The 139,006-nt window shown below is 53.3% G+C and overlaps 3 protein-coding genes and 1 non-coding gene across 17 annotated transcripts in view; all 4 read left to right on the forward strand.

Annotated features, from left to right (window-relative positions):
- Positions 1 to 28,364: 28,364 nt before the first annotated feature.
- ELN (elastin) lies at positions 28,365 to 60,844 on the forward strand. 13 transcript variants are annotated; one of them, XM_055410040.2, is made up of 36 exons: positions 28,366 to 28,539; positions 34,633 to 34,683; positions 35,719 to 35,748; positions 36,237 to 36,269; positions 39,668 to 39,703; positions 40,385 to 40,480; positions 40,730 to 40,783; positions 40,866 to 40,928; positions 41,613 to 41,660; positions 42,625 to 42,696; positions 42,922 to 42,951; positions 43,452 to 43,523; positions 44,353 to 44,394; positions 44,807 to 44,866; positions 45,136 to 45,186; positions 46,578 to 46,673; positions 46,759 to 46,815; positions 47,353 to 47,529; positions 48,530 to 48,583; positions 49,160 to 49,240; positions 49,508 to 49,546; positions 49,956 to 50,042; positions 50,767 to 50,823; positions 52,482 to 52,613; positions 52,701 to 52,760; positions 53,295 to 53,399; positions 54,017 to 54,055; positions 55,474 to 55,545; positions 55,725 to 55,784; positions 56,051 to 56,134; positions 56,985 to 57,023; positions 57,235 to 57,288; positions 57,632 to 57,676; positions 58,009 to 58,035; positions 58,680 to 58,730; positions 59,817 to 60,844. In XM_055410040.2, exons 1-36 carry the CDS (start codon positions 28,458 to 28,460, stop codon positions 59,858 to 59,860), a joined length of 2,280 nt encoding a protein of 759 aa, XP_055266015.2. In that variant the 5' UTR covers positions 28,366 to 28,457; the 3' UTR covers positions 59,861 to 60,844. The 13 variants fall into 13 exon arrangements, with proteins under 13 accessions (XP_055266018.2, XP_055266015.2, XP_055266023.2 ...); XM_055410039.2 differs by having other exon boundaries at positions 28,368 to 28,539; positions 49,505 to 49,546; XM_055410043.2 differs by lacking the exon at positions 57,632 to 57,676 and having other exon boundaries at positions 28,365 to 28,539; positions 49,505 to 49,546.
- A 13,785-nt stretch (positions 60,845 to 74,629) lies between these two features.
- Positions 74,630 to 100,546, forward strand: LIMK1 (LIM domain kinase 1). Of its 2 annotated transcripts, XM_055410036.2 has the most exons (16): positions 74,630 to 74,902; positions 76,611 to 76,707; positions 84,351 to 84,489; positions 84,813 to 84,922; positions 86,499 to 86,705; positions 92,608 to 92,713; positions 92,813 to 92,979; positions 94,017 to 94,200; positions 94,699 to 94,785; positions 95,065 to 95,196; positions 95,521 to 95,580; positions 95,911 to 95,976; positions 96,329 to 96,485; positions 98,675 to 98,730; positions 98,968 to 99,125; positions 99,233 to 100,546. In XM_055410036.2, the coding sequence occupies exons 1-16, from the start codon at positions 74,848 to 74,850 to the stop codon at positions 99,393 to 99,395; spliced, it is 1,944 nt and encodes a 647-aa protein (XP_055266011.2). In that variant the 5' UTR covers positions 74,630 to 74,847; the 3' UTR covers positions 99,396 to 100,546. The 2 variants fall into 2 exon arrangements, with proteins under 2 accessions (XP_055266011.2, XP_055266012.2); XM_055410037.2 differs by lacking the exons at positions 74,630 to 74,902; positions 76,611 to 76,707 and adding an exon at positions 80,114 to 80,257.
- Positions 100,547 to 118,749: 18,203 nt separating this feature from the next.
- The window catches only part of EIF4H (eukaryotic translation initiation factor 4H), a 22,480-nt gene continuing 2,223 nt past the window's right edge, over positions 118,750 to 139,006 (forward strand). The window contains exons 1-4 of the mRNA XM_055410035.2: positions 118,750 to 118,906; positions 132,426 to 132,613; positions 134,713 to 134,777; positions 134,860 to 134,956. Of these exons, the coding sequence (XP_055266010.2) occupies positions 118,848 to 118,906; positions 132,426 to 132,613; positions 134,713 to 134,777; positions 134,860 to 134,956 (409 nt within the window). The 5' untranslated portion in view covers positions 118,750 to 118,847. The remainder of the gene's footprint in view (positions 118,907 to 132,425; positions 132,614 to 134,712; positions 134,778 to 134,859; positions 134,957 to 139,006) is intronic.
- Positions 133,477 to 133,599, forward strand: LOC129545863 (small nucleolar RNA SNORA32). The gene has a single exon (XR_008683787.1). It is a non-coding gene; the product is annotated as a small nucleolar RNA SNORA32 (small nucleolar RNA).

Raw genomic sequence — 139,006 nt, forward strand, 5'->3', positions numbered from 1 at the left:
GAAAGGATAAGGGTTTTAGGGAGCGGGTGGTCCGCAGCGCTGAGTGCTGCCGAGATGGCAAGTAGGGTAAAAAAAAAACCGTGGGGCTGGGCTCTATGGGGTCACCGCTGACCTCGGTGAGGGCTGTTTGGGCAGTACGGTGGGGGCGGGAGCCAGACAGGAGTGGTCTGAGGAGTGAGAGGGAGGTGAGGAGTGGAAACAACTGTGCAGACAGCTTTTTGGAGAGTTTGGCTGTGACAGGGAGGCGAGAGATAGGGGCAGCCAGAGGTGGACGCGGGGTTCAAGGGAGGCTTTCTTTTTACTTTGTCAATGGAATGTCTACATGCCATTGAAGGGACTGATAAAAAAGGAGGTGCTGGAAACCTAAGTGGTGGATGGGCTGAGATGCCATGCAGGTGGAGGGGAGGGGAGCCAGGCACCTTGGTAGAAAGGGTCTCTTCGGTCTGGAGGGAGAGGAGGAGGGCAGACAGACAGCCAGAGGCTTGGAAACAGCAGGTTGATGTCGATCCCATGGAACCAGCCTCAGGCTCTGAATAAAGGCTCAGAGCTTGGGGACTGTGATGAGGACGTGAAGGATTTCTGTTTAAGAGCTCAGAGGCAAGTCCAGAATCCGCCTGGGACTGGGGTCAGAGGTCACTGTGGACCTTGAGCCAGGTCTGAATCTGGAGTTAGGGCCAAGATTCAACCCAGGGGCAGAGAGGGTCCCATCTAGAGTGGGGAGAGAACGTGTGAAAGTGTTAGTCAAACAGTCGTGTCCGACTCTTTGCGACCCCATGGAATGTAGCCCGCCAGGCTCCTCTGTCCACGGGATTTTCCAGCAAGAGTATTGGAGTGGGTCACCATTTCCTTCTCCAGGGGATCTTCCCAACCCAGGGATTGAACCTGGGTCTCCCGCATTGTGGGCAGACTCTTTACCATCTGAGCCACTGGGGAAGCCCTACTTTGCATGGCGATGTGACTCTATTATCGTGACCACGTAGAGTGGGGAGCAGATGGTTGAGACATGGTCACAGCCCCACACCCCTGGGGTCTGCCCCAAACTCAGGGTGCAGCCCGAGAGCCACTGAGGACAAAGGTGAGCTCTCCCAGACGCTCTGAACTCCAGCTGTCTGACCTGGCCCAGCTCCTACCCAGGAACCCCCCACCCCGAAGGGCGACGCCAGCCCAGACCCCACTCCAGCCCTCTCTCCAGGGCCCCCTGGCTCAGCTCACCCTCCCTGCAGCTGGGCACGAGCCGAGTCCCACCCTGCCCAGTCCAGGGTGAGAATTCCGGCCACACGTCTCTGTGATGTGGTCACGTTGGAAAAATGTTAATCAAGTATTCTCCTTGGTGTTTCCTTTCTTTCCCAGGCTGGATTCCTAGAAGACAGGAATTTATGGTGTGAGAGCTCCAGCCCCCGCAAACCCACAGCCAAGGTCAACAGCACGAGGCGGGCAGCACTGCCAAGCAAGGGGGGGGAGCCCAGAAAACCAGAGTACATGCATTTAAAAAATTCCCTTCTGTCTCTCACGTTCCCAAAACGGGGGGGGGGGCGGGGGACCTCAAACAAGGTCCTCCAGACAGGCCCAGATGAGCCCCACTCAGAGGCAAAGCCTGCACAGCTGCGGGGGAGGGGGTCTCTTGGGCCCACAGAGTGTCTGGAAGTGGCCCCACTGATGAGCCCCAAGCACGGTAGCCCCCACTGGGCCTTGAGGGCTCTGGACCGGCTACCCCAGGTGCCCCTTCTTCTGGTCAACCAAGGGCAGCTGAGATGGACAGAGGTGCCCTGGGCCAGAGCCCCATGTGGTGGGCGCCTGATTCACCCAGTTTCCCCTCTGCCTTCTGGGCTCTATGGGTCTCGATCGCCTACCCACATGAAAGGCCCCATGCCCAGGGGCCAGAATTCCCTGTCATGGGTCCTGGCCCCGGACTCTCTGGCAGAGAACAGGCTCGTTCCATCCTCCTGGGGTAGCCGAGGAGAGGTGAGACAAGGCCTGGAGACCCCCATGGTTCAAACCCCAAAGACTTGGTGCTGAAAGGCAGCCCCCACTCTGGCTGTGAGCCCCTGAGAGTGTACTAAACATCCACACATCACCCACATGCTTGCCTCCAAGTGAGGATGAAATGAAGGCTGATGTGGAAACAGCGGGTGACCGGCACATGAGGAGCTATGGGTCCCCCAGGAGAGAGCGACCTCCCAGGGTGTGTGTGTGTGTGTGTGTGTAGCTGGGGGGACAGACCTCAGTCCGAGAAAGCCTCCTCAAGGAGGTGGCTGGAGTTCACCAGGCAGACAGAGCAGGAGGGGGCTTGCAGGGAACATTCCAGCTGAGCTTGCCGCATGTGCAAAGGCCCAGAATGTTTATACCTTGGTGAGACTTTTCATATAAATACATTCTCAAATCCAAGAAAGCCCAGACCTCTGGCAAACAACACGTCTGGGTTTCTTGCTCTGCCCTAGAGCCCAGGGATTGGCAGAGCATGTGACCCGACACAGCCCCTGGGTCCCTTCTCTTCCTGCCAGCTTCCACCCCAACAGCGCCACACCATGCACCCCAAAAGGGGTCCACCTCTACTACTGTTCGGTCCCTCAGCTCCAGCCTTACTCTGCCTGCTTCCTCCTCCCCACCATCTCCCTCCCAAGCCCAAGGACCACCTTCAGCCTGTTCTCCACACTTGCCAGGAGTCGGGAAGCGATGGGGGGCTCTCCCCTGGGACCCCCGAGTCTCTCTCTTTCATGGTCTCTGCTCCCTGAGTCCCTAAGTAGAGGGAACATGAACTTCCAGCTTATATATATATATATTTTTATAGTTTTTTAATTTACTTATTTAATTTTGGCCGTGCTGGGTCTTTGTTGCTGTGCGGGCTTTTCTGTAGTGATGGTGAGCAGGGGCTGCTCTCTAATAGTCAGACCTCTCATTGTGGTGGCTTCTCTTGTTGCAGAGCATGGGTTCTCGGGCATACGGCTCCCAGGCTCTAGAGCACAGACTCAATAGTCGTGGCACACGGGTTTAGTTGCTTTACGGCTTATGGGATCTTCCTGGATCAGGGATCAAACCTGTGTCTCCAGCATTGGCAGGCAGATTCTTTACCAACTGAGTCACTAGGGATGCCTTACATTTTAATTTTTCAATCTCTTTTTGGCCCTCAAGCACAGACGGTTCATTTCCGTTGTTTTCAGCCCCATGGCCCTGCCCTCCCCGGTCATCTTTCTAATGCAGGTCCTTTTCTTCACAAGTGTTCTTGCAAATGTGGACTACTAGTGACTGCCTGGAGGAGGCACTGGCACCCCACTCCAGTACTCTTGCCTGGAAAATCCCATGGACGGAGGAGCCTGGCGGGCTGCAGTCCATGGGGTCGCTAAGAGTCAGACACGACTGAGCGACTTCATTTTCACTTGTCACTTTCATGCATTGGAAAAGAAAATGGCAACCCACTCCAGTGTTCTTGCCTGGTGAATCCCAGGGATGGGGGAGCCTGGTGGGCTGCCCTCTATGGGGTCGCACAGAGTCGGACACGACTGAAGCGACTTAGCAGCAGCAGCAGCAGCAGCTGTGACTGCCTAGTACGTGCGGGGCTCCCTTTCAGGGGGATGACATGTCCCAGAACTACAAAGAGGGAATGATTGCACAACATCATGCAACTGGATTGCACACTTTAAAATGGTAAATAGGGGGGAACTTTCCCAGTGATGCAGTGGTTAAGATTCTTGGCTTCCAATGCAGGGAGCACCAGTTCAATCCCTGGTCTGGAAACTAAGATCCCACATGCCACACAGCATGGCCAAAAAATAACATCAAATTAAATTTAAAATAATTTTGTAAAATGGTTAATGTTATGTGAATTTTAGCTCAATTTTTTAAAATGTACATCACTATTTGGGGAGATTTTCTTGAGTGGAATTGGGCTATGGGCTGTGTTTCTTTTTTACTTTTTCCATGCAGGGCTCTGTTTTTAAGATCTAACAGCATGGTCTTGTCTCCACTGGGCTGGTCACTGTGCATGGCGACCTATATCGCACACCCAGATCCCAGTGTGGGCACCAAGGGTACCCCTCCCCTGCCACCAAGAGCAGTGTGGCTGTGGATGCCCTCGTGTGGGCCTGGGTGGCAGTGTTTTGATGATACTGCCGGGTCTGAAGGTACATGTGCACTTAATGAAGCCCTGCTAGATGGCCCTCCATCAGGGCTGATCACTCTGCCCACATCCATGCCAGTATTTAGCGTTACATGGCTCTCTAATGGCCTTCCCTGGTGGCTCAGATGGTAAAGAATCCGCCTGCAATGAGGGAGACCTGGATTCGATCCCTGGGTTGGGAAGATGCCCTGGAGGAGATCTTGGCAACCCACTCCAGTATTCTTGTCTGGAGAATCCCCGCGGACAGAGAAGCCTGGCGGGCTGCAGTCCCTGGGGTCGCAAGGAGGCAGACTCTTTGTTGTAGTCGTTCGACCAAGCAACTAAGCACACACTAATACCCAGCAGTCTGATGAATGTTAGGAAATATCTCTTCATTGGCCTTTCTTGGTGGCTCAGCAGTGAAGAGTCCATCTGCCAGTGCAGGAGACACAGGTTCGATCCCTGGTGCAGGAAGATCCCACATGCCGTGGAGCAGCTAAGCCCCAGTGGCACAACTATTAAGCATGTGCTCTAGAGCCCAGGAGCTGCAACTACTGCAGCCTGCAGGCCCTGGAGTCCATGCTCCTCAATAAGAGAAGCCACCGCGATGAGAAGTCCGTGCACCACAATTAGAGAAAGCCCGTGCAGCGAAGAAGACCCAGGGCAGCCGTAAGTCAGTAAAATTTGAAAAAAAAAAATTTCATTATTGTTTTAATTCCCTGGGCTTAAAGGCTTCCCTGGTGGCTCAGTTGGTAAAGAATCTGCCTGCAGTGTGGGAGACCTGGGTTCAATCTCTGGGTTGGGAAGATTCCCCTGGAGAAGGCTACCTACTCCAGTATTCTGGCCTGGAGAATTCCATGGACTGTATAGTCCATGGGGTCACAAAAAGTCGGACACAGCTGAGCAACTTTCACTTTCGTTGTTTTAATTAGCATTTCTCAGATTATAAGTGAGGTTGAGTCTCTCTTCCTCTGTTCTCTAGTTGGGTGTGTCTTCTCTGCAAATTGTCCGTTCAGAGCCTTTAGCCCATTTTTCTACCGGGGCTGCTTTCTGTTTCTCCTTGCCCTGCAGGCATTGCTTCTCTATTTCAGGTCACAGTTCCTTGTTGCTTAAAAACCACGATATGTCATCAACCTCCAGCCTGTCACTTCCAGAGCCCCTAGTTCCATCTGGATATTTTTGAGAACTCAATAAACTTACTCTAGAATTGACACAGAAGACAGATCCGTGAATGGCCCGGTGACTTGGAAGTACCAAGAGTGAAGGGTTCACTTGCCCTGCCCAACATTAGCACACAGAACAAGGCCGCTGGGAGAAAACAATTTGGTGTGGCTGCGAGAACAGAGAAGCAGGTGACAGAACAGACACGCAAGCTCGGGGGCAGAGTTTAATGCACTGCAGGTCCACGGGGAAAGGGTGGAGGGCTTCATAGGGTGGAGGAGATGGGCTCACTTGACCGAGACAAATTACAACCTCATCCCTGTTTAATATTATCGTAAAAAGGTGACTCCAGATGGATGAAAGATGGAAATGTAAAAAGCAGAGTTCTGAATTTGCTAGAATCAACTGTTGGAGAATAGTTTTGTAACACAGGGTAGGGAAGGACTTCTTCAAACAAAACCCCTGAAGCACAGATCTGAAGGCAGAAACGGCGGGCCCCGTCGCCTTATCCAGGGGAAGTGGCGTTTCCTCCCGGATGCCAGCCTGGACCCTGCCCACCTGGTGAGTCATGGGCGCTCTCGAGGCTGGCGGCCTGGCCCGCCCTTCCCGTTGGTCCCCAGGCGGGAGCAGCCTGCAGTGCCCGGCTTATCTCGCCCTCGCCCAGGCCCTGCAGACATGAGGTCAGGGCCGGGGATGTGATGGGGGTGGGGGGGGGCAGGGGTCAGGGAGAGGTCAGGGGTCGCTGGCAAAGCTGTCGCTGCCCTTTCAAAGTGGGAGTGGAAGCCAAAGCAGGCCTTGAGCAACCCCACCAGCCTCTGGGGCTGGGGGCACAAGTGCAAGGATCCTGTCATGGGGGACAGCAGGGGTGAGGGGAACAGGGATGCATGTGGCAGCCTAGCCCTAGATCAGGATCCCCAGTCCAGGACTCTCTCTGCACCCCCTCCCGCCTCCCAGCATCCTCTCCATTTTCTCCATCGGTTCTTTGTTACCGGCTCTTCCAGCCACACTGAGAACAAGCAAGAGTGTTGTCCCTCCGTCCGTGGGTCTGTGCTCCACCTGGGTGCCTCCCTGGGGCGTAGCCCGTATCTGTGTCACCCTTCAGGTCTCCCCGCACCAGCCCTGTCCCCAGGGCACGCCGAGTCCAGGGTGGGCTGAGTCCCTCTCAGAAGCAGGGTACGCGGACACCTGGGTGCCCAGGTCCAACTCCGGGTGAGTCTGACCATGTGTATGCAGCTCTCTCAGCCGCCCTGCCCCCTTGTCCTGTCCCTGAGTCTGCTGCCTTGTCGACCGCTCTTCCCAGAAGGTCCCTGATGAGTGGAACAAGATGATGTGTCCTCCACCTGCTTCTGGGCATTCTGGCCAGTGCTGGGCAGCAGTCTGCAAGCTGGGCAGTCAGTGGATCAGCACATATTTATTTAGGGGTGTATAGATTGGCCTTGAGGGGCTTACAACCTGGTCTGCCAGCCTGCAGGGACCAGGAGGAGGATATAGATGTATTTATCTGCTCTGGCCAGCAGTGTTGTTTGTCTCTGCAGCTCAAAGACCAACCCCCAACCCCAAGGCCCTCCCCTTCCGGTGGAGGGGTGTCAGATCTGAGGGTCTTTGTTCCGGGTGAGTGGGGGAGGGGGGACCTGGTCCTTACCTCCCTTCACCCACCTCCCTGCAGGGAACCCAACACGCAAGTGTTATCGAAGCTTTCTCGAATACACATAGCTAAATGATGATAGATGTGTGTGTGCGCTCCATCGCTTCAGCCATGTCCAACTCTTTGTGACCCCGTGAACAGTAGCCAACCAGGCTCCTCTGTCCATGGGATTCTCCAGGCAAGAATACTGGAGTGGGTAGCCATGCCCTCCTCCAGGGGATCTTCCCAACCCAGGGATGGAACCCAAGTCTCCTGCATTGCAGGTGGACTCTACCGCTGAGCCAGCAAGGAAGCCCAGATTTGTACGTACACACATATATATTCAAATACTGTGACTCAGTTTTGAACTCTTTAATCACAGTATTATATTATTGGGTTGGCCAGAAAGTTCGCTTTGGTTTTTCATACCATCTTATGGAAAAATCTGAATGAACTTTTTGGGCAACCCATTGTTCCTCTAGAAAAGCACAAAAATCATGTGTGAACTCTCATCAAATCCAATGTGAATTTTCACAAACTGAGCACATTTGTGTTGACAGCACCCAAATCAATATAGAGACCTTTGCCGGGTCCCCCAGAAGCCACCTTATACCCCTTTCTGTCTTGATGACTGCTACCCCCACCCCAGGATGCCACTCTGCCGGCCTCTCTTTCCATAGACAGATTTTGCCTGTTTCTGAACTGGATGTATCTGGAATCCTAGAACATGTCCTCTTTTACGTCTGAGGTTCCTTAAGGCTGTCGCGTGTAGCTGCCATGTTTATGTGTTTATTTGATGCAGGCAATGGCCTGTGCCTCCCCTTCACCACCTGAGCTCTCAGGAGTCCACCCCTTGGATCTCTGAAGGTACCCCAAAAGACTCTTGGGGCCCCTCCTGGACCCTGCAGCCCCTTCCTGGGGACCAATGGATGATGTTCTGCACATAGGACGTGATGCCCTGAGGGCCATCCAAGATGCAAGTCACGTCGTGTGGCCCCTCTGCTTCGAACCTCCCATGGCTCCCACTCGCCTCTGTAAAAGCCTTGCCTGGAGGGATCTGGCCCTGCTGGCCTCCCTGCCTTTTTCTTTCCACTCGCCACTCTCAGGCACCCTACTCAAAGCCCAGCCTGTGATTTCTGGCTTGTGTGTTTTCTGAATTGTGGTTACCCTAATTGCTATGTCCCTGTCCCCCTTTAAACTAGCAAACACCTTCTTGTCTTTGAAGACTTGGCTGAAATGCGCCCTCCTCCAGGAAGCCTTCTCTGACCGCTAAGGCAGGGCCAGCGCCTCCCCTGGGCTCCCACAGCCTCCTGCTCCCCTCAAAGCACCCCTATTCCTCCATTTCAATAGCATCAGTTCACGTGACCTGGGTGCATCCGGCTTGGGAAAGATGTCAAGGGGTCCTGGCCAGGGAGCCCAAAGGAGAACCATCTCCACAGGGGTGAGCCAGCTTCTCCTCCAAGCTGGCGTGGCAGCAGAGAAGGTGGTGTGACCCTTCGGGTCAGAAGCCAGTCTTGGACAGCACCTCTGATCGGGATCTTCTGAGATTCCTCCAGTTTCCCCCGACCAGGACCCCACAGTCCTCTAACAGGCCTTCCATCCGCCCTGCTGCGGCCCAAGGGTAGCTGCTCATCCCCGTATCTGATCATGATGCTCCCTGTCTCACACCCTCCATGGCTCCCCAGTGCCTTGGGCCCACATCTTGGTGTGATTCCTGTGGTCTGCTGACCTCCCAGCTTCGCGTCTCCACACCCACGGCTCATCGGCAGCACTTCACTCCATCGGATAGACCCTGGGCAGTTCCCCAAACTCTGCCCCCCGAGCCTTCGCCCACCACACTGCTCTGCCCAGAGCTCTCTTTCCATCCCCCAGCCCGGCCCCAGGTTCTGTAGAAATGGATCCTGTTCTTTCCAGAGAGGACTGACGGCTCTGCCTTGTCCCCCAGCACTCCCTGTACCATCTGTCCTAGACCCTGAGATGCTGGGGGAGCTCCTCTGTGTTTGTATATCATCCCCTCGAGACTGTAGACACTGCTTGGTGCTGCACTGTGCCTGAGGCCTGGCACGCAGTGAATGTTTGCCCGAAGAAGGAGTGAATGCACCCATTTCGCAGACAAGGGACATGAGGCCCAGAAGAGCAGTGACAGGGCCTCTGATCCATCGTGGAGTGCAGACACAGGCCCTAGAGTTTCTCAGAGGGTGTGGGCCAGTTTCTAGCCTCTAGGGTCTTCCCCTCCGCACCTGACCCCAGATCATCCCCTGCAGGGAACAGTAGGCTTGACCACCCCTCCAGGGGCCAGGAAAATCGGGGTCCCCTGGAGCAGTCTTTGGAGAACTTTGGGGCTGCTTCCTGAGAACCAGGTCACCAGGACATCTGTTCTGCAGAGCTAGGAGCTCCGGCCAGGCCCTAGGCTCACCTCTGGGCCCCTCTCTGCCTCCCCGACTGGGAGGGACTCAGAGTGAGGCGAGCAGCAAGGGGAGGACGTGGCCAGAGATGGGAGGTGTTGGGGAGAGGCAGGCCTGATTTATGAGGCAAGCAGTGATGGGACCACTTGGCAAGGTGGGCACGCACGACAGACCCTTGGAGATAAGAGCCCAGAAGAATGTCAGCGATGTAAACAGCAGGGGGCGGACCCCGCGGCTGCCCCCCGCACTCCCCACCACCCCGTACCAGCCGGAGACACCGGGACTGGGGCAGGTTAAGGACGGAAGGTGTCAGGACCTTCCAGGACTCGGCCCACCTTTCCCCACGAGCTGGCCTCAACCTCTCCTTCGTGGGGAATGGCCACCTCCACACATCACATCATCCTCTCTCAAAGCAAGCCTACTCCTTTCGTTTATCACTGCCTTTGCTCAAGTCGGTCTCTCCTCTTCCTTGCTTATCATAGCCCTTCTCAATCTCAGCCTTGGGGCTTCCCTGCTGGTCCAATGGTTAAGGATCAGCCTGCCAATGCAGGGGGCATGGGTTCAACCTCCGATCCGGGAAGATGCCACATGCCTCGGAGCAACTAAGCCCTTGTGAACTACAACTATGGAACTTGCACAGCTAGGGTCCGTGCTCTGTAACAAGAGAAACCACCACCATCAGAAGCCTGCATACCGCGACTGGGGAGTAGCCCCCTCTCACTGCAACTAGAGAAAGCCCGTGCAGCAATGAAAATCCGGCACAGCCAAGGATAAATAAATAAGTAAATACAAATCTTAAAACAAGAAGCACAGCCTTCCTAAGTGTGCCTCACACTTCATACCACCTTGGGGGCCTTTGCTTGATGCCTTGTCTCTAAACTCCTCTGCACTGATCTGCTGGCAAACTCCTACTCAACCATCAAAACCCATTCCATAAGTTCCCTCCTTGAGAGTCATTCCTGCCTCCCTAAGGTAGGAGAGGTGTTGCCTTCAGCTCCTGCAACCCCCAGCCCCATCCCGGTCCTCTTGGTCACAATTCTCAGCACTCTTGCCCAGCTCCTCTTTCTTTGATGGGCTTTCTAAGGCAGAGGCCTCATGCATGCCCTCTCTGGGTCCATGACCTCCATCTTAGGCTAACGAGGACTCAGAATCTCCAAGTTCAAGACTAGAGGCTCCCTCCTTTTATAAAGAGGCCAGAAGGATCAGACCTCCAGCATAATCCACTTCCTATACACACCCACATTCTCTCTGTCATTCCCTGTAACCCAGTCCTGGGCCAGAGACCAAGAGTGTCCTGGCCATCACACTTTATCCCGATCACAGAGGTCACGTGAATGACAAGAACCCCTTAAAGAGGAGGAAACAGGCTAAGGGTTGGGGGGCACATACTTATCCAAACCATACTCCAGTCAGCCCAGGCCGGTACCCGGGTAGGGGGTCAGTGAGTGCAAGGGCAGAGGCTGTACCGGATGCCTGCTCGGGACTGAGGACGCTCGTGGGCAGGGCCATACCGGTTGTCCCCATGGGGGCAGGGGGATGACCAGCTGCGTGCCGGGGGCAGGACACAGAACAGGGGCGTCGGCTCCGTGACAAGGCTGGTGTCTACCGGCTGCCTGCACGGACAGGATAGCAGCTGCCTGCCCACGGCGCTGCCACCCGGAACAGACTGTCCTTGGCTGTGGACACGGCCCAGGGTCCCACGTCTGCAGACAGGACTGGGTGTCTCAGCAGAGCCCCGCTTCTGCCGACAGCCGAGACCCCTCCTCACAGCCCTCCCACAGGAATGCGTGACTTGGGATGGAGACTGTGTCATCCAAGAAACATTCCGTGTTTTCCTTGGTGCGTGCTCTGGGAACGTGGCAAGAACGGCTGTCCACACATACTTGGGCGGCTGCCGGAAAGCTGGGCTGCCCGGGGCCAGCCGTGGTCTCCGTCCCAAGAGGACTGGCCCCCGGGAGGCCACCCCCCCACCTCTCTGGAGAACAAGTGGGAATATCCCGGGGCTGGCATCTGGATCAGGAGGAGGAAGAGGAGGGTGCTGGGGACAGAGGTCTCCCACCTAGGCCCAGGGCCCTGCTGGCCAAACACTGTCTTTTGAGTCTGGGAGACAGACATAGAGGCCCGATCCCTTTCTGGCCACAACCACATGACTTTGGGCAAGCCACAGCCCTCTCTGAGCCTCAGTCTTACCCTCCAGACAATGGGCTCCCTCAAGGTCCTCTCAGCTCTGAGGGGTATGAAGATAGAACCTGGGTCTTGGAATCTGAGCATTTCATGCCCAAAGGGCTCACTAGAACCACCCCCAACCCCCACCCGGAGACATCAGGGACATGCCAGCCTTTGTGCCTGTGGGCATCCTACCTGAAAAACTGCCCCTCTTCCTGCTTTGAGCACAGCGGCCAGCCTGCCACGGTGTCATGTAGTCTCACAGTGGCCCCCACTTTTGTGCTGCGAGTGACAAAGCAAAGTGGGAGCGGCGAGGTGTGCTCTCTGCCTTACTCCTCCCTCAAAGGGGGAGCCCAGGCCCAGCCCTCAGGTGGCTCTGAAACATCTCTCAGCCTTTCCCTCCTCTGCCCCCTCCCTTCCCCCAGAAAGGCCTCCCACCAAGGCAGCGGGTCTGGGTGTCCCTGGGCCCAGAGTGTGAGGTTGGCTGGCATGGAGCACCCACCTGCCAGCCGGTCCTGAACCTGCCCGCGATGGAGTCTGGGGCAGAGGTATGCACCTGGGCACGCCAGCCCCCAGCCCCAGGCCCGTCACTGGCTCTCCCAGAGTTAACAGCAGCACTCCAGCCCCTTCTGTTTTCAATTGGACGTGGTGGATAGAGCTTAAGGATTTCCACGTTTCCTTAAACATTTCTGGGCTGGGGCCTGGGGCGGGGGCCGAAGACAAGAGACTTCAGAGAGGAGTGGTAGGTACCACCTGCCCTCTCCTGGAAGGCCAGGTCTACACAGAGACGTGGGGTTGTCGTGGGCCACAGGCTCACAGGGCACCAGGGGCTCGGGAGTGACAGACGAGGAAGCTGAAGCCCACAGGGCGTGGGCACGGAGCCCAGATGGGAGCCCAGGGCATCCAGCCCTCAGCCTTTGGCCGAGCAGCTTCTAGCCTGTGGCAGCTCTAAAGAGGGGTGTTTTCTGGGACTCAAAGATTCAGGTTGAGATGGGTTTCTCTATCTGAACTGGGCCTGTCCCTCCGTCTCTGGGCCTTAGGCTCTTGCATGGGATATATGTATATGTCCATGTGAGAGGTGTCAAGGCTATGCCCTGGGAAGCCCAACCCTCTCTGATTGACATTTCAGTTTGGGGGATTTATCAGAGAATGGCCTTTCAGGGCCTAATGCACCAGCTTCATAGCTCAGGGCCTCAGTTGGGACCCCCCTGGAACTGAGAGCCAGGCCTGGGTCAGCCTTTGGATCCCTTGACCAGCCAGGCCTGGCCTCCCCACCCGCCCCCTGCCCAGCTGGCGTTTGCCTTGGCCTGCCTCTCACCAGCCTCGGGGAGGCCCAAGCGCCTGGATGTGGTCACATCCGGCCCAGCCGTCTAAACAGGCCTGAAGCCCCAGGGCCCGCCGGGCCCAAGGGGAGCCCAAAATAACATCTGAGTCAGCGTCCCTGCAGACACCCCCACCCGTCCGGGCCTGCAAGGAGGGGCCTAGAGGCGGCCAGACCAGGGCCTGGGCCGGGGCAAGCGTCCACCTGCTCCAGTGGGGACCCAGCCAGTGCCGGTCACAGCCCAGAGGGCAGCAGGACCATTAGGGTCAAGAGAGGAAGGCTGGGGAGTGGCAGAAGAGGGCGCCCGGCCCTGTGACTCCCGTCTGAGAAGTCTGCAGGTGCAGGCAGCCCAGGGTGGTCGAGGTCCCAGGAGGGGGAGAAGTAGGGGGCTGGGGAAACAGAAGGGAGCCCTCAACCCTGCCTAGGGTCAGAGAAGACACCCAGAGGCCAGCAAGTCCTGAAGGATGGGTTGGGTACGGACAGGACAGGGAGAAGGGACACACGGTAGTCAGGGCTGCAAGATGGACAGGAGCCCCAGGCACCCGGGGGCCCACCCCAGAGCAAGCGGGGTACCCCCACCCTTCGGGGGGCACATGTGGGCAACCCAGGACAGTTCTTGCCCCAGGTCTGTAGCCAGAATCTGCCCCACACCATGACCCAGCAGCCGTGGCCGGGATCTCCATCACCTGCTGTCTTCCACCCGAGCACAGAAGTGGTCCCAGCAGAAGGGACCGTCTGCCCTGAGTCTCCCACCTCCTCCAACCCCTTCCTCCGGGTGGACCCCAACCCCAGGAGACTCAGAGGAGGGGAGATCCCAAGTTCGGGGCAGGGTCCAGCCTGGCATCAGTGCTCAGCCGGGGCTGGAGGAGAGGGGCTCCAGGCTGCAAAGCCAGGTTGACTGAGGGGGCAAGAGGGATCAGACTCAGGTGGCCCTGGCTCTTCTTTGAAGGTGGCGAGCCGGCTTCGGGGGTGTCGTGTCCCCGAGAGGGTGGCAGCTCTGAGGTCGTCCTGCCCCTCCTCTCCAGGCCAGGGACAAGAGGCGGATACCTGAGTCCCCGCTGGACCGCGGCTTAATCCCCCAGCTTTCCTGAGAACGGCTCTGCTGTTCTTGGCCAAGGGCCTCCGCTGAGCCTGGCACGGCCCCGGCTTGGCCCTCAGCAGTGAGTGAGGGCTTGGCGGGGGCCCAGCCAGGGCGGTGGACATGATGAAAGCGGAGAACACGGGGCCCAGGCGGGAGGCAGGGGCCCAGCTGGGCTCCCATCGGCGGCTCTGCAGCGGACTCGGGGCTCACCTCCAGGGCCCGGCTCGTCCGGCCAGGGCGGCAGTGGCCTTTTTCCCAGCTTACCTGGGACAGAAAACAGAACAACCCTGTTCCTTCAGGCCTCTGAAACCAATTAGGGCTTCCCCAGAGGGAAGGAACCAGAAGATTGAGAGCAAAGCCCTGATCTTTCCTCCCTCCCTCCCTCCTGAAACAGGCCTTGATTGCATGTCTACCATGTTCCCAGCTCAGTGCCAAAGTCCGCGTAGGGGGCACAGTGATGAATGTTCTACAGAGCCCTGAGCGCCGGGCCACGCCCTCCGCCCTGCTCCAGTTTCTCGGAACAGCTCTGAGCCAGGGATCTGAGCGGGGCTTTGGGGGGTGCTCCAGTAACGGTTGCTGAACCCTACGCCCAGTGTGTGTGCCGTGTGCTTATGGGTGTCTCACCCACCAGCCTCTCTAAGAGACAGGGACGCTGAGGCTCGGTGGGGGGCTACCTCACCCAAGGCTGAGTCCCAGGTGTAACAGTGGGAGCTTGAACTTGAGATCTGTGAGCACAGACCCTCGTGGGGCAGAGGAGGTGCGTCTGTGGCCCCGTGTGTGCCCCTCTGCATGTGTGTTTTTGTGTGTGTGTACCTGTCTACCTGTGTGTGCATCTGGGGAAGAGTGGAGAGCCCTGAGGCTGCTCAGAGGGAGGAGGGTGTCTAGAACAGGGGGCAGGACTAGGGGGGTTGTCGTTGGATGGTGCCCAGACAGTCCCCAGGTCATTTCAGAAACCCCTGGGGTCCCCTGGGCCATTTCGTTAGCGATTTTCACATCCTTTTGTTACAGGTCTTGTCTGTGGATGGGTTTCGCGAAAGTTATCTGGGGAGAAGAACTTCAGTCATGGAACTTCAGGTACATACCAAGTTCCATGTTTAAAAAATTGCACTATAATTTCACCCCGGGCACTGGGACAGGAGGATGAAGGAGTGAGCTACGGCAGGCTGGCAGGATGGCTCGTGAGCGTCATGTGAGACCCCCCTGATTCACTGATTCTGTATGTTGAATATTGGCATCAGGGAAATCATGGAACGAGGGATATGCCAGACTAGGGCTCATTCATCATTATATCCTCAATGCCCAATGGTCATCATTCAGTTGTTAAGTCATATCTGGCCCTTGGCGACTATGGACTGCAGCACACCAGGCTTCCCTGCCCTTCACTGTCTTCCAGAGTTTGCTCAGACTCATGTCCATTGAATCGGTGATGCCAGCGCCCAGTGCAGGGCCTGAAATATTGTAGGTGCTCATCGATATTTGGTGAGGGAATGAATGAGCCGCTTTTTGGCTGAATGGGTAACACCTGAGCTTCCAAACTATCTGTCTCTTAATTAAGAGCTGAGTGCCCTTGAATGAGTCATTGAAACTCTACTTTTGACTAATCCTAGTGAGAGTCTTAGACTGGATTAGAGGCATTAAAGACACAACGTGCAGGGCACAACACCCTTCTCTTGTTTCCAGGCAGACGTTACCAAGCAACCATGCAATTCTCACCTGCTGAAACTGGATATCCCCAGAATCCTTTTTAACACCATTTCAGGCAGCTGGTGCCAGTCAAATGCGGTTGGTGATGGAGCCTATTTGTCATCCCGGTCAGGACAAGCTCCTCTGGTCCATAAATCTATGAACAAATGGAGAGAAGCTATGGGGAAGGTCCAGGCTGTGGGGCGGGTTTAGGGAAGAGTAAGGAAGGACCAGTAAGGAGGCTCCACTCCTGCAGATTCCTTACCCCAGTCTGGGGACCCTCAGAATTGTGGAAACTGATGAGCTCGTCCCACCGCAGGTAGAAATAGGCACGCGTATGGAGAGGAGATGGGGGACCCCACCTGCTGCCTGAATCCTGACAGAGGTTGGAGCCAACATTCAGTCTGAAAACCACAGGCAGCTCAGAGCTTTTGTTAAATCCAGGGCCTGAGGGAAGGGCAGGGGCTAGTGAAAGAGGCCATACAGCCGGCAACACAGGAGGGAAGGACTTCTCCCAAAGACTGGAGCCACCAGGCCTGGCTCTGCTGAGATTTAAAATATTGGGACTTCCGTGTGTGGCCCAATTGTTAACACTCTCTGCTCCCAAAGCAGGGGGCCCAGTTCGATTCCTGGCCAAGGAACTAGATCCCACACGCCACAACTAAAAGTTCGCATGCCACAACTAAGATTCGGTGCAGCCAGAGATATATTTTTTTTAATTACTTCTGTGTCAAAGTAGATCTGAGACCTAACAGTAAGAAGCAAAACTATAAAGCTTCTAAAAGAAAATAGGAGAATATCTTTAAGACTTTTGAGTAGGCAAAGATTTCCTAAATGAAACAGAAAAGACACTAACCACTCAAGAAATACTGATAAATGTGCCTTCATTAAAATCAATGATTTCTGTTCATCAAAAAACAGAAAGGCAAGACAGGCAAGCTACAGAGTAGGAGATCTTTACAAGACATACAGCTAACCACAGAATTGTATCAGCATACATAAAGAACTTTTACAAATCAATAGAAAAATACCAAACAACTCAATTTCCAAAAGTGAATAGAAGTCTTAAACAGGCATGTCACAAACACAGGTATTCAAAGGCCCAAAGGTCCTATGATAAATAGCTCACCATCATTACTTATCAGAGAGATGGAAGTTAAAACCATATTGAGATACCCCTGTATACGCACCAGAATGGCTAAAATTTAAACACTGACAATTCTAAATGTTGACAGGATGAGGAATAACTGGAATTCTCCTAGACTGCTGATAGGAAAGGAAAATGGTACATCTTTAAAAAAAACTGTCCAGAAATTCTTCAAATAAGTAAACATACATTTAGCACAGAACCCAGCAATTCCACTTCTAGCTCTATACCCATGAGAAATGAGTACATATTTCTACCAAAGACAGGGATGTTCCCAGCAGCATTATTCACAATACCAAAAAAAAAAAAAAATTGGACCCAAGTACATTGAAATTACAATAGGTAAATACACTGTGGTATATTTATCAGATGGACTACTACACAGCATTGAAAAAGAATGAGTTCTGGGTATATACAAAAGTATGGGTAAATCTGATAGTTACAATATGAGCAAAAGAAATCAAATACAAAGACATACATATACACTGTGGGGTTTCATTCCTATGAGTTGGCATTAGCTTCCTGAGACTGCCATAACAAATGACCACACACCTGGTGTGCAAACAAGAGAAATGTATTCTCTCACAATTCTGAAGGCTAGAAGTCCAGACTCAAGGTGTTGAAAGGGCCATGCTCCTTCCAAAGGCTCTAAGGAAGAACCCTTGCATGCCTCTTTCTAGTTTCTGATGGTTGACAGCCATCCTTGGTGTTCCTTGCCTTGGAGGTGATTCGTTCCAATCTCTACCTCCATCTTCGCATGGCCAACTTCTCCCTGTGTGTCTGCATCTCCACATCTTCACACAGCCTTTTAAAATTTTATTTATTTGGCTGCTCTGTGTCTTAGCTAAGGCATCAGTTCAGTTCAGTCACTCAGTTGTGTCCGACTCTTTGCGACCCCATGGACTGCAGCATGCCAGGCTTCCCTGTTCATCACCAACTCCTGGAGCTTGCTCAAACTCATGTCCATTGAGTCAGTGATGCCAGCCAACCATTTCGACCCCTTTTCCTCCTGCCTTCAGTCTTTCCCAGCATCAGGGTCTTTTCCAATGGGTCAGTTTTTCACATCAGATGGCCAAAGTATTGGAGTTTCAGCTTCAGCATCAGTCCTTCCAATGAATATTCAGGACTGATTTCCTTTAGGATGGACTGGTTGGATCTCCTTGCAGTCCAAGGGACTCTCAAGAGTCTTCTCCAGCACCACAGTTCAAAGCCATCAGTTGTTCAGTGCTCAGCTTTCTTTATAGTCCAACTCTCACGTCCATACATGACTCCTGGAAAAACCATAGCTTTAACTAGACAGACCTTTGTCGGCGAAGTAATGTCTCTGCTTTTCAATATGCTGTGTAGGTTGGTCATAGCTTTTCTGTCAAGGAGAAAGCGTTTTTTAATTTCATGGCTGCATTCACTATCTGCAGTGATTTTGGAGCCCAAGAAAATAAAGTCTCTCACTGTTTCTATTGTTTCCCCATCTATTTGCCATGGAGTGATGGGACCGAATGCCATGATATTCATTTTGAATGTTGCTTTTTAAGTCAACTTTTTCACTCTCTTCTTCACTTTCATCAAGAGGCTCCTCTTCACTTTCTGCCATAAGGGTGGTGTCATCTGCATAGCTGAGGATATTGATATTTTTCCTGGTAATCTTGAATCCAGCTTTTGCTTCATCCAGCCTGGCATTTCACCTGATGTACTCTGCACATAAGTTAAATTAGCAGGATGACAATATACAGCCTTGATGTACTCCTTGCCCAAAAACGGGATCTTAATTGGGGTGTGCAGACTCTTAGTTGTGGCATGTGGGATCCGGTCCCCTGATCAAGGACTGAGCCCAATCTCCCTGCATTGGAAGTTTCAGCCACTACCAGGGAAGTCCCCACATGGCCTTCTTATGAAGACACCAGTCATTGGAGGTAGGACTCACCCCAATCCAATAGGGCCTCATCTGAATTTTATTACATCTGCATAAACTCTGGTATCAAACAAGGTCACAGGTGCCAGCCATTAGGGCTTGACCAAATCTTTGGGGGACACAATTAGGCCCACTGCAAAGTTCAAGAACAGACAAAACTACTCTGTAGTGAGAGACATCGGCCAAGTGGTTGTCTTTAGTGGGAACTGACCCGGAAGTGCTCTGTATATTGATGTGAAGGGTAGTGACACGGGTGTGTAAGCATTTAAAAACCCTCAAGCAAAAAAATAACATAAAACAAAAACCCTCAAGCTACCCACCTACTCTCTGTGCGCTTGACTCTGTATGTGTTGTGTGAAAGTTGCTCAGTCATGTCCAACTCTTTGTGACCCCATGGACTGTATAGTTCACGGAATTCTCCAGGCTAGAACACTGGAGTGGGTAGCCTTTCCCTTCTCCAGGGGCTCTTCCCAACCCAGGGATCGAACCCAGGTCTCCCGCCTTGCAGGCAGATTCTTTGCCAGCTCTCATTTTAAAATGCCCTCGGGGAGTTGAATTAACTGATCCCTGGCCTGGGGCTGATTAGGAGAGGTGAGTGGTGTTCCTGAGGATGAGAGCTCCATAGAGGAGGTGGTTGAGGTGTGAACTCTGGATTGGCTGGTTTATATGTGAAAGTCCCTCTCCCAGGCAAGTTGTTTACCATGTATAGGAATTAGCTTCCCCTGGGAAGGATGGCCCCTCCAGAGTCAGCAAGCTCTCAAGATGGCAAAGCATCAAAAATACCAGATAAAAAGATGTGATTGAGTCAGGAAAATAACACCAGCTCCTCATTCATTTGGAGATGAAACGAATTACTGTCACTGAAGCTCCCAGCACGGGGCCTGACAGATGAGGGGAGCACAGTACCGGCTGGATCCAAAGCCACGTCCCTCCTCCTCTGAGAAGCCTTCCTGGGTTGACCCCCACCTGACACTTCTTCTGCTTGATGGCCCCCTGGTCCCCTTTAGCAGTATCAGATTTTTTTTCCTAACCAGCGAACTCTACACACACATGGTTCTGGAGGGACCAGGGCTCTCAGCAGTCTGGGTTGATGGAGAAAGAGTGGGCAGCTTAGCCAAACACTGCCAGGCAGGGAGTCCTCCTAGATTCTGCCAGTCTCCAGCCCTACAAGACCTCAAAACGCGTTCTGAAAGCAGTGGATGAGAACAGTCCTACAACCGTCTGGATAGTCAGCCCATCTGGTAACACCACATGACCAGGAAAGACCCCTAGGAGAAGCCAGCGCAGGGTAGGGACCATCTGTCCTCTAGGGGACATTTTGAAATGTCAAATCAGGAGGTCCATACACCTTCTGAAACCCACCCCTCAAACCCAGGCAAGAATCAACACCAGAGGGACTGCTCTCAGGAAAGGGAGCCGTGAGCATGTTGAGGGTCAGAAAAGGAATCAGAGCATCAAGAGGGCCCTTGGGGAAGTCTTAGGGGCTTTGCGGCCAGACGGCAGGCATAGCGACCCCTGAGAACAATGGTGACCCAAGCTTGTGGGCCAAGACCTCAGTTCTTAGCAGCCTGGTGGGAACCCAACCTGTGGCCAGGTGAGGGGTATCAGGAAGGCGTATAGGATTGGGGGGGTCCTCCCTCCCCCTATTCAGCTGTCCACCTGGACGTCACTCAGTCACATCACAGGTGCCTCTTCCCCGCAGCCCCCCGTGCAGAGCATGAGAACTGTCTGTAAACAGCCATGGTCATGGTGTCTCTCGGACTTTCTGACTGTGACATCAGAAACATGTCAGGCCAGCTAAGGGTTCCGGGCATGGGTGGAGGGGTCTGCTCAGGGCAGAGAGTGGCCCCAAACGTGATGTAGAGATGGAGATGTCACAGGAAAAAAATTCATCTTCATCTAGGCCTCCCAGACAAACATGTGAAAACCAGACAAAGAGTTAAGATACAAGGCTGGTTTGGTCACGTGTATTTTACACTTGCATCTCTTCTTTTCTCTCCTAAAATGCTGTTCCTGACCCACTAAATCAATTTTATACCCCATCAATGGGTCACAGCCTGCAATGTGAAAAGTGCTGGTAGAGCGTGAAAGGCTGAGCAGGAAGGGCCAGCATCCTCCCAGGATCAGTTACTGGTGGCCTGAAGCAAGGCAGGGACAGCTGGGATCTCTGTTTTCGGAAGCTGCCCCTCCCCCGCAGGCAGGCAGGCAGGCAGCCCATGGGTGGGCTGAAGGGTACAGGTCTCGGTCAGAGCTTTCAGCCTTCCTGCTTCTGCAGGAAGATGCCACCCAGAGCACATCTCCCTTTGAGAGAAGGGACCAGGATGCAGCTCTGGCATCGTCTCCTCCAGGAAGGCTTCCTGATTGCTCCTCATTCCAGGATTGCTGGTGCTAATGTTCTGTGAGTCCCCCACTCCCAAGGCTCCATGCTCAGCCAAAGCAGGCAGCTCAGGAATGTGAAGGACAGAAAGAACTGACAGAGTAGATAACCCCGGCCAAGCAGGACCCCTGGCCCGGCCTCTCCTGCCTCCCACCCTTCATCCTGGCAGCTGCCCTGCCCGCCCTGTGGGACCCGCCTGGCGCCACAGGGATCAGGCCAGCTAAGGGTTCCGGGCATGGGTGGAGGGGTCTGCTCAGGGCAGGGAGTGGCCCCAAACGTGGTGTAGAGATGGAGACTGGCAGGATCCAGGCGAAGAGAGCTCCCTGCCCGGCCGTGTTTGCGGGTCAAGCTCTTGGAAGGGCTCCTGGGGATGGCGGGCTGGGGGAGGCGAGGTGATAAGGGCGTGCAGGAGAGAGTACTGCTGAGAGCCGGGCAGAGGGAGCACAGAGGAGGACGGGGTGCACAGACTGCTCTGCACGCTGGAGCCCCATGGGAACCCCTGTGGGCAGACAGCTCAGCCCGGGGCCCTACTATGTGCCCCACCCAGGGAAGAGAAGGCCCTGCTCTCCATCACTTGATCAGAAGACAGGGTGCCTGAGGGGGTGAAATACTGCAAAGGCCTCAGCTCCAGGCCACAACGCCTTGGGGTGACCTTGGGCCGGGTGTGTGCTTTCTTAAGGCTCAGTTTCCTCATCTGGGAAGCAGAATAGTTTATTTGGTTGTGAATACCTGTAAGTGTCAGTCCTGAATCCCTCCCCTCCAGCAGCTTAGCAGGCTGCTGGCCAACACAGACTGAAGTCATGCTCGCTTTGAATCAGAATCCCAGAGGGACAGGAGGCCCAGAGGAAAGAGGTCCTTCTCGGGGACCGGGCGAGTCCCCTGTGACTCCCAGGAGGGGATTGCCCCATGAAAGCCTTCCCAAGCCCCGGCTCCCCAGCCTCAACACAATGCGGGGTCCACAAAGGCACACAGGCTCCCACATGGCGATCGTTGAGCCAGAGCCGATTCTAGTCTCCAGGGCTTAGCGGAGACGCCTGGATTTTGGTTGGGGGTGGAGGGAGGAGGCAGAGAGGCCCAGTAACTGGGATGGAATTTGCTGCCCCCGCCCATGTGACAGGGGCTCAGAGTTAGAATTAAATAGATCTGCAGGAGATAGCAGTGCTTTCTGGCGGCCTGAGTTTGTAGACAGGGCTCCTAACCCCTGTGTTTATAAACTTGGTTAATAATATCTCCAATCAAAAACGGAGATGTGCTTTTGTAAACTGTCAAGTGTGAAAGCCGTCAGAGGCGTGTCCTGGACTCCTCCGTCCCGGGTCCCTGGGGAGGGACGCTCAGAGCACCCAGCTCACGATGTTCCCCCCAGACGACAGCAGACAGCCCGCGAGGCAAAGTGGGAACAGCACGGGGAAGAACGGCCCGTCCGGGACACCCACCCCCCGGCTTACACGGGCCAAGGACCCAGACTGACAAATGACTCAGACATACAAACACCCGGGCCTGGGCAGAGGTTGCTGGATCGGAGACGCGGGCCTCGGGAGCTGGGACACCCTGGGGCAGCATGTGGAGCCGGGGCGTGGGGCGGGGGGATGGTCCTTCTGGGTCTTCTCCTCCCCCAGCCTCAAACGTCTGCTTCGGTGGACCCTGTCCCGCTCTTGAGTACTTGCTTTGTGTGTGTGTGTCTGTGTGTTAGTTGCTCAGTCGTGTCTGACTCTTTGTGACACCATGGAATGCAGCCTGCCAGGCTCCTCTGTCCATGGAATTCTCCAGGCAAGAATACTGGAGTGGGTTGCCATGCCCTCCTCCAGGGGATCTTCCCAACCCAGTGATCGAACCCAGGTCTCCTGCATTGCAGGCAGATTCTTAAATGTTTGAGCCACCAGGGATTAGACTCTTCAAGCCACAAGTTCCCTCATAAGGGCTTGTGGAGACCCCTGTTCCGTCTCCATAAAAGGCAATGAGTGCGCCTGAGGGTTAATTACTCCTGATGTCACCTTCATCAGGTATTACAAGGTGATCTGTCGCAGCTCACACACTGATCAGTGTTAATCCCTGTCACAGTGACAGCCACTGGCCCCTCTGCCCTCCCAGGCTGCTCCCGCCAACCCAGCCTGGGGGTTGGCAGAAATGCTAACCCGCCTCCCCAACTCCCAAACCCCGCTCTGAGCACAGGCTGTACTTCCCTTGGGTTTACCCGGGTTTGGGCTGATCCCATGTGATGAAGAGAGATTCCACGAGTGGCCCAGATCTGCAGAGTTCAGTCTTTTTTCAGCTACAGATACTTTACCCCCAGGAAAGTCCTCTGCGGGGGTCCCAGCCACCTCTGGGGAGGCCGAGCTGCAGAAGGCCGCTCTCCTCTCCTGGCTGAAATGCTGCCTGGTACCCCTCGGTAGGAGGCCGCCCTCCCTGGCGCGGTCACCAACACGATGGCCTCTCCCCTGTGCTGTGTGCGCCTTGGGCCTCCCAACTGAGGGCCCCAAGGACTGCCCTCTTCTCTCTGTCCCTTCTCCTCATGCCCTGTCCCACTGGTAAGCTTTCAGTAGCAAGAACCACCCTCAGTGTTCCCTCCTCGCTGGTCCCAAGTCAGGCTTCATTCCCCACCAGACCCAGACCCCTTGTGGTCTCCCCCTGGACCGTCCACGCAGCAGCCACTGGCCACAGGAGGCTGCTGAGCACTTGAAATGTGACTGACCCAAATCAAGGTGATAGTCAAAGTGTATCCTGCACTCCACTTTGAAGACTTTGTACGAAAAAGAATGCAAAATATCTCACGAATAATTTTTTATATCCATTCAGTTCAGTTCAGTTCAGTCGCTCAGTCGTGTCCGACTCTCGGCAACCCCATGAATCACAGCACACCAGGCCTCCCTGTCCATCACCAACTCCCGGAGTTCACTCAAACTCATGTCCACAGAGTCGGTGATGCCATCCAGCCATCTAATTCTCTGTCGTCCCCTTCTCCTCCTGCCCCCAACCTTGCTCCAAATACAATCTTTTAGGTATATTGGGTTAAATATAGCTTATTAAGCAAAGTAATTTTACTTGTCTTTTCTTTCATTTCAAGTGGCTTCTTGTTATTGTTCAGTTGCTAAGTCATGTCCAACTCTTTGCGACCCCATGGACTGCAGCACGCTAGGCTTCCCTGTCCTTCCCCATCTCCCAGAGTTTGTTTGAACTCATGTCCATTGAGTTGGTGATGCCATCCAACCATCTCATCCTCTGTCGTCCCCTTCTCTTCCTGCCTTCAATCTTTCCCAGCAGCAGGATCTTTTCCAATGAGTTGGCTCTTCACATCAGGTGTCCAAAGTATTGGAATTTCCGCTTCAGCATCAGTCCTTCCAATTGGTTTCCTTTAGAATGGACTGGTTTGATCTCCTTGCTGCCCAAGGGACTCTCAAAAGTCTGGTCCAGCACCACAGTTTGAAAGCATCAATTCTTCAGTGCTCAACCTTCTTTATGATCCACCTGTCACATTCATACGTGACTACTGGAAAAGCCATAGCTTTGACGGCAAAGTGATCTCTCTGCTTTTTAATATGCTGTCTAGGTTTGTCATAGCTTTCTTTCCAAGGCTACTAGAAAATTTAAAATCAGAAGAGGGGAAAGCTCAGACCTTAATGTCATTGGCAGCTGGGTCTCATGGGTGAGAAGGGATGGGCCAGGGCAACGTGTGTGTGTATGTCCTTCACTCTGCCTTCCTGCTGGTTCTCTCTTAGAAGGTCTGCACTGGAACCCACACTATCCAACCAGCATGCAAGTCCTTCCCAAACCTCACTTAGGTTGAGAAATTCTTGTTCCCGCTCTTAGTGTAATGTGGACCTTATTTCCCATGGGACCACCTGGGGGGACGCTCGCTCACACAGAGGTGTAAATGACTGACAACTGAGGCCCCCTCATCTGAGGGAACCCCAGTGGGGGGTCCCGGGTCTGGGATGACATCAGGCCCTTCCCAGGCTAGCTGGCAGCCCATGCTTACTCTCTCTGGTTCGAGGTCCCGTGCAGATAGATAGCACATCCTGCACTCAACAGACAAAAGGACCGTGAGTAGATAAGGAAGGAAACAGAAACCATAGCTCCCGGGTTTCTGGAGGTCTGTCCCTATCACCAGAACTCTGCCCCCATCTCGTGGAGTGCGCGTCTGTGTTTGTCATCTCAGACTCTTCAAGCATGAAGGAAGCAGAAATGAGTCCGTCCTCACAGTGCCTTCAGTGATGGCCAGGCCAGTGGAGGATAAGAATGAAGTACTAAGTTCAAGTCAGAAACCCTCAGAGAGCTTCTGGAGGCAGGGGTGTCGAGGGGCACAGAGCTGGAGGAAGCTGAGACCAGCGAACTCCAGCAGCAAAGGTCCAGCACCCAGCCCTCCAGGATGAGTCCAGGTGCTCAGAAACCTGGCTCCATCAGCCAGAGGGGAGGAGAGAGGCAGAGCAGGGGAGCCAGGTAGGGCAAGGCCCTGAAGGACGTGCTCAGAAATCTGGGCTTTATCTGAGAGGCTTTAGCTGAGGGTTTCTGAGCACAGCCATGACAGAGCCAAGTGGAGGCTGGGGCTCTGTCCTTCCTAAAGGTCTGGAGAGGCTGGTGGCCCATCAGTGACTCACCTTGGTGCTCTGGACCAAGTGGGTGGGTAACAATTGTCGGTGGTGACAGTAAAGTCTAGCCCCTGCAACATTTGATGCCCCAGGCAGTTTGACATTTTCTTTTCTTTTTTTTTTTTAACATTGCTTAATTTGTACAGCTATGCAGGCAGGTGGGCGGAGAGCAATTCAGGACTGTTGTGTTTCTTGAATGAATGAATGTTGGTCTATCACTGTAACCCCCAGTCCTTACATTATGCCTGGAATGCATTGGACTAAGTGGCACTGGATCATCCGTCTCCTGGGTTTGTTCTCTGGAGGTGTACAGAGACCTTGTGGGATATGAGTTCACGGAGCTGCTGTGATACAGGATGCTAAGGAAAAGGGGGACTTGGGCATGCAGGTGGGGGACAGGACACAGGGGAGAGGTGGGCCCGGCAGCCTCAAGTCATACCCTGCAGGCGCCCCCACACCTCTCCTGGACCCTCCCCACCACCACCCCCACAGAAAGTCCTGTCCCGCTGGCTCCAGCCTCCCTCCCAGTCCTGGAATTAATAAAGACTCTGAGCAGACTGCGGTTTGCAAGTCTGAAAGCCGGTTCCTGCCCACGTCACTGCCCTGAGAGGAGTGGGGCCCAGTTTCTCCCCAGTACCCTCGTCTTTCCCCCTCCCTGGGAGGGGGGCAGGCACTCAGATCCACCCTCCCCCTGGGGCCTCCCCTCCCTCCCCTCCCTCCCCCCAGCAGGCACATCTCAGGCCCCGAGCCTCAGCCCCTAACCCTGAGCACCCCCTATCCTCAACAACAAGGGCTGGCTTGGGCTCATCATCTCATCAGCGACACCCCCCCCAAAGGACCCCCAAATAACACGCACAGGAAGTAAGAGCTGTACACTTGCTGTGCACGCACAGCTTCAAGACAATTCTGCTAGCATGCACGCCCACCCCCTTCCAAACTCCTGGAGCAGCCGCTGCCTGAGACCAGGGAGAGGAAGGGGATAGCCCAGGGGCCCAGGGTGACCCAGCAGAGAGCCAAGTCTAATAGTTACAAGGAGTGGGGCTTGCAGAGCTAACGTTAACAGCAGCAGCACTGGAACTAAAGCTAGGGGACACAGCATTTCGGAACTGCAGGCACGCTACAGAAATATATGACCTCATCTTACTCATCTTTGCAATAACCTCCCAGGCAGGAATATTTATCACCATATGACAGATGAGGAAACCGAAGTCCTTTGAAGAGGTTACGCTGATAGAAAGTGCTCGAACCAGAATTTTAGTCCTAGGTCCCACCAAGCCCAGTGCCTGGCCTCTGGCCCCTGCAGTCCCAGCCTCCCCCGCTGGCCCTGCCGACTGCCTCGGTGCTCCTTGCTGGAGGAGGAGTCCTTTAACTCCTGTCCTCGGACTTGTGACTGTGTTCTCCTCTTATCCTCCATCTGGATGCAGGGAAAAGCTCTCAGAACTCACGGCCTTGGCTTTTCCCTGTCGTAAGCTGTGATGAAGTCAGGTACCAGTTTCCCTCTCCTATCCTCTGGCCCCCCAATTTTTTCCCCACTTAGGTGGGGAGGCGTCACCCCCTAGTTTCCCACCCCATCTCACCCCCTCAATCCCCAGGGTCCCCATCCCGCAGTCAGGCGAGGACAACCCAAGTCCTTCTGGAAATGCTGGTCCCAGTTGTCTTAGCGCAGGGCCGCCCCCTCCTGGCCGCCAGAGGAACGTCAGTCCCTGGCATTCTCCAGGGGCAAAGAGAGACCTGTCAGTCTGAGGGCTACCAGGTCTGGTTTGGGTTCTAGGTATGCTCAGCAGTGGGACAGGTGGGGGCCCAGTGATAAAGGTGGGGGATGTTGGGCCACTTATCAGTCTGAGTGGGCTCCCCCGCCCCCCTGGTTCTCTGCAGGGCACCTGGGGATCCAGTCTGACCTTAACCAGACACAGCGGCCTGCATAAACTTCAGGGGGCTATATCTTTATCCATGACAGACGGAGCCCCTGTGATATATCAGAGTCTCCAATGTGACCCCTGATGCCCCAGGGAATGACACCAACAGGGTCTCAACCCCCAAGCCATTCTGCCCACAGCCACCTGGCCTCTGCTGACCTGGATCCTAGACCAACCCATCACCCCCTGCTCAGCCTCAGGCAGGAGGCTGTGACCTTAACCCACAGAGAATGGAGCCCTGCAGGGCATCAGGGTCCCCTTCCCTGTCCCCAGATGCCCCACGGGGGCAGCAGCAACACGGTCTCACCTTTCCCAGCCATTCTGCCCACAGCCCCTTGACCTCTCCAGACCCTGGCCTGGATGGACCCCGGACCCCAGGTCTGACCAACAGCCCCCTCCCCAGCTTTGGCCTGTCTCTGGCCGGGTCTGGGAGTGTTGAGGGAGTCTGGAGGGCCGGGGTGGGGGGGGGCAGAGGCGCAGGACAGCTGGCCTGTGTCCCCATACTGGGCCCGGGGCCCAGCCGGAGGGGTGGGGGCCTGGCCACTCAGGCCTTGGCTGGGGCCGGATTTTTGGCCGGGCTGCAGGGCCCTCCCTCCTGCTTCCTCTCCCGAGGGCTGTCCTGGCAGAGGCCCCCCTCGCACTTTCTGGCGGGAACAGGGCCAGCAGCGAAAGAACAGCCGCAGAGGGAAAGCGGGAGAGAGATGGGGGGAAACTGTGTGTGTGTGTGTGTGTGCGCGCGCGCGTGTTTTAAGGGGGAAAAAAAAAAAGAGCCCACAGTCCAGTCCAGTCAGACCCAGCCTGGGAGGCTCGCGCGCGAGCCGGCCTTTCGTAATTGCCCCCTCCCCGAGGCCCCCTCCCCGAGGCCACCCCTCCTCCCGCCCGCCCTCCCTCCGTCCCTCCCTCCCTCCTTCCCTCGCAGCCGACGAGGCAGCAATTACGCTTTGGGGATAAAACGAGGCGCAGAGAGCGGGCTGGGGCATTTCTCCCCGAGATGGCGGGTCTGACAGCTGCGGCTCGGCGGCCCGGAGTCCTCCTGCTCCTGCTGTGCGTCCTCCACCCCTCGCAGCCCGGAGGTAGGCCTCACCCTGTTTCCCCGAAGGGCCCGCAGCCCTCGGGCCGCCCGCTCAGGTGGCTGGACCGACCGATGAGAGGGCGCCCTGCACCTCCAGCACCCTCCTGGGGGGGTCCCGGGCAGGAGCCCCTCAGCCACTGGACCCTCGGAACCACCCCTCCCGGGAGCCAGCCGTGCAGAGCAGAAACCTGTCAGATGTTCGTTCGCCCCGAGACTCAGAATGGTCCCAGACCAGCGCCGGCTTCTGCTGCCCCGACAGGGTGGATGAACCTTGCTCGGTCCTGGGGCGCTCTCCCAGGATGGGGGTCCCGAGCACGCTGGGGAAAAGCCGGCGAGGTCCCGGCGGGTCTGTGAGCACCGGCGGTTTGCACACCTGCGGACCCAGTGGCTGTGCACGCGTGCCCCAGGGACAGGGGACCTGGGCTGGAGGCCAGCTCTGCGGCAGTGAGCTCTCTGACCTCGGCAGGTTCCTTGTCCCCTGGGAAGTCGGGACCCGCTCCGGGTGATGTCAGGGTTAAGTTGATTACAGGGTTGCAGGTTGGAAAGCTGCCGCTGTGGTCTGTCCCTGGTGAGAAAGGCTGGGACTTCTGAGCGTGTGTGTAAGTGTGTGAGTGTGCGTGTGTGCACTAGTGTGTTACATGCTCTTGCACAGGTGTGCATGGTCTGTATATGTCTGATCGTGTCATCAGATAGAGGAGGAGGTTTCTGCGAGGGGATGAATGTTCACAGGTTCATCCCGGGGCAGGTGTGTGTGTTTGTGTGTGAGTGTGTGTGTGTGTTGGAAGGATGGGTGTTACAGGATATATGAAAGTGTCTGTTAGCATGTGCAAAAGTCTGTCACCCAACAGGCATGCACACAGAGGCGATCTGGTGTCCAGGTGTGTCACTGGGTGTGGTTCGTCATTGAGCATGTGTGTGTGTGTGAGTGTGTGTGTGCGAGTGTGTGTGGTATGGAGCACCAGCAAGGGCAAGGAAGCTGGGGAGGCGTCCGTCTCCTGGCAGAGGGAGAGCCCTGAGCGCCGGGGGCTTTGTGAACCTGGGGACCCTCTGGGCCACCTGGCATGTTCCCTGCCGTGGTCCCGGAGGACGCCCCTCTCAGGGCTGCTACGCACCTTGGGTGGGGGGGACTCTGGGAGTGGTCCCCCAGTGTCCCCCGAAGGTGCTTCTGGCCGTGGGGAGAGAGAGTTGCAGGCAGGCTCATGAACCTTCTATGGGGTAGCCTGGGTGGGTCTGGTTTCCAGGAGAGCCCTCTTTGCCGTGAGAACCAGTGGGGGCCAGTGTTGGGATGGGGGGAGCACTGGGTGGAGCAGGGCCAGGCCGGAGGGCAGGAGCAGGAGCTGGGCAGGGGCAGCAGCTGTTTCCGTGAGATTGACCAGCGGGGCAGGACCGCTGGGAGCAGGGGCTTCCTGCGCAGAGGTCAGCTCCCGAGTCTGGACAAAGCCGAGGGATGCTGGTGCAGCATCAGGTGGGGCCCTGCGGGGGTCAGAGAGACCATCCCAGGGGAGCGGCCATCCCTGGGCCTGAGATGGCAGCTCGGGTCCCATCTGAACCTCCTCCCTGAAGTCTGGCCCCTGCACACCTGCCTTCCCAGAGACAGCTCCCCACTAGAGCATGACACCTAGCCCTTGCAGGAACCCTGAGAATAGAGAATTTTTATCTACGCTCCACAAACAGGGAGATTGAGGCTGAGACAAGCTAAGGCAGCGCCAGGGGGTGAGTACCAGCCAGCTCATCCCTGGGCTAAAGGATGAGGGAGGTGGGGGCCAGGTTCTAAGCGGCATTTGGGAAGGGGCGGGCCTGGAGCTGAGTACTCTGGGGTGGGCCTGCCCTAAGAAGAATGCACCCTCAATGACCAGGCTAAATGCTCTGCTGGCCCTGTTCTTTTTTTTTGCAAACATAAATCTCAGCTCTGTCCCGGGTGGTAGAGTAGCCTGGTCCAAATAAGGGGTGTGTGAACTGATGCGGTCTTCTGGGGTTTGTGCCCAGAGCCTCCCAAAGGAGGGGCCCCCCCTCCCACATGCATAGGCTCGCACAAGCACACACGCACTCACACCTGCCCGGCTATCCTGAAGGATGTCACCCTCATGGGTTCCGTAGTCCCAAAGAACCATGTTTCCAGTGGAGACAAAAAAGGGACAACCCAGGAGGGTTTGCGAAGGAAGGGTTGTCTGGACTCATTTAAGATGGGTCAAAAGTAGCTTTGAAGATCATTTGCCCCAGCCTCCTTTGCCATTTAAAGAGAGAGAGAAATTAAATCAGTTATAATTGGGACCAGCTGCCCCAAACCCCCAGAAATTTTATCATTTTAGCTTTGGGTGGTTTTTCGTTTTTGTTTTTCTGATTTCGGAACTGAAGATGGTTCTGAAACAGGGATTTTTTCAGCCCTGGCTGCCTATTGTAATTACACAGGGAACTTGAAACCATTCTGACATGGGGGTCTCACCCAAAAATTCTTGCTTTACTCGGTCTGAGGAGGGACCCAGACATGTAGGTCTTGTTAAAGCCGCTGCCCAGGTGACTCTGAGGGGCCTCCAGGGCCTCGGACCCCCAGTTTAGGGATTGATGCTGCTCTCTGAGTCTGCTGGGGCCGAGGCAGGAAGGCAGGCGTGCCCAAGGGGAGGGAGGGGACAGACTCAGTCACTGGAGGGCGGATTGTTTTCGAAAAGCCCTTGGCAGCCTTTCTCCATGCAAACAACAAACAGCTTCGTGTGGTCTTATCTGCTCCCCAGGCTGGCCCCCCTGGACTTAGAATTGGCGAAGTCCCCTGCCAAGGCCCGCTGGCCCTCTGTTTGCTCCCAAACAGCCGTCTCCCAGCTCTTTGAACCTGGAGCCCAGGGCCCAGGCAGAAGGCTGTGTGTGTGACTGGGGTCAGCTGTGGGTACCGGGCCAGGCATTTCATCTCTCTGGTTCATGGATGATTTCCCTGGCTGTAAAATAGGGAGAAGCATCCTTGCCCAGCATACCTCCTAGGGCCAGTGGGTGGCTCCAGCAACATCACATTGGAAATAATGCATCAAGTAAGAGGACTATGGGAATGCGAATTTTAAAAACCATATATTCTCTTATTGGGGATTTGCTAGCGTGAACTAATATCAACCCTTGTAATTCATATACATTTATAAGGTTTAATTTTTTCTCTTGCTACTCATGCCATGTTTTGTCTAATGAGGAGGCAGCCCGTGTGTAAACAGAGACGCAGTAATGGAGGAAGCTGACAAGACTGGGAGAGGGGGTGGTGTAGAGGAAATCCGGGAAGGCTTCATGGCAGAGGTGACGTTTGAGTTAAACCTTGAAAGAAAATTCAATGTTTGAGGAGCTTCTGTGGATGGGAGGTGAGCCTCAGTCTTTGGGGCTCTGGGGGGCAGAACTGGAGAGACAGAGGAACAGAATCTATCTCAATAGAAGGCAGATCTCTCTGTTGGTAGAGCTGATAGCATCAGTAGGTGGTGATTTGCCTGTCACTGGAGGCGTGCAAGCAGAAACACAAGATGTTCACAGAGGAATTTCAACTCAGGCCAAAAGACTGTTATGATCCCTGAGAGTCTAGGACCATGATTCTAAGATGCAAGAGACAAGTTCCACCCTGGGCTAGCCGGTGAAACAAGCCAAACCCACATAAAACAAGACAAGTACGCTCCAGGCCAACTGCTTTGGGCCAGCTGAGCAGTGGGAACCACAGGCTGAGACGGCAGGGGGGAGACGCTGAGCTCAGTCTCGGTGGAAGGGTAGGACTTGGAGAGAGGAAAGGGCATTCCTGGCAGGAGGCACAGCTCAGGCCAAGGAGGGGAGGTGGGAAGCAGGATGACCCTTTGCATGAGGGGCAGGAGAGGAGACCGCTGCCTTTTCAAAGGCCTTTGATCACCACCAGTCTTATTCTGTTCTCACCTCTCTGGCACTCAAAGAGGGGCCCGGCGGGGATCCTTTACGCCCACTAAGCCTTCTCCGTTTCCTCGGTGCAAAACGGGATCAAAACCTTTGGCTCCGCGGGCCGTCATGGTTCAGGCATGGAGCTTGGCAGACACTGTTGGGCTCTGAATCATGGAGGTGGAGAGTGGGGAGAAGAGAGAGCTGGGGAGAGGACGGGTAGGCCCTGGGGAGAGTGAAAGCAGAAGAGGAGCTGGCCGACCCCAGGACGGGCCTGGCCCCCGCGCTGGGGCACGAACAAAACCCCAGGAGAGGAACTGGGGCTTCAACCCTGTCTGCCTGAGGTGGGGAGACCCGTAAGCCGCCTGGGGATGGAAGAGGTCAGACCAGACCTCCAGGCAACTTCCTTGCCTCCCCTCCACCAGATTCACCCATCCTTTATTGAGCACCTATTGTCTCCCTGGCCCCAGGCCATGTACTGTGAAGTCGAAACAAAGTGTCAGTCATTAATTAATTTATTTATTTGGGAGCAATTACCGACCTAGCTCCAGGCCCAGGGGTCTCTGGAACTCTTTTACAACTCCGCAGCAACCTGGCAAGGCAGAAATTATTAGCCCCACATTGCTACAAAGGAAACTGAAGTTCAGAGAGGTTAAGTGACTTGCCTGAGGTCACACAGATGGTCAGAAGTTGGCACGGCTGGGATCAGCGACCAGGTGGGTCTGTTCGGAGCCCTTTGCTGTCTCCGCCCACCACATTGTTCTTGCAGCCCCCCCACCCACTCTGGAGCCAGAGGCGGGAGGGGAAGGAAGGGGAGGAGGGAGAGAGGCCGAGGCAGAGAAAGGCCTGGAGCCACAACAGGGAAGGGCACACACGAGACAGTGCTGGGAGCTAGAAGCCCGAGCCAGAGAAGGCATCAAAGGAACACTTTGCGGTGGATGACAGGGCCGGATCGCCCATTCCCAGCAGGCCCAGCCTCCTGGGCCACCTCTCCGAGCCCCTCGAGGCTCTGCGCAGATTACTGAGACACTCCAGGCCTGGATCTCAGTGCCTGGGGCGGTGGGGCGGGGGGAGGGGTCAGTGCAGCAGAGGGGTGGCTCAGGGGCTCAGGCCCGGGGTGGAGGGGTGGGTGGCGCCAGGGCTTTGGCACAGGGTGACCGTGACAGCTTGGCATCCTCCGCCCTGCTGGGCCATGGCTGAGGCTGACCAGGCCCTGGGGCCAGCAGGCCCAGCTGTGCAGCACAACCGGGCCACAGAGGCCAGATGTCTGCTGGGCACGCTGGGGAGCTGCCCGACACGCTCCCCTAACCCCGTCCGTTCAGCCCTGTTCAGCTGGGTAGTGCCGGGGCTCAGGCTGGGGCAACGGCAAGGCGGCTTGTCAAGGGGCCATTCAGTGGTGGTGGAGTTAAGGCCTGGTCTGCACCAGGATTGTCTGTTGCCATGACTACACACAGGCTGGCTCTGGGGCCCGGCCTCCCAGTGTTCCCCTGTGAGAGCTTCACGGGTCCGCGGGGACTGAACTCGTGATCCGGGCTGGGCAGACGGCCCCTTTGGCCCAGCCAGTGAATTAGCTTTTCCTTAGGAAACTATTCACTTTGCTCATTCATGGTGTCCCTCTCTGGGCCCCCGCGCCTCCTTAGACAGCTCTGTGTCAGACAGCCAGAGCCCCACCCAAGCTCTGCTGCCCAGCGGCTAAGGACGCTGACCTCACGCTTTCCTATCAGTGTGGGAATGGTGGGGCCTCGGCTGGCAGCAGCCGCGTTTCCTTACCGCTTGCTGTCACAGCCCAGGCCTGCTCTCCCACGATGCTGTGTCCTGCCCACGCTGCTCAGGGCTGGAGAGACGTGGCTGCCAAGCCAAAGGTACTCAGACCCAGTCCCTGGCCAGGCCCTCCCCAGGTAACACAGCAGGAGCCATTATCCTCAGAGCAGTGGCCTGGCTTTCAATCCAGCCTCCATCTATTTGCAGCTGTGTGACCCCAGGCCCGTGTCTTAACATCTCTGAGCCTAAATTCACATCTGTTAAATTGAAGTTAATAATCCCTGCCCTTCCAAACTCACTGGGCCATTTTGAGGAGCAGGAAAAAGAAAATGCTTTGGAAACATAACGTGCTTGGGCGACACTGGTTACTTTGTAGACACACAGTATTATCGCCGTCATCCCTGTCTTTTATCATTAGCACGCTTTTATTCATTCTAGCTCATGGGGCACTCTGCCTCCTTCCTTCCAGGGGTCCCGGGAGCTGTTCCTGGTGGAGTTCCTGGAGGCGTCTTCTTCCCAGGTAATGTACATGAAATTTGCAAGTGCCCAGGTAAGACAGATGCTGATTAAATTTGCAAGAGGCAAACATTTGGACACTGCAAAAGGAAAAAACATTGGCATGCCCACCACAGAGGACTCATCAGTCACTCCTATATTAAAAAGCAGTTTACATGATGCTGTTCTATTACTACTGAGCATAAATTTTCTAAAAGATGAAACTCAGTGCTTGCAAAACGGTAGGAAAGTGGCCTCCTCACTGACCCTCTGCTGTTTAGCCCCACTCTTGGAAATCCATTCAAAGGAAATCATTGAAAACAAGAGAAGTAAAAAAAAAAAAGCCATCTGCCCCAGGATTCATAGGAATGTTACTAGCAAAAATGCAAAACAAGAAACCCGCTTGACAGGAGGGTGTGATTAAGTAAACTAAGGTTATGCAACTACTAAAAAGTATGAATATGCTCTCGGTCAAGTGATTTTCAAGTAAAAACAATATTAAAGCAAGAACTAGGTGCAGATGAAGATTAGCCCCGCCTCAAGAAAAAAAAAAAAGGGCAGAATATTAACTCGATGGCATGGGGGGGCCAGTGGGGGGTGGGAGGCAATCTCTTCCTTTGATTTAGAAAAAAAGCACGATATTTTAACGTAGATTGAAAAATCACAAGTAATATTTTCAATACTTAAAAAATGTTTAAGGGACTTCCCTGGTGGTTAAGTGGTTAAGAAACCACGCTTTCACTACAGGGGGCCCGGGTTCCAGGTCCAGGGGACTGAGACCCCTCATACCGCACAGTATGGCCAAAAAAACAAAGAATGAAAGGGTTTGAGTGTTCAGAACTGATGTTCAAGTGAGAGAAGCCACCAGCACATTCCCAGGCACACACAGAGGCAGGAGACCTTTGCCAGATGAGACAGACGAGGAAACGGAGGCTCACAGAGTTCACGGCTTGCCCAAGATCATGTGGTTAGGCAACGATGGATTTGACCGTGGGTCAGTGGATGGCTTCTTGGCAGGGACCTTGATGGTTTTCCCTCTCTCTCTATGCTGCCAACACAGGGGCTGGTCTTGGAGGCCTGGGAGGAGGAGGTGAGTTCAAACACCAAACTTGGCTCCTCACTGATGGGGTCTGAGTCTCAGCCTAATCCACACACATCCTTAGACCTCAAACCTCAGAAAACCCAGGCATTAAGGGGTCCCTCATTTCCCAGACTGAGCGTCTAGTGGGGAGGGGCTTTTCTAAAAACTAGATCCCCCAGCCCCCTAAGCCCTTGCCACCCAGCCTCTTTTCCCTGGAGGCCCATGCCTTCTTTCATATTTCGTTTGATCCTTAGTAATATCCATGCAAATCCAGCTGAACCATCACCCCCTTCAGAGGCCTGATAAACAGTGAGAGAGGGGGAAACTCCCGGTCAGGACGAGGGTTGGGGCCCCCACCCAGGCATCTGGGTGCCGGGCTTCCAGCAGCTCCTTGTACACAGGGGAAGACCATTCCTGACCCCACAGTGCCCTGTGGGGATCGTGGTGGGACAGGTGGGCTCGAACTCCCCATTAACGACCATCTCTTCCCTCTGTAGCACTGGGCCCTGGAGGCAAACCAGCTAAGCCAGGTAAGCCCTGCAGCCGCTGAGCACTGAGCCAGGGCCAGGGGGCAGGGGAGGGAAGGGGCCACAGAGCCGTGAACCGGGCCTGTGGATGGCAGGAGGGAGTGAGGTGGTGGACGGACCCTCCCCTCTAGTCAACGCCTCCCAGGACCAGGCTAGGACTGAGCTCCAGGGCTTCCAGGGTCAGGAGGCTAGGGGCAGCTTACAGTCTTCCCTGAAGGTGGGGTGTCCGGCACCAACTCTGCCCAGGCCTCTGTGCCCCCTAAGAGTCCCCTCTGCACCAGATCCCAGAAAACAGCCCTGGTGCTGGAGTCAAAGGCCAGAATTGATGCTCCAGTGGCCACCAAGCCTGTGAATGTCACTCTGGGCTCAGACACAGATAATTGGACCCCGGCCTCTGCCTGAATGATCCCTGACTCCCAAATGAAGCCCTCTCTTACTCCAGGCCAAGATCTCGGCTATCCTTGACTCTGATGATCCATTCTGAGCCTTTATCCTGACCCCAGGCTGAGCCTTGACCCCAGATCAAAGCCCTGCACTTAACGCTAAGCTGCACCCTGACCCTGACCCCAGATGAGCTTCCTTCCTGATCCCAGGCCCCTTTCAACTGTGCTCCGACCATGGAGTTTTCCAGTAAGATGTAGTTGGCTGAGTCCTGGCCCACAGGGCTCCAATCCACTGCTAGGTCCACTAAGCTCCAGAGGACACACCCCCCAGGAAAGAGGGAGGGCAGGTTCCTCCAGGAAGTCCTGGTGGATAAGGAGCAGGTGGAGGAAGGGGTGTCTCCATCTGGATTTATGATCTGATCAACATGAGATGTAGCCTTTCCCTCCACCCGCCCCCCGACTCTGTGTCTCCCTGGCTTTGAAGCCTGAGCCTCCAGGACAGTTTGCATGTCCAACAGCTCTTACGAAATCCACCCCCCCTCCCCAGTGTTCGATGATTCAAGTGCAAATGAACCTACAAGACCCAGATTCCCCTTCCTGCAACCCCATCTGGGTTGTGAAACTCTAGGTCCGGGGCCAGGCGGGAGAGAGACACGCAGGAGGGCAGGAGGCCTGGGCAAGGGGTTTACTGGGGTCTGTAGGAGTCTGCAGGGCTGGGAGCCCTTTGGGATTCACTGCTGATCACACCAGAGCCTGTTTCCTATCTTCTCAGAGGAGCAAGTGATCTTAAAAGGGTCTTTGATGGTAGAGAGAGAACAGAGGAAAGGCTAGATAAGCAAGGGTGTGGAATCACGATTGCACGTATCTGGGAAGACCCAAATGGAGGAAGTCGTGACTGCAGAGCCAGAGGAGGGACTGGCTGATCCCGTTGGCAGCCGGAGACACACGGTAGGTTGTGATGAAACATCGGAGAGAAGACTGAGAAAACTGCACACAGTTGCAGTTGATAAAGTGAAGCTTTGAGTAGTGGAAGATTCAGCATAGACTTCCAGAAAGACTTCCAGCTTGGGGTGAAAGTCAGGACCTCAACTGATGAAAATGGACTGGACTCCATGACCTCCCAGAGCTTATCTTTCAGCCTTAGGCCTCCGGGCTCCAAAGGCCTGGACTGGGCCACAGAGCCCCTGCCCACAGGGCAGCTCCCCAAATCCAGGCATGCCCAGGAGAGATGGAACTGGGCACAGGCAGCGAGTGTCATGCCTGGGAACAACTAATCCCTTGGCGAGTAGAGGGTGGGTGGCCTGGCAGCTGCTCCTCGTGGGCCTCGGCGGGCTGGCCCCTCCTGGGCTCTCAATGCAGGACCAGGCAGCTGGGAGCCAGCACCACCCACACCCCCAGCACCGGCTGAAGGCCAGTCACCCACCCAAGAGCCCAGGAAGGAGCAGGGGGGGACATCCAGCGGTCACCCCAACAGGCTGCAGACACATCATGCTCTCTGCTCACAAGTCCTGTGGTCCCAGGAAGGTTGGGGACACGCGGCCCTTTTGTACGTGGGGAAACTGAGGGCAAGTGAAGGGCAAGTGACTTGCTGTTTCATGCAAGGAGTAGCGTGGGGCAGCAAGATTTAAATCCAGAGCTCAGTGACTCTGGAGAGTGACGGTTGGATACGCCAGGCCTCTCGGGGCTCCCAACCTTGGCCATTCTCACCCCTCTCTCCTCCTCACCCCTCTCTCCTTCTTTGCAGGGGCTGGACTCCTGGGGGCATTTGGGCCATAGGAGTCCACGGGAAGACGGGGAGCAGGGGTGGGACTCTGCTCAGGCTGCAGGGCGACCCCGGGGGGGAGCACAGGAAGAGGGCAGATGGCTGCAGAGGGCCACCTGCCCCCACCCCACCCACCCAGCCTCTTCTCGCTTCCTGTCCGGTCCCCATCCTCTCCTCCCGGTCCTTCTGTGGTCAGGAAAGGCCAGAGGGTGTCTGCTGCCCTGCTGGACCTCAGGAAATAGGCCAGGCTGGAGAGAAACCCCCCCCGACAGAACTAGGGCGGGGCGGGGCCGGCAGCGCTGGGAAATGAACCCAGGCACACCACGGGCCCGGCCAGACCACACCACACCTGCCCGGAAGGGAGACGGGCCGGAGGCAGAGGCCCATCTCACAGAGGGCCTGGCTGGCTTTCAGATGGGCCAGCTCACATAAGTAGGAAGCGAGGCCAGGGGACCACACCCAGAGAAAGGCAGGTGGACTCTCCAGGGCTCAGCTGTCCTGCTTGTTTGGGATCGGTCCCCAGAGAGGCCGCCCCTGAGCTCGGGACCCTGGTGGCCAGGACTGGCACTTGTGGGAGAGATTCTCACATAATTGGAAACAAAGCCGGCACGGTTGTGAACTCCAACCTGATTGCCCGTCAGTCCTGGCCAAAGCCGTGGAATGTCTCCTGGAGGGAGAAAAGCAGAGATCGAGCCCAGATGTGGGAAGGAGAGAGCCAGAGGGACCCATTTGGCTTTTTATAAACATTTTAGCATCTGTCTGCAGGCAAGGAGGCTCCCAGACTGCAGGGCAGGCTAGATGGATGACAAAAAGGGCTCCAGATACAAGGGAGAGGGTGTGGGCTGAGCCAGGGGACTCCTGCAAGGAAGCCAAAGAAAGGTCTGGGGTGGGGCTAACGTGGGAGCAGGGCAGGGCCTGGCCTGGCCTTGCTGGCAGCTTCTGCTCAGCTCCAGCCCTGAGAGAAAGCCGTCCTGGGTCCCCCGTTAGCTGGCAGGACTTCTAAGGAAACTGAGGTCTGGTTGGGATCAACACAGTGGCATCCACATGGCACAAAGCAGTTGGCTACTAAACAGTGGTGACTACCTTACCAGGATGGGCTGCCAAGTACCGAAAACTTGAGTCCAGCTTAGAGACCTGAGTGGCCACACACAGATCCCAGCATTGCTGGGTTCTGCGAGACCCTTCCCACCCTGGGCCCAAGAACGATAACCCACACCGGCCTCCCCTCACCTGGCTCTGTGTTCTTCTCCCTACAGGTGTCGGAGGGCTCGCTGGCGCTGGCCTTGGGGCAGGTTAGTGTTAACATCCAGGCAAGATGCCCCTCTGGGAACAAGCAGTCGGGGGTCAAGCGTGCAGACCAGGCCTGTCCTGGGCACTGGTGTAGGGGGTGATGCTAAGACCACCTGCCCGGGGCCCAGGGAGTGACAGCTGGGTCTTGGCGCTATTATAACATAGTGACGAGGTGGCACTAGTCGTAAAGAACCCGCCTGCCGATGCAGGAGACATAATGAGAGGCGGGTTCGATTCCTGGGTCGGGAAGATTACCCTGGAGAAGGGCATGGCAACCCACTCCAGGATTCTTGCCTGGAGAACCCCGTGGACAGAGGAGCCTGGTGGGCTACAGTCCATGGGGTCCCAAAGAGTCGGACACGACTGCAGCAACTTAGCAGGCAGCATGCAAGAAGAGCTAGAAGGAAGCAGCCCCCAGAGCCCAAAGAAGTCACCCAACTCAGCGCGGCTTCAGGAAGGCTTCCTGGAGGAGGGAGATGTGGAAGTCTGACCCCCAAAGATCCCTGTAGCTTGTCAGGCTGAGCGGAGCAGCCCGGGCCATACTGCATCTCTGACATTGAAGGCAGTCCTGGGAGCAGCAGTCACGTCCTTGCACGAAGCAGAGGAGCCTCAGATGTACCTCCTGGACTGGGCGGGCCAGGGCCAGGCTGGGGGCAGGACCTCACCCATCCTCCTCTCTGCAGGGCTCGGGGCTTTTCCCGCAGGTGCCTTCCCAGGGGCTCTGGTGCCCGGTGGCCCGGCTGCCGCTGCTGCAGCCTATAAAGCCGCTGCCAAGGCCGGTGAGTATTACCCTTTGGGATGTGCCATAAGCCCTCTGGCCTCCGTGGGCTCTCCACCTTGCAAAGAACCTTTCCTTGGGTGGGGGGGTGGGGGCAGGTGAACGGGATCCTCAGCTCCAGTCTACTGGGGGTGGTGGGAGGCAACCAGCTATGTCCAAGTCTCAAAGTGAGGCAGAGGCAGGGCCGGACCTCAGTCCAGCGTCCTCCTGCCTTTCGCGGCTCCTGGCGTGACCCCCTCCGCCTCTGCAGGTGCTGCTGGCCTCGGCGGCATTGGTGGTGTTGGCGGCCTAGGAGTGTCTACAGGTAAGGAGGCGAGACCTGGGTGGCCCGGGGGGAAGTCGTGGAAGAAGGGGAGCCCCCTCTGATGTGGCCCCTTCCCCTCCAGGTGCGGTGGTACCTCAGCTCGGAGCTGGAGTCGGGGCCGGAGCGAAGCCTGGGAAAGTGCCAGGTCTGTGTGGGGTCCCTGGGGCTGGAGAGCAGAGGTCAGGGAGGGACAAGGACCCCCCCACCGGGGGGCAGGAAGGGCAGGGCCTGGCTGCAGCGGGGTAGGGGTCAAGGGGCAGAGGCAGGCCCAGAGCGTGATGCCAGGTCCCAGACAGGGGCGAGGGACTCTGACCGTCCTTCCAGGCCCTTCCTCCAGGACCTTGGAGCAGACCTGAGAGACAGGCTCTGTGGCTGGCCTCCGGGTGACCGATGGGGACACTGAGGCACGGAGCAGGGAGTCAGTGCAGCAGGGTCTGCCCGGTCCCGGCAGGGCTAGGGTGACGCTCCATCCGGTGCCCGTCGCTCCGCATGGAGCCTTCAAGGAAGTGACTTCAGGTTCAACCAAAGGCGGCCTGAGTCCACACAGCGGGGAGGGAACATCTGGAAGCTGTTAGCCCCGAGGTGGGCTGGGCCAGCCGTGTAAACAGGCTCCAGGAGACGGGACAAATCCACGCACAGAAGGATTTGCAGATGACTTCCGGAACTCGTGGGAGGGGGGCCTGCAGCCACCACACACATGTCCCCGACTCTTCCCCAGGGGTGATCCTGGGGGGCTAGCTTGGGAGCCTTGGGGCTGCCGCAAAAGGGAGGGCCAGGAGAGGCTCCTGGAGGCAAGGCTGCTGCTCACACGTTTTTCTTTTGGCCGTAGGTGTGGGGCTCCCAGGTGTATACCCGGGCGGAGTGCTCCCAGGCACAGGTGAGAGCAAAGAGGGAAAGGGGGACCCTAGAGCGAGGCGAGCAGCCCCTGGCAGCCTCCCAGGGGCCTGCGGCTCCCCCAGACTGTGGCCACCAGAGTCCTGATGGGCTCTGTTGCCCTAAGCTTCAAAGCTCAGGCCACAGACCTAAGATAGTTCTGGTTCTCTTTCCCCTATGAAGACCAGTGAGCTCTCCACAGCCCCCCCAGAACCCCAAGCGGAGGCCCAGACCCAGACCAACGTCACAGCCTGCGGTGGGTCTCTGGGGATAGGCCGAGTCCCCAGGGTGGCCGGCTGTTTCCCGAACGCCATGAGTCACCGGGGGGCCCGCCCAGCACATCAGCCCCACAGGAGACCCTGGGAGTTGCCCTCTCAACCTCCTTTCGCCGCCAGGGCCTGGCCACCCTACGCAACATGTGACCTCCTGAATTCCCCCAAAACCCCAGACTCGGGCTGGCTCAGTGGGATTGGCTGGCAGAGGGTGTCCCCCCCGGCCCCTCCCTGCCCGTGGTAGCCCAGCCCCGGTGGGGGGAGAAAGGAGAGGTGGCAGCACTGAACGCTGGAGACCTCCCAGCCAGAGCAGATGACGGCTTTGTGTCTGGTTGTGAATCACATCCAGCATGAGCCCCCGCCAAGGGCACAGGCCTCCCCGACCTGCAGCCTGTTCCGTTGTCTGCCTACCTTCTCTGATGAGGCTGGGCAGGGCAACGGGAAATTAACTCCAGTTTAAGAGACAGGCCAACAGAAGCACGGGGCTAGGAAATAGGATTAAAACTTCTGACCTCGGAGCAGACCAAGGCATAGAAGTCACCACCAGAGGGGCCCTCCCCCCACCCCATGAGCCACGCCAGTAGCTGACATTGAAGGAAGCCAGCTGTGTCATGGAGGGTGGGTGCAGTGCCAAGCTGGCCCTTCCAGGCTGGCCCTTCCCCACCCTCACCACCAGCCCCGTCTTTGCCCTCTCAGGAGCTCGGTTCCCGGGTATAGGGGTACTCCCCGGGGTTCCCACTGGAGCAGGAGTCAAGCCCAAGGCCCCAGGTATGTGGGACTCTCCGATCACCCTCAGTCCCTCTGTCCTGGGTTGAGGGGGGCAGGGAACCTGGGCTCAGCTGGCCCAGATGGGCGGTGAGAAATCCCCGATGTGTTTGTGAGAGGGCAGCATAAGCTGGGCAGTCTGGGCAGGGTTAACACGCCTCTCACTGGAGCCGGGGTGCCCTGAGCCCGTGGTGGCCAAGCCACAGTGATGGCTCCTTGTCATTGCAGGTGGGGGAGGAGCTTTTGCTGGAATCCCAGGTAAAGCAAGGCTGGGTCCCTCCATGCCAAGGAAGGTGGGCAGGCCCATGGGGTGGCCAGCCAGGCAGGGACTCCTGCCCTGGGAGGAGCTGAGCACTCTCACTGCTCCAGGCCTTGGACTGGCTTCGGCACAAAGTGGCATCTGTCACAGGCCTGCTTCCCCTGCCCCAACACCCTGTCTGGCATCCCAGAGGAGCCCAGAAAATGCAGCAGCCTGTGCCAAATGGCAAGAGGGCTGCAGTCTCCAAGTGTAGCCCAAGCCACAGGAAGGGGAGCATCCTGCAGCTTCCTGGAGGAAGCGGCCCATCGCTGGGGGTTGCTCAGCTGACCGATGACATAAAGAGGCAGGAAGGCCCTCTAGGCAGGGTGCTTTCCGGATTCCGATGCCATGGGAAGTCATTCTAGTCTGAGAGGAAAGTGAAACTGGAGGCTGGAGGCTTTGCAGGGGCTCCTGGCCCACGTGGCTGGGGCCTGATTGCTTTGCTCTCCTGTTCTCATAGGAGTTGGACCATTTGGAGGGCAGCAGCCTGGAGTTCCGCTGGGATACCCCATCAAGGCACCTAAGCTGCCAGGTAAGGCAGGCGGAGGATTTGAGAGACATCACTCACTGGGCCTCCCTGCTGGGAGGTCAGCTTGAGAGAGGACTTGTTTGCCCACCTGTATCTTAGGGTGGCTGGAGAAGGTAGTCAAGAAACCTGGGTAATATTGCCCACTTCTGGTCACCAGCAAAAGAAAGTGGGAAGGAACTTCCCTGGTGGGTCCAGCAGCTGAGACTGCCAGTGCAGGGGGGGCCCAGGTTTGAGCCCCAGTCAGGGAACTAGAGCCTGCACGCTGCGACGAAAAATCCCCTGGGCCTCAACCAAGGTGCTGCACAGCCAAATAAAGGAAGAAATATTTTTTAAAAAAAGAAAGAAAGCGGGGAGAGACCAACATCTTGCAGGTGCTGGCCTCCGGTACACACACATGCATCCACGCACATAAACATATACACTCACAGAGACCCGTAGCCCTAGTGGGAAGCCATGTGTGTTGATGGTAAGAAACACCATTCACTGGAAAGAAACCTCTGATGTCAGTCCACCCCAACTGTCAAGCTCACACGATGATGAGCTATTTCCTGCTGGGGAAGAGAATAAGGAAGACCCTCAGACTTGGGGGCCGTGGCAGGGAGAAGAACGGCCGTCCCTCTGTGCCCTGGAGCAGGGCGTCCTCTCCCCCCTCCTCCTCCAAGGCCTTAGCTCTCCTGAGAGCCTCTGGAAGCAGCTTAGGACCCTGGTGGACGGAAGGAGGCCTCAGGCCTCAGTACGTGTGGGGCTAGGTCTGTCTGCCCAGGTAGCGGGGGCACAGTGAGGCGTGGGGCCGCCAGGGGGCAGCCACTGAGCCCACGCTCCATCTCCTCAGGTGGCTATGGACTGCCCTACAGCACTGGGAAACTGCCCTATGGTAAGGCCCTCTTAGACTGGCGGGCTTCTGGCTCCTTCCAGCCGCAGGGTTCTGGCAAGGGAGCTATGGCCCCAGTCAAGGGCTAGGAGAACATCAACTGGGGGGTAGGGTGGGTGTGGAGTCTCAGAATGGGAACCCCCTCAGGAGGGGGACATGGAACTGGGACTCAAGACAGCCTGGTTCTCAATCCTGGCCCTCACACTTATCACCAGGCCTTGAGAAAACAGGTTTTCTTCTTGGAGCCTCAGTCTTTTCATCTGTAAAATGGGAATAACCATTCCACATATGTTTGTATTTAACTCTGGCTGGGGGTGACAGGTGGAGGCTCTGGGTGGCCTGGTCCTTGAAGGGCAGGGGAGGGGGCAGCCACCGTGAGATCGCACGGATGCCCACTGAGCCTCTCCTCTCGCAGGCTATGGGCCTGGAGGAGTGGCTGGTGCTGCGGGCAAGGCTGGGTATCCAACGGGGACAGGTAAGGAGAGCCTCACCCCTCCGCCAGCCAAAGAACTCAGGCTCCAGAAAGCCAGCCAGCCCACCCTATATCCAGACCCTGGTCTGAGCCTAAAGAAGGATCCTGGTGGGGCAAGGCAGGAAGCTGGGGCAGCTCTCCCAGCCTGTGCTTGCTATATGCCCCACATCCACACCCAGATATGAACCAGGTGGTTTTCTTGGGCCTGGAAGAGATGAGCTCCGGAGATGCCGGGGCACACTTTCCAGTCTCTCCCCTTCCTCTTCCCCCAGGGGTTGGCACACAGGCTGCAGCAGCCGCGGCTAAAGCAGCAGCGAAGCTTGGTAAGTACCCCCGGAGCCCCTGCCTGCTGGCTGCCAGCCCTCCAGCCTCACAATGCCTATCACCACTGAGAGCCTAGTTATCACAGATAACTAACCAAGGCCCCTCCTCACCACACCCCCATTTATCCAACTGTTTCAACACCGCCCGTTCCTCCCTTCCTACCTCCAATCATTCTTCCTTCCACCTGTGCATACACTCCATCCTCCAGTTCTCCATCCCTCCATCCACCCACCCATCCGTTCACCCATCCCGCCTTCCTCCTGTCCCTTCCTCCCTCCATCCAGCCATGAATCCGCCCTCCCTCTGCCCATCTATCCACCCATCCATCCATTCCTCCATCCCTCCATCCTTCCCTCCTCTGTCCCGCCCTCCGTCTCAGAAACCAGGGACAGACAAGGGCTCTGCTGAAGAATGTCAGCACTGTCGTGGGGCTCAGGAAGAGGGAGACATTGCTTCTACCTGGGGATAATCAGCAAGGGTTCTCAGAGAAAATAACATTTGATTCATAGCCTTAAAATATAAATAAAGAGTTTGCCGGGCGGTTAAAATAGGATGGAGCAAGCAGAGGGAGTGGGGACAGCAGTGGTTAGAATGGTCATTTTAGGTGGTACATGTATGAGCATTTAAACAGTTGAATAGCTGAGCATCAATTTAATATGTACTATAAAACTTTTAACTAGCTCCTCAAGCCCACGATCCCTTGGCTAGTCGATGTGGCATGGCCTTCTCTCGGTCCATGCACGGGCCCAGTGGGTCCCTGGTGGTTCCCCAGTTCAGAGTTAGATATGGGGGTGAAGTCTTCACCTTCAGCCCCAGTCCCAAGGGAGCCCCTTCTTGCAGCCATGATGGGATGGAAGATGCCTGCCCACTAGCCCAAGGGGGCGAGAATGTTGGGGGAAGCACTGAGTTGGAGGCCTGCCCCACAGAGGTCCTCCCTCCAGGCCCCCAAGGCTGGAGGGGATGGCTGGAATGTGGGAGCAAGAGAATGGGGTGGCGAGGGGCTGCGAGAGCCAGGCGGCTGGGCGCTTGGATTACAGACTTGGCTGTGTGTTCAGAACACAGAGAGAGGAAGTCTTGGACATTCTTGCGGGGGCCCCTCTGGCCTGGGGAGCGGCCGCTTGTGGTTTCTCAGTATATGGCAGTGATTAGAATGGGATTTGTCTGAAAACATACGAGTCCCTTAATGAGGCTGTTGAAATGGACACTTTAGGGGTGAGTCAAGGAACAGTGGAGTGGGGGCCTCTTCCCAAGCAGGCCCAGCCGGAGATGCCTGGGCCTCATTCCCAGAGGAGATTGCAGCGGTGAAAACACCAGCGTCCAAGCAGCCTTCCTGCCTGGCTTCAGGAGGGGCCCCTGGGAGCCACATCTTCACTGTCTCCACTCCAAACAGGTGCTGGAGGAGCCGGAGTTCTCCCTGGCGTTGGCGTCGGTGGTGCCGGCATTCCTGGTGCGCCTGTCGCAATTCCTGGCATCGGAGGCATTGCAGGTAGGGTCCATCCCAGCAGGCGGTGGGGGGTGTCCTTGAGAAGGTCACAGGGAAAGGGCCTCACCCTCTGCGGCTTTCTCTCCAGGGGTCGGGGCTCCAGATGCTGCTGCTGCCGCCGCTGCTGCTAAAGCAGCCAAATTTGGTGAGTGTCCCCGGAACAGGCAGTGCCAGGGCTTCAGCCAGCCCCGACCTCAGCATGCACCTTGGAAGGCTCCAGGCCTATAAGGCTGGATGGACATCGTCTTGGTCCAGCTGAGGCACCGTTCCTCTCTAACCCCACCCAAGCATCATGGTCATGCCTCCTTGCCTCTGTCCACTGCTCTCCACTGATTGGCCCAGCAGTGTGGGCAGGGACCCTGCTGACTCCTCCCACTTTACCCCCTGGGCCAATCAGCTGCTGTACCAACTGCCTGGGCCCAGTAGAGCATTCTGAATCTGCTTTAGACTTAGACCTTGCTCTTCCCAGCCACAGATCCAAACCCCTAGAGCTCTGTCGGGGTTCCCTCAGTTCCCTCCCCTTGTCTCGGGTGACTTGGATCCACGCAGAGGCAATGCCCCCACAGCTAGCATCCTGCACACAGGACCTGCGGCTCCCGAAGCTCCCCAGAGTCATGCTCCTGAAGGCACCCTTGAGGTTCCCACAGGGTCCAGGCCAGAACAGCAATCCTTCCATCCACAGGCGCTGCTGGAGGCCTTGGCCCAGGAGTAGTCGGCGTCCCAGGTGTCGGGGTCCCTGGTGTTGGAGTTCCAGGTGTCGGGGTCCCTGGTGTCGGGGTCCCTGGTGTCGGGGTCCCTGGTGTCGGGGTTCCAGGTGTCGGGGTTCCAGGTGTTGGAGTCCCTGGTGTCGGAGTTCCAGGTATTGAGTGCTCGGGCATCATAGGTGGACCAGCTGAGCTTGGCTACGTGTGTGCACGTGTGTTTGTGTGTGCAAGAGAGAGAGGTTGGAAATTATTGCCCAGACTTTCCAATTCTCCTTAACACATAGCCCTTCGATCCTCTTCTCTCCATGCCCTTGGTCATCTTCTCTTTCCTGGGCTATAATTAACTACTGCCAGCCTCTTAGCTTCTGCAGTTTACCTTCTGGTTGTCGGTATGCTCCTGGGGGCAGGAACCGTGTCATTTTCATCTCTGTGTTCCCAGCCCTTCACAGAATATGTGTTCAGTAAACGGTGGATAGATGGGTGGGTAGGTAGATGGACGGACAGATGTCTGGGGAGACGGATGGATGGATGGATGGGCGAATGGGAAGCTGGGGAGGTAGGTGAACAGCTAGGTGGATGAGAAGGCAAACTGATGGATGAGAGAGTGGGTGATATGGGCAGATGCAAAGATGGGAGGTTACATGGATGGATAAATAAGATGGGTAAAATGGTGGATGGCAAGATAAACGGGTAGATGGATGGGCAGGTGGGGACAATGTAAGTGATTAGAAGGATGGATGGATGGATGAGCACTTGTGTGGGTGAGCAGATGAACGGGGAGTAGAAGGCAAATACAGACTGCATAGTTGGTTAGACATTTAGGTGAAAGGACAGCTAGGCAGGCGGGTGGATAAATGGATGGATAAATGCGTGTGTGGGTGGCTGGAGAGACAAGCGGTTGAGCAGTTAGATTGAGATTGAAAGACAGGCAAATGGACAGGCCTTTGGGAAGGTCAGTGGATGTATGGATGGGTGGCTGGGTAGAAGACGGACAGATGGGTAAGTGGAGATATGAGTGGGTAAATGGAGAGACAACCCTGTGTTGGCTCAACAGATAGAAAGAAGGTGGGCAGAGAGACAGAGGGCTATACATACATATCCTGAGTGTCCACGCCATTCTCCCCTGAGCCTTTGTGCTTCTCTTGGTCTCTCCAGGGGCCGTGTCACCAGCCGCAGCTGCCAAAGCAGCGGCCAAAGCAGCCAAATTCGGTGAGTGCTGAGCCGATAGCTCCGCCCCGCCCCGCCCCGTTCCGGCCCTTTCTTGGACCCCGGGTTCCTCATCTTCTTCTCCCTACTGTTCAGTCCAGAGAAGGGGAGTGATTGCCCAGGGCCACATAGCCAGTCACTGGCAGAGCTGGGACTTGGACTGCTGGGCCCCAGGATGATGTGTCCCCCAGGTGTCTCCAAATGAGGCCAAGAGACTGGGTAATAGTAGAGTCCCAGTATCTCATTCCCAGAGGAGACAGTGTCCCTGACCCCCCTGCCCCGGCCAGGACCCCCTCAGAGGAGAGCCCCAGCCTGGCGGAGGATAAGACTGTGCACAGACTGCCCATCGCCAACAAAGGGACCCTTCCCCAACTGCTCAGAGAAGAGAGGGGCTGGGGACACACTAGGGGGTGTCAGTAGGGAGGAAGCTGGTGGGGCTCAGGCATCTCATGGTTTCCTGTCCTTCATGGACCAGACTTGGGGGGAGGCTCGCATCCTCTCCCCCATCCAGCATCCCCCCAGAGCCCGCCCCAGCCTTCCCACTAGACCCTTTACCACTTGATTCTCTTCCCTCCGCAGGGGCCAGAGGCGGAGTGGGAGTTGGAGGCATTCCCACATTCGGGGTTGGCCCTGGGGGCTTTCCTGGCTTTGGAGACGCAGGTATTCCGGGAGCCGGCCTTTCCGGAAGCCTTAGTTCCATGAAGGCGGGTGGTGGGGGCGGGTGGGACAGGGAAAGGGATGGAAGCTCGTTTTCTGTTGGGCTGTGGGAGGCTGGGGAGGGGAGACTGAGCTCTGGGAACTCAGGGAGGACCTGGGGGAGAGCACAGGGTGGGCCTCCCATGCCCTGGGGGCCGGTGCACTGTCAGCACAGCCCAGCTGGGACCCAGCGAGGTTTCTGAATCTTCCTTTCTCGATTCCTCATAGCAGCAGCTCAGGCAGCCGCCGCCGCCAAGGCAGCCAAGATCGGTGAGTGCCCCAGCCCTGCGTCCCCTGCCCCTTCCGCCTCCCCTCCTCCCCCTACTCCTCCCCACCAGAGCCAAGCCCTCCCCCCTCCCCTCCACAGCCAGGCTCTCCTGTGGGGGCCAAGGCTCAAAAATCAGAGCAACCTCACACTCTTGGCCTCTGGGGCCGAAAAGGCCTGGGTTAAGTCAGAAGCCCCTGGCCCCATTTTCCAAAGCCACAGTAAACATTTCTGCCCTTTTTAATTGCCCACTATTGGGGTCATTGGTACCTGGCTCATCATCCCCCATCCCACACCAGTGAGTTAAAGGTGCCCAGATGATACCCTGCCATGATGCCACCCCCACCTCCACCCTCGGCTCCCCTAAGAAGGGGGTGCTTCAAGGGCAGAGCTGGATGCTCTTCATCCTTTCAGGTGCTGGGGGAGCAGGAGCCCTGGGAGGGCTGGTGCCAGGTGCCCCAGCAGCAATACCAGGCGTGCCAGGTGTTGGAGGGGTGCCAGGTGAGCCGTGCCCAGCCCAGACATGGGTTTTGTTTATCTCATGGAAGGGGCCCTGGAGCTGATGTAGATCAAGGGTCCCATTTTATAGATGGCAAGACTGAGCCCAGAGACAGGTGCAGAGAGAAAGGGATTCCTGTAGTTTGAAGGGAAGTGTCTCCACGGGATTCCTGATTGCTGCATGAACCCAGAAAGTCCCCTCCCTGCCCTCAGGGATGCTCAGGATGTCAGCCTGAGAGCCAGCAGAACTCTGCTTGGCTGGGGTTTGAAGAGACCTCATTCATCCCCCGCCCCACGGGGCCTTTCTGGTTTCTGATCGTGTGAGAGGGCCTGTGTCAGTCTCTGTTTACCAGGCACTCTTTCTCCAAAGGGAGGAAATGAGATTAACTTACAATCCTCCTTGTTGGTTTGTGTATTTTTCCCCTACCAGAAGATTTCTCTTCTGCATTTCTTCTTCTTTCTGTGCCGAGGGGGAGGGTGCGGGGGATTCTCCTTTTGCGTTTCTCCCCCAGGAAAGGAGCCGTTTCCTCCAATAGCCACAGAGTCAGAGCTGCTTCTCTGGGAGAGGACGTGCCCAGAGTGGCTGGCGGGCCATCACAGTGCGGGCCTGGGAGAGGGGGCAGTTCCCGAGATGTGGACTCTGCCAAGTCTTTCTACCATGGGGAACGGAAGAGAGAGGGGAGGGGTGCTGGGGACCGCTCCCGATCCTTAATCTTGGCCTTTCCAGGGGTCGGGGCTCCAGCAGCTGCAGCCGCCAAAGCCGCCGCCAAAGCCGCCCAGTTTGGTAAGAGTTGTTGTTATTTCGTCCCTCAGTCATGTCCAGCTTTTTGCGGACCCACGCCTGTGGCCTGCCAGGCTCCTCTGTCATGGGATTTTCCTCGGCAAGAATTCCAGAGTGGGTGGCCGTTTCCTTCTCCAGGGGACCTTCCCAACCCAGGGATGGAACCCGTGTCTCCTGCATTGGCAGACGGATTCTTTACCACTGAGCCACCTGGGAAGCCCCCTGCCAGTTCTGCCTCCGAGCCTGATCCCAGAGCATTGCTCTCTCATATCTCTGCTTTGGAGTCTGACAGCACCCATCTCCAATGTGACCTCTCCAAGCTGTCACATTCTGGGCCTGGGCCTTCCTCACAGGTCTCGGCCCATCCAAGCACTTTGAGGGATGGGGGTGAAGTTTCTGAGCAGGAATACAAAGCAAGAAGAGATGCCGGAGAGCCCTCCAGCACCCACCGCCACCCTTCCCAAAGCCCTTGCTGCCTTCTGGTCCAGCTGGGGCCTTGCCCCGTTTCTGGAACAAATGCTGGGCTTCTCTGAGCTCCCACCCATCCTGAGCGACAGCTGTGTTCTCACTCCCTGACCAGGTCCTCCATCTCCTGCTTCATCCGAGGGCCACCGTGGCAGCCCCAGGCTCCCACACCTTCCTGAATATGGCACAGCAAAACAGCTCATTTTAGAGCCCAGCTGCATGCCAGCCCCAGGGCTGGGGCAGGGGCAGGGTTGTCTTTTTTTTTTATCTGCATGCCAGAGAAATCTTAACTTCAAGTCTGTTTAATTACTGAGTCGTGCCTGACTCTTTGTGACCCCATCAACTGTAGCCCACTAGGCTCCTCTGGCCATGGGATTTCCCAGGCAAGATTACTGGAGTGGGTTGCCATTTCCTTCTCCAGGGGATCTTCCCAACCCACATCACCTACCTTGACAGGCAGCTTCTTTACCACTGAGCCACCAGTGATTCCTAAACTCAGACATGGCAACTCATGTTTGTAGAACTACCATTTGCTGAGGGCTTCCCTGGTGGCTCAGACAGTAAAGAATCTGACTTCAATGTGCATTCCATCTCTGGGCCAGGAATCTCCCTCCTGTTTTCTTGCGTGGGAAATTCCATGGACAGAGGAGCCTGGTGGGCTACAGTCCGTGGGGTCACAGAGTCAGGCATGACTGAGCGGCTAACACTTTCACTTTCAGCATCTGCTGAGGTAATCCTTACACCAGCCTTATGAGATTGGTTCTGTTGCACCCATTTTGCAGATGTGGAAACTTGAGTCTCCAAGCGTTTAAGTGTCTTGCCCAGACTCACATAGCTAAATGGTAGCTGAGCTGAGCTCTGAAGCCAGGCCTGCCTGTCTTGCCAAACTCCCTTTACTACATGTTATTGCAGTTGTTTAGTTGCTACATGAGTCTGCCTGTATCACCCTCAGCATCTCAAAGGGGTCCCTGGAACTCCAAAAGTTGAGCTTATGATCTTGCACAGACCTCTTATTAGGGATGAAGAAGCGGAGGCCCAGCAAGAGAAAGTAACTTGCCCAAGGTCACACAGCAAGTCTGTGCTCAGCTGGAACAAGGATCCAGGGTTCCTGACCCCCCAGCCAGCTGCTCTTTCCATCAGCTTCTGTCCTCCTCGGTCAGGACTCGGTTAAGGGTTGGCTCTGCTCTCTTTTGTAGGATTAGCCCCTGGAGTCGGTGTGGCTCCCGGCGTCGGCGTGGCTCCCGGCATCGGCGTGGCTCCCGGCGTCGGCGTGGCTCCCGGTGTCGGCGTGGCTCCTGGCATTGGGCTTGGCCCCGGCGGTGTCATAGGTAAGCCACGTGAATAAGTGGGCCTGAGTGAGGGTCCTCTGAATCCTCCATGGGTGCCATCCTTAAACCTCATCCTCTCCCCCGCAGGAGCAGGGGCCCCAGCTGCAGCCAAGTCCGCTGCTAAGGCCGCCGCCAAAGCCCAGTTCCGTGAGTGTCCTGCCTGCCTTCTCGGTCTGGTGTGACCCCAGCCTGAGCTGGGTCCCTGGACACGCAACCTCTCAGATCCGCCCTGCAGCCTCCTGAGGCCCTCTAGGCAGCAGACATGGGCATCAGAAACAGATTTAGCATAAGGGAGACCCGCGTTTGTGTCCTGGGCCCCACACTAGCCAAGTGACCTCTGATGTCCCTGTGTGGTACTTAGGGCACCTTCCAGGGAGGCTTGTTAGGAGAATCAAATAAGTTCATCCAAGAGGAGGGACAGGAGGTGAGGCTGAAAAGGGCAGCGGTGTCCAGCGTGTGCGGCGCTGAGTGCCGGTCTGGAGAGGGGCTGGACTTGGTGGTCAGTGTGAGTTTTAGGAAAACCTGGTGGCAGCGTAGAGGGCAGATCAAACAGACAGGGGCCCCCACATGAGACTGGGCCCCTTCTCCTAGGGCCTGACTCAGCTTTCTGGTCAGGCCACCCCCAAAAGGGCCAGTTTCCTGCCTTCCACCGGAAACACCCCACTCCCCCATCTCCCGCAGGGGCTGCCGCCGGGCTTCCTGCAGGAGTTCCTGGCCTTGGAGTGGGTGCTGGTGTTCCTGGCCTTGGAGTCGGGGTCGGAGTTCCTGGACTTGGGGCAGTGGCAGGTAAGGGGCCTTCTGGGGGCCGAACAGCAACGTCCCCCAAGCCCGAAGGAGGCAGGGGTCTCTCCCCAGCCCGTCCTCCAGCACCCTCGCACCGAGGCGTGTGATAAATCCTCTGTTAGATCCTCCTGGGCAGTCCAAGACCACCGGGATAAGAGATCGGGCAGGCCAGGTGAAGGGCTCCAAGCTGAAAAGAAGCCCCCACCCAAGGAAGGAGGCTGGGGGTCCCTGGGGTCAGTGGGAGGGGTTGGGCCCGCCTAGCTCCTCTTCAGCAGCGTGCGGGGGCAAGGGGGCCACGGGGAACTCTAGTTCTTCATCTCCTAGTTACACCAGCCTCAGGCAGACTGTGCTGGGCCTCGAGGAGCCAGGAGAGCACAGAATGAAAAGAGGTGGCACAGTTCAGCCCTCAAGCACCCCCCGACCAGACTGGTAGAGACACAGTTAGATACCGAAGCTCTGTCCCTGGCCCGGTGAGATCCTAGCTGTGGAGCTGCAGCTTCAGGGCTTTGAGAGAAACAAAGTTGAGGAAGTCAAGGAGGGCTCCCTGGAGGAAGCAGAACTCCCAGGGACAGAGCTCAGCTACTGATCTCCCCTACTTTTCTTTTTGCCCTTTTGCCCAGTGCCTGGAACCCTGGCCGCAGCTAAAGCAGCCAAGTTTGGTAAGAGCCCCTCACCACACCACCCCCAGTGTTTGATCCCCTTGCGGCCCCACCATCCCTGATAGCACCTGGTCACCCATCTCCTCTCCCCCTGGGCCAGGGCCCAGTGCATGGAGCCTACATCACAGGGCTGGGATGGTCAGCTTGGAAAAAGGCAGTTTCTAGGACACGTTAATGACAGCTCAGCAGACTCCAGCTCCCGCCCACTAAATGCCTAGCGTGCCTACAGCCATAGGACAACCCAAATCACCCCTCACATTTCCAGCCCCCTGGGGGGGCAGTTCCAAGTTGGTCAGGACCATGGTCGTTAAGGCCCCTCAGGCCCTGACAGTTTCATGGGGCCCAAGGCCAGGGAGGGGCCAGGGCTGATGTCCCAGCAAAGCCAGGACTCCTCATCTGGGCCCCCGCCTTGCTGTCAGTAGGACTGTGCCCTCCACGAGGACGTGGCAGACCTGCCCGCCCCCACTCCCCAACACTTGGCACCTAGGCAGCCCCAGCCTGGCCAGACCCATGCTGTCTGTGTCCCCCCGCATTCCGGCCTCCTAGGATTGGGGCCGGGGCCTCTGCCAGGGAACTGCCAACAAGGTCTGGCCGGTCCACTTGGGGCCAGTTTCCACCTTGGAAAGTGTTCCACCCTGGCGGGCCTGGTAACCCACAGGCCTCTCTCCTGTTCCTTGCTGGCCGCCCTGCTGGTCTGAGCTCTACAGCCATTGCCAGGGAAACAGAGCAGCTAAGGGCTCTGGCTCCAAAGTCATTTCCTGCGCTTGGAGCCTTGAGCACATTGCTTAACCTCTGCTGTGCCTCAGTTTTCTCATCTGCGAAATGGGGCTAATGCTAACTGCCTTTCTTGCTGCCTGGAACAATAAGCCGGCTAACAAGGATGAAGCCCTGACCACGAGTGTCCCCCTAAAGCGCTAGCTGTATCCCCTGGCAGCTCTGTACTGGACAGTGGCTCACACTCAGAGGACCTTCACACAGAGTGTCCTCTCATGCTTCAACACCTGTAGGTGAACAGGGAAAGGATCGTCATCCCCTTTTGGGTCAGAGAGGTGACAGCTATGCTGAGCAGAGAAACCAGAATTCAAACCCAGGGCTGTCAGGGCCAGAGACTAGTCCTCTACCCTTGGTAGCTCAGGGCCACAGCCACTGCTGGGACCACCTGCAGCTCCCAGTGCCAGCCTGGGAGGAAGGAGAGGAGGTGGGCAGGTCAAGGATCTAGGCGGGGTCTGCCCTTGTCCAGTGGGTCAGGGCAGAGCCGGGACTCAGACCCATGTGTCTGGGAATGGACCTCTGTCTTCTGCTCCTTCCACTGGGTCACGTGGCCTTCGCCAGCTGTCTACTTGCCTAGTGACCTTGGGGCAGGGAGGCCTTGTCCTTCATAAAGGGGGAAGGACTGACATTCCACCCTCTCTCCACAGGACCAGGAGGGGTCGGGGCCCTTGGAGGGGTTGGAGATCTTGGTGGAGCCGGCATTCCAGGTGGTGTGGCAGGTGAGTTGAAACCCCATGAAGCCTTGAGCACATTGCTTAACCTCTGCCGTTGCCTCAGTTTTCTCATCTGTGAAATGGGGCTAATGGTACGTACCTTAGTGGAAACCCCAGGATGGGCTGGGCATTGAGGGAGACTGACCCATGGAGACTCCCTCCCTGAGCTCCCTCTGTGTCCCCAGGAGTCGGACCTGCTGCCGCGGCTGCCGCTGCCAAAGCTGCCGCCAAAGCCGCCCAATTTGGTGAGCACGGGTGTGAGGTGGGGACTGCCCTGGGAGTTGGGGGGGGGTCTGACTACATGTCATGAAGCATGTATTCCCTGGCCTGCTCCCCAAGGCCTTCAGGGGCATTGTCTCGGTGGGGGTCCAGCCCACCTCCTGGCTCCACCAGCCCTCCAAGGCCCTGGGGGCCTGGGCTCCACGTGGGGCCTAGAATGATAGCCCCACCCCTCCATGGACAGAGCCAGCTGCTCTCACTTGCAGGGTTTAATACACAGCTCTCTCCACAGGCCTGGGGGGAGTCGGTGGACTCGGAGTCGGAGGACTGGGAGTTGGTGGGCTTGGAGCTGTCCCAGGGGCTGTGGGCCTTGGAGGTAAAGTGTGTTCTGGAATCAGTGAATGAACGGCGTGGGATGTGTGTGTGTGCTTGTACACACACGCGCACGTGTGAATGCGAGAGAGAGACAGACCTTCCTTCCCATCTGGCCACGCCTTGCTCAGGCGGTCCTCTTTGCCTGGACCCTGCCCACACTTCATCAGCAACTCAAGATTCCACTGAGCCCTGCCCCCTTCTCTGGGCTCCTGTAGCATTTGGAGGGGCCGCAATGGCTCAGCGGGTAAAGACTCAGTGAAGAAGACAAGGGTTCAATCCCTGGGTCGAGACGATCCCCTGGAGGAGGAAATGGCAGCCCACTCCAGTATTCTTGCCTGGAAAATCCCACAGACAGAGGGGCCTGGAGGGCTACAGTCCACGGGCCCTCAAAGAGTCGGACACGACTGAGCAACTGAGCACCCCTTGCGGCTGGGTGTCCCAGTCTCTCCCTCTCCTCTCTCTTTCAATCCGCCCAACCACCTCCAGTGGGAGTTCATTAGGATAGTGGTGGGTGTGCCCATTTTCCAGAGAAGGAAAGCAAAGCCTGGACAGAAATTCCTTCCCCAAAGTCTCTGCCATCGTGGGGGACCTTGTGTCAATGTGTCTGTCTCTCGCGTCATCGTTGTGTCTCTGACCCAGCCTGAAGTTTCTTACCCCGTGTGCTCCACAAGTCTGGCCACACAGTAGGAGCTTAATAAAGATTTCTGGAAAGATGGATGGATGGAGGAGGGGTGGTGGGATGGTGGAAGGATGAGTCAGTGGGCAGGGGCAGATTGATGGCAGTGGTCAGGCGGACACGACTCTGGGAGGGAGGAGATATTCCTAAGCCCTCCTGCTCCCCATGTTTCCAGGTGTGTCTCCAGCTGCAGCTGCTAAAGCAGCCAAATTCGGTGAGTTGCTCCCACAGTGCCCCGAGCCCAGGCCTGCAAGCTGCTTATACCCCACCCCCATGGCCCTGTCCATGAACCGGCTCAGGCCTCAGTCCTGGGCGCAATACCCATCAAGCATTCTTCCTGGAAATCATGTCCCCAGACCCCGGAGGGGATGCTCAGGGCCCCTTGCACTGTGCCTCATCCTGACCCCCATCTGCCCTCTTCTCAGGTGCCGCTGGCCTCGGAGGTGTCCTAGGAGCCGGCCGGCCATTCCCAATTGGAGGTAAGGGCCGCCTCTGCTGTGAGATCCGCAGCTGAGCCTGGCTGGCTAGCAGTGGGGACTCCAGGGCTGTATCAGCACAGGGACCCGAGAGAGAGGGTGGAGGGGACCATCCGGGAAGGGCCTCAGGGTGGGGGGACACGTGGGCCTCAGACACCAGGCTGATGAGGCTTTGTTAAGAAAGCTGCTTTGCCAGTGGGGGAGGGGCAGTGGGAGGAGGTGATCCTAGGCAGAGAGGAGTAGGTGGCCAGGCCGCGGTGGGTCCCAGGGTCCCACCCCGCCCCACCCCACACCCCCATGCCTCCATGCCTCCACGCCCCCACACCAACCCACACCCCTCCCGCAGGAGTCGCAGCAAGGCCTGGCTTCGGACTGTCTCCTATTTTCCCAGGTACGGCCAGGCGTCCCAGCCCTCCTCTTCCCCTGCCCAGAAGGGCTGAGCCAGGTTACAGAGTGGGGGGCCCCCACATCCTTAGATTGCACAGAGCTGGGCCTCCTCTTCTTCTCTTCCCCCCGTGCACCATCAGGGAGCAGCAGATTTTACAAAACATCACGTTCAGATGAAACAAACTGAGGTTCAGAGAGCACGCAGGGTCACTGGCAGGGCCCCCCACACCCCAACCCAGAACCAGGCCCCTCTCAGACGAGGCCCATGCTGCCGGGGAGGGCTTTGCGGGCTCCCTAGAGGCGCGCACCCTCACCAGCCCTCTGCTTGCCTTGCAGGTGGAGCCGGGGGCCTGGGAGTTGGTGGTGAGTCTACCAATCTCACAATTTGGGGCCCCATTTCAAGCAGGGCCCTGAACTCCTTTGCAGCGTGTTGGGGGGGTGGGGTGCCATCCTGTTGAGGGAACCGTTAGTGCAGCCACAGCCCTGGGCTGGCCTTCTGGTATGGGGGTTTGATGGACCCCACGGGAGATCACAGAAGCTGAAAAAGCCAGCCTTGAGGTGTGGGGACCCCAATTCCTAGAGCTCCCAGCCTGGCACTTGACTTGGCAGCAGGAGTGAGACGGGGACCTGGGTCACTCCAGGTCTTAGGGTCTAACCAGAGAGGTTGACAAGGTCCCATAGAAGACGAAAGATATTGCTGGGTAAGAACAGGGCCTCTTCAAGCAGGTGGTCAGGAAGGCTGAGCCTGGAGCCCCTCGGCTGGGGGGTGAGGCTGTCCCTGGGAAATGTGGCCTGGGGTCTGACTGTGGTAGGAAGGGCTGCCACAGAGCTGCTCAGATCTGCACATGCTGCCAGGAACGAGGCTGGGCGGGAGGGGCAGGCTGGGGGCAGAGAGGCCTTTGGAACCTGCTGCTGCAGAGCTGCAGGTGCATGGGTGGGGTAGGGGGCAGTCTGGTCGAGGTAGGGAAGCCTGGCCACCTCTCCAACCCGCTGCCTTCCCTCCACAGGCAAACCTCCCAAGCCCTTCGGAGGGGCCCTGGGAGCCCTGGGATTCCCAGGTAAGTAGACTCTGCCCCTGGAAAAGGGCAGGGTGGGGAGACCTCCTGGAGAAGGGGGTGGCATGTCACACGAGGCCCGGCAGGGAAGCCAGGGGTGGGGGAGCTGAACACCTTACCCACTGCTTCTGCTGTCTCCGAAACAGATCCTCAGAGCTGAGAGTGGGAGGGACCCTCCTGGCTCTCCCAGGCCAGGTCTGGCAAGCCCTCCCTGCCTGGTACCCACACCCTCACTCCTGCCGGGAGAAGCCAAGCCGAGAGAAAGAAAAGGGAGGGCGGAGGGACTGGGAGGGACAGAGGAGGAGAGAGAGGATGGAGGTGACACAGGAGCCCTGGTGTCAGGGAGCTGGAGGGGTAGACCCTGCAGGAGTCCAGGAGCCACGCCCTTGCTCTAAGGGGCAGACATGTGTCTGGCAGTGTCTGATTACCACCCTCAAGGCCTCTCCCAATGATGCCTGAAAGGGACTCAGAGAAGCCCCAGCTCTACCCTGGCAGTCACTCAGGCTGTGGATTCCCTTCCAGCCGCACCTGCTTCCCACCACCCCACCCCCACCCTGCCAGACGAGGCAGCCCAGGGAGAGGCAGAGGCCAGAGCAGCCTGACCTCAATCAAGGCACCCAGCTCTCAGTCAGGCACCAGCTGGTGCTTGTGGCCTAGGACCCTGCTTGCTTTCTTTCCCAACAAACACCCTGGATGAGCTCTGCAGAGAGATGGTGTCTTACCACTAGGCAGCTCGGTGCCACCAGGTGGCGGTAACGAGCCACACCTTGCTCCTGCAGGGGTAGGTGCTAGTCCAGGCCCCACTACCCGACCCTGGTGGCTTGATGATTTGAAACAAGGTTAACCAGATCCTCCCCAGGAGAGAGCAGGAGCCCTACTACCATCCACTTGCCCAGTGGGAGTTTGCACAACGAAAGGGTGCGGAGTTTGGCCTGGGGTGGTGGCCAGGCTTCCCCTTGGCTTCCTGGAGCCTCTGTTTCCCATGGTGATGATGCGGATGTGAGAAGAGCTTGGAGTTGGGCAGAACGGGCAAGGGCTTGAGCACAGGCAGCCAGGAGTGACTGTGGGGTGTGCCTGCCCTGCACCCAGGTGGGGCCTGCCTGGGGAAATCCTGTGGCCGGAAGAGAAAGTGAGCTTCCCGGGACCCCTGACTCACGACCTCATCAACGTTGGTGCTACTGCTTGGTGGAGAATGTAAACCCTTTGTGACCCCACCCCCCTTTCCCATGCCCCCTCCTGAGTTCCCACCCCGGGTGGGAATGGGGCAGGCCGGGCGGCCTTGGAAATCCACAGGGCAAGGAGGCAAGAGAGTGGTGGCCAGGTGGGCCCCGGGAGGCCCCCTCCTTCAGAGGCAAGGGGTGGGTGGGCTTGGCCCCTGCCCCCACGCCCTTCCCACCCAGGAACTCCCCTCCACACATTCTCCATCTCTAGGGGGACTTGGTGCTACACGCTGGTGCTCTCACTCTTCCTGCGGGGAGGGAGGAGGGAAGGGCAGCCCCTTAGGGACCCCCCCTCCCTGGGGCTCCTCTGAAGATGGTGCAGACACTTCCTGGGCAGTCTCACCTCCCCCTGCCCACCAGGACCCACCTCTGGCTGCGGTCCAGTTGGTACCCAAGCATCGAAACCCTCACGCTGGATTGGGTCACACCATCTCTTGGCCTCCTTGGCCCCCCTTTCCCCGACCCATCGCTGTTGCCCGTGTCCGAAGACTCCCCCCACCCCCTCCCGTAATTGGGAACAGCCCTCTTGCTCTTGTGGAATTCATCCGCCCGTCTGTCCATCCATCCGTCCAGCCTTGTCCCGGTTTGGCCGCCCAGCACCCCTAGCTGGCTGGGCGCCCCCACCATCGACTCGGTTAACCTGTCATGGCAGCCTGTGCCCAGCCTCCACCCCATCATACACACCCCTACGAAGGGGCCCCAAGCCTCTGGGTGTGAGGAGCTGTCCTGGCTGGGGCCGCAGGAATCTCCCCCCCCAACCTGGGTCTCCCCCCACGCAGTACTGTATTCCTGTCCCCTCCTCGAGCCACTGTACTTCAGAGCATTTCTCCCCTGCCCCGCCCATCTCTATGTGTCTCGCTGTGATAGATCAATAAATATTTTATTTTTTGTCCTGGACATCTGGGGATTATTTTTGATTGTTGATGTTCTCCTTTCATTTTACTTGTGTGGTTTATGGAAAAAAACAAACAAAAAAAAACCTTTTTTTTTTGATCTGGGGAGCTATATCCCCATTAGAAAATTCATTTTAATCACTTTGGTTTAACTCTGGATGAAACACACATTTTAAAAAAAATAAGAGAATTAACTGCTTGAGAAAAGACTAATAAATGAAAACCTTTTAAAGGAAACTGTGTCTTGGCCTCCTTTGTAAGCTCTCATCTGCCTTCAGTTCCCGGTCCAGGTAGGGAACAGGGCTCGGGGAACCTTGGGTCTTCCCAGGTGGCGCTTCGTGGTAAAGAATCTACGTGCCAACGCAGGAGATGCAAGAGACGCACATTGGATCCCTGGGTCAGGAAGACTCCCTGGAGAAGGGAATGGCAATCCACTCCAGTTTTCTTGCCTGGAGAAGCCCATGGACAGAGAAGCCAGGTGGGCTACAGACCATGGGGTTGCAAAGAGTCGGACACGACTGAGCGACTAACACTTTCACTTTACCAAAATCATCTGCCATTGACTTCTGGTGAAAGGATCCTTCTTCGAGTTCAGCCTGTCCTTTAAAAATGATAATCCCTTTTAGGGGAAGCAGGGCAGCCAGTCCGACACACTCATCCCTCCGAGGAGACGGGCTCACCCAGACACACATTCCCCAGCCCCCACCCCTCAGACCTGAGTCCTTGGCCTCTGGATGCTGTGGCTGCAGCTGGATGAGCAGAGGAAACAAAATTGACCCTTCTGTCCAGACCAAACCTTGACCTTGGTGAACAGCCAAGAGAGAAGAAATGGTCCAACCAAAGAAAAACAGGAGCACGCTTCCCTGTCCACATTCCCTCCCTGTCATACCTGGCATAAGGCACCACTTTGCTTCTTGACAAAACATAACTAGTGACACCCTGCTGGGAGTACCACCCTTGACTGCACCCGTTCCCCAGGGCCATCCCCCTCCCCTTGGGGCCACTCATCCATCTAGTATAAGGATGCGACCCCCCACCCCCCGGAGCCCACTCCTCCCTTCTAGAGCACTCTGGGTACCAGATTCCAAACTTCCCTCCCCAAACCACCAAGTCCACTTCCAGGTCCTGTATGGCCTTGCGTCCGTCCTCCCCAGAGAGAACCCCAGGGCCAGTGGGCACCCGGGGAAGCCACAAGGGTGGCAAGGAGGAGCTGTGTTGGGAGTGCAGGTGGGGTCTGCCCTTGTAGACGCTAGTATCCGCACATCTGGGCACAAGGGCCCTCATGCTGCCAGGAGTCTGGCTGGAAAGACGCAGGGGTGGGGCGATGCTCAGGGACCCAGTCCCGGAGGACAGAAAAGCATAGGAAGCAATTTACCAGGCCGAGAATAGCGCAGAGAGTAGGGATGGTCAGGACTTTCAGGGAGGAAGAACAGCCCTTGAAGGCCCACAGTGCCTGGCCGGAGCGGGCAGAGCCCAGAAAAAAAGGAGGATAGGTCAGAAGGGGGTAGGGGGTGCGTTCGCAGAGACCACAAGGAGCTGCAGTGACCATCACTGAGGAGGGACAATCTGCCCAGGAGCAGTGGCAAACGAGATCCATTCATCACTTATTTGTTCATCGAAAAGATCCCTTGCTCATTCCTCCACAAGCTCTCCAGACTCTGAAATTTGGCCGGCTCCAGCATTCAGCCCTGGGGCCCCCCTGCTGTGGTTTCTCATAATTTATGGCTTTAAATACCATGTATGCATTAGCAGTTCCCAAACTGATGCCTCCAGCACAGACCTCTCCCCTGAACTCTGGACCTGCACGTTCACAGCCAGTCCCTAATATCCCCACCTGAAAGTCTCATAACTTGATAGCATGGGTTCCCCCTCCCACCCCCACCATAATCTGCTCCCCGCCGCCCCTCCGCACCTTCCCCATCTCAGTTCCAGGGGTTCGGGCAGAAGCTTAGGAGCCCTCCTCTCCTCTCACATCACACACCAGATTCACCAGCAAACCCCGGGGCACCACCTTCAGAGGGTGACCAGGGTCCAACCACCCCTCCCAACCTTCAGGGTCCAGGCCCTGGTCCACAGCAACTCTTGCCTAGACGACTAACACAGCTTCCAAACTGGGCTTCCCCATCCTGACCTGGCTCCTTTTCAGCCTTCTCTTCACACAGCAGCCAAAACAATCCTTTTAAAACATAAAGTCAGCTCAGGTCATGCATCTGCTCAAAATCCTGCAGCGGCTGCAGTCTGCCCAAGCCAGAGGCCCTTCCTTGGCCGAGGAGCCCCTTACCTGAGTTGGACCAGCTGTTCTGATCTTGCGTCCTGCTACCTGGCCCCCTATGGGCCACCCAATTACCCTGCCCTCTCCCCATTCCTCACAGGCAGAGGCCACCCCCTCTCCGGCCACCACGTCTGCTGTCTCCCCTGCCCAGAAGGCTATCGATATGCTTGGCACCCTCACTTCCTTCAGGTCTTGACTCAAATGTCACCTTCTCAGAAGGTGCTTCCCTGACCCCGTTTCTGAAATTGCAAACTCTAGGGAATTCCCTGGTGGTCCAGGGGGCTTCCCTGGTAACTCAGCTAATAAAGAATCTGTCTGCAGTACAGGAGACCCCAGTTCAATTCCTGGGTCAGGAAGATCTGCTGGAGAAGGGACAGAATTCTTGGGCTTCCCTGGTGGTTCAGCTGGTAAAGAATATGCCTGCAATGTGGGAGACCTGGGTTTGATCCCTGGGTTGGGAAGATCCCCTGGAGAAGGGAATGGCTACTCACTCCAGTATCCTGGCCTGGAGAATTCCAAGGACTGTATAGGCCATGGGGTTGCAAAGAGTCAGACACGACTGAGCGACTTTCACTTTCTTTTCCGGTGGTTAGGGCTTCCCAGGTGGCGCTAGTGGTAAGAACCCACCTGCCAAAGCAGGAGATGTGAGCCCTCATGACTGAAGTGACTGAGGCAGTGGTTAGAACTCCTGACTTTCACCGCTGAGGGCAAAGGTTCAGTCCCTGACTGGGGAACTGAGATTCCACAAGCTGTGCAAAATACATTAATTAATTAAATAAAATTGCAAATTACACCAACACTAGGCCCTCCTCTCTTTCTCCAAGCACCCGTGACCGACACATGTTGTCACGTCACAATGTAACACAGCACACTTTGTTGCTGTCGTTTAGTCATCAAGTCGTGTCCGGCTCTTTGTGACCCCATGGACTGTAGCCCGCCAGGCTCCTCTGTCCATGGGATTTCCTAGGCAAGAATCCTGGAGTGGGTTGCCATTTCCTTCTGCAGGGGATCTTCCTGATCCAGGGACGGAATCCACGTCTCCTGCATTGGCTGGCCAATTCTTTACCACGGAGTCATCAGGGAAGCCCAGAGTACACGTTGCTTCTTTGTTTATTGTCTATCCACACCAGAATGCAATTCCCTGAGGATAAACTTTGTTGTAAGAACAAAAGAGATTAAACTCCCTGCTTTCACTAGTTATACACGCTGGGAGAGAGATGGTGATTTAGTCGCTAAGTCGTAGCCGACTCTTGCGACCCCCTGCCCCATGGACTGTAGCCTGCCAGCCTCCTCTGTTCATGGGATTCTCCAGACAAGAATACTATGCCAGGCTGATAACAGTCTCAAAGAGACCTGGGTCCTAATCCCTGAAACCTTGTAAATACCACTGTTTGTTAGTAGTCTGTTCAGGCTGTCATAGCAAAGTGCCACAGGCTGGTTGGCAGAAATTTATTTTCTCACAGTTCTGGAGGCTGGAAGTCCAAGATCAAGGTGTCCACAGGGCCAATTTCTCCTAAGGCCTCTCTCCTCGGCGTGCAGGTGGCCGTCTTCTAGCTGGGTCCTTGCATGGTCTTCCCTCTGTGCATATATGTCTCCTAACCTCCTCTTCTTATAAGGACATCAGTCTCAGTGGATTTGAGCCCATTCTGATGAACTCATTTTTATTTTAAGTCTTGTATGTATTCTTTTCATTTTTTTGTGTATTTTTTTCAGTATTGATTTATTTGGCTGCACCGGGTCTTAATTGCCATGTGAGGGCTCTTAGTTGTGGCATGGGGGACTCTTAGTTCCCTGACCAGGAATCTAACCCAGGCCCCCTGCATTGGGAGCATTGAGTCTTAGCCACTGGACCACCAGGGAAGTCCCCGATGACCTCATTTTAACCTAATTGCCTCTTTAAAGCTTCTATCTCGGAGAAGGAAATGGCAACCCATTCCAGTGTTCTTGCCTGGAGAATCCCAGAGACGGCAGAGCCTGGTGGGCTACCATCTATGGGGTCGCACAGAGTCGGACACGACTGAAGTGACTTAGCAGCAACAAATGAGAAAGATGTTGCAGTAAATAGCCTCATGGCACATCCTAACTATCAATGAATGATATTCCATGAGCACTGGCAGTTCTGGGAATAGAATAAAACGAGCTAAAGTGAATTCATTCTTGTCCTCCAGACCGGAGTGTCCCAATCTTTCTTAGTTCCAGACACACTAGTGACCTTGCTGTGAAATGGTAAGAAAATCTATCATTCTTCTTTTTTCCTGAGCCAGTCCCTTAGCCAGTTGTCTGTCCATCCAAATCTACCTCCACCTACGTTATACACACTCATGCACCCCATGACACCTGATTAAGGCCAGCCTCAATATATGATGAGACACTATTCTTTTCATGATGTAATCTCCAAATAAATAAGCGTTTTGACTCCAAATAAATAAATAAAGCTTCTATCTCAGACACAGTGACATTCTGAGATGTTGGGGGTTGGAACTTCGACATATGAATTTTAAGGGGGCATGAATTTTAAGCCCATGGCAACTACCTTATATGAAAAAAACAGTTTTTGCAGATGTAATGAAGAATCTTGAGATGAGGATATTATCCTGATGGGCCCTAAATGCCATCACAAGTATTCTTAAAAGAAACTAGGAGACTTGTATGCCAACAAATTGAATAAACTCCAAGAAATGAATAAACTCCTAAAAACACACAATCTGCCAAGACTGAATGGTGAAAAAAATAGAAAATCTGAGCAGACTAAAGGCAAGAAAGGAGAATGAATCAGTAATCAATCCTCCCAACAAAGAAAAGTCAGGACCAGATGGTTTCACTGGTGAATTCTACCAAATATTTAAAGAAGAATTTATACCAATTTTCCTGAAACTCTTCCAAAAGACTGAAGAGGAGAAACAGATCCAAGTTCACTCTAAGAGGCTGGCATTACCTGATACCATTTCATTATTCTGAAAGCCAAAGATACCACAAGAAGGGAAAACTACAGAGAAATGACATTAGCAAGGTGACAGAATAGGAGGTCTTCAACCCACACACCCTCACAGAAACAAGCCTAAAATGCATCCAGAACCTCAAAAGACCCCAAACAGTCAAAACAGTCTTGAACAGGAAGATTAAAGCTGAAGGCATCACTCTTCCTGACTTCAAAATTTATTACAAAGCTCCAGCAATAAAGAGAAGAGAGAGTCCAATGAATCAGAATAGAGTCTAGAAATAAATCCACGCATTTACCATCGACTGATCTTCAAGGGCTTCCCTCATAGCTCAGTTGGTAAAGAATCTGCCTGTAATGCAGGAGACCCGGGTTCAGTTCCTGGGTTGGGAAAATGCCCTGGAGAAGGAAATGGCAACCCACTCCAGTATTCTTGCCTGGAGAATCCCATGGACTGTAGCCTGCCAGGCTCCTCTGTCTGTGAGGTCACAAAAGTCGGTCACAACTTAGCAACTAAACCACCACCACCAATCTTCAACAAAGGTACCAAAAACACACAACGGGGTAAGGATGATCTCTTCAATAAATGGTGCTGGAAAAAACTGGAGATGAAGAAGGGTGAACCCCCATCTCACACCATACAGAAAAATCGACTTCAAATGGATTAAAGACAACGGTAAGGCCTGAAACTATAAAACATTAGAAGAAAATAAACATATAGAAGAAAAACGTATTAGAAGAAAACAGAGGAAAACCTTCTTGATACTGGTCTGGGCAACAATATTTTTGGATAAGACCCCAGGAGCACAGATGACAAAAGCAAAAATGAACAAATGGGATGGTATTAAACCAAAAAGCTTTCTCACAGGAGAGGAAACCATCAACAAAGCGAAGAGACCACCTACGAAATGGGAGAAAATATTTTTGGATCGTATCTTTGATATAGGTAAATAGCCAAAATGTATCTGAAACTTGAGCAACTCAAAAATCTTTTTTAAAAAATCCAATGTTTTAAAATAGGCAAAAAAATCTGAGCAGACATTTCTCAGGAGAATGCATCTAAGTGGCCATTCGGTAAATGAAAAGGTGCTCAGCATCACTAATCATCAGGTGATGCAAATACAAATCAAAACCACAATGAGATATCACCCCTTTCCTGTTAGAACGGTTTCTTATCAAAAAACAAAAGAAAAGGGTGGGAAGGGACGTGCAGAAAAGGGAACCCTTGTATACTGCTAGTGGGAATGTAAGTTGGGATGGCCATAATGGAGAATGGTATGGAGGGTCCTCGAAAAAATTAAAAGTAAGGACTTCCCTGGTGGCGCAATGGAAAAGAATCCACTAGAACTCCAGGGATGGGGGAGCCTAGCGGGCTGCCGTCTATGGGGTCGCACAGAGTTGGACACGACTGAAGCAACTTAGCAGCAGCAGCAGTGGATCGAACCCTAATCTGGGAAGATTCCACATGCCTTGGGGCCTGTACTCTAAAGCCCACGAGCCACAGCTACTGAAGCCCGTGTGCTTAGAGCCTGTGCTCCGCAGCAAGAGAAGTCACCGCCAAGAGAAGCCTGTGCACTGCAATGAAGAGTAGCCCCTCTTGGCCTCAACTAGAGAAAGCCCCAAGACTCAGCACAAGCAAAAATAAATAAATTTTAAAAAATAGAACTATCGTATGACTCAGCAATTTCACTTACGTGTATACAAGCGAAGAAAATTAATCACTGTCTTGAAGAGATATTTTCACTCCTGTGTTTTTAGCAGCAGTATCCACATTAGCCAAGATATGGAAACAACATACGTTTCCAACAACAGATGAATGAAGAAAGGAAATGGGTTGTATATCTACAGTGGAGTATTATTCAGCCTTAAAAAGGAAGGAAATCCTAAAAATAAATAAGGGAAGGAAATCTTGTCACATGCTTCCACATGGAGGGACCTAGATGACACCTTGCTGAGTGAGAAGCCCGTCACAAGGGGAATTCTGTGCAACCCCACTTGGATGAAGCCTCTAAAGTAGTCAAACCCATGGGAAAAGAGTGTTAGAATGGTGGTCACCAGGGGCTGGGGGAGAGGGGGAAAGAAGATGGACTGCTCAGTGGGTTCAGAGCGTCAGATCTGCAAGGTGGAAAAGTTCTGCACTCTGAGATGATCTATATGGAAAAATACGCTTTACAAATTTTTGGATATATGTACACATATCACTGATTGACTTTACTGTACACCTGAAACCAACACAATATTGTAAATCAACTCTATTCCAAATAAAGAAAGAAAGAAAGGCTTTTTTTTTTTTTTCAAGTTTTGGGGAATTCCCTGGTGGTCTGGTGGTTAGGACTCTATTCTTCCACTGCAGGAGGCACAGGTTCAAGCCCTGGTCGGGGAACTAGAATCTGGCAAACCAAATGGCACAGCCCTCCCCAAAAAAGAAAATTAAACTTTTGGAGATCTGTTTCGTAACAGTGTGAATGTACAGTTTACCCTGGAACAACATCCATTTCAGCTTGGAGTGTCTATTTATAAGAGATTTTTTTCCCAATAAATATAGTACCCGTATTTTCATTTTACAGGTCTTCAGTGAAGTGTGGGGAAAAGTTTGTGTTCGAGTAGAGATTGTAATTTGCAGAATCAAAAGAACAGGGAGTCGAGTCCTGATTCTTTCCAGTTTCAGCTTCCTGGCCTGGGTGAGTCATAATCCATCAGATCTTTTGGTTTTAAGGCAGAGATAGAAGTGTGCAGATTTTACGACTGTGTGTGTGTGTGTGTGTGTGTCTGAGGGTAGCGGGAGTGGGCGAGAGGGGATGTTGGCGGCCCTAACCCCCTGAATTGTTCAAGCATCAACTGTACTTAAACCACCGAAATGTACACTTAAAAATGGTCAAGATGATTAATTTATACTATGTGTGTTTTTTTTAAAACACAATTTTAAAAGGAAAAGAAGCCGGAAAGGGAAAGGAACAGATCCTCCTCTAGAGACTCCGGAAGGAATGCAGCCCTTGATATTGGCCAGTGCAACTGAGCTGGGACTTCTGGCCTCCGGCACCGTGAGCACAGTAATCTGTAACAGCAGCCACAGGAAACGAACGCAGTGAACACACGATTCATTCTAACAGCAGGCGAATCAGCGCTGTGGGGATCAAAAGCCAGGGAAGGAGATGGAGAGTGGGGAAGACTGTTAAGTCGGTTGGGATGGTTGGGGACACCTGATCTCAGGTGAGAAGCCCTGTGACGGCCCCTTGCTTGGGAAGTTACAAGAGCAGAGAAGTGCACTGTGGTTACTGAAAAAGAGCAAAGGAGAGAAGAAACGGGAGCAAAGAAGTAACCAGGGACCAGGTCCCCTAGTGGCCGCAGGAAGAGCTTCGGATTTGAAAGTAAGGAAATGTCACACTTTGACTCACATGTGCAGAGGCTCTGGAGCATCATGGGGGAATAACTCGAGGGGCAGTTGCACTGTCCACCCAGCTAGACCAGGGAGGAGGGGGTTGGAGGGAGAAGCAGCGGAATTTTGGATCTACAGGGAACCAGTAGAATCTGCCAATAGGATTTGCTGACGGATCAGGTGCAGGTGCTGTTAGTGGTAAAGAACTCGCCTGCCAATGCAGGAGACGTAAGAGATGCAGGTTTCAGTCCCCGGGTCGGGAAGATCCGCTCGAGGAGGAAGTGGCAACCCGCTCCAGTATTCTTGCCTGGAAAATCCCATGGACAGAGAAGCCTGGCGGGCTACAGTCCATGGGGTTGCAAAGAGTCGGACACGACTGAGTACACACACACGGGTGCAAGAAAAGGAATAGGGAGAGAGAAGTTGAGGATGACTTGAAATTTTGGCTGAGCCACTAAAGGACAGCGGTGTCATTTACTGAGATGAGAAATACCGAGGGAAGAACAGATCCAGGCTCCAATCAAGAAGTCCAGTATGGATGCATTAAGTTTGAGATGCCCATTTGTCATCCAAGAGGTGCCACAAAGATATTTGGGCCTTTGTGTCCACAGTTCAAGGAGAGGGCAGGAGAGTCACGGAGCCACGTGTCTGGGTGATGTCACACAGAGTGGGCAAGGAGGGGGCAGGCTGCATCTGACAGCAGGGATCCTGTGATGCCAGCTCTCTGTTCCTCCCTAGGCTAGGCCAGTTCAGGCTGTGGCCCCTGTCCTGGGTCATAGTCTTGGGCTCATCCTGTCGGTGTTCCTATGGAGCCTTTTGGCACCAGCTTGTGTTCAGCCAGGCCACAATTTGGCAATTTGGACAAATCCTAATCACTGACCTGGAGTAAAAGTGAACGTGTTACTTGCTCAGTTCAGTTCAGTCGCTCATTCATGTCCAACTCTGCGAGTCCATAGACTGCAGCATGCCAAGCCTCCCTGTCCATCACCAACTCCCGGAGCTTGCTCAAACTCATGTGCATTGAGTCTGTGATGCCAGCCAAATATCTCATCCTCTGTCGTCCCCTTCTCCTTCAATCTTTCCCAGGATCAGGGTCTGTTCCAATGAGTCAGTTCTTCACATCAGGTGGCCAAAGTATTGGAGCTTCAGCTTCACCATCAGTCCTTCCAATGAATATTCAGGGTTAGTTGCTCAGTTGTGTCCAACTCTTTGCGACCCCATAGACTGTAGCCCACCAAGCTCCTCTGTCCATGGGATCCTCCAGGCAAGAATACTGGGTTGCCATTCCCTTTTCCAGGGGATATTCCCCACTCAGGGATCGAACCCAGGTCTCCTGCATTACAGGCAAATTCTTTACCGTCTGAGCCACCAGACCTGGAGTCTTTCCCAAAGGGCTCTGGACCCCTAATCCCAAAACTTGTATCAAACACGATCAGTAAAATATTTTTTAGCAAACATCACATACATATTTGCCATTTGGATGGCAAATGGGTACCTAAAACTTAACACTTCCAAGCCAGAGATCTTAATTTGCACCCAAATTAATATTTGGGGAATTCTGTGGCAGTCCAGGGAATTTAGGACTCAGCACTTTTGCTGCTGGGGGCCCGGGTTCAATCCTTGGTAGGAAACTAACAGCCCATAATCCGTGTGGTGCAGCCAAAAAATAAAAATTTAATATTTGTTCCCCAACACACACATAGACATATTCACTTACAAATTACATAGCTTCTTGATTGCATAAATTATTTTTAAATGTTCATCACATAACAATGCAAAAATAGAATTTAAGAAGAATGTTCTAAAGATGAAAGTGAAAAGTGGAAGTGTTAGTTGCACAGTCATGTCCAACTCTTTGTGACCCCATAGACTAGAGGAGCCACTCAGGCAGGCTCCTCTAGTCCCTGGAATTCTCCAGGCAAGGATACTGGAGTGAGTAGCCATCCCTTTCTCCAGGGGATCTTCCCAACCCAGGGATTAAACCTGGGTCTCCTGCACTGCAGGCAGATTCTTTACCACTTGAGCCACCAGGGAAGACCCTGGTTCTAAAGATGAGATGAACAATATGTGAATGCTTTTATTTATTAAAAGTAAAAGTTGCTTTGTTGCTTTCAGTTAAAAGAGACTTAATCTGGATGAGCAATGCAACTGAATATGTCAGATCTGATGAGCTGGTCCTTGGTTTCACGGAAAAACGCGGCTGCCAAGGAGCTCCAATGAGAGAGGGAAGTGTCAGCTCCGTCTTCTCATTCGTCTGACAGCATCAGCATCATCTTCAATCTCTGCTTTCTTTTCCAGACTCTTACACAGCCACAAGTCTATTCTGTAAGGGTTGCTGCTAAACTGCTGCTAAATCGCTTCAGTCGTGTCTGACTCTGTGCGACCCCATAGACGGCAACCCACCAGGCTCCGCCGTCCCTGGGATTCTCTAGGCAAGAACGCTGGAGTGGGTTGCCATTTCCTTCTCCAATGCATGAAAGTGAAAAGTGAAAGTGAAGTCGCTCAGTCGTGTCCGACTTAGCGACCGCATGGACTGCAGCCCACCAGGCTTCTCCGTCCATGGGATTTTCCAGGCAAGAGTACTGGAGTGGGTTGCCATTGCCTTCTCTGTAAGGGTTAGTTTGTTAAAAAATGAGTGATTGTCTTCCAGCTAACTGGGCACAGGCCCACAGCCCCTCTTTATCCCCCAGGGTAGCCCCCTACACTGGGGGCCTCTCCCAAGCCCCTTCACCCAGGAGTACTAACTGCTGTCACACTGAGGCTATGCCTGTCTTCATGGATTTCCCTTAACTCTGCCCAGTCCACTGTCAAATCTCCTTTATTAAACTCCTCAGTAAGCCCTGCTGACTGCTCCTGTTTCCTGTATCAGCCTGGACCCTGCCTGATACACACCCTGAAGGAAACCAACAAACAAGCAAAGATGTTGCTGTCCAGCCTCTAAGGACCTATACACCTCCTTAGGACACTTTACTATAAGTACTTTAGGGTCATCTGACCAGCATAGAGTGAGGACAAGCATCAACCTTTCATGTTAAGAAAGGAGGGAGGAGGAAGAAGGGAGGAAAGGAGAAAAAGAAAGAAATAAAAAGGTAGGGAGGCAAGAAAGAAGGAAGAAAGAAAAATTATGTTTTGTTTCCTCCTCCAGGTAGTTGGTTTGCACCCAGAAGTGACTGCCCCTCGTGTAGGCCACTGGACAAAGCCCTGGCTAGAGAAAATCTATACACACGATGCCTGGAGTTGGAGCATGAACAGCTCTGCCCCTTGTTCACTGGATGAATTGGGTACGAGTGTCAACCTCTCCCCGTATAGGCTCCCGGGAAGTGGGATGAAGTGGGAGGGTGGACCTCAGAGAGACAGTTGTAAGCAGAGTACTCCACACTTCCAGGGCTGGAAGGAACACCTGCGCTTTGAAAGTGAAAGTGTTAGTCTCTCTCAGTCCTGTCCGACTCCTGGGACCCCATGGACTGTAGCCCGCCAGGCTCCTCTGTCCGTGGGATTCTCCAGGCAAGAATACTAGAGTGGGCAGCCAGTGCCTTCTCCAGGGGATCTTCCAGACGCAGAGATCGAGCCTGGATCTCCCACAATGCAGGCAGATTCTTTACAGTCTGAGCCACCAGGGAAGCCTGCACTTTGGGGACCACCCAATTCCTCTGGCCACTTCTCTCAAGACCCTCCGTGTAGCAGTACCTCCTCCTGAACCCTGGGCAGGGTGGAGCGAGCTCCAGGGCTCTAGCACTGGGAGGAGCAAATCCCTGGGTTCGGTTGTCACAGTCTCCCCCAGGGCCTGCACCTTTAGCGCCCTGCCTAGCTGGGGAGGGCCTCACCTCTCCTCCCCACCCACCACCCCAGCTGCCCCTGATGGGGCCAGTCCTCACTGCAGGCCTCAGAGAGGGAAAGGACCTCGCCAAGGCCCCTCCCCCAGGCAGCTATTATGGTCCTCAGGGTCTGTGACTTCTCTTTCCGGTCGGTCCCGGTTCTCAGCCTCCACCGAGCAGGCCTGGATCAGGCAGGCTCCGCGCAGGAAAACTGAGGCTCCTAACTAACTGCGGGCTTCTGGTTTTCCCAGCAGTCATGTATGGATGTGAGAGTTGGACCAAAAAGAAGGCTGAGCGCCGAAGAATTGATCCTTTGGTTTCTGTTTTTTTTCTTCAGCTAAGACAGCAAAAGAGATGATTTATTGTACACGTTACATTCAGCCACAGCTGAGAAGAGAACTAGTCCATAGTTATCACAGGTCCAGGGCAAAGGACCAAAAGAGACGGCTTTGATAGGAACAAGGTGGGTCTCTCAAAGGTGGTCAAGGCGATCAGAATGGCCATAGACGTTCCAGATGCACTGAGAAGTTCTAGATAGTAGGCATGCAGTCCACAATTTGTACCAGTGTCCCTGGCCTCTGGCTTCCCTTGTTTCTGCTTCCATGGCTTCCATTTGTGTACAAGTTTACTTGGACCTCTGCCTCATTTTTCTTCTTTTGCGCTTCAGCCTGCGCATTCGCTTCTTCCTCCACTTCGCTCTCATGGCGCAGAGGTTTCTCAAAAGATGGAGCTAAGGCCGAGAGCGAATTGATGCTTTTGCACTGTGGTGCTGGAGAAGACTCTTGAGAGTCCCTTGGGCTGCAAGATCAAACCAGTCCATCCTAAAGGAAATCAGTCCTGAGTATTCTTTCGTAGGACTGATGCTGAAGCTGAAACTCCAGTACTTTGGCCACCTGAGGCGAAGAGCCGACTCATTAGAAAAGACCCTGATGCTGGGAAAGACTGAAGGCAGGAGGAGAAGGGAACGACAGAGGACGAAATGGTTGGATGGCACCACCGACTCAACGGACAGGAGTTCGAGCAAGCTCCGGGAGATGGTGAAGGACAAGGGAAGCCTGGCTCTGCTGCAGTCCATGAGGTCGCAAAGAGTCGGACACGACTGAGCGACTGAACAACTGCGGCTTCTACATTTTCTTGGTTGCCGCATCAGAGAACACATCCCACCTAAGCCGCCTAGAGACGCGGGGGAGTGTTGTCGCTCTGGGAAAGATGAATGAAAGGAGGGGCGGGGCGTGGTGGGGCGGGGCGTGGGCCGCGGCGGGGGCGGGGCCGCGGCGGGGCGGGGCCGCGCAGGGCCGTTCCGCCGCTCGCCCGCGCCCCGCCCCGCCCTCGTGCCGCAGCTCGGAGGCCCCGCCCCGGCCCGCCCCTCCGCTCGCTCCCCAGGCCGCCGCGGCGCGGAGCGGTCGCCGGAGCCGGCATCCGAGACGCGGCGGCGGCGGCGGCGGCGCCGCGAGCCCCGAGCCCACCCCGGCCCGGCCCGGCCCGCGCTCTCCGCCCCCGCCTCCCTGGCCCGCGGCGGCGGCGGCGGCGGCGGCTGCGGGCGAGCGCGCGGGGCCCGGGCCGCCCCCAGCCGCAGCCCCGCCGGGCCCCGCCCCCCGCCGAGTGCATGAGGTTGACGCTACTTTGTTGTACCTGGAGGGAAGAACGTATGGGAGAGGAAGGTGCGCGGGGTGCGGGCCGCGGGGGCGCCGACCTGGGGGCCGGGCGGGCGGGGACGCTGCGCTGGGGGGGAGACGGAGAGGCAGGGGCTCCGGGCGCGGGGAGGGGGCCGGGCCTGCCCGCCGCGGAGGCCGGGTCTGCCGCGAGGCCGCGCCCCTGTTTCGTCCGGGATGAGCTTGTCCTTCAGAAGCCCGCAGGCCCCTCCCTGGAAAGCTCCCATCCCGTTTCCCCCTCCTCGGCCCCGGTGGGGTTCTCCCCCAACCCCCTGCTGGCGGAGGGCCCCCTCCTACCTTTTGTCCCCGCCTTCTCCCGTCCTCCGACCGACGACCACCCCGGAAGAAGCCCGGGCACAGCCCACCCAGCCCTGGCCGCCATCCGCGCGTGCAGTGTCCATCCCGGGCTCGCCCTGGGCCGCCCCTTATCGCGTCTCTAACCGGCCCTCGGAAGAAAGAGTCTCTGAGAAAGCCGCAGCCCTGGATCCGAGTCGCAGCCCCGTGTCTGGGCCGGCTCTCTGACCTTGAGCCAGGCGCTACCTTCTGGGCCTCAGTTTCCCTGTTTGTTCAGTTGGCCCCCGCATAGTTGGTGTGCCTGGCGCTGGTGGTTGGGAGTCTAGGGTCAGGATGGGCAGAGCAGAGATATGAGTCCGCTGAAGCTTGTTGTGGGCAGCGGCCCCCACCCCCCTCTCCCTGCACCAAACCCAGTGCCTGCTGTCCGTCTTGGCTGGGAGGATGATCAGTCTTTCTTCTGCCCCTTTCACCTACTGCGGCCCAAGGCTTGGGTTTGCAGGATAGTTATGGTATGAAGATTCCCACGATTCCCTCCCTAGCATCACCTTTCCTGGGTTTCCTCCTGTGAGCCATCTCATAGGCCCACCTGGTCCAACAAAGCTTCTACTCTGCCAGCTCCTCCAGCCCTGTCCTCCCCCCAGGTCCATGAAGGCCCACTTGGAGCCACGTTATGGTAGCTCCTAGGTCCCTGAGTCCTCCTGAAGGGGCAAGCTGTGGCCTTGGAACCTGGTTGGTGATCTTGCAAGCCTTATCTTCTCCAGGGCTCAGTCTCCCCATCTGTGCAATGGGAAGGGGCAAGCTGGGAGATCCTGCAGGGCCCACCCTTCTCCAAGGGTGCCAGCCCCCAAGGATGACTAAGCATGCCTAGTGGCCCAGCTTGAAGAGGTGCCAGGCCTCCCTGGGAGCAGGTATCTGGGAGCCCAGCCCTGAGGCCCTGGCCCCTTGTGAGGCCAGGGCATAGCCAAGCCTTCCAGGGGTCTTTAATACAGGACGCACCAACTTAGTGCTGTCCAGTCCCTGCCCTTTGAAAGAGCTCCTCTTCCTGGGCAGGCAGTAGAGGAGAAGGGGCTGTGATGAGAGTGTCACCCACTGCCTTCCTTCTGAATCATGCTGCTTTCTTTCTCCGCATTTACACTGCCAGAGCCTGAGTTGAAGAATGCTCTTGCTGGGGGGTGGACCTCTGCTACCTTCTCCTCAGCTTACAGAGAGAGAAATTGAGGCCCTGAGGGGCTTGGAGACTGAGCCATGGTCTCAGCAAGACTCTCATTCTGTCTCCTGCTCTGCATGGACACTGCTCAGCTTGGGCGCTGCGTGGGTACAGGGGGCTTTATGGAGGTGTACGTGGAGTCCAGCAAGGCAGGCCAGGACTACAGCAAATGGCCCCTCCTGAGTATGGTTCCTAACGCCCTTTTCACCCCTGCAGGAAGTGAGTTGCCCGTGTGTGCGAGCTGCGGCCAGAGGATCTACGATGGCCAGTACCTCCAGGCCCTGAATGCTGACTGGCACGCAGACTGCTTCAGGTAGGGCAGGCTGGCAGGGGCTGGGGTGCCCGAAAGAAGGCCTGCCAGAGACGGGGATCTCTCTCTCTGGTCCTGGGCCTCAGTTTCCCCATCTGTAAAATGAGGCATCTGGCTTGGAAGCTCCCTGGAGGCCTCTCTTTTTTGTCATTCTAGACCTCTGAAGAGAGAAAAGCAGAAACCTGCATTTATGCTGATAATCCCAAGGCCTGATGGCACCTTGGCAGGTGGGGGAGTAAAGGGTAGTCCACCCTTACCTTCTGGATGCTGGCGCTCCAGGGAGAAGAGGGAGACCAAGCAGTCCTTGGGAGGAGATGGGCCCCCCGTTATGGTCCCAGGCTGGTTGCAAGGATGCGTAACCAGTAAGACCAGTCCCTTCCCTCCAGGACACCAACTCCCAAGTAAAGGGGAGTAGGATCAGGGTTGTGGCGGCGCACGTGGGGACTCAGAGGCGGCCCAGCAATCCAGTAGCACCATCCTGAGAAACAGGGCCAGGGGAGAGCCTTAGAGAGCTCTGTGGGGCCAGAGCTGGGGTCCAAAGGATGGGAGATTGCCCAGGTGGAGAAGTGTGGTAGGAAGCAATTCCAGACAGAGAGCCCAGCAGGTGCAGAGGGTAGAATGAGTGGTGACAGGGCCTGGCCCAGTCAGTGGCCAGCAGAGTTCAGGCAGAAAAGCACCAAAAAGGAGGGGAGGTAAAGCTGGGGAGGCCCACCTAGGGTCTGGGCAACGAGCACCAGGTGAACAAAGTTAAATTTGGGCACTGCGAGCCACCAACAAGGATTTTTTTTTTTTCTGTTTTAAAAATAATTTCTAATATTTTCTACACTTTATCAAGGGCCGGACACTGGTTTAAGGACTCTGTATAGTTGGATATGTGTGGTCTCCATTAGTTGGGACACAGAGTGGTTAATTCTCTTGACCAAAGACACACAGCCACAGGAGTGAAATGAACGTTGGCTGGGGAGCCCAGAGGAGAGGCGGGTTCCACGTCCTGGGGTTCCCAATCAGGTGTTCAGAAGGAGGCCTTCGAGGAGGAGGAGGGCTCTGAACAGGCAGAGAAAACCACACGCACGGAGACAGGGGAAGGGGACAGCGCCAGCAATTGAGGGACTGGGAACAGCTTCTCTGGTTGGAGAGAGTGAGTCGAGGGATGTGATGAGGAGGCAAAGTGAGGACTGATTTGTGAAGGGCCCTGAATGCCAAGAGAAGGAGCTTCTGAAGGCAGCAGGGAGCCAGCAGAGAGTGTCAGGAAGCAGTGGAGGGTTGTGGGCGGAAGTGCTACTGAAAAGTGCCATTCCAGTGGGCAGATGGTGGTCACATGACAGGGAAGGGACTGTCACAATGGTTCAGGGATCTGTGCTCATAAGACCCGACCTGGGACAGTGACTCAGAGCAGAGAGTTTCCGATCTGAAAGGGACACTATTTGCAAGGATTAGTCATATTGGCCACTATACATCAGTGGCTCCTATGATGTCATGTCCTCAAGCCTTCACCATAACTGTAGGAGGTACCATCATTTGCCCAATTTCCAAGGTAGAGACGGAGGCTCGGGGAAATCAAGTAACCTGCCGAAAGTTGCAACAGCCGGAGCTGGGACTCGAACCTATGTCTACCTCACTCCAAGTCACTGCAGAGTTGGAGAAGTCAGGGACCATGGGGGAGGAGCTGGGGGCTTGTGAGTGGCAGGGGCACAGTCTAAGCCGTTTGGTTTTGCACCCCCGGGTGCAGAGGAGACCAGTGGTCCGTTGGCTCTGGTGGAGCTGGGGGCCAAGTTGGTCATGAGTCATGCCCTGTCCTCGTTGAGTTGGAGATGCAGTAGGCTAACCAGGGTGGCCCTGCCCTGCCCAGAGCTGGCCGAGGTGATCCGAGACCAGTCCCAGGCGGAAAGATCAGAGAAATCAGCCCACTGAGGGCCAGCAGAGGGGATTGAGATAAGGTTGAGAGAAATCAAGGGAAGAACTTTGGGGGTCCCTGTGTGTGGGGTGGGGAGGGAGTTAAGAGTCTTGGGAGACATGGGGGGGGGCAAGAGTGCGCCTGCAGAAGCCACAGAAGGGCAGAGTGGGGTCGGACGCATGGAACCCAACTTGGGAGGGGTCCCTGCCCTGATCACCAGCAGAGGAGGGAGGCCCCAGGTGGGGACAGTAGGGAGGGGGCATGTTGGGTTTGTCCCTGGTGTGGTGGGGCCACACGGAAAGCTCCCACAATGGGGCAGGGACCCAGGCAGTAAGAGTCGTGGCTTCCTCTGCTTCCGTGACTCCACAGCATTTCGGGCCCCATGCTGTGGTTCTCCCAAGAGCCCCCAAATCTGTTTAAGGCTGCCAGTCCTCACGATCATGACAGGAAAGCAGCCCATAAAGGAGGGACTGTGTACTGGGCCCCCTGGAAGCGCCAGCCCCTGGCTTCAAGGCCTCGCAGTGGGAGGGTTGCTGTGGGCCCACAGAATGCCTCTGGCGCTAGCACTAGGTGTCATTGTCACCGCAGGGCCCGCCCCTTTCTCTGTCCCAGCCTCCTGGAAGGTCGGGACCAGGCCCAGGGTGGTCCAGGCTTCCTTTGGCCCAGCTGCTGCCTCCGGGAGATCCATTCACAGAAAAGCTGGTGCAGGAGCCCTGAGGCTGCTGTAACTCTGGTAACATCTCTCTGGAGGCTGGTGGGGCCCGGAGCGCGAGAGCTGAGTGCGCAGCTGGCACTGGGGGCCAGAGCCCGGGCTGGGATGACCCCCTCTTCAGGGGACTTTCAGGGAAGGAGGATGGACTGTTCGTGGAAGTCAACCTCTGTTCCCTTGGGGGCAGCACCGGAAGAAGCAGCTGCTCCCTGTCCCCAGAGAGTCCCCAGAGCCTTTGTCAAAGCAGAGGCCAAGGGGACTTCCCTGGCAGTCCAGTGGTTCAGATGCCACACTCCCAATGAGGGATTCTCAGGTGGAGCTAGTGATAAAGAATCCGCTTGCCAAGGCAGGAGATGCAAGAGACACGGGTTCGATCCCTGGTTCGGGAAGATCCCCCTGGAGGAGGAAATGGCAAAAATTTCAGGAAATTCTTGCCTGAAAATTCCATTGACAGAGGAGCCTGGCAGGCAACAGTCTGTGGGGTCACAAAAAGTCAGATATGACTGAACACACACACACACACACTCCCAATGCAGAGGGTGCAGCTTGGATCCCTGGTCAGGGAACTAAGATTCCACAAGCTGTGCAGCAAGGCCAAAAAAAAAGGAGGCTGAGGGGTATGGAGGGTGCCTTTCTCAGATGTGCAGGGCTGAGGGCAGAGTGGTGGCCAGGCCTCGCCGTCTGCACCAGAGCCCAGGCAGTAGGGCCTTCAGCTGCTTCCTGTTCTGAGCTAAGACCAGGTCCGCTAGCACCCACACCGCATCCTCCTCCCCTGCCTCGTGGCCACGCTCGCCCCTCCCTCGGCAGCCTCCAATCCTGAGTGCCTGGAGTGGGACGGGGAAGCAGCTCTGTCGGCTCCCCGCAGCCTCCGGGGGCCCCAGAGATAGGCAGCGGCGAAGGATGCTGGCCTCCCCACTGAGAAGACGGCGCTTCTTCCTCAGAGGGGCCAAGTAAGTGGAAAGCCGCCTCCCTACCTGTCCCAGGCCTCAGGCAGGGCCTGCGGTGTGAGGGCTGGGGCTGGCTGGGGCCGGAGGCCACGGTGGGACAGACCCACCTGGGGCCAGGCTCTGGGGCAGAAGTGAAACTCCTTGGTCACTGTTGGCTGCCTGTCTGGGGGAAGCAGGCCGAGGCTGCGGCCCCTGGCCCTTCTGGTACAGTCTCCCATCAGGCTGGTCCCCCAGCTGCTCTTGTGCGCCCTTGGTATCCAGGAATATGGCTCTGGGTAGAGGGCACCCCTGGGAGGGATTGTCCTTTCCTTGCGGGGTCATTCTTGTTTCCCAGCCTGGCCTGTTCAGCCCCCCACCCCACCCCCAGTGCCCTTCTCTCTTGCCCAAGGTTGGCTCTGCCTTCACCTGCTCTTGGGGAGGGTACAGTATCCTCGGTATTCTTCTCTGGACACCCTTTGTAGGGGCATGACCTGCCCCACCTGCCTTCTCTGGCTCCTGCCCAGATGGGAGCCTGAGGGATGAGGGGATGATCAGGGTCAGGGGCTCCTGTGTGCCTGCCATCAGCAGAGGTCCACCAAGGCCCCAGGGGGCCAGCCACCAAGCCGCTGGGAGACCCTGGGCTGGGTCTGCTCTCTGAGGTGGAGGTCCCCTGGCCAAGGTAGAGGCTGAGCCCCAGGTTCCCGGAAGCACTCCTGAGGACACTGGGGGATGAGAACTGCTCTGGGCTGAGGGCTGCTGCTGCTGCTAAGTCACTTCAGTCGTGTCCGACTCTGTGTGACCCCATAGACGGAAGCCCACCAGGCTCCCCCGTCCCTGGGATTCTCCAGGCAAGAACACTGGAGTGGGTTGCCATTTCCTTCTCCAATGTGTGAAAGTGAAAAGTGAAAGTGAAGTCGCTCAGTCGTGTCCGACCCTTAGCGACCCCACGGACTGCAGCCTACCAGGCTTCTCCATCCATGGGATTTTCTAGGCAAGAGTACTGGAGTGGCTTGCCATTGCCTTCTCCGGGGCTGAGGGCATCGGACAGGAAACACTTGTGTTCTCCTCCGGGAGCAGTTTGTAGGGGCCTGACCTGGGACCTCAGGGAGTCGGCAGGTTGTAACTGCAGAGGCTGGGGGGATGCAGGCAGCGTGAGGGCCCCGTGTGGCGGCATTGGAGCAGGCTGCGAGGAAGTGGTTATTGGGGAGCTGACTGCACTCTCAGAGCTTGAGTGAATCAACAACAGTCGCGTCTTCCAGGGCTGCTGCAGCGTGGAGTGTGTCTGCGTGAGCGAGGGAGTAGTTCGCCGGCATAAGAGCAATCTCTGCCCTGGGGGAAGGCGGCCGCCGCCGCCCCACCCACTGGGGCGGGGGAGGGGTCTCCCTGCCGCCCGGGAGTGGGGGAGACTCCCGCGGGGACACTCCTGTGACGCGGTGGAAGGGCGCAGTGACTCCCGGATCGGGGTGCGCGGAGGGCGCGCCCCGCCTCTGCGGAGCCCCCGTCCCTGTGCGGAGCCCCCCCCCGCCCCTGTGCAGAGACCCCCGTCCCTGTGCGGAGCCCCCTGCCCCTCTGCTCAGCCCCCCGCCCCCCGTCTCTGTGCGGAGCCCCCCCCCGCCCCTCTGCGCAGCCCCCCGCCCCCGTCCCTGTGCGGAGCCCCCCGCCCCTCTGCTCAGCCCCCCGCCCCCCGTCTCTGTGCGGAGCCCCCTGCCCCTGTGCGGAGCCGCTCTCCGGCCGCGCATTCCCTTCCCGCCGGGTTAGAGCCCCCCAGGGGGCTGCGCTAGGGACCTCCCCACCCCGGGCGTCCTCCTGCCGCTGGCTCGGAGCCTTCCTTGCGCGTCGCCCACCCTGCGGTGAGACGTCCACCCCCCACGGGCCGCGAGTGGCGGGGCAGGAAGGGCCGCGGGGGCGCGGTGACGTCATGGCTCTGGTCCAGCCGCTTCCGCCGCCTCCCTGCGCTGCCTCCCACATCCCTGCGCTGCCTCCCACATCCCTGCGCTGCCTCCCAGGGCGCTCTCTGCCCACCCCCCACCATTGGCAATTTCAAAACCTGGGCATTTTGTGCTCCTCTGCCACCCGCCCCCACCCAAAGTCCCTAGCTGTGGTCCCCAGCGCCTCCTCTCAGGCTCCCAGACCACGGGAACCCGCTGGATCCTCTTAAAGGGACAGCGTCCCACCAGCAGTCTGGTTGCTGTCCCCCCCCCCCCCCCCGTCCCCTCCGCCCCATTCCCTCCCCCTGCCCCTCCTCCCCCCGTTCCCTCCCTCTGCCCCCCCCCGCCCCCCCCCGCCTGTTGCCTAGCTCAGGAGCAGTCAGGGAGCAGTCAATGAGCGCTGCCACCCTGCAGGCTCCAGTAGAGTGGAGGCCCCCCCGGCTGCCGGGGGCGGGGGCTCTCTGACCCAATCCGGGTCTCCTGCCCTCCTGTCTCCTAGATTGTGCCCCGGTTGAGCCGCGAGCTCTGAGCCTGGTCCTTCTATCCCTGTGTGGCTTTGGCACATCATGCAGAGCACCCAGACAGCAGCAGAGCTGGACGGATTCCCTAGCGGTTCTCTGCATGGCATGTCCTCAGGCTCAGACATACCTGTGCACGCCAGGGCCCTGGGTCAGGCTCTACAGAACCCAGCAGGGCTCGTGCCCAGGGTGGAGGGGCTGTCGGTCACTCCGAGTCCATTCTTGCATTTGCTCACCCTGGCTTAGCTGGGTTGCTGGTCGCCACCCCCCCAGGACCCTTGAGCGTAAAGAAGCCAGGCATGTCGGTCTAGCTCCTGGCCTGTGGAGTTGTGCCTAGGAGGAAACCTGTACATCATTTCTCCCCACCTGCCCTTCAAGGGCTCCACCAGCCAGGCCTCCCTGTTCCCCATGCCAAATCCTATTCCTGTGACTGGCAGCACCCATGGGGTTGGCTGGAGTCTAGGAAGCCAGGAGATGTCCTTGTCTTAGCTGACGGACTGCTCTACACTGAGCTGAACTGCCTTGTATCTTAGGGCAACTGGAAGCATCTTCGTGGGGCCTGCACTCCCCATCTGTATGACCTTGGGTGGAATAGACCCTCTCAAGATCATCTGCCTCCTCTCTAAAATTGGGGATAGCCATGCCTGCCTCGTGGTAGCTGTGAGGACTAAGTAAATTTAAGCAAGAAAATGGGAAGGTGAGCCTGTCTGTCATACAGAGTGAAGTAAGTCAGAAAGGAAAAAGAAATATATTAACACTTACGTGTGGAATCTAGAAAAATGGTGCTGATGAACCTATTTGCAGGGCAGGAATAGAGACGCAGATGGAGAGAACAGACTTGTGGACACAGCCGGGGAAGGAGAGGGTGGGATGAAATGAGGGAGTAGCTTTGACACATATACACTATGGTGTGTAAGACAGACAGCTAGTGGGAAGCTGCTGCGTAGCACAGGGAGCTCAGCACGATGCGCTGTGATGACCTAGAGGGATGGGCGGGTAGGAGGGAGGCTCGAGAAGGAGGGGATATGTGTACACTTAGAGCTGATTCACTTTGTACAGCGGAAACCAACAGAACATTGTAAAACAACTATACTCCAATTAATTTTTTTAAAAATGGGAAGATGCGAGCACTTAATAGGTCTTCACAGCTCCAAAAAGTCACCTCCATTTACATCAGCAGCCTCCCGATTGCTGGGAATGGGAGGAGAGGGAGGGAGAAGCAGCAGACTAGACTGGAAGAGTGGGGCTCACTGCTTGTTCCAGTGCCCCCGGCAACCTGAGTCCTGGGCTCCCAGGTTCTTCCCTGGGCCTGAGAGTAAGTCTTCTGCCCACACTCGGCCCTCTTCCATGCACGACAAGGGATAGGGGCCTCAGATGAGGAGCACTCCTCACCCCAGGGCTAGCAGGTGGACCGGACACTCTGGGTGCAGAACTGCCGAGGCGGGTTGCACGCAGGACCATGGCTTCTGGCTGAGGGACCATGGTGGAGGGAGTGGGGCGGTCACCGAGCCCACTCGCCAAGCCCCGAGCCCACTCGCCAAGCCCTGTGCTGGAGCGCAGGCTGCCTCCGTCCAGAGGGCACAGCTTTCTCTCACGCTGTCTGCGGACCGGCAGGGCCCGGGTATGGGGGGAAGCGTGGCCCCCCTGAGCCCCGGCTCCCCTGCCCCCCAGGTGTTGTGAGTGCAGCGCCGCCCTGTCGCACCAATACTATGAGAAGGACGGGCGGCTCTTCTGCAGGAAGGACTACTGGGCCCGCTACGGCGAGTCCTGCCACGGATGCGCAGAGCACATCACCAAGGGGCTGGTCATGGTAAGCACACCCCCAGCCGTGCCTGGTGGGTGCGCGTGTATGTCCACAGGTTCCTCCCCGCCCCGGATCCCTCTCCTATCATCCCTCCTGTTCTTCTTTTCACTGGTTCTCTGATTCCCCCAGTGTGTCCTGAGCCTCTTTGTCTGTCTGGATCCCTCACTCCCCATATGTGGAGCCAGCTCTGCCCCCAAGTTGGTTCAGGGCTGCCCTTCTGAGGGGAGGCAAAGGGGAGAAGCGACAGGGGCTGAAGGGGCCGCTGAGCTGGGCTGTGGTCCCCGTCCCTGCACGCCCCCCGGCCCCCACACACACACACTTCCTTCCAGGTGGCCGGGGAGCTGAAATACCACCCCGAATGCTTCATCTGCCTCACATGCGGAACCTTCATCGGTGACGGGGACACCTACACTCTGGTGGAGCACTCCAAGCTGTACTGGTGAGTGCCAGCCCCGCCCTGAGTCTGGCGTGCCCCCGGGTCTCCCACGCCAGGGCCCTTCCCCTTTCTGTGAGGGGGCGGTGATAGTGACAGTGCAGAGACCACTGGGAAGTAAGACACAGCAGTCAGATGGAGGAAGCCTGAGACATCAGCTGTCTTCCTGACATCACTGCTGTGCAACTCTGGCCCCAGCGTGAGCACTGACCCTGTAAGCTCAGGACTCATCCCCAGCAAGACTGCCCACACCCCAGACCCAAGTGCAGGGGCCCGCAGGCCACTCACACTTCTGACCAACCGACTGCAGACTCAGGGATCCCACGGCCCCCTCAGATCTGATACTTCACTCAGTGCCTCACAGCTCAGGAGAGCACCCCAATCACAGTTTTTGCTAAAAGCTATACTACAAAGCTACAGTCATCAAAACAGTATGGTGCTGGCACAAAAATAGAAATACGGATCAATGGAACAGGATAAAAACCCAGAAATAAGTCCATGTACCTGTGGTCAATTAATGTATGACAAAGGAGGCAAGACTGAAAAGCTGTAAATCAGGACCAGCCAGGTGGAGACACACAAAGGGCAAGGTCCGGGAGGTCTGGAATGCAGAGCTTCCATGCGTTCCGCTCATAGACTCAGGACGTGTGATCCGTCCTCCCCAGCATCACCAGAGTTTTTATTGGGGTTTCGTTATGTAGCATAATTGACCGAATCACTGGGCATGGGGTTGAACTTGGGCTCCTTGAAGTCAGACTGGATCAGAGCGGCAGCCTCTCATCACGTGGTCAGTCTTTCTGGTGATCAGCCTATCCCCACCCCACCCCGACCCCCACCTGAGTTGGCTCATTAACGTTAACTCAAAAAAAAGACAAAAAATAAATTAAAATTTTGGTTTGATGCGTGAGACAGGGTGCTCAGGGCTGGTGCACTGAGATGATCCTGAGGGACAGGATGGGGAGGGAGGAGGGAGGGAGGGTCAGGATGGGGAACACCTGTACACCCATGGCTGATTCATGTGAGTGTATGGCAAAAACCACCACAATGTTGTAAAGTAATTAGCCTCCAATTAAATAAATAAATAAATAAAAATTTTGAAAAAGAAAAATAGACAAAAGCAAACACAGAAACATTAGCTCAAGTGTGGGTTGAGGGGCTCGTGAAAAAAGAAGACACACTCCTCTTCTGAGGATTTAGAGCCTCTTTCCCAGGAACCAGGGACAAAGATCAGAGAAATCCTTTAGTGTGGCAGCACCGATAAAGCTGGATTTGAGAACAGCATGGCTTTTGAAGCTCCCAAATGGACTTTTAATGACTTCCTCCCGAATAGGATTTCTCCCCAGGCCTCATCCTGGCCAGCTGACAGTGTAGACAACCCAGAATGACTGAGCCCTGGAGAGGGGCAGTGCCTGCTCCCAGCCCACCAAGCAACCAAGACCCTCCTCCTCCCATGAGGAGCAGGAAGGGGAGGGTGGAAGGAGAAAAGAACCCGGGACTGAGGGATTGTGGGGTGATGCTGCTGACGGCCCTGACGCACTTCTCTTCCCACTCTCTGGGTCCCCACCGCCGGCGGCTCTTGCAGCGGACACTGCTACTACCAGACCGTGGTGACCCCCGTCATCGAGCAGATTCTGCCCGACTCCCCTGGCTCCCACCTGCCCCACACGGTCACCCTAGTCTCCATCCCAGCCTCAGCTCATGGCAAACGTGGCCTCTCGGTCTCCATCGACCCCCCTCACGGCCTGCCGGGCTGCAGCACGGAGCACTCTCACACCGTCCGTGTCCAGGGGTGAGTGACTGGGCTGCCAAGGCTGCAGCTGGTGTGGCTGTGGGCACGTATACCTTAGGTGGGCAGGCCGACTCTGGGGTGGGGGCTGAGAACGGGTGAGTGTGAGCCCAGATGGAGCCCAGCTCCAACAACCTGGTATACCAGCTGTCTGATCCAATCATTCCTCCAAGAGGAAAAATCTGTAACAATTGCCAGATAAAATATTTAAAATGTTCTCTTGACTTACTGCATGACGAACAAGAAAGAGAAGTAACCAGGTCAGGAACAGGTGAAGGAGGGAGCCCGAGGGTGTCAGCAGAGCGTGGAAGGCAGCCATACCTTGAGGGCAAATCTAAATCGGGGGAATTAAGTTTCAGTTTTGAAGTCTTCTTGTGGCTGAGCCTCTCTCAAAGCCCAAGTGACTAGCTCTAGGAAAGTGAGTCTAATAAGAGAACACTTCTCCCTCCTCCATAAAGTTAGGGACCACCCCCCAAAATGCTGTCAAGGTGAGGAAGAACAAGAAATAAACCATACCTTCCACCAGCGATTTCCACCCCCGCTTCCCAGAACTGGAAAATAAACTGATTTGAACCTGAACAGAAGGGGAGAGGGAATCTCCCCTGAGATTTCAAACACTTGGGTTTGCCAACCAAATTGACAAGCCTGGGTGGTTCAGAAAGCCTCCAGGAGAAATTGTAAAAGTTCAAAGTACTTCTCCACTGGGAATGTCCCCAGGCCCTGACAGAAGCAGTTGCAGGTGGAACCCACCTCCAGGCTTCAGAGAATTTCCCAACATGAGTGTCCCAAGGAATAGGAGCCGTTCAGTCAAAAACCACAGAACACATGTGGGAACAAGGCACTGTGAGCCCTAGCCAACAGCAGCAACAGGGTCAGAAGGAGACCTGCAAAAACTACAGAGGGCGAGATTGTCAGAAACGGTGTAAAATAAGCACACTCCGTGTTTTCTTTTTCTGTTCACTCCATGGGTTTTAATAAGTAAGAGATGCTTGGGAGAAGTGAGCAAAGAGCAAATGAATTTGGAAAAGAACCAAATAGAGCCTCCAGAAGTGAAATTCAGGGTTAGCAGTAGAGCGGGGTTTTAAACAGCTGAAGTGAGGAGCAGAAACACAAGATGATCGTAGAGAAAGAGTGAGTGGGTCTAGTTACCCGTCTCGAGTCCCGGAGGAAGAGAGAATGGGAGAGAGGCAGTGTGCAACAGCCGAGACCTCCCAGAGGGGGTAAAAGATGTCAGTCCACAAGCTCAAGCCCAGTAAATCCCAACAGAAAAATAAGAAATATACCCATGGACCACCCCACCTAGTGAAACTACTACACAAAGGCAAAAAAAAAGATCTTAAAAGTAGCCATAGGGAAGAAACAAGTTTCCTTCAAAAAAAAAAAGGCCAGACTGTGGTCTGCTGGTTGAGACTCCAGGGGGCTCGGGTTCGATCCCTGGTCAGGCAACTAGAAATCCTGCCTGCCCCAACTAAGACCCGGCGCAGCCAAAAAAGACTAAACAGAATTCTATGCTTGATGAAAATGTCCTTCGGAATGAAGGTAGGGGGCTTCCCTGGTGGCTGAGTGGTAAAGAATCTGCCTGCCAATGCAGGAGACATGGGTTCGATCCCTGATCTGGGAAGATGCCACATGCTGCGGAGCAGCTGAGTCCGTGCGCCTTAACTATTGAGACGGTGCTCTGCAGCCTGGGAGCCACAACTACTGAGCCCAGACGCCTGAAATCCAGGCTCCACGATGAGAAGCCCACGCGCTGCAGCAAGTAGCCCCCACGCGCTGCAACTGCAGAAAAGCCAGCTCTGCAGCCAAGACCTCGCGCAGCTCCAGAAGATAACAGACAGATAAATCAATGAAAAATTATAAAAAGGAATGAAGGTGAAGTAAAGACATGTTAAAGCAGACAAAACAGGATTTGATACCAGCAGATCATCCCTAAAGAAAGTTCCAAAGGATGTGGAAAAGGTCTGAGATGCAAGAAGAAATGAAGGTTAAGGGGCCAAGCCAGTGGCTCATATGCTGTGTGACACTGAGCCACTTCCTTGTCCTCTGTGAGCTTCGTGCTGCTGCTGCTGCTGCTAAGTCACTTCAGTCGTGGCCAACTCTGTGCGAGCCCATAGACGGCAGCCCACCAGGCTCCCCCATCCCTGGGATTCTCCAGGCAAGAACACCAGAGTGGGTTGCCATTGCCTTCTCCAATGCAGGAAAGTGACAAGTGAAAATGAAGTGGCTCAGTCGTGTCCGACTCTTAGCAACCCCATGGACTGCAGCCCACCAGGCTCCTCCGTCCATGGGATTTTCCAGGCAGGAGGACTGGAGTGGGGTTCCATTGCCTTCTCCTCTGAGCTTCGTAGCCCTTGTCTAAACCATGAGGGAGTCAGATACCTTGGAGCCTTCTAAGATTTCTCCTCGGCCTTCATGGACCCTTGAAAAATAGTTGTCTGAGTGTAGGACAACTTCCCCCTTGGAGTCAGTGAACCGTTCCTTCCTGGGAGTCAAACAGTTCTCACACACCTGCTGGGTACCAGGCCAGTGCCTGGTGAGAAGTGAAGATGGCTGGGGTGGGAGGGGTGAGGATAGCAGGGGAGAGGAGAAGGCTGGACTTGATGCTGTGTTTCCAGCCCCATCTGGAGCATCAGCCAGGCCGGCAGCTGCCTTCCGCACACAAGTGAGCAGACAGACTGGTGAGAGAGACAGGGAAACTCCCAGAGCAGCTGGACCCTGACAGCCAGGCAGAATTTTAGGAACAGAGAGTCAATGACACCCCCTCCCTGCCTCCCTCACTGGGCGAGCATTCTTTCCAGCCAACGTCTGCTTTCCCAGCAGTCTGCGAGGGGCCACACCCTTCTCAAAAGCAGCCCAGTTTGCCCAAAGGCTGCTGGCCAGATTGAACTGTTTGTTTGAAGAGTCTTAGCTGGCCACTTTTTATTTTGTTTATGTGTATTTTGTTTATAGCAGTATTGAAAGGGAAGTTAAATTTATCTTTGCCCCAGCCTCCCTGCTACTTGAGCAGGAGACTGAGGAAAGAGAGACAGAGAATATATATATACACGCTTTCCTATTGGTTTTTCGGCCAAGCCATGCGGCTTGTGGGATCCAAGTTCCCTGATCAGGGACTGAACCCTGAATCAGACTGAACCTAACCATTGGACCATCAGGGAAGTCCAGGAAATATATTTTTAAGGCCATATCCTTGGAAGAAAAGTTACGACCAACCTAGACAGCATGTTAAAAAGCAGAGACATTACTTTGCCAACAAAGGTCCGTCTAGTCAAAGCTGTGGTTTTTCCAGTAGTCATGTATGGATGTGAGAGTTGGACTATAAAGAAAGCTTAGCGCCGAAGAATTGTTGCTTTTGAACTGTGATGTTGGAGAAAACTTCTGAGAGTCCCTTGAACTGCAAGGAGATCCAACCAGTCCATCCAAAAGGAAATCAGTCCTGAATGTTCATTGGCAGGGCTGAAACTGCAATACTTTGGCCACCTGATGAGAGGAACTGACTCTTTGGAAAAGACGCTGATGCTGGGAAAGATTGAAGGCAGGAGGAGAAGGGGCTGACAGAGGATGAGATGGTTGGATGGCATTACCAACTCAATGGACATGAGTTTGAGTAAACTCCGGGAGTTGGTGATGGATGGGGAAGCCTGGCATGCTGCAGTCCATGGGGTCGCAAAGAGTCAGACATGGTTGAGTGACTAAACTGAACTGGACTTATCCACAAGAAGTCTCTGTGAAAATATAGTCACTATTTTAAAATTTTTCATCTTGAAAAATACAAAATTTACGGAAAAATTGCTGAAATAATAAGTGTATTGAATACCTTTACACCCTTTCGGGCTTCCCAGATGGCGCTAGTGGTAAAGAACCCACCTGCCAATACAGGAGACACAAGGAATGTGGGTTCAGTCACAGGGTCGGGAACATCCCTGGGAGGAGAGCATGGCAACCCACTCCAGGATTCTTACCTGGAGAGTCCCGTAGAGAGGAGCCTGGGGGGCTAGAGTCCACGGGGTCGCAGAGTCAGACACAAGTGACTTAGCACATGCACACCCTTTACCTAGGTTCATCGTTTTTAACTTTTTGTCACGTTTGCGATATGGTGTCTGTTCGTCTGTGAATGTCTAGGTGTGGGTGTATGAGCGTGTGTGTATATTTATTTGTATATGTTTATACACGCATGTGCACATATTGCTATTATTTACTGAACCATCGAGAGTAAGCGGTAGGCACCATTGACTCATCCTTTCCCCAGATCCTTCAGACATTCTCCTAAAAATAAAAGCATTCTCTTTATGTAATTGCCCACTGCATCCTATAGTGCCGCTGTGACAGGAAATGTGACATTAATATATAACACTTTCATCCAGTATACAGCCCCAAACTCGGGTTTTACCAGTTGTCACAACGCAGCCCTCAAGTCTCTTGAGTTTCTCTTAACCTGTGCCAGTTCCTCAGCTTTCCGTCGTCCTTTCTGCCCTTGACGTGTGTGAAGAGTGCAAGTCAGTCGTTCAGGAGGATGTCCCCTCCGCCCACCTGGGCTCCTCTCCCCTAGATGTAGGTCGTGCATTTTGCCCACGTAACTGATGCCCTCTCCTCTGTGAATCTTAGTGGTAGACACAGGAGGTCAATAAAGAGCACTCTTTCCTGGGGATGTCAGCTTCGATCATTTGGTTAAAGTGCAGTCTGCTCTCTCTGCTGTAAAGGATTTTCTCCCCCTTTGCAGTGTAACCAGTGAGTCGTCTGTGAGATTTGAGTCTGTAAAAATCCTGTCCCCAACAACCTTTCACTAAATGGTTCTGGCCTTCACGATAAGTCTTCCCTGTAGCAGTTATTACTGTGATGGCTACAAAATGATGATTTTCCTAGCTCTGTTCTTCCTGCTTCATTTGTTACCTGACTTCCCTGTGTAAGGAGGCGCTTCTCCCCCATGTGAGAATATACTCTCAATAATTGAAAAATTGCTAAGACTCTGTTTTTCCTCAAGCTCTGTCTCCTTTCTGTCCTGCCCACCACCACACCCGTATCCCCCTGCCCCAGCCCTTCCTCATCTCAAGGCAGAGACAAACATTCCTTGAAAAGCTTTAATGAGGACAAAATGAAATCAGATCATTAACACTCAGAAGGAGTTAAAAGAAGAAAAGGAGTGTGGCAAGTTGGCCGTTCTGGGACTTAGCTCATGGCCAGCTATTGGAGGCCACCAGCCCCACCTCACCTGCAGCTGTGGTTCAGGGAAGGCTGCTCACCCCTTCCTGCCAATCTTGGAGGAGTGGGAGCCTTAGGCTCATTTTGCAGGGCACATTTGGGGGTCAGGCAGGAAGCCGGTGGGTCCAGACCCTCTTAGGCCTCTTGACACTCGTCTGCCCCCAGCATCACAGGCAGTTGGACGGAGCAGTCTGCCCTCCATAGCGGAGACAGTGCTCTGCTGAACAGGAGCCCCGAGCGTCTCATGGTTGCTGCTGTTGCTGTTCTGTCACTAAGTTGTGGCCAACTTTTCTGCGACTCCGTGGACTATAGCCTGCCCACTCCTCTGTCCCTGGGATTTTCCAGGCAGGAATACTGGAGGGGGTAGCCATTTCCTTCTGCAGGGGATCTTCCCGACCCAGGGATCTAACCAGCATCTCCTGCCTTGGCAGGCAGGTTTTTTACCATCTGAGCCACCAGGGAAGCCTAAGCCTCTCGTATAGCAGGGCAGATACCTTGGGGCATGGCACTTTCCTCCGATTTCACATCCATGGCAGGCATTGCAATTAACGCAGAACTCTTCCCACCAAGCCAGACTTCGGTATTCTGGACAACTGCCACCCACCAGTCACACAAGGCAGCATGGTTTGCCCCCATACTCCTGACCTGATCCCCTTGGCCTTGGCTTCCTGGGGCAGGCCGGGGTCTGACCACTGCTCTGTGCCCACAGAGTGGACCCGGGCTGCATGAGCCCGGATGTGAAGAATTCCATCCACGTCGGGGACCGGATCCTGGAAATCAATGGCACGCCCATCCGGAACGTGCCCCTGGACGAGGTACGGGTCCCAGGTCTGGCAAGCGGGGTTGGAGGTGGTGCCTTCGTCCCTGCTCCCCACCACCTGAGACTCACCTGTTCACACGCCTGCTCTCCCCAGATCGATCTGCTGATCCAGGAAACCAGCCGCCTGCTCCAGCTGACTCTGGAGCATGACCCCCATGACACCCTGGGCCATGGGCCAGGGTCTGAGCCCAGCCCCCTGGGCTCCCCGGCTCACACGCCCAGCGGGGAGGCGGGCAGCTCCGGCCGGCAGAAGCCTGTGCTGTAAGTCAGCCCTGCACCACGACACTCTGTATCTTGTTACTTTCACTGACACTGGATCTCAGTGCGGGTGGGGGTGGCGGTCCTTGCCCTCCAGTTGCTCACAGTATGATGGAGGAGTCAGCCCTGCAAAAAAAATAAAGAGCTCGCCAGCAAAGGGTGCAGGGAGCTGGGAAGAAGAAGGGGAATGAGAAGGAGGAAATGGGGAAGCGGCGCCCCCAGCTGGGGGTGACAGGGCTCCCAGGGTGGACCAGAGCCCTGGCTTCAAGGAGCCACTGGCCTGGCGCCCAGGATGCTGTGGCATCCGGTGTGTCGTCAAGAGGCGGGCTCTGAGGTGGCAGCTGGTGGCCAGGGCCTCACGGCACACTGATGCGCCCCCAGAGACCACTCTGGCCCCCTTTGCAAGAAGGCGCCCAGGGCCAGAGACAGCCGGAGGGCTGAGATGTGGTCTAGCCTGGAGGGGCCAGGGACACCTCTTAAAGGGAGGTGAAGGGTGCAAAGAAGCCCAGAGATAGCCTGGTCCTCATGCCACTCACTCTGGGGCCTGCTCAGGACTCCTGGTCGGGGGACACCTGGGCTGACAGCCTTTACGCTAAGAAACAGTGACCTTGAAGGCCTGTGTTTCCTCCTCCCCTATCTGGAGCTCAGGTCACCCTGCAGGGCCACCTAGGGGCGTCCTGTGCAGGTCGTCTGCCTCGGCACCTCGGGGCCCGGGACTCAAATGCTAAGAGACAAAGCATCTGATCCAGGGTCATCAGGCAGAGAAGGCCAAGGGCAAACATTCCTTCCTGAACAGGAAGTCCAAGCCAGACAGGGCACTGAGTGCTGGCATCAGGGTAGGGCAGGGGTCTCATGGTGGCCCCAGGAGAGCTGCCCAGTGCCACCCTTACTGACTGTATGGGTGATTTACATGGACTGGCATCGGTGGGGCATGGCAGGCTGGGGGAATGGGCAGGGCCGAGGCCTGGCCTCCCCCAAGGGGCCCTCGGCCAGGGGCCCACCTGCCGCCGGTGGCACCGGGCACTGGTGTGTCTCCCCAGGAGGAGCTGCAGCATCGACAGGTCCCCGGGCGCCAGCTCGCTGGGCTCCCCAGCCTCCCAGCGCAAGGACCTGGGTCGCTCCGAGTCCCTCCGTGTGGTCTGCCGGCCGCACCGCATCTTCCGGCCTTCGGATCTCATCCACGGGGAGGTGTTGGGCAAGGGCTGCTTCGGCCAGGCCATCAAGGTACAGGGCACGCCAGCTAGGGAGGGGACTACCTGGGGGTGACTTATTGGCTCTCCACCCTTTTCCCACCAGTGTCCCCAGGAAGCCACAGTGGAAGGGTGTCTGGCTTCCAGACTCCCTGGCCAGGGCTCGCCTCCCCCTGGGCCTCCTCGAGCTAGCTTCTGTATATAGGTAGACTGCGTGAAGGAGGTGGTGGGACAGTGGCTTCTCGGAGTCGGTATGGGAGGGCAGCCCAGACTGACCCTGAAGGCTTCCTCCCCCAAGCCCCCCTATTCAGCCTAACGTGGGCCGCTCACCCCCTTCACACTCTCGCGACCAGCCCTCTCCTGCGTCTGATGTCAGCTGGCTATGACCAGCCTAGAAAGTTCAGGTTTATATAAAAGGCACCAGCCAGGCCTCAGCCCCCGGCCCCGTGTGTCCATCTGCCTGGGGTGGGGTGGCGTGGGCCTCCTGCGGGGCGGCCTGGAGCAGAGCCCGGCCCTGTGTGCTGCCACGCAGGTGACACACCGAGAGACGGGCGAGGTGATGGTGATGAAGGAGCTGATCCGCTTCGACGAGGAGACCCAGCGGACGTTCCTCAAGGAGGTGGGTGAGGGGCCTGCCCCACCCTTACCCATCGAGAGGGGCTGGGTGGCACAGGGCTCTGGGAGGAAGTGACACTCAAGCCCTCATCGAAAGAAGACAGACTCTGCCAGGAGGGCGAGAGGGGCAGGGACATCCCTGGGGGCGGCGGTGGGTGTGGCAGGAACCCCCAGCGAGGGGGTGGGGTGTGGAGATGCCCCACCTTCGGAACTGTCCGTGGCGGCTTCTGGCGGGACAGTGGCGGGAGACGATGGGCACAGCCTGTGTGCACCCCTCCCCCAGGTGAAGGTCATGCGGTGCCTGGAGCACCCGAATGTGCTCAAGTTCATCGGGGTGCTGTACAAGGACAAGAGGCTCAACTTCATCACCGAGTACATCAAAGGCGGCACGCTCCGGGGCATCATCAAGAGCATGGTGCGTGCTGGGTGGAACCACACCCTCCTTGCACCCCGCTCCCGCGAGGGACCCTGGACCCAGTGGCTCCTGCCCGGGCCCATCTCCCTGGCTCTTCACTGGGGAGCAGCCTCTGATCTGGAAAGCCGCTCTGTCAGGAAATTGTTTGGAATTGTTTGCCCACACTCCTTAGAGGGGACAGTCATGGGTGTTGTGGAGAGTGGGGGCGATGGTCATCAGCCCCTACAGGACACTCGCCCCCTCCTGCCTTTCTCACCCAATGTCCTGTCCCTGTGGCCCTGTTGGTTCATCCTGGACATTCTCCCCCCTCACCCCCACCCCCAGGACAGCCAGTACCCCTGGAGTCAGAGGGTGAGCTTTGCCAAGGACATTGCTTCTGGGATGGTGAGTAGGCTCTGATTCTGGGCCGTCTTGGGGTGGGGGGACTTCCCTGACGGTCCAGTGGTTAAGAATCCATGCTTCCACTGCAGGGGACTTGGGTTTGACTCCTGGTCAGGGAACTAAGATTCCACCTGTCTTGCTGTGCAGTTCCCCCCACCAACCCCTGCCCAAAAAATTCTCTACCATTCTCCTAAATTCCATAGGAAGCTTCAAGAGAGGACAGAGGGAATCCAGTGGGAGGGGGAAGGTGGGAGCCTTCCAGGTGACAATAAGGGCGGGGCTGGGGTCCCTCAGGGCAGCTGCCCCTTGATATGGATGCCCCTGTACCCTCAGGCCTACCTCCACTCCATGAACATCATCCACCGGGACCTCAACTCCCACAACTGCCTGGTTCGCGAGGTGAGCAGCCAGGGCTGCAGGAGGGGTCAGCAGGACTCCCGCCTACCACACTCCTAGTGGGTGGGAGGGGGCTCTGCTGGGAGGGTGACCTTCGCAGAGAACGGGCCACACCAGGCTACACTCGCAGCTGGAGGAGGGCCTGGATATGGGGGCTGGGGCGACCAGGGGAGGTTTACTGAGAGATTTGGGGCGGGGGGATGTACTTCAGTGGGAGGCAATGGGAGCAGGGAGCCCGGGGTCTAAGGGGCGAGTGATGGAGAGACCACAGGCTGCCCCAAGAAGGCAGAGGAGGGAGTGGGCAGGTGGTGGCAGGAGTGTGTCTCAGAGTGGCCCTGCTTCCCCGTCACCCCAGAACAAGAACGTGGTGGTGGCCGACTTCGGGCTGGCGCGGCTCATGGTAGACGAGAAGACGCAGCCTGAGGACCTGCGGAGCCTCAAGAAGCCAGACCGGAAAAAGCGGTACACAGTGGTGGGCAACCCCTACTGGATGGCGCCTGAGATGATCAACGGTGAGTCGTGGGCCCTGCTGGGCACATTCCTGCAGCCCTGCGGTCCCAGGCGGAGCTGCAGGAGGCAGAGGTCCTGGCCTCCTCCTCCTCAAGTCTTGTCATTAGTTTCCTTTAGCTGTTGCAACAGATTATCACAACTTGGCTTAAAAAACACAAATCGTCCTAGGGACTTCCCAGGCGGTCCAGTGGTTAGGACTCCACGCTTCCAATGCAGGGGGGCACAGGTTCGATTCCTGGTCAGGGAAGTATGACCCCACTGAAAGTGAAAAGTGAAAGTGTTAGTCACTTAGTCGTGTCCGACTCTTTGCGACCCCAAGGACCAACCGTAGCCCACTGTTGTGGAATTCTCCTCTGTCCGTGGGATTCTCCAGGCAAGAATACTGGAGTGGGTAGCTATTTCCTCCTCCAGGGGATCTTGCTGACCCAGGGAGCAAACCCGGGTCTCCCACTTCGCAGGCGGATTCTTTACCATCTGAACCACCAGGGAAGCCCTACATGTCGTGAGGTTCACCCAAAAAATTTAAAACCGCACAGGCAAATTATCCTGTAGTTCTGGAGGTCAAATGTCCTCCAGAGGTCAAGTATCCGGCTCGCTGAGCTGAAGTCCAGTGTCAGCAGGACTGCATTCCCTCTCGAGGCTCAAGTGGGAAGGATCTGTTTCCTTCCCTTTTGCAGTTTCCAGAGGCGGCCTCACTCCTTGGCTCCCAGCCCCTCCTCCAGCAAGGCCAGCAGCGCAGTCTCTTCTTTCCGACATGTGTCCACCGTCACCTCTCCTACCCTGACCCTGTCTGTCCGCTCTCCCTCATGAGGACCTTTGTGATCAGAGGGCTCAGCCAACTAACCCAAGATCATCTCCCCATCGTGAGACCCTTAACTGACACCTGCAAAGTCCTGTAAAAGACAGCACATTCAGGGTCCAAGGGTCTGAGGAGCAGGCGGTCCCAGGACAGGGTCTAGGGTCTCTCCAGGATCATTATTAGGCCTCCCACAGAGCCCCCTTCTCACCCTCCATTTCTCTTTTCAGGCCTGTCACGCAGTGATCCCACGTGTGCCCAGATAGTCCCTATCTTAAAGAAAAGAAAAACAATAAATAAACAAACAAAAAGAGTCCCTATCTTTCAGAAGTGGTATGAAGATTGGGTAAGATTTGTAAACTAGTCAGGATTCAGTGAGAGTGGTTGTCCTGATTATCTTTAACATCATTAGGTAGATGGTATTATTCCCATTTTACAGCTAAGGCAGGCTGAGGCTCAGAGAGTCTGTATCCATCCCTGAGACTGCTGTAACAGATGCGCACAAACTGAGTGCTTACAAAAGTCTGAAATCCAGTAGAGCTTGCTCCCTCCAGGGATTTCAAGGGAGAGTCCATTCCTTGCTCTGCCTAAGCTCTGACCCTGGCATTCCGGGCTCGAGGCCACATCGGCCCAATCTCTACCTTTGTTTCCACGTGGCTGCCTCCTCCTGTGTATCTTCTCCCTTTCAGTCTCTCTTATAGAGACAGTTAGGATGGCATCTGGGGGCTTCCGCACTGGCTCAGTGGTAAAGAATCTGCCTGCAGTGCAGGAGATGCAAAAGACTCGGGTTCAGTCCCTTGGGTCGGGCAGATCCCCTGGAGGAGGGCGTGGCAACCCACTCCAGTATTCTTGCCTGGGAAATGCCATGGGCAGAGGAGCCCGGCGGGCTGTAGTCCAAAGGGTCACAAAAGTCAGACACAACTGAGTGAGTGCACATGCAGGGTGGCCTATAGAACCTGCCCAGATAATCTAGGTGGTCTCATCTCAGCATCTCGAATTGTATCTTCAAATCAATACTTTATCTTTCCAAAAACAGTAGCAGGCACAGGCTCTGAGGGTCTGACACAGTTATCTTTCGGGGTCACCACAGGGTCCACGACATGCCCGGAGTCACAGAGTTGGTTAGTGACTGAGCTGGGCCTGGAACCCCTTGCCCAGGGCTTTCACCCTGACTCCCCCCTCACCAGCCACCAACCCCCCAGAGGCTGGCTCAGCCTGGGTGAGCCCAGGTAGGGTCAGAGCCCAGGGCCTGATCCCACGGAGGCTGCTAGCACCTGCCTCCCGGTCCCCATCTGCGGGTCAGCGCGTCCCCCGGCGGGCGGTCCCTGGCCCGGCCCCCTTGCCGGCTGGCATCCCTGGCCCTGTGCACCTGCCAACCATGGTCTCTCCATCCAGGCCGCAGCTACGACGAGAAGGTGGATGTGTTCTCATTCGGGATCGTCCTGTGCGAGGTAGGCCCAGGGGTAGGCGGCAGGCGGCTCCAGTCCCCTCCCCATGCGCTCAGAGCTGCAGGCTGGAAGCCTGCCGGGGCTGCAGGCCAAAGAGGCTGTGGGGATGGGGCTGCCCACCACCACCTGCATCTCCATGGTCAGATGGGCGCCAGGCCTGGTGTGACCCACCCTCAAACCCGCCTGGATGGCACCCAGCCCCAGGGCCCCCCAGGTAACTGTCGGGCCTCATCTGAACAGATCATCGGGCGAGTGAACGCTGACCCGGACTACCTGCCGCGCACCATGGATTTTGGCCTCAACGTGCGAGGCTTCCTGGACCGCTACTGCCCCCCAAACTGCCCCCCGAGCTTCTTCCCCATTACCGTGCGCTGCTGTGACCTGGACCCCGAGAAGAGGTGAGCAGGATGAGGGGCTTAGGACGGGGTGTGGGGAGGATTCCTCAGCAGAGCCAGAAGCCACCATGCCCCCACCTCCTGTCTCTCACCCCCATCCCCCACCCCAGGCCCTCCTTCGTGAAGCTGGAGCAGTGGCTGGAGACCCTCCGCATGCACTTGGCCGGCCACCTGCCGCTGGGCCCACAACTGGAGCAGCTGGACAGGGGCTTCTGGGAGACCTACCGGCGTGGCGAGAGCGGACTGCCTGCCCACCCTGAGGTCCCTGACTGAGCCCAGCGCCCCTGGCTGCCCCCGTCCGCCTCCGGAGAATCTGCCTTGCACCAGATTCCTCTGCAGGAGGTGACCCGGGTGTGGCGCCCTCACTGGGGCAGCGGGTACCCAGACCCTCCCCCGCACCAGGCCCTGCCTTGCCCCATCTCTGCCCCCGGCCCCAGAGCTGGTCTGGCCGCACACACACCATCACCTCACCCTGCCTTACCTCTGTCTTGGTGGGGCCGCCCCCTCCCGCCTCTCCTTGCATGAGCTGGAAGGCCCGTGTGAGCTGCGCCCCGTCCCGCACCTGCCCCCCCGGCCCACTCCCACACACCCTCCGCTGTCTACAGCTCCTCCGAGGCTGGGCTGGAGGACAGGCCGCCCCCCGCCCCCTGCCCCCGACCGTGGCCGATCTTGCGTGTTCCTGGGAACAGACAGGGAGTCTGGGGCCCGTCAACCCCCCAGGGGGTTGTCTCGGTAGCAGCAGGTATAGATAATTATCCAAACCCCCAAAGGGAGAAAGGTCTGCTCCCATGGGGCGGAAGTCCCGGGGGCCAGACAGCAGCCCTGACTCGCTATGGGTCTTTTCCTTTCTTTATTGAAGCCACTTTAGTGGGAAGCAGGTACCAGGCCTCAGGGTGAAGGGAGGGTCCCTGGAGGGGAAGGAGAGCCGTGGTCTGGGGACCAGAGCTGCTGGGGGGCGCTGCAGAGGGTGGTTGGGCAGAGTCCCCCAGCCTCCCAGCCCCCTGAAGTTCATCTCAGCAGCCGCTCAGGGCTTCTCCCCAGGCTCCTTGCCAGCGGCTGAAGCAGCCCCTGTCCCTCCCCATGCCCCTCTGTCCTCTGGGTTCTTTCTGTGTAATCTATTTTTTAAGAAGAGTTTGTATTATTTTTTCATAACGGCTGCAGCAGCAGCTGCCGGGGGCTTGGGGTTTTATTTTTTTTCAGCGGGTGGGGGTGGGGGGGCCATTTTGTCACTTTGCCTCAGTTGAGCATCTAGGAAGTATTAAAACTGTGAAGCCTTCTCAGTGCACTTTGAACCTGGAAAACAATCAAAAACAGGCCCATGGGACTATGACTCAGGGAGGTGACAAGAGTCACCTCCATCCAGGAATGGGGATGTCTAAGCAACAAAACCCAGACTCAGAATAATAAAATAAATTCCATACTCCCCCCCAGATCCCTCATTGTGACGTGTGTCTGGGGGCCCCAAAGAAGCAGGGGGAGAGAGGGACCTTTTGATTGAGAAGCCTGGTCTAAGGAAGCCTGGACCTGGGAAGACAGGAATGGAGGTATGGATGGAGGTGTTGGCCCAGCTTTTCCAAAGTTGAATTTGAGGGTCGGGGGAGGAGCAGGGGGAGAGCCAAGGGAAACTCGGGAATGGATTGCTCTTATTTCATGCTTGCTTCTTTTTTTTTTTCCTAAAATGTAAAGGGTCCCATCAGGAAACTGGAAACCACCCTAGTTATTTCAAATGTCAGTCATTTAATCCAGGGAATCGTTTAATCCAGTGGAAGGACAATAAGCAGATACTGAGATAACCATCTCTGTTGAACTGTAGGAAGTAGCGGCCACCCTTGGCTGGGGCACTTAAGGAAAGAAGTTAATTTAGTTATCTGGTATCAAGGTTAACAATTCACCTCTTAAATTTGGTGGCTTGAAGTAACAGTGGTCACTAGTGGCTCAGAACTTCTCTGGTAAGAATTGGGAACAGCTTGGTGAGTGGTTTTGGCCTGGGGTCTCTCCTGTGTTTGTGGTCAGATACTGCCCGGGGCTGGAATCCTTTGAGGGCTTCACTGGGGCCAGAGGGTTCATTTCCAAGGACTTTCTCATGGCTGCAAACTGAGCTGTCTATTGACTAGAGGCCTCGGTCCCTCTCAGAGGCCCCTCCACAGGGCCCCTTGAGTGTCCTCACAGCATCCTCGAGGGCGCGAGCATCCCAAGAGAGCAAAGCAGTGGCTCCACTGCCTTTTAGGACCTAATCCAGCGTGTGAGCTGTCTACACAAGGCCAGAAATAAAGCCCAGGAGAAATCACTGGAGTCATCTTGGAAGCTGGTTAGAGGTGTGGAGGGCAGAGCCCCAGAACGGCGCTTAGATTTTTGATGTGTGTCACGGGGAAGGGCTGGATTCCAGTTGGTGCTGGAACTTCTTACTAAGATAGATGCAGGACTTCCCCAGTGGTCCAGTGGTTAAGAACCCACCTTGCAAAGCAAGGGACACAGGTTCAATCCCTGATCAGTGCACTACGGTTCTGCGTGCTGTGGGTCAACTAAACACGTGTGCCCACACGCTCCGGAGCCCACGTGCCACAACTAAGGCCGGATGCAACCAAAAGTAATTAAAGAAAAAAAGATGCAGAAACAGTGCTGGAGCCAAACGTCGGCTCCTGCCGGACAAGGGCAGAAGAAATTCTTCACCTGCTGCCAGTCTCCCTCAGCGGCCCCTTAGCAGGCCCACCTCAACAGGAAGCCAGTTGCAAGGGAATCTGGGAAATGTAGTTTTCAGCGGCCCAGCAACTAGCACAGAACAGGCAGTGGAGCGGGCTTGGGGCTAAGGTACCATAAGCAACCAGCACAATCCATCCTTTTGGCTCCTCATCACCCACACACACCTTTCTACCATATTCGATTTCCATACAACTCAACAACTTAATGCTTCCACATAACAAGATGCAAATGTCTTTTGTACACTGATGTGTCATTCTCTTTCTAATGCCAAAACTTAGTACAGGAAGAGGAAAATATGCACCACTGTCATTCTAGAAATATCTAAACAGAATAATATACTATGACCAAGTAGGATTTACCCCAGGAATGTAATAGTGGTTCAGTATTTTGAAAGTAAATCCGTGGGAAACCACAGCAAGATACCACTTTGCACCCACAGGATGGCCATAATTTTTTAAAAAGAAAGGAAAAATATGTTGGTAAGGACGTGGATAATAGAAAATTTCCTTCACTGTTACTGGGAATATAAAATGGTGCCACTGCTGTGCAGAACAGTTTGGTAGTTCCTCAAAATGCTAAACAGCGTTATGGGGCTTCCCTGGTGGTCTCATGGTTAAGAAATTGCCTGCTAATTCAGGGGACATGAGTTCAACCCCTGGTCCAGGAAGATCCCACACGCCACAGGGCAACTAAGCCTGTGTGCCACAACTACTGAGCTTGCACTCTAGAACCCATGAGTCACAAGTATGGAGCCCGAGGGCTGCAGCTACTGAGGCCAGCCTGCCCTAGAGCCTGTGCTTGGCAAGAAGACGCGCAACCACAATGCAAAGCCCCCTCACCATCATGAAAAGCAGCCCCTGCTCACCGCGACTAGAGAAAGCCCTGTGCGCCACAGCAAAGACCCAGAACGGCCAAAAATAAATATTAAAAAAACATTTTTTTAAAGAGTTATGACCCAGCAATTCCGCTCTCAGGTTTACAAACAAAAGAAGTGGAAATGTACAGATAAAAACTTGTACCTGAAGGTGCATAGCAACATTATTTGTAATAGTCAAAACGTGGGAACAACCAAATGTCCATCACCTGCTGAATGGACAAAACTAGTATAGCCATACAGTGTAATATTATTCAGCCGTGAAAAGGAATGGAATAGTGATACATGCTACAACATGGACGAACCCAGAAAACAATGCTGAGAGAAAGAAACCAAACATAGAAGGTCACATGTTGATGATTCTGTGTACATGAAATGTCCGGAATAGGCAGATTCATAGAGACAGAAAGTAGTTGTGGGGAGGGTGGATGGGATGTGTGTGTGTGTGTGTGTGTGTGTGTGTGTGTGCTCAGTCATATCTGACTCTGCCACTCCATGGACTGTAGACCACCAGGCTCCTCTGTCCATGGAATTTTCCTGGCAAGAATACTGGAGTGGGTGGCTGTGCCCTCCTCCAGGGGATCTTCCCAACCCAGGGATTGAACCTGCATCCCTTATGTCTCCTGCATTGGCAGGCGGGTTCCTTATTACTAGCGCCTCCTGGGAAGCCACTCCTACTGTGTTCCATGTGCTGTTAAATCCACCTCTTGAGGGCTTGATTGTGCTCTTTCAGTGAGTACATTTTCAGTTTTGTAGAAACTTGGTTCTTTGTTAGATGGAGTGTTTGTTGTCTTAAAGTTTGGGTTTATTGTTTTATGTCTTTAAGAGTCCAGCACACTGCATTTTATGTTCTCTTTCATGCTACTATTGTATATCCTCAGGATCTAGGGGCTATAATTGTTCTAATTGTAACTTTGATTCTCATATGTGAAAATTTGCTTAAGGGCTTTGATATTTCTTTTTAAAATTTTTTTTGGCTATGGCAGGTTTTCATTGCTGGACGCGGGCTTTCCTTAGCTGTGGTGAGTGGGGGCTACCCTTGGTCGTGATGCACGGCGTCTCTCTGTGGTGGCCACTCTTGCTACAAAGCTAGGTGCACGGGCTGCGGTAGCTGTGGCTCATGGGCTCAGGAGTTGCAGCTCACAGGCTCTAGAGTTCTGGTCCAGTAGTTGTGGAGCATGGGCTTGGTCGCTCTGCAGCATCTGGGGTCTTCCCAGACCGGGGGTCAAACCAATGTCCCTTGCGTTGCAAGGCAGACTCTTAACCACTGCACCATGAGAGAAGCCCTCGACACTTTTTTTTAATTAATTTTTTAATTGAAGGATAATTGCGTTACAGAATTTTGTTGTTTTCTGTCAAACCTCAGCATGAATCAGCCATAGTATACATATATTTCTTATATGTATACATTTCTTAATAATGGGTACCATGGGTACAACAACGAGTACAGTTTTCATTGTGGGTGAGTCCAACTGCCATACTTAGCCCAAAACTATACATAATACATCCTGAATTAGTCTGTATATATTTTTTTCTTGTAAATCTCATCTCCTGTCACTCCTGGTTACAGACCCTCACTAACACCCAAGGGAAGACACCTTATCAATTCATTGTCGGTCATGTGTGGTGTTCAGTCCCCTGTTTGTTTCTGGACTCCTGGGTTTTCTCTTTCTTCCCTGGGAGCTCAGCTGTGCATCTAAAATAACTTTAATTTGATCAAGCATTTCAAAGGGTTTTACTTGTCGAGTTTTCTGATTAGCCTAGCTGCCAAATCAGAAGCACATGGGGAGGTTTCTCAGACCATGTTTCCTAGGCCTTCTTCCCCTACCAAAATCCTGACACTGCCTCCTAGAGCGTCTGCCAAAATCCGGGTGCATCTGGGGCCAGAAATGGGGTGACAGTGGGGATTGTTCCTCTGTAACTTGAGAAGTGGCGCTAGCGGTAAAGAACCTGCCTGCCAGTGCAGGAGACATAAGAGATGTGGGTTCGGTCCCTGGGTCGAGAAGATCTCCTGGAGGAGGGCACGACAACCCACTCCAGGATTCTTGCCTGGAGAATCCCATGGACGGAGGAGCCTGGCGGGCTACTGTCCTTAGAGTCGCAGAGTCGGACGCGACTGAAGCGACTGAGCACCCACACACAGTTTGGGAAACAGCACAACTCGCTTCCCCAGCGCTCTGATTCAGCTCCTGGTGTCTTGACTTCTGTGCCTAATGCACCCACAGAAGGTGCTGAGTAAATGTACGGTGAATGCGTGAAAGACGGCTGGCTGAGGCCTGCAGTCAGCGTGACACCCACTGTGCCGGTCTGACATGCGATTAAACCAGAGAGCAACTGCTCAGTAAAGACCATTTTCCCTTCCCCTAAAACAGGAAGGAGGAGCTTACCACCACCCCCACGGGCTTGGCAGGCCCAGGTCAGACTACCCTCGGGGTGGACAACCTGCATCCCAGCCTCCGTCTGGGTCTCTGAGGACCTTGATGGAGGTCATGAGGGAAGCGTGCAGGTTGGCCTGGATTCCATTCTGTGGATTTACACCCACGTGTGCTTGATGAGCGGGCCAGTCAGCCTGCAGGACAGGCCCTAGGGGTATCTCTGAGGTCCGCATCAGGCCCCACCTATTTGTCCGTTCTGGGTGTGACACAGAGTGGAGAGGGAGTGGCAGGAGAAGAAGGGGGCGACAGAGGATGAGATGGTCGGATGGCGTCACTGACTCAATGGACGCGAGTCTGAACAAGCCCCGGGAGACGGTGAAGGACCAGGAAGCCTGGCATGGTCAGATATGACTTAGCGACTCAACAACAACAAAGGACACCTTAGGTGACAGTCGGGACCCTGTAGGGCCTCCTTTTGCCCCTTAAAGCCTCAGCTTTCCTCCTTCATCCCTTCCCCACTCATCCTGTCCTCAACCCTTTCCTGACTCTCTGCAGAGAACTCTGCCTGCAGCAGGGCTGCCCACCCTAGGGCCTCCAACTCATCTCTCCAGGTCTCCAGCTGGTTGCAAGACCCAAAGACTCCTCAAAGGCCAAGTGCTTAGACACACAGACTTCAGTTTCCCCCAAGCATCCTGCCCTCCTTCTGGGATCCCAACTCCAAAGAGTCATCCTTACCCATCCAACCCACGCAGACACCTGGGAGTCACCCTGGACTCCGCCCTCCTCTTTCTGAAAGTCTCCAGGGCGGAATCTACTTCCAGGCATCTCTGCAGTCAGGCCTCTGCCTGCCACCTTCCCTCTGCACCATCACCTGAGGTCAGCCACCAGCATGGCCCTCTGGGTCATCATACTCCCTAACTCACCTGCAGCCTCTAGTCTGGGGTTGGCAGGCCCCTGCTTGGGGCCTCAGACTCGCTTTGTCTGTCTCCAACGGTGGTTTGCTTTCTTTTTATTTTTTCTTAATTTTAAAAATATTTATCTGGCTGTGCCAGGTCTTAGTTTTGGCATGTGAACTTAGTTGCGCCATGTGGGCTCTAGTTCCCTGACCAGGCGTAGGATCTGGAACCCCTGCTTTAGGAGCTCAGAGTCCTAGCCATGGGGCCACCAGTGAATTCCCTGCTTTTGCTTTTAAATGAGCTAACACTATACACTAGATTTCACATACAAGGAAAGAACTCTGGCTGCTCGAGTAATTTATTGGGCCCACGTGCATGTTCTTCCCTTGGTGTCCCCAAGTGGCAGCTGTACCCTGATGATCACAGACCCCCAAGGACAAGCCTTGTTCTTCAGGGCACTTGAGATTAAAGCTCTTCCCCTGTCTATCATCACCCACTCTGCTCCCAACTACAGCCCAGAGTTGACCGACATCAGCCTCTTTAACCTGGCATTTAAGGCCCTTCCCCAAGCCACCCAGACCACCCTCCAGCCTCACCCTCTTCCTTAGAGAAACACAGCTTGCTGGCCTCACAATTCCCAGATACCACCTGCTTTCCCAAACCTGTCTCCATGGAGTTGAGCCTTTTGTCTGCTTGGTTTACTTAAGCTGACTGTACAGAACCACATACACAAACGTGGGCACACTGAGTATAAAACATAATCTGCTTTTTTTTTTTTTTGAGACATTATAGAGTTCTGCTTAAAATATTTATTTATTTGGCTTCATCAGGTCTTAGTGGCAGCAAGGGAACTCATAATTTCGCATGTGGGATCTAGTTTTCCGACCAGGGATCGAACCTGGGCCCCCTGCACTGGGAGCATTGGAGTCTTAGCCACTGGACCACGATGGAAGTCCCCGCAATGGGCTGTCTTTAAGGAAAGATGTTTCTGCAAACTTTTCATTATGAGGAATTTCAAACATTAAGAAAACTTGAAATAATAAGTTAATGAGTCCCTTACGCCTACCACCTACATCCAACTATTGTTAACATCTGCCAGTGTGTGTACCAGGTTAATTGGTTGGTTTTGCTGAACTATTTGAAATCACTTTGCAAACATCATGACATTTCACTTCCTGAACATAGCGAATACTTCAGCACGCAGACGCCTCCTAAAAATACATTATCTTCAAAACCACAAAACCATGATCAGACTCAAGAAAATTAACAATAGGGACTCCTCTGGTGGTCCAGTGGCTAAGATTCCGCGCTCCCAAACGCAGGGGGCCCAGGTTCAATCCAAGGTCAGGGAATTAGATCCCTCGTGCTGCAACCAAGACCCAGAACAGCCAAATAAATGTTTTTAAAAACGAAAGAAAATTAACAGTAATTCCAGTATTACTACCATCTAATCTAAAGTCAGTTTCCCCAGTTTTCTCAGCTAAGCATTTTATGGCTGAGTTGTTATTCTTTTGCTAGTCCCATCAGGACCCAGGCAAGGCTCAGGGCACCTCTGTCTGTCGCTCTCTTTCTTCCTGTGCCCCCACCAATCCTTTCATCCCTGGCATTTTTTTTTTTTTTTTTTAGTCCTGGGCCAATCATCTTGTACAAAGTCCCATTTTCTGGGTCTGTCATTTTCCTTGAGGTGGCACTTACCTCATTCCTCTGTCCCCTTTATTTTCTGTAAATGGGAAGAGAAGTTAAATATAGACTGGGCTTAAAGTTAAATATAGACTTGACTGGGCTCAGTCAATCGTTTTGACAGAAACATCTCATGGTTGGAGTTCCCTAGTGGTCCAGTGGTTAAGATGCGCTTCCAATGTAAGGGGGGCTGAGTTCAATCCCTGGTCAGGGAATTAGATCCCACATGTTGCATCTAAGAGTTTACATTCTGCAACTAGAGATCCTTCCTGATGCTGGGAAAGACTGAGGGCAGGAGGAGAAGGGGAGGACAGAGGATGAGATGGTTGGATGGCATCACCGACTCAATGGACATGAGTCTGAGCAAACGCTGGGAGATAGTGAAGGACGGGAAGCCTGGCGTGCTGCAGTCCATGGGGTTGCAGAGTCAGTCACAACTTAATGACTAAAAAACAACTAGAAGTTCTGTGTGCCACAACTAACACCCAGCACAGTCAAGTAAATAAACAAACAAACTGAAAACTTAAAAAGAGTCGCTTCAGTCGTGTCTGACTCTTTGCAACCCCATGGAGGGTAGCCCACCAGGCTCCTCTGTCCATGGGATTCTCCTGGCAAGAATACTGGAGTGGGTTGCCATGCCCTACTCCAGGGGATCTTACCAACTCAGGGATTGAACCCAGATCTCTTAAGGCTCCTGCATCGCAGGCAGATTCTTTGCCGCTAAGCCACCAGGGAAGCCCCCATCTCATGGGTGGTGCGATGTAAATAGGGGAGAGGAGTTTGATTTACTCTCCATGTTTTGACTGATACCTGGAACTAACTGGTGGACCTTATAGGGGAAAGGAAGCTGTGTGTGGAGACAGAGCTGCTGAATTCGGCGTGGGCTGCCTGGGGAGGTGGTGAGCTCCTCGTCACTGGGGGGTATCCCAGAAAGTTTGTGGACCATCAAGTACACTGGTGAAGAATCTCTTGCTTTGGTTAGTGCATCCCAGCCCCCTCTCGCCCTCTGGATAATTTAAGGGGTGCTTTTGGTCGTCATGGTGATTGCAAATATTGTTGATGTGCGGTGGATGCTGAGATCCTTGCAACTTTTGAGACAGTCCCATAAAAAAAGCCACGTACCCAACAGGCTACTGAGAACTCCTGGGCAAGCATTTCATTAGAAAAGGGGCTTTTGGACTCTCTAGCAACGGAGTTATTTTTCAAACAATAGCTTCATAGAACTGAGTACAAAGAATAGATTCACAGTGCTTAAAGCTGGGGTTGTGGCTGCGGGGGCCCTTCTCTAGGCTCCTAAGGCACCAAAGCACACCTGTGAAAGCCACAGAGCTGGGGATCCTGAGATCCAGATGCTTCTGAAGTTCTTCATCACAGGAGTGGCATGGTTCATTCCAGGGCTCACTGCCACCATCACTCACGCTGTGGGTACCTGCAGGCAGCTGCTGGTCCTCTCAGGCTCAAGTGAGGAGTCCAGCCAGTGTCTGGCAGGGGCCCCATAATGTTTCTTAAAGGCCAATCTGAAACATTCATTTTCTCCAATAAGAAATACATTCACGTGGCAGAAGTTCAGGAGGCCCACACAATTATACTGTGGCTTTGCCAGCATATAAGAGGTTCATGCTCTTCCCAGAAAACAACTTGTTTTTAATGGGCATGTACTCTTTTTTTCTTTCCATCTCAGCCTTAGAGATCCCTGATTGCAGTATATGGAAAGGTTTCTCATTTCTTTTTTGTAACTTCTTTTTTTAAAGTGTAATATAATATACATATATAAAAGTGTATATATATATAGGAAAAGCTCGATGAATTTTCACACACCCAACTGACCAGCATCCAGATGAAGTGATAGGTTCCAGCCTCACAATAGCAGCGTGTGCTACCCCAAAAGTAACTGCTTTCCTGACTTCTAACACTGGAGTTGAGTTTTGCCTGTTTTTTGGACGTTTAGTATATAAATAGACTCAGTATGTTCCTTATTATGCCTGTTGTTTTTTTGGCTGCATCGCGAGACTCGTGGGATCTTAGTTCCCCTACCAGGGATGGAGCCCAAGTGCGCCCCCTGCAGGGGACGTGCCGAGGCTTAACCACTGGACCGCCAGGGGAGTCCCTGTCTGGCTTCTGTCATCCATCCACAGTGTGTGTGGTTGCAGCTGATTCAGTCTCACTTTCGTGAGCTGCTCCACTGAATGACATTACTGATTCATCTGTTCTACCACTGATGGGCTTCCGGCGTGTTCCAAGGCTTTGTTATGCCCATGTGTTCGTGTGCTCACAGTCCTGTCTGCTTCTTTGCAACCCCTTGGACTGTAGCCCATCAGGCTCCTCTGTCCATGGAATTCTCCAGATAAGAGTACTGGGGTGGGTTGCCGTTACCTCCTCCAGGGGATCTTCCTGACCCAGGGATCGAACCTGCATCTCTTGTATCTCCTGCATTGCAGGCAGATTCTTTACCACCAGCACCACCTGGGAAGCTCCTTGTTCTACCTAACAGAGCAGCTTATGGATCAGGAACAAATCCAGCTCCCACGCTGGGGCCCTGGGGAAGCTGGTGGGTGCATTTCCCAGTTGCACTGTCTTTCATTCTCGTGGCAGGGGTCCATGAGTTTGTGTTTCGGTCCAGACCCCTCATTACAGCTGTATATTCCCTCTTACTATCCCTGTGCTCAGGTAGTGGTGGCTTGCCCTTCCTTAGTTCTCAGAGAGCCTACAAGAGAATAAGATTATCCTGCTGTTTTCCAGGCAACTGCTGTGAAATCCACATGGTCCTTGAGGAAGGGTGTTCACAGCCTTGAGGCACAGCAGTTGTCTTTGGGCTGTGCTACTAAGCACAGTGCAACCCCTCAGTGGGACTCTGCGACCCCATGGACTGTAGCCTGCCAGGCTCCTCTGTTAATGGGGACTCTCCGGGCAAGAATAATGGAGCAGGTAGCCACGCTTTCCTCCAGGGGATCTTCCCAACCCAGGGATCAAACCCAGGTCTCACGCATTGCAGGCGGATTCTTTACCATCTGAGCCACCAGGGAAGCAGTTGTCTTTGGGAGGAGGAATTGGGTGGCCTGGAGCCCAGGGTGTGGGGGAAACAAACTTTTTACCTTACACCCCTGGATGGATTCTGAATCTTATGCTATGAAGCTTACTCTTAAAAACAAATGTTATCCACCTGTATATGTACACACACCTGTGTACATACACGGACACGTATTAGAATATTTGGGGAGTAGTGAAGTTGGGCTTCTGGGGTAGGTGACATTTGAGACTGGCTTTTTTAAAAAAAAAAAAACTTTTTATTTTGTATTGGGGTATAACCGATTAACAATGTTATGATAGTTTCAGGTGAACAGTGAAGGGACTCAGCCAAACACATACATGCATCCATTCTCTCCCAAACTCCCCTCCCATCCAGGCTGCCACATAACATTAAACCGACTTCCCTGGGCTGTATAGTAGGTTCTTGTCGGTTTCGTGCTAAGTGTGTGCTAAGTCGCTTCAGTCCTGTCCGACTCTTTGCAATCCCATGGACTGTAGCCCACCTGGCTCCTCTGTCCATGGGATCTCCAGGCAAGAATAACAGAATGGGTTGCTATGCCCTCCTCCAGGGGATTTCCAGACCCAGGGATCAAACACATGCTTCTTACGTCTCCTGCACTGGCAGGTGGGTTCTTTACCACTCAGTTCAGTTGCTCAGTGGTGTCCGACTCTTTGCAACCCCATGAATCGCAGCACACCAGGCCTCCCTGTCCATCACTAACTCCCGTTCACCCAAACTCACGTCCATCCAGCTGGTGACGCCATCCCGCCAGCTCATCCTCTGTCGTCCCCGTCTCCTCCTGCCCCCAATCTTTACCAATAGTGCCACTTTAAATATAACAGTGTGTACATGTCCACCCCAAATCCCTAGCCGTCCCTTCCCCCATCCTTTCCTCCCCCTGCCCACCCCTGCTGGCAACCGTAAGTTCACCAGTATGGGCAGAGGCCTGCAGGCTTTGGAAAGCAGGACCAGTTTGGGGAACCCTGAGATGTATGAGGCTGTTATTGAAGCATCCAGGGGAGCTGGAGCCCCTGGAGGAAGAACTTTTCAGGGAGAGTCTGGGGTCAAGAAAGGGCTGAAGACAGACTAGATGGATGGGGAGGGGAGAGAGAAGGAACGCTGAGGCTTTAAGGGACAAAAGAGGTCATCCAGGCTCTTGACTGTCACCTAAGTTGCCATGAAAGTGAAAGTCACTCAGTCATGTCCAACTCTGTGACCCCATGGACTATACAGTCATGGAATTCTCCAGGCCAGAATACTGGAGTGGGTAGCCTTTCCCTTCTCCAGGGGATCTTCAGGACCCAGGGATTGAACCCATTGCAGGCAGGATCCTTCTCAACTCTGTCACACTCCAAATAGACATAAACAGGTGGGGCCTAATACAAATCCCTGAGGCACAGCCCAGGGCCTGTCCTCCAGGCAAGCACACAGGGGTCCAAACCCACAGAATGGAATCCAGGCCAAGTCACTGTGCTTCCCAGGTGACCTTATCAAGGTCCTCAGAGACCTGAGCAGAGGCTGGAATGCAGGTTATCCCTGCCCTGGGGTTAGTCTGACCTAAGTTCCTCCTTCCTTTCAAAGGCTGCACTGTCCAGTATGGGAGCCACCCATCACATGTGCTATTTAAATTTCAATGTCATTTGGATAAAATTAAACAATTTAAAAATGAGTTCCACAGTCGCACTAACTACCTTTCAAATGCTCAGTAACTCCTCAAGGTGGACAGAACAGAAATTATTTGAAACGCTCAGCTGAGGTCCCAGGAAAGAGAGAAATCCCAGATGCCAGAAACAAGAAGCGGCTAACCCCTGCAGAGGACAGCTTGCCCTGCTTCTGGGGTGAGGACGGGGGGAACAGCAGGGGCTTGTGCTCAAGTGCATGTGGGGACAGGAGGCAGCCTTGGGAACGTGCCTAAGCTCGGGGCAGGTCCTGAGAGCTCTGTCTAAAGCTGGACCTTTAAAATGGGTGAACTTAAGAAAAAATGCCCATCTAGGGGGCTTCCCCGGTGGCTCAGTGGTAAAGAATCTGCCTGCCAATGCAGGAAGATTCCACAGAACAGCTAAGCTCGTGTACCACATCTACTGAGCCTGTGCTTCAGAGCCTGTGCTCAGCAACAAGAAAGAAGCCACCACGGTAAGGAGCCCACACCACAACTAGTAGCCTTCCGCTCGCCAAAAATCTGAGAAAAAGCCCATGCAGCAACGAAGACCCAGCATACCCCCAAATAAATAAATGAATGCAATTATTCTTAAAAATGCTCACTTAGAAGGAGATGACAAGCAAGCTTGTATGTTGCAGCCTGAGAATCAGAACTCCCAACCCAGCGTTGCACTGACTGGACAGGAATGGTTCAGAAAACTCCCAACTCAAAAGACCTAATTACTGAACAAAGCCTGAGGATACTTCTGGGGTAAAAGCGAAAAGGGGAAAAAAAAGCTGGGAAGTGCTCTCAAGATCCAGGCTGCAACAGATTCTATTGGAGGGAAAAAACAAGAACCAGCCACCCTAAGGATGAGCTCACAGTGAGAAATGTCAAAACCCCCGGGGGCACGATTCACTAGGGTGGAAACTCAGAAGACACAACAAACCAGAGGCCCCAGGTCTCCAGAATACAGGACAACAGTCTGAAAGAGAACACAAAATAAGTCTGTTAAAGGTGATTACAGAGTGGTTGCCGGACTTCCCTGGAGGTCCAACGGTTAAGACTCTGCACTTCCACTGCAGGGGGCGTGGGTTTGATCCCAGGTCAGAGAACTAAGATCCCAAGTGCCAAAAAAAGGGGGAAAAAAAAGAGTGGTTGCCTTTAGGGGTAAGGAGTAGACATGAGGGAGGCTTCCAGGGGTACTGGAATATTCCGAGTCCTGATCCAAGTGCCAGTTACCTGTATTTGTTCAATTTTTGAAGATTTAGTGACATGCACAGGTAGGATTTGTGTACTTTTTCAGATGTATAATTCAATGGCATCACCGACTGAGTTTGAGCAAGCTCGGGGAGTTGGCGACGGACAGGGAAGCCTGGCGTGCTGCAGTCCATGGGGTTGGAAAGAGTCAGACACGATTGAGCGACTGAACTGAACTGGTGTTATAATTCAATACAATAATTTAACAAATGATTAAAGAAAAAATATTAGGAATTAGAAAGCTAAAGAATAAGACATCATTGGGGTGGAAACAGAGGCAGGGTGGTTTTGTGGGGTTTTTTGGCTGTACCTTGCGGCTTATGGGACCTTAGCTTCTCAACCAGGGATTGAACCCACGTCCTCGGCAGAGAAAGCGTGGAGGCCTAACCACTGGGCCAAGGAGACAGGTTTTAAGAAGAATCAAACACAACTTTTAAAGATAAAAATGCACTCAATGTAACAAAATTTTAAAAGGGAAATTAGTAACGTAACAAGTTAAATGAATCCAAAATGAAAATGACTGACCTGGGAGACATATCTGAGGTCAAGACTGTGCTCAGAATGCACAGAAGGGTAAAGAAGTTAGGGCACACAGAAGACAGAATAACAAGTTCACACAAGTCTAAGAAGTTCTATAAGGAGAAAGGAAGAATGGGGGGAAAACAATAAAGAGAGGATCATTACTAGTTTTCCAGAACTGGCAAAAGACAGAAAGTTAAAGATTCAAGAGGCAGAAACCCTGCTCCTTCCCAAATCCGTAAGTCCACATTTATTTACTTATCAGCCGCCTGTGCAGCATGTGGGTCTTAGTTCCCCGATCAGGATCAAACCTAGGCCCTGGCAGTGAAAGCACCGAGTCCTAACCACTAGACCGCCAGCGAATTTCCAAAATTAAGATTTTTTTTATGCTTCAAACAGCACCATAAAGAAAATGAAAAAAGACCCATAAAACTGTGAGATGGCTATAATAAAAAAAGACAGATTAAAAAAGAAAAAAAGACAGATAACAAGTGCTGAGGGGGACGGGGAGACACTGGGACCCTTAGGTACTGCTGGTGGGAATGTGACATGGTGCAATCACTTTGGAAAACAGTCCAAAGAAAGCTCCTCAAATCGTGAAACAGAGTTAACCACACTCAAGAGGGAAAACATGTTTCTACACAAAAGCTAGTACACAAATGTTCATGCGACCTTATTCATAACAGCCCCAATTGGAAACGACCCAAATGTCCTCCAACTGAGGAATGGATAAATAACATGCAGCATGCCCACACGATGGAATTTTATTTCACAATAAAAAGGAATGAAGTACTGCACGTGGACGTACGACATGGAACAGCATGGATGAAGCTTGAAAATATTACGCTAAATCAAAGAGGCCAGTCACAAAGGACCACATTTGATTCCATGTGAAGGGAATGTCCTGGGGAGGGAGGCTCAAGAGGGAGGTGGTACATGTATAATTATGGCTGACTGCGTAAAGCTATTCTCCAATTAAAAGAAAAATTTAAAAAAAAACAGTGATAATAAATGGAACATCCAGAATGGACAAATCTATAGACAGTAGATTAGCTGGTCTCCGACTCTGGGGTAAGATATGGGGAGTTAAGGCTAAGGAGAGCAGAGTTTCCTCTGGGTGTTGCAAATGTTCGAAATTGATTGTGTTGATGGTTGCACAACTCTGTGATTATACTACAAACCACTGAATCACATACTTTAAGTGGGTGAATGGCATGGTATATGTGATATCTCAATATAATTATTAAAAATAATACTCATAAAGCACATGAATGGTGCCATTATTGAATTACAGGGTCTTTTTGTCTTCAGAGCACCAGCCACTGCTGCGGAAGCTCTCTGCAAGACTACTCCAGTGGAGAGATGGCAGGAAATGGGATGATGAAGAAACGGTCTTAGTCAAGCTCCAAATATTTTCATCTGATACCCAGTTTTCACAGAAGCAACCGGTATTTACTGAACTTCCTCTGTGAGTCAGGCCCTGCTTTCAGGTGTCAAGACTTCATCTGCCAGCAAAACAAACTCCCCACCCTCAGGGAAGATGGACTTTAGGTAAGAAAATGACAAACAGGTCAGAAGCCAGGTTAGACAAGCTGGGAAAAAGAACCAGCAGGGCATAAAGAGATAACTGGCATTGGGTTGGCCAGAAAGTTGGTTCAAGCTTTTCTGTACCATCTTATGGAAAAACCCAAATGAATGTTTTGGCCAACCCAGTATTTTGCATACAAGTTAGGAAGGCTCCTTTGAGCAGAGGCCTGAAGGAAGCAGTGGTGGGTGCTGTGTGGGTATCAGGGGGCAGGAAAAGCAAAGCCTTGAAGTGGGAAGGTGATCAGGGTGTTAGAGGAACGAGAAAGAAGATGGTGGATGAGTGATGGGAGAGACCGGTAGGAGGGGTTGGGAGGGTGAGCAGACAGAAGGGCCTCTGGCTCCTTTCCAGGAAGATGGCAGGGTCCAGAGCTCCCTGACTCAGGTTTTAGAAGAAACACTATGAGCGCTTTGTGGAAAATGGACCAAAGGGCCAGAGTTGAAGCATCCTTCTTCTCCAAATAGTTCCACCTCTTACTCAATAGATTTGAGATCTTTCTGAACAGTTTTTTTATTTATTTGCAAAGTCTGCACACTCTTACTGCCACTAAGCTATGGTTTTGGTTACAAAGAAAACATATTCAGTATCTTTTATTTTCATCATGTATAGATGGTGGTATCATTTTTTCTCATATTCAGATTCACTTGTTTGGAAGGTCTTTGACCTAAGAGTAACACTCAGGCTTGTAACAGAAGCTTGGCAGTAGCTCAACACAGATGCTTATTGAGATTCACATGGGCGGATCTGCATAGATTTACTCAGTATCAATATGTCTTTTCACATCAATTGGCTAAGTCATTGATCTTAGTCTCAACATAAAAATGATTCACATTTGAGATTATTTTAGATAAGTTAACAGCATTTCACCAAGAAAACACCAACATTTCAGAACTTAAAAATAGCTGAATATTAAGACTATTGTTTTACAGGCAAAGAATTGACAGATTAAAACCACTTCTGGAGATCAGAAGTAGTTCTGGAGATCAGTAGCTAGTAGTTTAAGTGATGTGGCCAGGATAAACACAGGCAGTTTAAAATGCAACCCACAAGGGACTTCCCTGGTGGTCCAGTGGTTAAGACTCCAAGCTTCCAATGCAAGGAGCACGGTTCAATCCCTGGTCGGGAAACTAAGATCCTACACGCACTGTGCAGTCAAAAAATAAGTAAAATGCAACCCATAAACTTCACCACTACACTAAATGCACCTCTCAGAAAGAGGCATCTGAGTTGGGCCTTCTAGCAGGTTGCACCTCCCCACTCCCAGGATTAGAGGGAACTGGCAAAGGCTGGGGAAGGAGTCAGGGAACAAATGAGGATCCCAGCTCATGAGGACAACCTCAGGAGAGGCTTGGCATCTTGTTTTACCATGGAGGCAGTCAGTGCATTTACGGAAATTTCCAGGGTTGGCCTCAATCCTCCAGATCTTGTGTGGGGTGGAAGCTGTGTGGCTGGAGATCAAGGGATGGGAAACGGCTTAGAGACAGTAAGGTCTTGGAAGATAGTGAGGATCAGGAGTGTGGCCCAAGATTGGCAGTGGGTGTTGGCTAAGAAGAGAAAGGAAGATTAAGCCTGGTAGGAGTGGGTGGCCCTTGGATGGTCCTGGTGCTGGGAGAGCCCCAGCCACAGGCCTTCCTACAAGTCTTCCCTCCATTTACTTCATTCATGATAAATCACACTCTTCTCCCTCACACAGGGCCCTGTGGGAGATGACAACAAGGCTCCCATCCTCCAGAATCTCACCTTGAGGTGGTTGTGGGCTGGGAGACTTTGGTATAAAAATCTTTTCATTTAATATTTCCAATCTGAGGAGATGGCTGGTATCTTCCACCTTAGGATAAAATGATGATTAAAACTGAGACCTTAAAGAAACTAAGTGACTTGCTTGAGATCACACAGGTAGTAAGAGGCAGAGCCCGGGTTACTTGAGTTAAAAGCTGCTCTGTCAATGCTAGCACTGGGGAAAAGTATCAGAAAATGCTCAAATATACCAATAATGGACATGAAAGTGAAAAAAGTGAAAGTGTTAATTGCTCAGTCTTGTCCCCACTCTTTGCGACCTGCCAGGTTCCTCTGTGCAAGGAATTCTCCAGGCAAAAATACTGGCGTGGGTAGCCATTCCCTTCTCCAGGGGATCTTCCCAGCTTAGGGATCCAACCCGGGTCTCCTGCATTGCAAGCAAATTCTTTACCATCTGAGCCATCACTGCAAAAATTCTATGAGGTTTTCAATTTTTCCTAGACACGGAAGGGTTTTAGAGCATCTCCTATTACCACAACCTCAATCACAAACCTGAGAAATTACCAGCATAATGAATTTCCATTGCCTTTCTATTCTGTGCTATTGCTAGAGGGAATTCACTCAGGATAGAATTCTTTTCCAAAAGCAAGATGCAACAACTCTCTGGTTCAAGGACAACTTACACTCCAATCACAACAACCCTTCCCCAGACCGACACCTAGGTGGCAGTTAGGGCCTCGGCGGCAGAACTCAAAAGGTCATCCCCATTGCCTCGCACGCTCAGGTCCTGACCCCAATCTCCACCTTCGCCCGTGTGTTCTCAACGGAAAGTTCAGCTCAACGTGTGTGTGTGTGTGGGTGTCTCCATCCTGGGGGAGGCAGCCCTTACTTTGGTGTTAGCGATCGACACCCTGGCCGGGTAGAAGTCAGAGTGGAACCAACTGGAGGAGAGCTCTGGGGTCCCTGCCAGGTCTGGAGTTCGGAAAGCCTAGAGCACCGCTGGCCCGGCGCAGATTCCAAGGACAGCCCAGAGAGGAGCCCTCGCTGCGCGCCGCAGCAGCCGCCGGAGAGGTCCCTGAGGTGAGGCCAGGCTCACGTCCACTGGCGGGGCGGGGCGGGGCGGGGCGGGGGCTGGAGGCGGCCGCGGGTGAAGCCCCGGTGCGGTGGGCTAGCACACAATGGGCCGGAGCGCACGGCCAGGCGCGCAGGCAACGCGCCGCCGCACCACGTGGGCCGCAGAGCGCGCCGGGGCCACCAGAGGCCGGTCGGCCCAGGCCGGGCGCGGCGCGGCGTACGTGCGCGCACGCGCGCGTGCGTGCGTGCGATTTGCGATCAGGCGGCGCGGCGGACAGCCCCGGCGGCGGGGCGGGGGGAGTTATATTGCGGGGTCCTTCCTCGCTCACCCTGGTTCCTCTCGGAGCGGAGACGGCAAATGGCGGACTTCGATACCTACGACGATCGGGCCTACAGCAGCTTCGGCGGCGGCAGGGGGTGAGGCGGGCGTGCGCGGGCCCCGGCCGGGCGCGGGAGGCGGACGGGAGGCGGAGGTGGCGGGGTGGGGGGGGTGGCCCCTGGGCGGCGGCCTTCCCGCGCTCACGCCAGGGGCGGCGAGCCGTAGGGGCCCGGCTGGGCCGGCGGAGGCCTCGTAGAGGCGCCTGGAGGACCGGGGCCTGGAAATGGCGCGCTCGGGGAGGGTGCGGCGGCGGTTAGGCTGCCGGGGCCTTGCTCGCGGGACAGACCCCTCCTGGTGTCTCCGCCGCCGCCCGCGACGTGTCTTTGCTCTTCCCCGGCCGCAGGGCCGGGCTGCCGCGGCGCCGAGGGCCCGGGACGACGGGCTCCCGCCTCCAGCCCCATCCCCCAGGACGGCAGAGCCAGCGCGGGGCTCTGCTGCAGAGCGGGGGCGGGGGCCCGCTGCCTGCCCGGCTCCAGCCCCCGTCCCGGCCGCGGCTTCCTGTCGTCAGCCCGCGCTGCCAGTGTGCTGGGCCGGTTTGGCCATGAGACCAGCGGGCTGGGTCGGGTCGGAAGGCCGAGAGAGAGGTGATTCCCTTCCGTTTTCGGGTGAGGCTGTGATTTGGCAGCTGGAGCCCAAGACGACCAACCAAAACAAACACACACCGTAGCGTTTTCCTTTTATCCTTCCTTAGATCAGAGTGCCTTACTGACAAGTGCTACGTGCTTACTGGCAGATAAATGTTATGACCTGGAGAAGGAATCGCATTTAGCTTCATACACAGACTATATGTGCACCTTGTTTAAAAGAAAAATCCTTGTCTAGTGAATTAAAAGGTTATGGTGTTTAATTCCAGGGACCCGCTCTGCATTTTTTATTTTTTTTAAACACGAGTAACCTCATACAGAATTTAGAAGATAGGCTATGAACATCTCGCTATTTGTCAAGGGCACACTTTGCCTTTGTGTGATTTGCAGAAAGGATTACTTTCCCAGGAAAACACCACAATAGTACCTACTGAGGTGTCCAGTCTCCTGAGTTTCAATCCCAAAAGTATCTTTGTTTGGTGAAGAATGACCTTTTAATACCTCGGTTTGGGAATGGCTCAAATAAAAGCTTGTTTGGGTGCGTGAGTGCACCAAGTATCATTCATGACTGTAGAACATGGAAGTTAGGGGAGGTGGAGTCACCTGTTATTTCAAAGAATACTTTATTTGCTAATAAAAAAGAAATAGATGCTGGATTACATGTGCAATTACTGCCTTTGGGGTAGGTTTCTAGACATCAAATTTGTAGTTAAGTCATCTTGAAATTTAATAACCAGTACTTTTTTTTTTCTCCTAGTTTCAGAAAACATTTGGAAGTACCCAGGAAAACTCTTAAACAGTAGTTCAGATTAAGACAGATCCAAGGAGTTTAGTTGGTTTGGGACTACAATGTTAGTTGTATTATACAAAACCTTGGGATTTTTTTTAATTCTTGCTTTTGACAAGTACCAGATGTTCTGGTGACTTGAGGTGTTCGAGTTAGTCTTCCTGTATGTATCAAGTTTTGACTATTGGACTGCCTTGAATAACAAGTTGATCAAAAGTAAAATTCTCGTTTAAGATGCTATATATCAGAATATCAGAAAAGACAAAAGACGGTGTTAGCCATTTGCCCAGATGCACTCCAAAAACTGATAAGAGAGAGTAGTAGTTGGCACAGTACATCTCCTAAACTTTTTAACAAAAAGTCCTTTTGCTATTAAGCACCTTCTACAAATGACCTTAGAATTTTCCACCTGACTTCATCTTCATATAAAATACATAGGAGGTCTTGCTCAGGTAGCTAAAAAGTAGTTTTAAAAAATCTGTTGGTGAATTTGTGTGTTATTTTAGGCAGTGTCTGGAGTGGGTCCAGAAACTTCACAGAGGACCAGACATGTAGTGTGATCTGTGCCAGAACTTTATTGTTCCAGGTGGTTAATGTTAACTTCATCAGGTCGGAAGTTATCAGTTATTGGGATCTTTGAAATTTAACAAAATGGTAGGATCAGATGATCATCTTCCGTGATCGAGTTATGTTCACGTCAGTACTTCTCTCAGGGCTTCCCAAGTGGCTCAGTGGTAAAGAATCTGCCTGCCAGTGCTGGAGCCACAGGTTCCACCCCTAGGTTCAGAAGATCCTCTGATGAAGAAAATGGCACCCCACTCCGATATTCTTGCCTGGAAAATTCCATGGACAGAGGAGCCTGACGGGCTACAGTCCTTGGGGTCGCAAAGAGACACGACTGAGCATGCATGCACAATACACATCTCGGTGCTGTTTATGTTCAGATACAGTGGTTAACCGTTGTAGATGGTTACCACCTATGGAATGGTCCTGTGTTGTTTCATGGTTTTTTTCTTGGGTTTTTTTTAATACTCCACCTTTTTTTTTTTGGCTTCACCCTGTGTCATGTGGATCTTTGTAGTTCCCCTACCAGGTATCAAACCCACGCTCCCTGCAGTGGGAGCACAGAGTCTTAACCACTGGACTGCCAGGGAAGTCTGTGTTTGGCACTTTTGTAAAGCAGAATTCTTTGTCTCTAGTCTGGGCTTCCCTGATAGCTCAGTTGGTGAAGAGTCCACTTGCAATGCAGGAGACCCTGGTTCAATTCCTTGGTTGGAAAGATCCGCTGGAGAAGAGATAGGCTACCCACTCCAGGATTCTTGAGCGTCCTTTAATGGCTCAGCTGGTAAAGAATCTGCCTGCAGTGCGGGAGACCTGGGTTTGATCCCTGGGTTGGGAAGATCCCCTGGAGAAGGAAAAGGCTACTCACTCCAGTATTCTGGCCTAGAGAATTCCATGGATTGTATAGTCTGGAGTCACAAAGTTTACACAACTGAGCGACTTTCACTCACTTCTCTCTGTCATCTAAAACACCTTAGATAGGATGTCTTAACTCTATAATCAACTTGGGTCACAGGTGAAAGGGATGGCAGGTTTGTCAAAATCTAAAAACTTGGGTTTTAATAATTATTATACATTCCCTGTAAGTTTATTTTGTAGTTGTGTGTGATAACCAGTACGGTTGTCAGGAAGCAATGTTGAACAACTGCTTTATTTCCCAAAGGCATGTTCCCAACATAGAGGGGAGAACCAGGGACTGCATTGTTGCTCAGAAATTGAGTCAAAACAGAATTCCAAATTATCAATTGATTGTACCAGATCTTGAGTGTGTTTTTGTTTTGCACTTTGCTAACTTATCTTTCTGAGGTTCTGATTTTTCATTTGCCTTTGGCAGTAAAGTGCCATTGATACTAATTTTACATTTCTAGCTACAAAAGGCCTTTTGAGTGCTGAACCTAAAAGGAGCATGGATCCTGAGAATTAGATTGGAACTTAGAATTAGCAAGAATTGATACTGCTTCAATGTTGCCTGCTAAAAATGAATTAAACTACAAAGTTAAATATTCTTTATTAAGTTCGGTGGGGGGAGGTTAGAATTCTGATATTTGAGTCTTATAGGACTTAAGCTTGGCATCTGTGTCTAAATGTCTGTTTAAGTCTTATAATGTGGAAGAAAGTGTATGAAAGTTAATTAGTTTCACTGACAACAGGATCTGTAAAGGTGTTGAAAGGCACATTGTAAAAACCTATCAAATGGCAAATTGTTTAGGTTTATTGTCATCCTTCTTTCCCCTCCTTAGTCTCCCGATGCTTGATTCCAAATCATTGTTCTCTTCAAATACTTGATTTTACCAAGAGGTCTTTGAGATGTCAGAGGTGTTCAGGCAGAAGCCATGTCATTAGAATGAGTCAGACAAGAGCTTAAGTGTTCTCTCAGCTGTGTATTAGCTGTGCGATCTAGACAAGTTCCTTAACCTCTCTAAGCCTCATGTTCCCCACATATAAGATAGAAACCCCTCTGTAGAGCTGTTGGAATATTAAATGAGATGTTAAACTACAGCACAGTATCTGGAACATAAATGCTTAATAATCGGTAGCTGTTGATTTATAATTTTTTAATTCTTAAAATATTTCCTTTGGAGTTAGTAAGAATGGGGAAATTTCTATTAAGAGTTAGCTGGAATGAGTTATTGTTTTCCTGAGTATATTTCTAAAGCCAATTAAGGGAATGCTATTTATTTTATAGGCATAAAATATTTATAATAAGCATATATAATATAATAAGTATCATAAATTAGTATCAACGGCTTCCCTGGTGGCTCAGAGGTTAACGCGTCTGCCTCCAATGCGGGAGACCCGGGTTCGATCCCTGGGTCGGGAAGATCCCCTGGAGAAGAAAATGGTAACCCACTCCAGTATTCTTGCCTGGAGAATCCCGTGGCTGGAGAAGCCTGGTAGGCTACAGCCCACGGGGTCGCAAAGAGTCGGACACGACTGAGCGACAGAACAGAACAGAATTTGTTCTGGTACATTATTGGTTTGTAACAGTTCATGTTGGACTATTAAAATGCTTCTGAGATTTCTTGAAAAAAAAATTCTTATGTACTTTTAAAATTTTATATTTCTATTTGAAATTACCCTTAGTGTTCTGGAAAGACTTCACACAGAATCAAGACATCTTCCCAGAAACTTGGAACGTACAAAGCAGAATGTTTGGCTGAGGGGGTCAGGGCAGAGGGAAGTCCGTCCTGGATCAGATCCAGCTTCCCCTGGAAACAGAAGAGTGTTGGGCAGGAGACCTTGCTGCCTCTTTGCCTTTCCATCGTTTGTACAGGTGGTTAGACTTGCACACTCAGAGCACAAGTGACCAGCTGATTTTGATTGCATTTAATAGCTGTAATGTCTAAGTTGTGTTTGTCAATCATTGAACATCCTTGGATTCTTTAAGTTTGCCAAGCATATCATAGTGTTTTTTTTTTTAATGTTCTTGAAAGGACCCTCTGGATGTGTTCAAGTATACTGATACTCTGTTGAAAACATGGCACCTCCATTGTACTCCAGCACAGGGTAGATGGAGCTGCTGATCCCTCTTGCTCCACACACTATTCTTCTATAATTGAAATAATCGTTTCAATTATAATTGCATTTTTGGAGGGAGCCCCCTATTTTTTTTTGGCCAAGCCCCACAACTTGTGGGATCGTAGTTCCCTGACCAGGAGTTGACCCTGGGCCCTCGGCAGTGAAGGGGCAGAGTCATAACCAGTGGACCACTGGGGAATTCCCTGGAACCTTTTGACTATCTAGCTTAGTAGAAGACAGCTGGTTTCTCATAGCTCTTTCTGTATTCACTCTTAAGGTAGGTTGCTTGACATTCATGAAGAAAATCCAGCCCTAAACAGTTGGAAGTGGGAGGATTGTTTTAATGGCCTTTTTAGATAATTGTAGGTACTCTTAATTTTTAACTACCAAAACTTGCCAGGTGGTAATTTCTATAAAGGTTAATTGTAACAATAAACATCTCTTACATTAAAATCCATATAGATTTGTCTTATATTTTGAGTGTATCTTTTACCTGTGCATTTTTTTGGTAACATGATGCATTGGTCCTTTGGAAAATACCAGTTCACTGAGTTAGTCATGGAAAGCTTCCAGAAGTTGACATATTTCACTATACAGTATCAAAAATCATGTTCATTAATGTAACCATCAGTTTCATCAGAGAAATTTCGGGAATTGGGAGACTGTCAGGCGTATGTTGATAGATACAAATTTTCTAAAATTCTGGGTTTTGCTTGAAAGCCTGCATTTTGTCATTGGCAGCAGATAGTACTGTTGGTTTCCTGAAAGGGACAAGACTCGCTTTATTTACATGAAAGTGTCTGCCTGACACCCAAGTCTGGACCACAGTTGGTTAGTTCTTTCAGGTAAAAGTGTTGTTCCATGAAATGAATAGCCGGTTCAGCTTGTAACTCACAGGAGTGCTTTTCCTCAAGCTAACTACGTACTTCTGTAAGCAACAGAGTGCTTCATTCCCATTTGGTAACAGGGTATTTTAAAAGTGGGTCATTATTTAATGAAGTTAATCGTTTTGACCACTTTATCAAAAAACATTCTTTGCTAAAGATGGCTTTTTATTTTTTGTCTGCACCACTCACTTGTGGGATCTTAATGTAGTTCCCCGACCAGGGTTTGAACCCAGGCCCTTGGAAGTGAAAGCATGGAGTCCTAACCAGCCACTGGACTGCCAGGGAGTTCCTCCCTCCCTTTTTTCCCCCTATTTTTTAATTTAAATCTTTAAAAAAACTTTTGCAATACTGTGTTGGTTTCCGCTGTGAAAAGTGAAAGAAAGTGACGTCGCTCAGTTGTGTCCGACTCTTTGCGACCCCATGGAGCCTACGAGGCTCCTCCGTCCATGGGATTTTCCAGGCAAGAATAGTGGAGGAGGTTGCCATTTCCTTCTCCAAGGGATCTTCCCCACCCAGGGGTTGAACCCAGGTCTCCCGCATTGTAGGCAGATGCTTTACTGTCTGAGCCACCAGGGAGGTCTGCCATACAACAGTGCAAATCAGCACAGTTACACATTCCCCTCCCTCCGCCGGCATGAAGCACCAGCCTGGGCCCCCTGTGCCGCACAGCGACCTCTCACCGCCTCTGTCCTGCCCCTGATCGGGTGCGTATGCTGATGCTGCTCCATTCGTCCCACGCTCTCCCTTCCCTGCAAACAGGTTGTGGTACATACATACAGTAGAATAGTATTCAGCCATTAGACAAAGAACACACTGAGTCAGTTCTCGTGAAGTGGATGAACCTAGAACCTGTTACACGCAGTGAAGTTAGAAAGAGGAGAACAAATACAGTGTATTGATGCACATACATGGACTCTAGACAAGTGGTATTTGATGAGCCTCCTTTTAAAGGCTGGGAAAGAAGTACCGCACGCGCATGAGCAGCGGTGCAGTTCGGTGCCTGCCTCGGCCGGCGTGACGGCCAGCGGTAAGACCGGTGGGGGCCTCTGCGCTCGGACTTGACAGGACTGCTACGGCTGGTTAGCCCATGGGACTGTCAAACGGAAGAAAGGTTTGCCTCTGGGAGACAGAGCCAGAACCAAATGAAGGATGCTTTAGTGTTCTTTTAGAGGCCGTCTGAAAATCTAAATGAGTACCCATCTTGGTGAAAGAGGTTACTTGAAATCCTAAAGTAGTTGGCAGGCTTGTGGCTTCATTCCTTCTACCCTGATAAGTAGCAGATACTGTTGCAGTTTTGGAGATAAAGCAGTGAACAAGAGTTCCTGCCTCAGAAGGTTGCAGTTCCCTGCATTGCTTTTTGTATCTTTCAGATGTGGCTGAATTACGAAGCTCCCATTCACAGCAAAGAGAGCTCCTTGAAATAGGGCTCGTTGAAGAACTCACCCCAGACACTGCCCCCCACACCACTCCCAGTGTTCACCAGAGACTTGGAGAGGCTTTCATGCACATCCTGTAGTAATGACAGTTGTCAGGGTAGAGGAATTTAATTTTGAGTGCTAACTGAAGGCCTTAGGAGATCCATACACTTAGAGAAAGATCTGCTTAGGAGTGCAGTGTCTTCAGTCAGTCCGTGGGCTTGTTTTTTAAAACCTAACCTAAAACTGAAATGTAATGTGACATCTTGGATGGGATCCTGGGACATGAAAGTGACAGACAGTAGGTGAAAGCTAAGAAAACCTGAATAAACTGAACTTTAATTAGTAATGTATTAATGTTGGTTCAGTGATTGTAACCAGTGTGTCTTACTGATGTAAGATGTTAATAGGTAAGGGGGCTGGTAAGATGTTAATGAAATAAGGGGCTGGCTTTTGACAGCCTTACCTTTTTTGCTTATTGGCTTGAAACAAAGTAAATTACACATTTTGACCTTTCTTTGCACTCTTAGGATTTTGTCTTTGTTGCTTCCTTGCATTTTATTCTCAGAAAGTTAATCTTACTGGGATTTTATATAGGATCAAGGAAGAGTGCTTCATGCCACGTGATATATGTTAGTAAGTGTTTGTGGGTGGCACGTGAAAGACCAAAGCTGTTGATCAGCCCTACTGGAGCTAACTCAGTTATCACCTAGAGGTGCTAGAGGCCGGGAACGCCAAAGTACCCAAGACGTTAATACGCCAGGCCGTGGTACCTTGTTACTAGTCTTAAAAAAAAATGACAGCATCAATACTTAAATTCTGTATAGTTGGTTTTTCGTTTATTTTTGGTTGTGCTGGGTCTTCACTGCCGCACCTCGGCTTTCCCTAGTTGTGGCGAGTGGGGCTACTCTCCAGTTGCAGTGGGTGAGCTTCTCGTTGCAGTGGCCTCTCATCGCGGAGCGCGGGCTCTGGGGTACAGGGACTCTGTAGTTGTGGCGCACGGGCTTAGTTGCTTCACAGCATGTGGAATCTTCCCGGACCAGGGATCAGACCCGTGTCCACTGCATTGATTGACACGCAGATGCCTATCCGTGCCCCACCAGGGAAGTCCTGTTTAGTTTCTGGTTCACTTAGAAGTCTTTGTAAAATTCTTTCCCAGAAATAACAGCATGTGTCGTTTATTATTTATTATCTTACATACTTTGGAAGCAAATCTTGAGCGCTTAGTGTTGTTTTGTCCACTTACTGATGGTAATCCCTGTCCTGATAATCTCTTCTCCTCTTTTTTCTTAGTCACCCTTCCTCCAGTCTCCTCTCACTCCTGTTTATCTTCGCTTATTCACATTATCATGTTGAGTTCAGTGTTTTGTCTGCTGTCTGGAAAATAGAGTTCAAGTGCTTTTGGCTCCACCCTGCAGAGACGGTGCTCATTACTGTCTCCTGAATATTCCATCATCTTTTACTTGGGGTGTGATTTCTTCTTTGTAGATACCTGGACCCCCTTAGCTGCATTATCAGCTCCTTGCGAGTAGGAACTTAGTCTTAGGTTTGTGCCCTTAATATGGTGCTCTGTATTTAATAGACATTCAGATACTTGAATGAAGAAATGACTTGAGTGAAGAAATGTGATCTGTCTATAGGATTTTGGTCACAGCTGGAGTTGGAAGTTGCCTTTCTGAAATGACTGAGGATGTAATTATTACTTTAAAACTTTCACGTGTATGTGTATATATATATAATCAATAGGCTGTCCCTGTCGGCAGCAGGCATGAGTGGGCAGGACCCTTGCTCTGTGGGGACAGGTGATGTGGCCTGGGAGCGCAGCACAGACCTTCAGCTCTGTCTGTCTCTCGATCGCAGCTTCGCCTGTCTGTTGCCTGTTTTATAGCCACAGCTGCTAGTCAGCCTGCTCTACATGAGCAGCGTATCCTGCAGGGTGTTTAATCTACCCATAACACTTCAGAATTGTTATTAAACTTTTATAAAGCAGTCAGTCTTGTGAAATATTTTTATGGTCAGTCTCAAGCTCCTCTATAACGTAAAATAATTGAATATTTATAAACTAACAGATGCAAAAACGGAGGTACAGAGGTGATTTAGAAGAGGTCCTTCACCAGGCTAAGGTGCCAGATGAGTCCTCTGTGTTTTAACCTATTTTAGAAAGTGCTTTCATGTAACACAGCTTATTTAGAATAATAGTCCCCTCTAAACTTAGAAGTATCTCGTAAGAATTTTAGCTCAAAGGCTTTCTGACGTTTGACATTTTATTTGATTGGCTGATGACAGCATGTATCGTTCCATTACTTGCGTGCGTTTGCTCTGGGGTTTGTCTCAAGTGGCTGGCGCACTGTCGGCTCTTGGTGGAGTGAATACGTTGAACTCGGTCCAGCTCCAGTCCCATTGGGCTGTAGTGTCTTCAGTGAACTACTCAGGGAGAGACCAAAAACCACTCAAGTCCTGTGGAGCCGATGGCATTGGATAGGGCAGTATTTAGGACTGCCTCTGCGTTCTTGAAAAAATCTACAGTGTTAAACCACTGGCAGTTGTGTGAGGCTAGGGTGAAACGAGGAGAAGGCAATGGCAAGCCACTCCAGTACTCTTGCCTGGAAAATCCCATGGATGGAGGAGCCTGGTGGGCTGCAGTCCGTGGGGTCGCTAAGGGTCGGACACGACTGAGCGACTTCACTTTCACTTTCCACTTTCACACACTGGAGAAGGAAATGGCAACCCACTCCAGTGTTCTTGCCGGGAGAATCCCAGGGACGGGGGAGCCTGGTGGGCTGCCGTCTATGGGGTCGCACAGAGTCGGACACGACTGAGGTGACTTAGCAGCAGCAGCAGGGTGAAACGAGAGAGAGAGTTCCCGGGTCTGGGTTAGCACTTTGCGCAGCTCCTGCTCTTAAAGTACTGCTTGCCTGAAGTGGGGTTCTTCAGTCTTCATCTTCCCAAAGCCAGAGCTGGCTTCTGATCATCCTGCATTCTTGCTAGTGCCCCCCAACTTCTTGGCATTCGCCTGGACAGCGATCCTTATCCAGGCTCGGGTGGCTTTCTGCACTCAGAGGTCGGTTCATCCTCTCTTCAGTCCGCTGTCCAGCGCTCACAGACGTTGTCACATGCCTTTTCAGCAGGCCTTTCTCCCTCCCGCCTGCTTGGTCCATTCAGTGTGCGCCTGCCAAACTTACATTCTCTCATCTTCACCTTCTCGTTGATTTGTTTTTAAAGATCGTTGTAGGCCTTTGCCTTTTTTATGTACCTCTAAATATATACACAAGCATATGTGTATGCATTGACAGTTATTTTTGTTTTATTTGTGCTATTCAGAAATAAGCTACTTGAGGGCAAGGGGCTGTTTTCCACCAGGTGTTATTTTAAGTGTTTTAAATTATAGTTGGTTCTCTGTTTTGACAGTTTTCCAAGTGTTTGTACTGTTTTTATACATTCAGTACCCAGTCCCAAGGAGGATCTTCCTGAAAATATTTTAGGTTTTTGGTTATTGAAATGCAAAATAAGCCATGTTCACTTGTAAGTCTATTTTTCTTTTATTCTTAGGGCAGAATGCAGGATTTTCTATTAGGAGGTAGCAGTTCTGAGTTAATTAAAAATGTAGCCATCTAAGAATTATATCATAGCCTGGTTCTTCTGCTTTAAAAAGTGTTGTCTTAAAGGTATTTATTATCAAACATTTGAGGTATCTGGAATTCATGTCAGGCAAGTTGTGGAATTTCTTTCATGATACTTCTGGCACTGTGTGAATTTTAAAAGTCAAGTTACTTTCCAAGACCTGGTAGCAATAGTATACCCAGCAGAAAGAAGGGAAGGTTGACTTTGGGCAGACATTTGACTCATGTGAGGAGACGCATTTGCTTTAAGTGTCTCTTAAAAGCAGCACCTCCCTCTTTTAAATTTTTTTCCTCTAGACATTTTATTTTGAAATCTTTCAGTCTCCAGTAAAGTTGAAAGAACATGATACACTGGACAGCAGTAGATTCACAAGTCCCACGATTGTTTTGTCTTTATATATTCATGCACACACGCGACACTTGTGCCAAACCCTTTGAAAATAAACGGCTGTCCTGACACTTCATTCCTAAGTAATTTGTGTTCCTGAGAACAGAGGCATCCTGCTAACTGTAGTACCAGTTATCACTCCTAAGAGATCAGTGGTGACAATAATATTTATACACACCAATTGCAAATTTCTCCATCTGCTTTTTCTTTTATGGCTGTTTGTTCTAGGATCCAAAGATCACATGTAGCACTGCTTGTCATTTCAGAAGTCTCCTGGCCTTAAAAAAAGTCTTTCATGACTTTTATGCATTTGAAGAGTCTGTGCTCAAATAGAGGGCATGTCATTTAAATTTGTCCCATTACTGGAGATACTAAGTTCAGTTACGTGTTTACGGTGGTAACTGAGCCTTGCCTGAGTCAGTCACTGCTGTGTTGGTGTGGTTTTCTAGTTACGTGATTCCTCCTGCATTTTTTAGCTGACATCATGATTAACGTGAAGAAGAGCTCCGCTCCCTTTCGTTAATTTAGTAGACCAGTGTAGGTTCAGAGCAGAGTTGATGAGAAAGTCCGGAGTTGCCATGTCCCCCGCCCTCCCAGAGGCACAGCGCCCCCACTGTTCACATCTGCGTCGCAGTGGCTCACTTGTTCTGGTCAGCGAGCCACACTGACAGTCATCACCCGGTGTCCATCGTTTACATTAGGGTACACTCCTGACGCTGTGCGTTCCTCTCTGTGGGTTTTGGCAAATGTATAATGGCCCCGTTTATTTTAAAATCGCCCATAAAACATTGTAACTCGCGGTTGTTGATGGCCGTGATGGTGGCCATTGTCTCTCTGCGCATGCGCACTGTGTGTCACGCAGCGTGTGCCGCACCATCTGTAACTTCTCAGCAATTCAGGGTCTTTAACACGGTTTCCAAATAAAGCTGAGAAAAAAAATACAGGTTATGTGGTGGGGTAGGTATTGGCAGAGCTGGGATTTAAACCACTGCCTCTGCATATTAGCAGTGGTGTGATGGAGTCAGCGTCCTGGGATTTAGACCACTGCCTCTGCATGTTAGCAGTGGTGTGATGGAGTCAGGGTCCTGGGATTTAGACCACCGCCTCTGCATGTTAGCAGTGGTGTGATGGAGTCAGCGTCCTGGGATTTAAACCACTGCCTCTGCATGTTAGCAGTGGTGTGATGGAGTCAGCGTCCTGGGATTTAGACCACCGCCTCTGCATGTTAGCAGTGGTGTGATGGAGTCAGGGTCCTGGGATTTAGACCACCACCTCTGCATGTTAGCAGTGGTGTGATGGAGTCAGGGTCCTGGGATTTAGACCACCGCCTCTGCATGTTAGCAGTGGTGTGATGGAGTCAGGGTCCTGGGATTTAGACCACCGCCTCTGCATGTTAGCAGTGGTGTGATGGAGTCAGCGTCCTGGGATTTAAACCTCTGCCTCTGCACATTAGCAGTGGTGTAATGGAGTCAGCGTCCTGCCACTTGTAAGCTCTGTGAAAGGGAAAGTCGTCCAGTCGTGTCCGACTCTGCGACCCCACGGACTGTAGCCTGCCAGTCTCATCTGTCCATGGGATTTTCCAGGTCAGAATACTAGAGTGAGTAGCCGTTCCCTCCTCCAGGAGATCTTCCCAACCCAGGGATCAAACCCAGGTCTCCCGCATTGCAGGTGGATTCTTTACCGCCTGAGCCACCATGGACAAATAAATACCTCTTGTCTCAGCTGAGGAAATGGCATTGAGGCTTAAATGAGTTAGTCATATGCACACATACTTGAGGACCCAGTGAGGTGGTGCATGGCGGGGTGGAGAGTGTGTGTGTACATAGTCCTCGCTGCACAGGATCTGTGTGAGAGCATATTATCCATCATCAGACAACAGCAAGAGACAGTTTTGTTGTGAATGAGTTAAATTTCAGCTTCAGGACAGTAAGTTGGACAGTTCATTTCTGTATGTGTTAGTATTACTGGGTGTGAGGGAGGGCATTGGCTTAGGTTCTGTTCTCCTATTCTTATTTAGGGAATAGGAGAACCCCTTTTCTGTAGGAGGATGTTCTGTTTGGATTTGATTCTCTAGGGAAATCTGTGTTTACACAGATTTTGTGTTTCTGGACATTTTTGTCATCCAAAAATAGGCGTGTTTTCCATAAATGAATTTTTTAATACTCTGTCATCTCAGGACGATGTCGATCGGTTTATTTCACCAAGGTGGTGTGGGTGAGTGGGAGACATTTTCCTTGGCCCTCTGGGGCAAGAATGCTCGGGCAGACTTGAATCCTGTCTTTTTTTCCCCCTCCTAGGTCCCGTGGCAGTGCTGGTGGCCATGGTTCCCGCAGCCAGAAGGAGCTACCCACAGAGCCCCCCTACACAGCGTATGTAGGTAATCTACCTTTTAATACAGTTCAGGGCGACATAGACGCTATCTTTAAGGATCTGAGCATAAGGAGTGTACGGCTAGTCAGAGACAAAGACACAGACAAATTTAAAGGTGAGTTCAGGGGATTTTTACTGTGTTATTGTAAGGGGGAGAGGGTCTAACGCAGAGGGCTCTAATTATGAAAGTGTTTGGAACATTTGCCTAATCCAGGTGGTTGAAATAAACACAGCCTTTTAACTCATAGGCCTTCAGTTCTACGTGGCAGGGAGGAGAGGTACTTATAATCTAGTTTGTAGAAAATGTGGCACGTGCCAAAGTAAATCTGGAGTGTGCCTAGCCTGTGTAGTAATTCTGTGTCTGCCAGAGGAGTCCCCAGGAACGAGATGAACAAATAGAACTCAGGGCTTTTTAGGAGTGCATCACCGTGGCTGACTCATGCATTTGGGGGTGGTTTTCCTGTGATCTAGTTTATGATGAAGTCCAAAAAGGAACCTAGTACTTGTCACTGTACTTTGTGACTTCAGAGCATGTGTTTGGGGAAATGATGGGGTCAAATTTCAGATAAAGTTAGTGTCTATGGATTAGTCTTTTTAGGGCTCTTGAGCAGAGAAGGACTAAGAATGGGGAATCAAATGGCATTGCGTCTAGCTGAATGAAGGCAGGTGTGCCTGTATTTCAGTGCATGATGCAGGGTACAAGGGCATTTGGTTTGCTTTACTGACCCAGAAACACATCCATGAAAAGCACAGAGAGGCTGTGATGGGCTGGGGGCTGTACAGGAAGCAGCGGTGCTGCTCAGTAGAGTGCATCTGTATTTTTGTCGTTTTGAAAGCTTTCTCACCCAAGAACCTGGACCCTTTTCATCATAAGTGATCAAATAATGAAAAACAGTGTACTCGTTAAGCTTGTAGAAGTAAGTCACACTGCGAGGAAGCATTAAGAATTCAAATTTAAGGTACAAATATGTGGGTGAATGGTCATTACCAAGGCATTTAGAATGCAGTTTCTCATTTGCTGTGGACATGACCATAAAAAATGATTCCCACTAGGTTTTCTTTCTGCTGCTTTGTTAGCATTCAGCCTATTTGGGAACATTTTATCTGAGGGGAATACAAGTATGGGGGTGAAGCCAGCCTCAGGGCTGAGCCAGTGGCAGCAGGTTTTAAGAGTTTGTCTCATACTAGGGCATCTTCGGCAGCTCTGGTGTGAGGCAAGCGTGAGCTCTAGAGTGACTAGGCGACTGTTGCCCGTTTGAGTTTGGAAGTGGTTTTCTCAGTTCCTCTAAACATTGAATCCGCTTGGGAAAGGCATGGATATGGAGGTGCAGTCCGAGCTGGGCACGGGAGGCTCTGCAGCCATTGTGTAAGCAGATGGTGAAGAGGAGAAGTTAGGACCCAGGCTTTAGAAACGCTTGCTGTCCTAGTGGGGTTTGAGGGTGAATTGTAATCATATGGGAGGGGGAGGGGAGGGTGGTAATACGGGGTGCAGTGTGAGTGAGCACAGGGGGCAGTGGGGAGAGGGGTCTTAACCCAGATTTAACCCAGGGGGCAAAGAAAGGGCATGGACCAGAATGTGGCAAGTAGAAGGTTTAAGCGGGGAGAGAGGGTGTGTGGGTTCCTCTGCCAGGAGTGTCCTCTGTTTACAGGCCTGTGTCAGAATCTAGCATCAAGGACTCAGGTTGTCAATAAAGCACCCAGACTAGCTCTCTTTAATTAATTAGCCTCCTGAAGAGGATGTGCTTGTTGCTGAGGGTGTGTTTTTTAGCTTTGTAAAACAGATTTTATACCAACTACCTGAGCAGTAACAGGCACCTTCAGTGCAGTGTTGCTTCAAAGCGTGTTTAGTATCCAGTTTGAAATCTGTGTCTTAAAGCCCCGTTAGATGTATTCAGAAGTCAGAACTAACAGCTCTTCAGTGACCCAAGCAAGGTTGTAATATTATGGTTAAAAGGTAAAGCTTTATAAAAATAGCTACTATTTCAGTACCTATTTGGTTAGTACTTTCTGATAGAATATAATTAAGAGTAAGGACTTCCAGGCAAATTCTATTTATTAGGAAGTAAACCATGCACTTTTAGGTTCTGCACGTCTGTGGCCATCAGGCGCAACAGAAGTGGCAGTTGTGATGTCGGGCAGTGGCGCAGATGGGAGCCCGCTGCATCTTTCACCCAGAATGCCTGCAGGAAGTCAGGGTTTGTTTTCTCTTAACAGGATTCTGCTATGTAGAGTTTGACGAGGTGGATTCCCTTAAGGAAGCTTTGACATACGACGGTGCAGTAAGTATATCCAGGTTTTCTCTGTGGTGGCAGTCGCTGAATTTTTTTCTTGCCAGTACTTACCATCTTTTCCCCTTATTAGCTCTTGGGTGACCGGTCACTTCGTGTGGACATTGCAGAAGGCAGAAAACAAGATAAAGGCGGCTTTGGATTCAGGAAAGGTGGACCAGATGACAGAGGTGATTAGTTCTTCTACAACTGAACATAAAAGTTGCTATGTGCCCACTGATTGCAAGTCTCATAGGTTATAATAGATCTCTTATCTCGTGGGTCTGATTAGGTGTTTATGAGCTTTTAAAAACGTGTAAAATCTTATAAAGAACGGAAGATGCTTCTGCAAGCCTGGGTTTTTTTCTTCTTCCTTTTGGCAGCAAAAACTTTTTTAAAATTTCAGTGAGCTTCCCATCACATGAGTTGTACGTCTTCCCAATGAATTGCCCCGTGTTTGTGCAGCAAGGTAATGATCAACCTCAACTTTACCTTTTTTGTGTATTCTGAGGAATGGCTCTTGAGAATCTCGTGGTAGATGGGATTCCCGGTATCAATTCTGGTATCAGTATTTAAAGTGTCACCACTTACCCTTTTTGGTGGCCTTGCTGCCGTTGTATGGTTCTTGTGAGTAGCCCGCCTGGCTGGATCTACTATTAGGTGTATTAGATCTTCTCACAGAAGAAACTTTCCTGAAAGGTACCCAGGCACGCATTAAGCCTCTATTAGAGCCTCAGTGTTTTGGGGTAGGACTTGAAAGCTTCTCCGTCGGGACCAGGTTGAACTGATCCACCTTGTTTTGTTACCGTTTCTTCGCCTACTGCTCTTACACATGGCCTGTATCTCACGCTGAGTCTTTCCCCTTGTTGGGGTCTAGTGTGTACGGCACGAATAGAGTAGTGTTATTTCTAGAAGTAGTGTGGAGGTTCTAGAAGCTTACAGAAAACCTCATACTAATGATTCCTGGTGGCTCCCTCCTAGACAGTAAGAAGTAGACCTGTTGACCTCTTTGTTTCTTAAAGGTTGACATAGTCCACTTGATAATTGCTTTTCTTAACTCACCGAAGCAGACCTGTGGGTACCTCCTTGTGTCAATTCAAGAGGTCAGTTTGCATGCCAGGCTTCGAAGAGTTGATGTCCTAAACATTTCTCATCTCTTTTTTTTTAATGATGAAAGTAGTTAATATGTGGTCAAAATGTCCATTTAGAAAATGAAAAACAGGTCTCTTTTCTTTCCTATAAACTGGAGATTATCTCTGCACTGACCACCTTATAAGAGGATAGCATTAGTGCCTGCCCCCCAACCCTGTCATCCCCTAAAAACAAAACTCGGTAGAAAGTGACTGGTAAGTGTGGGAAGAATTGGTCTTGGGAGTCGAAATTTTCTTAAAGAATTTATTTCCAGTACTGCTTTAGCTAAGCAGATGGCTACTTATATCTCTTGAATAATTTAATTACCCCAAGTCCTATAGCCAATCAGAAATGAGCTTATTCATAAAAGTACAGTATAATCCAGTAAACCTGTAATTTTATGTATAAGCTAGTCTCTGATTGAAAAATGCAGCAAATGTCATCTCAGCCACCCCAGGTGAAGTAGTTAGTGACTCGGTGAGTGGCGGCCTCCCATCTGCCAGTTTTGGCACTCCCTGGTCCTGAAGAAAGAGCACAGCGAGCTCCCAGCCCTGGAGGTTACCAGAGGAACTAACACCTTTTTACTGCTCGCTTACCTTGGTTTTTTGTAACTCTGAAGCAAGACATAGAGTGAATATAGCCAGAGAAAGTGCCTTGCCACCAACCAGTGTAGACTCTACTGTGTTTTGGTGACGGTCTAAAGCCAGCAGTGCCCACGTGGTGGAGTGCAGCCTGTGTGGGTCATTTGTAGGCAGACCTCTCTCACTCTTTAAACTCATGATGTCTGTTTTTGACACATGCTCCATGTTAAAAAGAAAAAAAAAAATTCAGGCAATACAAAAAAAATACGAAGAAAGCAAATAAGGTCCCTGACAACCAGAAATAAGCAGCATGTTAAACTAAACTTTGTAAAGAAAGTGCAGAAGTTTCTCATGGATAGTGTGCCTCCTAGAAATCTGTCATCAGACTTGAAAAAAGATGATTGTTACTGTCAGACCATGCTCTTTATTTCCCATTGCTCATATGAGGAGAGATTTTGAAACGAGGTGTCACTTCATGTTAATGTGCGCTGGGTTGTTTTCTTTCCCCCTGCTGTACTTTGTCTCATGATCCTGGATGAAGTATTGATAGCAGTTGTGTTTATGTGCTTTGTCAGTTATGGGTGTGAGCTGATTTGTTTTATGGTAAACCCTGAAGCAAAAATTAATCTCATTAAAGGGGAATTTACTTTCATACTTAGTGAGGAAAGGTACACTTCACAGTTTAGTTTGGGGAAAATATCAGCTTAATTGTTTGAGTACTGATTAAGGTTGTTTAATGAATGGTGAATGCTCTGGTTGTTAAAAAAGATTTCATAAAGAACCTTATACTTGATTGTATGCGTCCAAATAGGTTTTCCCACAGAGCAGTGCTCCTGCCGTTCTAAGACTTTTTACAATTGTTTTCATTACTTGTTTTGTTAAAAATGGAGTTATTCAAACAAGTAGTCTCTGAACTGAGTTTCAGATAACTTGATCAACTTACAGGTTCCTTGCTACCTTTAAAGACCAAAAAAATTAAAACCTTACCCACTCAAGGTAGTTGATTCTCCATATTCACAATGTTAGGTTCTTGCAAACACCCAGTTAGCAGATCCTGAGCCATTGTTCCTAGGGGAAATACTCACCATATTGAGGCTCAGTCTTGTGAGCCTTTGGTCATATTTTTGTCAACCAGTCGATACGATACATCACCTTGTTGAATATATACGTAGTTGATTGGTTAACGGTGAACTCACAGGCGACAGCGCTGTAACTCCTACCTGAGAAAGGTTTCTCTAACAAGGCACACCCAGCCTTCTTGGTCTTCGGAGCACTAGCCAGTACTTTGGCACAATGTTTAGGTGCTGCTCTGAACAGCAGAATCACTCACAGAGAGCACAGAAGAGCAGAAAGCGCAGCGTTAAAGAGGTTGTGAAAAGGGCACTCGTTTGTTTGAGCCGAGTCAAGGCAGAGTGTGGTTGGCTTGTTCGTAACTCGATTGGGAATATATGTGTCAGGTGACAAGTCTTTCCCTGCTCTGCATGTCAGAATGACAGCAGAACGCCCCAAGTACTGATTTTGGGATTACAAGTCAGTTTTAGTGAGTAGACAGGTTTGCAAACATGAAATCTGTGAATAAGGGGGACCGACTAATGTATCAGAAGACTGTTCTTCAAGCTCAGGATCGTTCTTCAAGGATAAGTTCCTACAAAGCTTTGAGCAGTGACACCATCCTTGGAGTGAATAAAAGTAGTCACCTTCAGGAGCTTAAACAGAGGGGGCAAGCGCATTTGTTGAATTATGTCTTAAATTTTTATTGAAAGCTAAAGGTTGTACTGTTAAAAGGTTATCTTAAAACAATTCACCCCCCTCCCCAGTGACTTTCAGTTAAATACAAAACAAAGTAAGGCTTAAAGTTCTTAAAGGTCCATTGACAAAATATTTTTCACACTGATGATAATTGCATCTTACTCTAATTTTAAATAAGATGCAGTTTACTTGTGTTGGTAATTATTTTAGTGGATGCACAAAGGATTGGGGGAAAAGCCCTTTGCAGCTGGAGGAGGTGTGGGTTGGATGTGTGGTTCCTGCTCTCTGACTCCCTCTTTGGGAAGGGGGTGGGCCTGATGACAGCTTTGTTTACACACAGGTGCTTTGCTTTTAGAATGATCCACACCTGAATGGCAGCAGAAACTGGAAAGGGGGAGTGGTCACCCAGAGGTGACTTCGTGTTTTGATTTTGTCTTCCCACCTAGCTGTGTGTGTGTGTGATTTTGCATTCTAAATTGTAAGTTCTAAATTTAGGTTTATCTTTTTTTTTTTAACGACTAGATTATAATCAAAAACAGTAAAATGTGCTTTGAGGAGTTTTGTTTTAAGCCTTATTAGGATATAGTCTTCCTGGCTTTTCCTGCAAACTTAAGAATTTAAACAGCTCGTTTTATTTTTCTCTCCTAAGATTCTTTTCTTTAATCTTCTACGATTCAAAAAGTCTGTTAGTGTTGAAATTGCCCAGCAGATTCACGTTTGAACCCGTTTTGAGTGCCCTTGATCTCGAAAACATTTCTGATGCTGGACAAACTAAAGAAT

The sequence above is a fragment of the Moschus berezovskii genome, chromosome 27 (genome assembly GCF_049115385.1).
Source record: "Moschus berezovskii isolate FMDL1 chromosome 27, NW_MosBer_1.0, whole genome shotgun sequence".
Classification (NCBI taxonomy): Eukaryota; Metazoa; Chordata; class Mammalia; order Artiodactyla; family Moschidae; genus Moschus; species Moschus berezovskii.

What these genes read in the sequence shown, in the direction of transcription:
- LIMK1 (XM_055410036.2), top strand. Translation starts at nt 74,848, where the DNA reads ATGAGGTTGACGCTACTTTGTTGTACCTGGAGGGAAGAACGTATGGGA. An exon ending in AGAACGTATGGGAGAGGAAG is followed by an intron (nt 74,903 to 76,610) that starts GTGCGCGGGGTG and finishes TCACCCCTGCAG; the next exon opens with GAAGTGAGTTGCCCGTGTGT. An exon ending in GGCCGGCAGAAGCCTGTGCT is followed by an intron (nt 92,980 to 94,016) that starts GTAAGTCAGCCC and finishes GTGTCTCCCCAG; the next exon opens with GAGGAGCTGCAGCATCGACA.
- ELN (XM_055410039.2), top strand. Translation starts at nt 28,458, where the DNA reads ATGGCGGGTCTGACAGCTGCGGCTCGGCGGCCCGGAGTCCTCCTGCTC. An exon ending in AGGCAAACCAGCTAAGCCAG is followed by an intron (nt 36,270 to 39,667) that starts GTAAGCCCTGCA and finishes TTCTCCCTACAG; the next exon opens with GTGTCGGAGGGCTCGCTGGC. An exon ending in AGTCAAGCCCAAGGCCCCAG is followed by an intron (nt 42,697 to 42,921) that starts GTATGTGGGACT and finishes TTGTCATTGCAG; the next exon opens with GTGGGGGAGGAGCTTTTGCT.